At 42.2% G+C, this 144,179-nt stretch overlaps 5 protein-coding genes and 1 pseudogene across 7 annotated transcripts; 4 read left to right on the top strand and 2 right to left on the bottom strand.

Moving 5' to 3' along the window:
- The first annotated feature begins 39,820 nt into the window (after positions 1-39,820).
- On the top strand, positions 39,821-94,353 carry znf385d (zinc finger protein 385D). The gene is made up of 8 exons (XM_071537423.1): positions 39,821-40,001; positions 46,404-46,546; positions 67,390-67,497; positions 77,178-77,346; positions 86,976-87,332; positions 88,718-88,899; positions 91,603-91,704; positions 93,154-94,353. Exons 1-8 carry the CDS (start codon positions 39,980-39,982, stop codon positions 93,400-93,402), a joined length of 1,332 nt encoding a protein of 443 aa, XP_071393524.1. The 5' UTR covers positions 39,821-39,979; the 3' UTR covers positions 93,403-94,353.
- Positions 71,186-71,884, top strand: LOC139659206 (tetraspanin-8 pseudogene; annotated as a pseudogene).
- Positions 94,354-107,034: 12,681 nt separating the features above from the next.
- LOC139659211 (protein phosphatase 2C-like domain-containing protein 1) lies at positions 107,035-109,448 on the top strand. Its single transcript, XM_071537422.1, has 2 exons — positions 107,035-107,565; positions 108,693-109,448. The coding sequence occupies exons 1-2, from the start codon at positions 107,035-107,037 to the stop codon at positions 109,446-109,448; spliced, it is 1,287 nt and encodes a 428-aa protein (XP_071393523.1).
- Positions 109,449-111,355: 1,907 nt separating this feature from the next.
- Positions 111,356-120,676, bottom strand: rab5ab (RAB5A, member RAS oncogene family, b). The gene is made up of 6 exons (XM_071537419.1): positions 120,509-120,676; positions 117,784-118,010; positions 115,908-116,059; positions 114,216-114,338; positions 113,701-113,794; positions 111,356-111,702 (listed from the first exon to the last, which is right to left on the bottom strand). The coding sequence occupies exons 2-6, from the start codon at positions 117,947-117,949 to the stop codon at positions 111,587-111,589; spliced, it is 651 nt and encodes a 216-aa protein (XP_071393520.1). The 5' UTR covers positions 117,950-118,010; positions 120,509-120,676; the 3' UTR covers positions 111,356-111,586.
- A 1,046-nt stretch (positions 120,677-121,722) lies between these two features.
- efhb (EF-hand domain family, member B) lies at positions 121,723-130,256 on the top strand. The gene is made up of 13 exons (XM_071537421.1): positions 121,723-121,791; positions 121,978-122,037; positions 122,183-122,326; positions 122,880-123,057; positions 123,999-124,109; positions 124,591-124,720; positions 125,041-125,124; positions 125,236-125,303; positions 125,681-125,835; positions 126,362-126,569; positions 127,086-127,313; positions 128,545-128,726; positions 130,110-130,256. Exons 1-13 carry the CDS (start codon positions 121,723-121,725, stop codon positions 130,254-130,256), a joined length of 1,764 nt encoding a protein of 587 aa, XP_071393522.1.
- A 5,265-nt stretch (positions 130,257-135,521) lies between these two features.
- On the bottom strand, positions 135,522-140,782 carry LOC139659213 (m-AAA protease-interacting protein 1, mitochondrial). Of its 3 annotated transcripts, none has more exons than XM_071537424.1 (5): positions 140,255-140,782; positions 139,392-139,463; positions 139,126-139,252; positions 138,124-138,268; positions 135,522-136,209 (listed from the first exon to the last, which is right to left on the bottom strand). In XM_071537424.1, exons 1-5 carry the CDS (start codon positions 140,669-140,671, stop codon positions 136,125-136,127), a joined length of 846 nt encoding a protein of 281 aa, XP_071393525.1. In that variant the 5' UTR covers positions 140,672-140,782; the 3' UTR covers positions 135,522-136,124. The 3 variants fall into 3 exon arrangements, with proteins under 3 accessions (XP_071393525.1, XP_071393526.1, XP_071393527.1); XM_071537425.1 differs by having other exon boundaries at positions 140,369-140,782; XM_071537426.1 differs by lacking the exon at positions 138,124-138,268.
- Between the last annotated feature and the right edge of the window lie 3,397 nt (positions 140,783-144,179).

Genomic DNA, 144,179 nt, shown 5'->3' with positions numbered 1-144,179 from the left:
TTTATTTGTAATGCTTTGTAATCCCCGGAGGAAGATAAGTAGTAGAGGCGTTTAGGCGGAGCGCTTTCTGACAGAGCGTGCAGCGCTGAAGAGATGCTGAGATCTTCTGCCCACGCACGATCTAAAGAAACTCTCTCAGACGCAGGACTGACGGCGAACATCCGCCAACACACGAATACACACACACACACACACACACACACACACACAAACATTTAGATACACACAGAAGCACACGTATGATTGCATACTGTACACCCTTGCACATGCACGCAAACACTCACATGCACACATCCATGCTAACACACACATGCATACACATATGCACGTGCACACAACACACACACATACACACACACACACACACACACACACACACACCAACCCGCCCTCCCCAGTGCACATCAGCTTTTTGAGCACTCTTGTCCTTGCTCTTTCTCCCATACAAAATAGTGTGATGGCCTCTCGGTGCAAAACCCTGCATTTTCCGCCATTCAATTTACTGGATTGCGTTTGTTTTGGAGGTATGGCCATTTGAGGAGATAAAGTGGACGATAATGGGCGACAGTGCTCTTCCCCCCCCCCCCCCCCCCCCAGTCCAAATTGCAGTGAAGAGCAAGAGCGGAATTGTAAAACACATTTATCTGCCTCCGACAAGCCCTCGAAGCAGTGAATAATTAATGCCCTCAGCTTTATGTGTCTTGCCGGTCCGTCCTTGGGGCCCGTTGTCTCGGGGCAGCGAGAGTCCAGGTTGTTTATATGGCGGTCCGGTGATGCACACAGCCATACATCAGAAGCTCCACATAGGTGCTGGTCGACCGGACAAGGCGTGCTGCTGCGCTACGAATTTCTAAATACAGGGCGAGACTGACTGCAGGAGCTTTTTTTTTTTTCAATAGCGGAAATAAATAAGCGTAATAAAAGCCGTAGCAGTGATTGTAAGCCATTAACGGTGGTGAAGCGAAGCTGAAAGGAATGTAATGGCTGTGTGTGTATGAAAGAGCAGAAATGACTCACCATATCATCCTGATGATACAGTATGTGTTACTGTAAAGCTAGCTAGAGTACAATGCAAAGCACATTTTCACAGCTAAACCACAGGAAACAACGCTGAATTGAACTGAATGACATTCATTCAAGCTGGCATTTAAGAAAACTATCAGTGCTGTCTTGTGAATGTGTTAAGTTTCATGTGTAATAATCACTTGGATTTGCTCACTGGAGCTGTAATTCAACAGCAGACTCTCTCTCTCTCTCTGGTGACAAAGATACGCTGGATTTGTGGAACTAGTTTAATTCCTTTCAGATCAGCGGTATTACTCAGCACGGATTTGAGGAGTCAAGTGTTGTTGTTGTTTTTTTTTTTTTCCCCCAAGGTCAAGTATGTGGAGAACCAGGAGGAACACAGCCGCACCACGTCTAAGTGTCTCACACAACGCACCAGGCCGAGATAATCCTGCATATGAGGTTACTCTACCCTTTTGCTTCCCATTTATCGCATATTTCTCTCAATACGAAAAAGAGGAATACAATAACCTTAATCCTCTCCACACTCGCCTGCAGCTGCACCTCTCAGTTTCTCTGCTTTCTCCACTTGCCATTTTGATACTTTCAGGAAAAAAAGAAAAAAAAGAAAAAATCTGCGGCATTGATTACCGGGTAAGTACGGATGTAGAGGATTTAAGAGGAATTAAGACAGGCTGTTGCACGCCAGAGATCCCCCCCCCACCCAACACACACACACACACACACTTCCAAATCCTTGGAGAGTTTATTTTGTTTATCCGATGTTCTCAGCTGTGGGGTCAGCTAATCGTCTTCTGACATGGACCTCAATTCATCTGGATCCCACTAAGGGAAACACGGAGGCTTGTATAGAGTTTGTTTGCGTACAGTAAAACGACTGCAGACTTTTTTTTTTTGCTCAAAATTGTCCAGCTGAGATTAGAGGGATAAAAGTGTATCATCTTAACAAGGATTTGAATGGTTTGTACTGTAGAGCTGCTTGTGCTCGGCCTTCTTTCTCCAGCTTGCGAGAATACTGAGAGAATATAGAGAAAATAGAGAAAGAGATCTGAGAAACCTTGTACTTACAATAACATCAGTAGATATCTGTATTAATTAATCCTCATAAGAATAGCAGATGAATGTGTCCTTATAAGAAGATTGGTAGAGATCTGTCTGTGTAGAAGAGTAACTGTAGAGATCCATGCTGTCTGTATAAGAATAACAGTAGAGATCTATGTCAACCTGTACATATAGGATATAGAAGCAATATAGAAGCAGAGGTGTGACCAAGTCAACTTTGCTCGAGTCCCAAGTCAGTCTCAAGTCTTGAGGCTCGAGTCCCAAGTCAAGTCTCAAGTCTAAATGTAGAACAGCAAGTCAAGTCAGAACAAATCAAGAGTCCAGTATCAATTTAATATCTTAAAGAAAACTAAATATCTAGGACTTTTCAATGCAATATGGTTTTAATAGGATAAAAACTTGGTAAGAGCATCATGAGTTTGATTTCTATAATCAGTTTCAACTTCAATAAATTCAATCATTCCATACAAATTAAGAAAAACAGAATTTAAATTCAGTCGTCTGCTGGAACAAATCTCATCACTTTCAATCCGAGTCATTTACACAAACACAAGATCTCAAGTCAAGACTTTAGAAACCTTTTCAAGTCATGAAAGTACAAGTCAAAATCAAGTCCCAAGTCACCAGAACCCAAGTCAAGTCAAGTCTCAAGTCTTCTCTTCATGCATCAAGTCTCAAGCAGTTAAAGTTGTGGCTCGAGTCCAAGTCATGCGACTCGAGTCCCCACCTCTGTAGAGAAGCGATCTAATGTAACTTTACACAGATTTTTACAAGGAAAAAAAATCTGTGTAAATTTCTCTCCTTATATCGAAGTCCTTATCACTTTTTCATTTTATGCAAATCTGTGAACTGCAGACAGGCGATCTATCAAATGCCATCATGGTGAGAGTTCTTTTTTAGCGAGTAGAAACTTTTTTTATTAGCATCACCCAGACTTATAAATATTTATGCGCTCGATTACCTTTTTATTCATATCCTTTAGTGCTTTTTTTTTTCTTTTTTCTTTTTTTAAATGCTGTTCACCAGCCTACACCGCTGTTACCTCGCCGCCGCCATGACCCAGTTTCCCCCTGGGAGTCAATTAAGTTCATCTTATCTCACCTTAAGAATATTAGCAGAGGTCTATGTAAATTTGTCCTTACAAGAATAACATGTGAACCTGTCTTTATTAGAATAATAGCCGAGAGATCTTGTGCTCATAAGACTATCAGCACAGATCTATACAGAATATCAACAGAGAATCCCTGGCAGACGCTCTTTGCCTACTAGCCTCCCTGGAGGATGTGAAGTACGTAATAAGGAGAGTTGTTTGATATGACAGCATAACAAGAAGCGTTTGAACAATCCCAGAAATGACAAAGCATGTTTTTTTTCTTTCTTTCCAGCCCCAGAAGCCTTGAGTTATTCTGGTCCTCTGCCGGCTCCGGAGCCGCCGATCGAGATAGCTCCGGTTGACAGCCGGGAACATTGATTATCGTTCCCAGAAGTCGTCTGTGAAATAATCTGCGCTCGGAGGCTTACTGAAGATAATTGACCCGGACGTGCCCGAGGTTTTTATGCTCCTTTAAAAGCAGGTGGGGAGATAGCGGCGGAGGTGACACAGCGATGCGGGTCTGATCCACAGGTGCTGCCGGAGAACGGGCTCATCTGTCTCCCAATCTGCTCAGATTTGGCTGTTATTATTAAGGCATTAGAGAGGGAAAAGGCTTCAGTGGAAATGTGGAGGAAACATGTTTTATTGTTGATCAAAGTTTTGCGTGTGTGTGTGTGTGTGTGTGTGCAGTACAATGGTCTTTATTTAAAGGAAAAAATCCAACTTGTGACACTAACACTGCTCAATATCATCAATCTGTGATGTTTAATGCATTCCAGCCAGTGGTGGAAGAAGTACTGAGATCTTTTACTTAAGTAAAAGTAGCAATACAACAATGTAAAGATACTCCATTACAAGTAAAAGTCCTGCATTCAAAATCTTACTTAAGTAAAAGTACATAAGTATTGGCAACAAAATGTACTTAGAGTATCAAAGTAAACATACACATTATGCAACTGTCCCCATTTAGAGAGATATATTTTTCATAAATTATTTGAATATTAATACTGATTTATTGACATACATGTACATGTAAGCAGCATTTTAAAGTTGTCAACGTGAAGCTAATCTTAACAATTTAGCTATACTTTTGGGTAGTCTAATCTATAACAATGCTATTTTATAGTTATTTTATAAAGATGATCAAATATTTTAAATATAAAATATTGATCTGAAAAGTAACTAGTAACTATAGCTGTGAAATAAATGTAATGGAGTAAAAAGTACAATATTTCCCTCTAAAATGTAGTGGAGTATAAGTACAAAGTAGTATAAAATGGAAATACTCAAGTAAAGTACGTACAAGTACCTCAAAACTAAGTACATTTACTCAAGTACAGTACTTGAGTAAATGTACTTAGTTACTTTCCACCACTGATTCCAGATGAAGTGCTGTGATTTACTTTTTAGGTGAACCCACTTTCCCTCGACCTGCCTTGTCCGCTTCTACTTCAGTCAGTGATTACCTTCATTTCCCAGAATGCACGTGGAGAGAGAAATAGTGACAGTGATAGCACAGTAAGGGCAAGAGAGCAAGAGAGTTTTCTGGTTGAGAAAAAGTCAGAGCTGCACCCTTTACTCAAAACTCTACAAGTCTTGCAGCTGCATTGCATTCTGGTACTACTGTCAGTGGAGAAATTGGTCTCTCTCACCACCAATAGCCATTTTCTAATACAGTTATTGTGGTTTAGGATGAATTTCCCCTGCTTTCTTTATATACATTTGTGCTACAAAAGCATTGCTACTGCCATGAAAAAAAAGGACATAACAGCATTTTTCAGGTTTTCCTTGCTGAACTGATAGTTTCTGTGTTGTTATGTGTTGAGTGAGCTGCATGACCTTCAAGTCCCTGATACCTGTTAAAAACAAATTCTATAACTTCAAAAAAATATTTGGCTGTCAGTGAGAAAATAAGCATTCCCTGCAGACATTTTGACACTGAATACATGTTCTGTACCTAAAGCCTGTGTCAAACGAGAGCTGGGATGACGCTGTCTCTGCCTGTCAGACGCTTGCTAGCTTCTCCTCCTTATTCCTGAAAAGCCTTTAGCAGATACGGGGCTTCCATCCAGCGTCTGGATTTAGGCCTATTGAACATGATTAAAACGCCTTTCTTAGCCTGACTTTCACCCCCCCACTACAGTCGTTTCCCTTGTTAGTCCACCCTCCGTAGCCGAGTGTTTACTGAGGCAATAGTGTTTAAGTGCTTTACTCAAGGACAGCTGCACTGTCCTCTTGAGGGAAACACATTAATGCAGCAATGATCTTACTGCCAAAACAACCGGCCTCCTCCTCGCTACGTACCTCCGCTAATGCACCGTCTGAAGGCTCCGAAGCCGCAGGGCTCGTGCAGCAAAGTGCTTACTACTGCAGCTGATTAAAAACTTAATGGTGTTTTTGTTATTGGTCCAAACCTGTGTCGGGTTGTGGGACGGACGGAACACACTCCGCTGAGCAGTAGACGGCATGTCATCGTTGTGTCTCTGCTTGAGCTCTCATAAAGCTCAGGATCTTTAGCAATGGGATAGGATTTTTAGCAATGTATAATAGCCCAGCTTTGGAAACAAGCAGTAAACACGTTATTACATATTTAAATAATGCATAAATATGTAAATAAATAAATGATGCTGTAAACATATAAAAACAAAATGCACCACAGAAGTACAAGATGATGCTTCATTTTTGTCATTTACCCCAGAGGACGTCTTTAGTAAGTCTACTAAACTTTCACTTTTATTTTAAACGCCTTATTTTAGCCTAGACGTCTATAACCATTTAGACATCTTTTAAACAGCTAATTAATGTAAAATTGCTTAGTGGTTAAAGTTTGAAGAGTTCATATCGGAAATTATAAATATGACTTATAGAGGGGGTAAAAAAATCAATACCTGAAGTCCATCATTCTAAAACACAGAGGATCGGGGTTATAAATGCTCTAATTTAACAACCAAGGACTTACATTTTCTACTATCTATTAAAAATGACTATAATCTGTTTGGCGGATATCTCAATTGGGAGTTAAACTCTCTGTGCAACTACACAGCAAAATAATCAGTGTCAATTTAACTCAGAGAGTGTGAAAGTCAACACACGGCTGGTGTTTCTGTAAGTCCACATCAGAGTTACTTTAACACTATTAGACGGTTTTGGACAGCCTCCCAAGAGCCAGATCAGACAGAAAACTCTCCAACCAACACTTGCTGTGTATGCATCTACCTGTGAGTGTGTTATTTAACTACATGTCTGCTGTGCTGTATATAGATGACACTACAGATGCAGCTGTAACGAACAGCAGCATCTAAAACTGCTGCCACGTTCTACCAGTAGCTCATGAAATAGATCCAACAAAAAACAAAAGCCTCTGAAATTTGACCTGTAGAAAATACTGTAGATAGAGGAATGAATAGCACACTTTGCTCTAAGGCAGTGGTTTTCAATCCTGGTCTTCAGACCCAGAGCACTGCTGGTGTTTTATCCTACCAGTTAATTACAGTTAATTGCATTCATTTTGCATCCCAGGTGTAAAATAGTCCCTGATTAGATGGCGATAATGAAAACCAGCAGGGCTGTGGGTTGAAACCACTGCTTTAAGGGAACACCATCATGGCTTGGTGGCGATATTGCCAATATAAAGTCTTCCAGTATGAGCTTCATCTTCCTTTTCGCTCAGCCAGACAGCTGGGATAATTAGATATTGATAGAAGGGCAGTAATTAATGATGAGTCTGCCAGCAATATTATCTGCCCCGCAATTTCATCTGGGCGTCCCGCGCTGATTGGGCCGGCGGGTCACGGAGGCAAAGCCCGTCGTTTGTCAAGTTCCCTGACCTGAATCAGGGGTAATGGGACGGAGTCGAACAGGGACAGAAACCAACAAAACTCACTGGCCCTTCCTCGGTCAATAGCTCCAAGATGGCGGCGCGCTCCGGGCTCGCTGGAGGACGGATTATCCTCCAGATCTGCCCGCGTTTGAGGTGAATTCATGCCGTATTTTACGCATTTGCCTGTCTGGTTTTGTTTGTTTTCTGAGGTTTTTGTGGGTGAAAGACAAAAGCATGATAACCCTCTCTATAAAATCTAATAGGGAGTTATAAAGACGTTTGTGTGTGTGTTAAGTCCTCTTGTGCTTTCACAAGTTTTTATGAGCTGTAAAAAGCAACCAAGAGAGGTAATTGATCTACGAAAGTTTTCGCTGGGAACACGAGTAATAATTTTGTCTGCTTTGAATGTGTTGACCTTTTAAACTCTGGAGTGGAGCAAAGAGCCGAACGGTGCTACACACTTATTGAAGGAGTGTAGGTGTGTGTGTGTGTGTGTGTGTGTGTGTGTGTGAGAGAGAGGGACAGAAAAAATAGAGAAAAGAGAAATGGATTTAACTGTATGCATTTGTGTGTGGGGGGGATAGAAGGAAAGAGAGAAAGAGGAATGTGTCATTGTATGCATATGCATTTGTGTGTATGTGTGTGTGAGAGAGATGGAGGGAGAAAGGGAGGGAGGAGAGTCATTGGCAGTGTCTCCTCTCTCCCTGCAGGGACGTGTGTGTGTGTGTGTGTGTGTGTGTGTGTGTTTGAGTGATGGCTGTGTGTCTGAGCCGGGGTTATGTGTGTGCACCGGTGCGTGTAATGAACGCCAGCGTCAGCCCGACTCCCCTCTCCTCTCCCCAATCCCTCAGCCTGCCACACAGCATCCTGTACATGGACACTCCCATCAGCACCCTGCTCCCCCACACACACACACACACACACACACCTCCCACCCCCACCCACGAACACACACACACATGATAGTCACATACTGCTCCTAATCACAAGCCGTTCGGAGGCGATCACATCGAGGCAGATCAGTTCCGGTTTCTCCTCCAACTTCACTGCTCGCTGGGTCTGAACCCACAGGAAGAGCCTGTTCTCATTTGAATAATGGCTGGAGGCTGTTCGCAGAAATGCATAATAATGATAAATTGGATTTTAAGGACCTATCAGACTATCCAAGGACAGTGTACCGTAAAAAAAAAAAAGGGACAGGAACAGATGTGGGAGAGGAGTGGAGGTGTGGAGGTGTGGTGTGCAACTGTGCTACTGAAAGATGGGCAGAAATGTGGGATTTACGTCCGGCTTTGAAACCTGAGATGCTCCCACATACTGAAACTGGTGGTGCGGTGGGTGGGGGGTGAGGTGAGGGGGGCATTACGGGGGGGGGGCGTGAGAGGTGATCAGGCGGACAAAATGCAGATTCGTGCAATGAAGTCAGTGATTGAAATGTAAAAATAAAGTTTGCATGGCTCATCTATTCGTGCTTTTGCGGGGTGAATAAGCGTTGTCCAATCACTGTGAAAACGGGCAGTGAGTCCAGGAATAGATCGACCCGTCCTCACTGCACAGCTAAGCAGACCGGACAGCACAGATGTGTGAATGTGAAGTGGGAAGCGGCCAAATCACCCCAAAAAAAACAAAAAAAAAAAGACGCACGCTATGTTTTCCAGGTGTTAGGCGCACCGGTCGCACAGGAGTTTTGCGTGCAGCCAGCGCACCACGAAACCCGGGCAGACATATCAGACATTCCCTCACCCTAAATGAACCATTTGTTTTTGAAGCATGAGTTTCCCCATAAGGAGGCCCGCTGTATGGGAAGTGGAGGCCCGGGTGTACGCTCTTCTCATTCCTGCCTAGATCATCTGAATAATTGATTGGATACATCTCTGGCTACTGTTGAACTTCTTGGAGAGTTGTGTTGGTTTAATGTCAACACATTTCCACCCAATTAGCCCATTCTGCTGCGCGTGATTTCTTTTGAAGAGTTATTGCCCCGCAAGGATATGGGGCGGAAAGTAAACTGCGTTCTCCATGCCAAACAAACGGTCACAGAGCATCACGGCTTCACTTAAACTTTTAGATTCTATGTATGAGGCTTACTGCACCGTGCATATAATTTATAACCCAACAATAAAACCAGAACTATGCTCTGACACCGGACGTTTAGCAGTCATCAGCGTTCAATCCCTTGTGGATGTGCATGGAGATCCTCTGTCGGAGCCAGGAACACAACATGTGAAGAACACAATGCCTTAAATCACACACCGAGCTTGAGAAACACAGCTTGAAGTCACTCGTTATACTTCAAATGTTCCAGGAAAGAGCGGGCTTGACCAATTCCCGGCGGCTCCCGGCGTTAAAACCAAGAGGTGCTCCATCAAAGCCTCGGTGCCCCCCCCCCTCCCCCCCGCCGCATGACAACCCGGGCCCTGGCTAGCGTTAACCCCTTCAGAAGGGAGGGGAACGCTGACTATGCTTATGGATTCCATATGGGGTCATTCTCTCAGGCCGTAACTAGCTGATGTGATGGAAAGCCCGAATCTGCCGCCCGCTTCCAAGCGCTCTCCCTGACCCGCCTCGCCAAGTCCGGGCCGAAGTCGCGGGCCAAACCGCCGGCACTGCTCTGCGCACGGGTCAGCTCTAATTGTTCAGGTTGAGCAGAATTGGCATGGTATGGTATCGCTTGGAACAACACAAAGAGAAAAGGGTCCAAGATTGATTTTTTTACATCCTCAGGGCAAAAGCCTGGGAAAGTGAGCTGAGAAACTGCAGCTATGTGGATTTTTTTTTTAGTTTTTGATTTGTGTGTTTCATTCCTTTTATTTCAAAGCTCTGACTGCTCAGAAAAGTGAAAAACAGTTGATGATGGTGATGATGATGTTGATGATGATAATGATGATGATGATGATGATGATGGTGGTGATTACTGTCATTATTATGTGTGACAGTGTGTTTTTGTAACAGAGTGCATGGGATGACTGTGGTGAATTGCTGCATGCTAGCTGCAGCCTGCAGCCTGAGTTGACTTCCATGTCCTCCACTTGTTTTGAAACGCTCTCACCAAGGCCAAAGGTCTCTTCCATTCATCAGCCAATGCATGCCATCCAGCAAAGTGCTGCATATGGGGGAAAATGTGCAAGCCGTGCAAATAAAGGGAGGAGGAGGGCGAGATGGCTCCAAACATATGTGATGTATGATCAGTAGTACTGTCAGAAACCTGATGATCAAAACAGATAGGATGCTGACTGGTTTCCAACCGTCAGCCTCGGAAATATTCTTTGGTTGATGGTGAGATGGAATGTGTGTGTGTGTGTGTGTGTGTGTGTGTGGGGGGGGTTCTCGGGGGAGAGCACATCCACCCCGATTAGTTTTATCTCCATCTTCCAAATTTCCTGCTTGCTTTCATGCTGCGTGTTTAGATCTTACATCTGAGAGGTGTTAGAAAACCATGTTGTGTATTTTTCTACGAGCCAAAGAAACATCTTTTTTTGATGTCTAATACTGCTCACAACACACCTCAGGAGTGGAAATATTAAAAGCTCACAATTTTTTTAATTATTTCTAAAATCTATTTCTAAAGGCTTGTGAACTACATTAAAATGGAAGGACTTATGGTTAAATTTAACAATGCTGTTAAAGAAGCGCGAAAATGTATATTTTTCAGATTTTTGAGAATTTGCACAACCCAATAATGTTATTTAATGCTACTTACTTACATGGTAAATACTCCATCAGCTTCTATCATTTATCTTCAACACTCCCCTGAAGAGTGTGTTCTTGCATTTGTCACAGAGAAAATAAAAACCATCTCTGCTCAGGTCACTCAGTATCTTCTTAACTGTGGAGTGCCTCAAGGGTCTATTCTGGGTCCAAGTTCGATCTCTATTCACATGCTCTGACTTGTACGCATAATCTTTCTTGTCATTGTTACGCAGATGAGATCCAACTGAGATTGTCTCACTGATATCAAGTCTTGAATGTTTTAAAACTTTCTACAGCTAAATGAAAACAAATCCTCCAAATGGAACAAATCAGATGAATCAATAAATCGACTGTCTTGCTTGATAAAATAAAAGCCTTTTGCATGCTTGGGGCAATTTTTGATTCTAATTTGCTTCAATCGGTTAAGTAATTTAATAGTGTTTTGCATTCAGACCCAATCACCTTTAGTTTTTAGCCAAAACTTACAATCAGTAGAAATAATAAATAATCAGTAGAGCTTTGTCTGTTGACCTAAAACTGCACTTTTTCTTGAAACATCTGTAATATCATCTGTTGTGAAACTCTGTATTGTTTTGAAAGAGATTGATAAGCCTTTGAAATGAAGCCTGACCAGCACTGGAAGCCGGAGTAAAGAGGCTAAAATTGGAGTGATGCGGTCACTCTGTTTTGTCCTGGTTAAGCCTGGCAGCTGCGTTTCACACTGACAGACAGACAGAGACAGAGAGCTTTTCAAATGTGGCAAGAAAGAAGTGACAACAGTCTATAAGAAATAAATAAATAAAATCATGGCAGACTTTCTCCAGATCACCAAAAGAAAAACATGACTTTATTTTAGAGATATTTCGTCAAACAGTTAAGTTTTAAGTGATTTAACTTGCATTTTATATTTATTAATATACATTTGTATAACATATAGTTGCTGTATTGTACTTGCTTTTACTTTGTATATGATACTTTACTTTGTAATGTTGATTTTTAACTGTCATAGTTTTGTCAAAGTTGCCTTCTTGTCTATAAATCTAATTTGTAAATAAGTTTCAGTATCACTTCTTTTCATTTCACTGTAACTCTGTTTTGAAAAGCACTATTTTTGAGATCTGAATCTACAGATTGAATTTTATGAGATCACATCGCAGTATGTTCACTCTGCCTAAAAATGGCTGTTAGGAGTTTCCTGTGACTGTATTCATTTATATCTGTGTCTGCATCTGTGTGTGCGTCTCTCTCCCCATTCCTTTACACTGCTTGTTGGGGTATTGTGGTTTAGTCCAGACAACGAATAACTCCAATCACAGAGTGAGCCTGAACACTTCAGTATCTGGTTTAGAAGATCAGATAGCAGAGCCAGCCAAAAAATCCAATTTTTGTGCGTCTAGACCTGTCACTTAATGCATCCTGGTGCGACTGGATGATAAAAGTCGCGTTGAGACGACAAGTGTAACTGCAGCGTAAACATTTCTGCTTCATTAGACCGCAAGCACCGGAGAGCGACGGGACAGATGGGGGAGGGGAAAAGGGGTGTGTGGCACGGCCGGGACAGAGGTCATGAGCTGGATTCAAACCCACGATGAGCGCACGCCCCGCTGCGCCTCCGCCCGTCGCGCCACCCAGAGGTCCCGTCATCTTCTGTCTGGAGTGAAAAATGAACAGAACAAGTTGAGGTGCTCTTTTTTTTTTTTTTTTTCTTTTTCGAGGGGGGGAAAGGTGCCACGAACACAGGAAAAACAAAAACATCTGGTCGCTGTGCTACTTTCCACAGCTTTTCCACTTCATCCTTATTGTTGCCATTATTGTCAATTAGTTCAACATATGGCTCATGGAACATGACTAATGATGGCGCGTTATGTAAGCCTTATAAAGAACAGATCGTTGTCAGAGATTAGTCATGTGGTTTGAGATGGGATCACCGGGTCTCTCCCTCTCTCTTTCTCTCTCTCTCTCTGTCTCTCTCTATCTCTCTCTCTCTGTCTCTGGGCACTGCCATTATCAAAGAGCAGAATCAACTGAATCTAATGGATACCAGTTTTAGCTTCTGGGAAACCTTAGAGGGGGGGATTGTTTTCGTTCTCATAAATGCCCCGCTCAAAATGTAATTATTATGCTATGAGTCATGTCACTCTTTTGGGCGGGTTGTTGCCTGATTGCTATCCCTCTTGCACAAGAGAGCGCAGATTTATTTATTATGGCTATAATTTAATTAAAAGTAATTGCGTTTTAATTTTATCTACGGCCTTATCCTTGGGTGTGGGGTTGACTTCGAGTGCGCTCTCCGAAAATATGTTCGCCGACAATGAAAGTTTTGTATGGGATAATGTATTCATTATTGTTCTCAATTGTGTGTGCTCGTGCATTCGTCTCTGCAGTATAATGATTTGTTTATGTGTGTGTCAGCGCTTCCAGAGCACTGACAGCTCGGGAATGTGCTGTCTTTTATGAGGCACAGGCATTGCTCTTTCTTGTCAACATTCTTTCTGAACAGGGCAAAAGGGAGAGCGTGTACTTTCTTGTCTTGTCATATTGAAGAATGGCTCTCGTTTTTCATTTAGTTGATAATGCACCCGCGAAATCTTTATAAATCACCGGGTTTTCACCTTTCAGCGGAGTCAAGTAGGTCTGCTTTATGTGAATCACAGCTCCATCTACCAGTACGTTTACATGCACGCTAATAATTCAAACTTCACCAGATAAAGGCAATACTCTGGCTATTGAAACTATCACGTAAACGCCTTTATCTGATCATCTAAACTGGAGTAAGATCATAATCAGAGTAAGCAAAACCTGGTTTCACAGCTAGATTTTTGTTCAATCTTTTGATTTACTGGAGCACGTAAACACCTTTGTAGGATTTCTATTGTGTTTTTTAAACTGCATGTCAAAGGTCACCAGATGCAGTAAGCTGGATGTTGTATTTACAAAGCGCACAACATGCGATGTGGCTCTTACATTGGTTATAGGCCGATTGTTAACTGAGTCCATGTAAGCTGAGTTATTAGAGAAATCAAGTTACTTCGATTCATGTAAACATAGTAATCGAAATATTGCTTTAAGCTGATTACTCCCAGTCATCAGGGCTTCGGTGTCCATGTAAACACACTCCATGTGTCCAGTTTGTGTTGGATTGCGCTGCGTAAATATTTAACTAAAGGAAGATTCTGGTATTGCTGCCTTGCCATCTCGCCCTGCTAATGTAGCTCATTACATGAAACGACATGTTATCAGCTTCTCATCTTTTTTCTTTCCCCCGAATCACAGCACAGCTCACTTCAAACATCCAGCGACGACGACCGCGGCCTATCGGAATCCTGCCACCTCCCATCGACTCCGCCATTACTCAACCTTCATAGATAAGGATCACCGGTCAGGTTAAGCATAGATAAAGATAGAGAACGACATTATTCAACAGTGTGAATAATTGAAGAGCCTGCAGTCGATTTCCGGAAGAGGAGAGGAAGACAGTGGTGCTGTCTGGGCCTCCGCCCCCCCCCCGACACAGATATCTGTCTCGCTGCAGCGCTCGTGCCGGGCGAAAGAGGACGGGCGCATCGGTGGGGGAGCGTCCATCATCCATGCAGAAAGGACAGAGGAACCTTTAAGTCAGCAGGATCCATTGTTGAATGAAGGTCAGTGGTAAGGGGGAAATGAAATAGGGCGACACAAGGGAGAACGATAATAGCGCATCACGGTGTGAGGTTTCTGATTGGCTGCCGTATGTTTCATTGTGTCCTCTCAACAAGCACTTCCACTTCCACTTTAAAGCTAGGTTACACTGTTCATATCTTACCAGATGAGGCAATGCCATAGTCTGGGCAAATCTTGTGAAATCAGCACAAAGTCTCCAGAGTAAGAGATTACAAGATTACGTTCCTCCATCACAAAAGGATTATGTGACAATAGCATGAACTGGACATGCCATTTTTTCACCTGTTAGTCACATGAAAAGGTTAGGGGTGCATCCCAAGTCTCTTAAATTGCATCCACGTTTCCCTCACTTGCGTCTTTTCCTTGCGTCTTAGTCCCTCCCACCGAGGATGCATGGAGAGACGCAAGGAAACCATGCGAGGAGAGAGGAAACAAGGAAATATGTTTTTAGAGAAATGAGACGTCTTTTCCTCTGAAGCGTCATGTGAAGCGACGTCCGTTTCTGCATGACAAAACGGGTTGTGGATGAAATAAACGTAATTTAGGTTCCCAATGTTCTTTCATTAACATTATATATCAAAAAGCATAAAATAACGGGCATTTACACTCATACTGTTTCTCTGCCATCTCATTCAAATTTGCCAGATGTAGGGGCGGAGAATTGACGTCATGGCGTTCAGCTGAAAGTCTTCCGGGAGGGCTGCTCTCGTGTCTCCTCACTCATAGCTCCTCAGAGATCCCTCCTCGATCCTCGCTCCTCGATCCTTGGAGCAGAAATAAGAGCTTTGGGACGACCTTCAAAATGACGGACCAGAACGACTTCCGGTTCAAGCGAGGATCGAGGAGCGAGGAAATATCAAATAAGAGACTTGGGATGCACCCAAGGTAATCATTAAAGACCCAAATGAAACGGCATCTTTACGTCCTTGTTGTTGATGTTGGGGTGGGACAGAATGGTCGTTCAAAAGTCTAAACCAATGGAATATGAGTCAGGGAGAGAGAGGCAGTTTGATTTGATGGAGGGGAGCGGAGGGGCGGGACTGTTCAAAAATCTGATGGTTTTATTGGTTAGAAATTTATATTTATGCCTACTAGTGCAGCATGAGGTCACCATGAAAGATACTCTGTTTTCCAGTAAGTAAAAGTAATGGGAGTTAATTTCATGGGGACAAAACAATTTGGTTAAAGTTTTTTTTATTCACTCCTCCTTTTTTTGGTGTGTTAGAACAGAGAACTAGAACAACACCTTTACCCAACCCCCCACCCATCCCAAACTCCCAGAAAGAGACAAAAAAAAAAACCCATACACATACAGAAAACTAACACAAAAAGTGAATAAAATGAAATAAAATAGGGAGGGAAGTACCAAAAAAAAGGGATGCTCAGGGTGCTCACTTCAAAGAACGGATGCATTAAGAATCAGTTGGGGTCCAGAGAGGTAAGAGTATTCACATATGAGATGTTTTGTAGAAATTGGCAGTCGAGCCTCTTAAGGAATATTTCACCTTTTCTAGCAACAGAAAGGACATTAAATCATTTAGCCAGGATGTAGTAGAAGGTGGATTTGGGCTTTTTTCACTGTAACAGAATACATCTACGGGCTATAAGTGAGGCAAAGGCAACAACATCAGAATCTTTCTTAGTAAGACTGGCTGGTAGGAGGGGTTCCCCAAAGATGGCTATCAAAGCGCAGGGTTCTAGTGTAATATTGAGGGCTTCGCCTAACATGTTAAAGAAACAGGAGCAGAACTCAGCTAATTTTGGGCTAGAAAAAAACAGAGGTGTAAAGTAACGAAGTACAAGTACTCTCGTTACTGTACTTGAGTAGTTTTTTTGAGGATTTGTACTTTTTACAGTATTTTTATAATGCTATACTTTTACTCTTACTCGAGTAATTTAAATAACAGATATTCTACTTCGCTACTTTTAAATGTACATTCCGTTACTGAGTAAATTCAGATTTTGTTTTGCACACCGCACTATGAAAACAGCACGGTAGCATTGGGACTGCTCGCTAACAGTTCCAGAATCACTTCCGCATTTAGGGCGCAACTGGTGGCTCGTTAGTGCAGTGGCCAATGAAATTAAATTGCGCTCAAGACTGGCCAATTGAATTAGACAGGCGTAGACGATCCACAAAATTGTAATGATCCCCATCGTCACATTAGGTCAGAAATCTCAGTTTCATTTGACACGGCTGATAGCCATAGCAAAATGGATGGATCTGATTCTGATATTGCTGCTGCTAGAAGCTCAGGCTACACCCATCCAGCTAGCTAGCTAGGCTAGATAATTAGCAAGGTGTGTGTTGGAGACTGCCCATTGTTTCCGACGGCCCATTATTCCGAAACCCCAATAGTCAGAAAAATGTCCTGGAGGCCCTGCCTTCTAATGTTTCACACCCTCTTTCCCCCGGTTGATTGGGAGCATCTGTGTATATATATGGCTGTCGGAACTGACGTCCGGTAACTTACCAACTACACCACTCGCTGCTCCAAACATCAGACCATGTGCGTCCATGAAGAAAACGTGAGTAGCTTGTTCTTCTTAGGGAATTAAGCCCTCACTACCATCGTAATATCACTGCTGCATGGAACGCTGCAGAATTCCAACCAGGGAAATAGGATTGTTAGAGTAAATATCCGACCGGGAGGTCCGACAGCCAGCTTCCTCCGTTGCACCCGGGAAGGTCCGATGACGTCATTCTGCATAATAATTAGCCATGTGTTTGAGAAACGATGGAAGATTCAGTGTGAACAAGGTATGAAACATTAGGAGGCAGGGCCGACTGATTGCAGGCCATGAATCTTTCTAACTGCAGGCAGAGTGTGTATTTTCGGAGCAATGGGCGTTTGTTTTCGGGATAATTAAAATATAAAACATTTTTAAAGTAACGCAAATGTACTTTTACTTGAGTACTTTTAAATAGGCTACCTTTTTACTCTTACTTGAGTAATTTCCTGGACTAGTAATTTTACTTGTACTTGAGTTAATTTTCACTGAAGTAACAATACTTGTACTTGAGTAGGATTTGTCAGTACTCTTTCCACCTCTGGAAAAAACACATATGAGTCTGATCTGCCGGTGACGAGCCACATCTATCACAGGTATCACTTGTACCTGGAAACAACCTACTAAGCCTAGTTTTTTGTAAAAGGAACCCTATGCAGGACCTTAAACTGAATTAAACTTAGACGGGCACATGAGGATGTAGAGTTGAGCCTGATTAATGCCTCTTCCCACCATTCGTCTGTCACATCAATTTGCTTAAAGTTGGGTTTTGGTCATGGTTAAATAAGAAAAACTAAAAGCTGAAAATTAAAACTTCACTCACAGTAAAAGACTTTGCATGAACTGGGAATTGAACCCGGGTGGTCAGAGTCGAAACTTAATGTATCCGTCCAGCCCGTCCCATCAGACAGGTGTTCACACTAGGCTCAACGTGGGGTCCGGGGACCACCAGGGGTCCTTGAGGGCATTCCAGGGGGTCCCCGGCAAATTGATGAATTGTTAAACTTTATTATTTTGTCATTTTAGAATGACTATTTTGATCATAGTTTCACTGTTATCTCTACCTACATTAGGATAGTCATGGAATTCTATACAAAATCATATCTGACAATAAAAAATATTCTCAGATTTGGGTCCAAGAGTCAAAATCTCATCAAATGGGGGTCCGTGGCCCTAATGTGGACTGAAGTAGGGGTCCTTGATATGAAAAAGGTTGAGAACCACTGCATCACACACTACCTGATTCTGTGATCCAAAGACATTTTCCCATTCGTCCAAAACAGAACAGCTCACTGTAAATACAGTTGCAAACCAGCTGTTCTATTGTTTCTTGCTTCATGGTCGAGAAGCTACAGTTTACATTTACATTACAAATGTATTTTGAAGTGACGTTATTGTGAGGATAACATGTTTTGTACGGCATTTCTTCGATTAAATTTGTAATTGCACATGATTGTCTTGTCTTGTATCTGTCTTTTTCTGTATTGTAAGCAGCTACAATAAAAAAAAGTAGTTGTACATTTATGTGGTTGATCCAGCCATTTTGTAATTTTATACCGTTTTATATGAGATTTATTCCTCCAAAAAAATTGTATAGCAACTTATAAACAGTGGGGCAAGTGGAGCTGGGAATCTCTACTGATGTAAACTATCTGTTGTTAAAAGCAACTTCTCTTCCAGTTCATTTTCTTTTTCTTCCACCTTGAGTTCAACTCCTATTGGCTGCTGCCAGTGTCACTATCACATTTCAGTCTTGGTGAGTCGTGAACCGCTTCACTTGACACAAGCCCGACCAAATAAACATCTTGTCAGGCTCTGAAGTCGGGCTGAAGTCTTCAGTATTGAACCCGCTCACACTGCTAATCTGTGCCAAGGGTCCAGTCATCTGGTCGGGTTTAGAATCAGTGCAAAAATCGTCTAGTGTGACCTAACCTTCCTTCATCAAATGATAGACTCAAGCAATTGACTCGAGTTTGTACACAGGCCCAAACTTTTCTTTTTTTTTCTCCCTCTTTTTCTCAAATGAATCAAAAGCCGGTAAGAGGTTTGGACACAACTATACACCACATACTGTGCAGAGAACTAAAGTCCTGCTTTACACGCGCTGGCACGCTTCCCAGGCAAAACACAGCAGTTGCAGCTAATGTTTTCTTGCTCCCGGTATTCTCTGAGCTCTATTCCTTTTCCGATTAAACCCTCATTTCTGATTAACAACCAGAAGAGATAAGTGAAAAATAATAGAGAATTTATCCCTGTGGAAAATAATATCCTACTGCATTTTCCACAAACAACTATTTGAACCCAAATAATAATTAGTTTCATATTTTTGGATGAAGAAAATATCAAGGGCCTCCTGTTTTCTATCAAGACCAATTATTTTAATAGGAAATGACATCATTTGAGGTCCAAGGTGGACCAGTAAAGACACAGAACAATCCCACTCTGCCCACTGGCACCAACACATACCGGCCAGTCCATTCCCTCTCTCTCAGAAACTGAAATTAAGTGTATTGCCTTGCTAGGCTGCACCAACAATGGCCCAAAAAACGATTATTCTGAGCCTTGCAGAGACGCAGCTGGATGGTTAGGGGAAAAGAAAAAAAAAACAAAAAAAAACACACTAGAGTAGAAATCCCCAGAAAGAAGCCTGTTCTTAATTACAAAAGGGTGATGGGGATGGCTTGAATCGCCGGAGCTTTGGAAAGCAGAGATTTGCACCGGGATCAAAGGAGAAATGAGGGATGACAAATAACCCGCGGCCTGAGTCTGCTGGAATTCAACTGGTTAGACGATCTGACCCCAGGCAGAGGGAAGGAAGGATAAATAACAGATAGATGGATGGATGCATGCATGGGAGGGAGGGAGAGGGATTTTGGACATATTTGTTTTGATTGTTTGGCCTTGATCCTTGTTTTTTTTGTCATGTATCATTTGCACGCTGAAAATAAGAAACAGCTTTACCTTGCTAAACATGCTCTTTTTATTAAGAGGAATTGCTGCCCAGTTGAGCTGCGCCGGTTTAGCAGCGTTTCTTTTGCAATCGCAGCATACAGTGAAGTAATTGCTCATAAATCTCTCATCCACCCATTTTCCCTCTGAGGAATTTTAATGGCATCACCGACAAAGGACAGCTGGGGCAGCCTATTTTTCAGTCTGTTTGAGTCTGTTATTATGCGCCCGGTTCAATGTGTCAGTAGTGCGCTGTCAATGGAACTGTCACTTAGACAAGCTCGGGGCTTTGGTGAACAGAGCGCTGGTTAGAAACACAGGAAACAGACTCTGCCGTCTCCCCCCCCCCCCTCTTCATTTCTGAACATGTGATCTCCGCTGGTTCTGGGAAGCTTCCCAGCTCCAGACGCAGCGTGAGCCCACACCACCGCTTACACACTTCCTCTATTCAGCACCAAGAACACTTAGTGAGATGTTTTATTATTTGTCTTTGAAGAGTTTTATTCCAAAATAGAAAAAAGGAATATCCTCCCATTATTCAATATCGCTGCTGCAATATAGAGCATCTGTAAAAGAGTCTGTAAAAGTGTTTCATTTTGTTAAAAGACTTACCTCCTCTCCTTTAAAAAGACCTATAATGCTTCATATTGCCTTCCTAAATGATTCTGAAGGGTGGGTCTCACTTTCAAATGTTGGATATCTCATTTTTGGAACAAAAGCTATTCATTTGCAGACTGTTCTTAAACAGAGACAGAGGATCAAGGCTAAATCAAAGAAAACTGCCAGCAATGTGACAAGCGATGGAAATCCTTTGTCGAACATCTGTTTCACTGACTTTTCACAATTTCAAGTAGAAAAATGCGAGATTTAATTCCAGCTTCAGTTTTACCTGCAGTGTGTACGTACTTTGGAGGGCAGCGTAAGATGATTTAATTACCGAGTTGAAACAGTATATTTGTCTTGCTGTGCGGCTCATGTGTCTGACTGGGCTAAGTGGTTGGAATCTCCATTTTGAGAGGAATGCCAAACTGGAATCACGCTGTTTCACGAGGTTGACAGGAAATTGGATTCATCCATCTTTGTTTTCCTTCTCAGATGTCATAAGGTTGCGTAGGGCAGAGAGGTAATTGAAAGCATCTCGGGCTTTGTCAGTATGGCAACACACTGGAAGTAAACAATGAAGTAGAAAAAGTCAAACACACCGCCTCATATAAATTTGCAACATATTCACATTCACATTTTGTGAAATGAGCACAAACCCGGAAACTCAGATTGTGGACACGAAATACGTAAATGTTATGTTCCTCCACCATGAATCGGACACTAAATTTCCTCCTCATGTTACATTGTTAGCCAATGCTTCATTTTAGGCAAGTAAAACAACTTTTGATTGATTGATTGAATTTGTTTGATAATCTTAAAAACAAGTACATGAATAGGATTCAGCCAGAAAATAACTTCACATACAGTTTCCAAAAATCACCAAGGACAACACAATAAAGCTCAACAGGTTATTTCTATTATGGTCCTCAAGAGGATCGGGTTTTTAAAGTCAGCACAAAAACAGAATGGCATCCTGTACAGACTGATAGACTCCATTCTTATATCACATGACAATCATAGAATCCCAGAATACATAATAAATATAATTTAGTGGCCACAATGACACAGAACATCAAAAATACACAACATAGTTTACCAAGGCCAAAACGTAAAAATTGGTTAAGGTTTGATTTAAGATTATAGGGTTTGGTAACTAAAACGATTTAGTTATGATTATGATTAGGTTTTAGTCATGGCTGAATAAGAAACTTCACTCACAGTAGAAAACTTCTTCACAAGAGTTGGGAAATGAATCCGGGTCGTTTGAGTTGAAGGTAAATGTCTGCCACGCCTGACTTACACCCTTACTTTCCACCATGTTAGTTATATGTCAAACTATGTCCTGTTTCTAAAAGTCACATGTGAATACCCACATTTACATATGACTATGTGAAAACTTAATTTCACATGCGAAGAGACAATTGACAGTAAAATTTGTCAGTTTTGCATTGCAAATGGGAATTTTCACATGTTCACATATACAAACATCTGTCCAAAAAGAAGATGTACTTTGAATTCACATGTGAATTTTCACATGTGACTTTTTGTAAGAGTAGTTGAGCCTCCTTCACGTAATACTTTTCATGGTGGGAAAACGCATTTCTCACACTTTTCACACACGGAGCACAGATGCACATTTTAAGACATCGTGCTGATTTCACAAACCTTCAGCAGACCAGGCTCCAAATTTGTGCATACTTGCTGCAGCTTCACATTGTTAGTGTATTTACACTCCATGCCACTGGGGGCGCCAGTGGGAGTAACTGTAAACCTTGGGAAACTGGAACTGGCGGTGACAAAAACTAAGGGAAACAATAACAACAGTTCTGGTGAAACAGTGACAGAGGTGACTGAGGGAATTTGAGGAGTTTTATTGGTCATAACTTCGCTAGCTGCCTGCTCCGCCCGCCTGCCCGGTAACACAAAACTATGATAAACATTGTTTTGCAAAACACGAGGCTCACAGTATAATCATACCGGTGTCAGTATGTTATCTTGAAAAAAAAACAAAAAAAAAAACATTATTTTTGGATTCTTCTGGCTCTCATGGAGCTTACACCGGCTTAAAAGGTAGTGCGTCTTAGAGAAAAAATTGTTCCTATCCAAATTGAGCACAACTATTGACAGAAAGCTTTTTTCAAGATAACATACTGACACCGGTATGATAATACTGCGAGCGTCGTGTTTTGCAAAAACAACTTTTATCATAGTTTTCAAAGACTGTGGCGTATGCCCCTAGGTTTCTATTGCAGTAGAGTAGGAGGGGGCCGCCCGGTGTTACCAGACGGGCGGAGCAGGCAGCTAGCGAAGTTATGGTTTCTACTAATAGGGATCATGACGGAAAACATGTTATTTGGGCCCAGGGTTCAAAATACTGAACTATTCACTTTAATGAATCTATCCTAAGCCGAGCCTCGAAACAATTCATTTTGAAAGAGTTGACCAGCAGATGTTAGCATGGAGACGTAAACAACAGGCAACAGACGATATTTCAGACCAAATGCAGACAGAGAATTCTACTAACATTTTTTCCTCACGTCCAACTAATTATTCCACGTTTTTCCACGTCCTTTTGTCCGTACGAACCTACTGAAATCTGTCTCTGCAGCAAGTATACCTCCACCTTGAGGCCTGTGTTAATTAAATAAAGAAGCATAATAGGATGGATAGAAGAATTCAAGTACAAAGTATACCTGTGGGAATGTCAACTGCATCCGTATAATATAAAAGACTCTGCTACAGGAAAAGAACAAGGAAATAGCATTAAGTTTCATGCTACTGATGTAATATCTCCCTCCTGACCATTGATTTGCAATAGTAGCTTTCTTCCTCAGTGCCATTCTGTTCTTATGGAGAACAAAAATAACCCAATTGGATTATCTTGGCTGCCGAGGCGCGGACTGACAGCCACTGTGAGCGTGTTGCTCTTTGCGGCTGGGTCGCGTCACGGGGTCCAGACCAACCAGACTCGATAGCCAAAATGGCCTTTATCTCGCTGATGTCATCAGAGCGAGACAGCCGCCGTGACGACCCCAATATGCTCTCTCTTTAATGTCATGTAAATGTTCTGTCGTTCCCCCGCAATGCCGAGGAGGACGCACACCTCCAAATCCCACAGATGATAAATTCAAAAAACCCACACGCCCACTCGCCTATGGACAACAAGCTCTGTTCTTCTCTGCCAGCATTTCACAACGCACATTATTGCAGCACTGTCCCTGGGTAATAGTCACTGGGCTACAGTTCAATCAAAACATACCGCATTTAATTCATTTTATTTTAATTTGAATCCCACCCTTCAGCTATTCTCAAGGGGAGCCATCTGTTCCCAAATTCAGACAGTTTTTTGGTTTTTTCCTCCTGCGCCTGGGTTTTCTTTGTGTTACTGAAATGCTGAACAAAAGGTATACAACTCTTTTTTTTTTTTTAATCGCTCAACCCACTGACGCACAAAGTACTGCACTACAGTCAACATCCGAAATCTTGAGGTTAACGCTTACTCATCGGCCGTGTTAGAGGCTACGCGGACAGCTGTTTTAAGTCGTTTCCCCCCCTCCCCGTAATGACGAATGCATCGGGCTTGAATTATGTCCAATGAACTTAAAAGTCTCAAAGTGAAGACCTTTTTATAGCGTTACACCATCATCGCTGTCAGTGAGCACACAGCCTCGGAGAATTAGCCGGCGCGAGCCAAATTGTTTCCATCTCCAGGAACACCGTGTATTGGGTCTCACAGGGCTCCACTGTATCTGAGCAAAATGTAATTCTAGAGGCCTTGTAATGGATTGGGCTGTCTGCTTTTGTATTGTGTTTTCAATATCCACCTCAGCGGGCAATACGACTCGCACACACACCCCGTGCCAACACTGGAGCGAGGCAATGAAACGAGCCTGTTGTTGCCTTCTTTTCCCTCCTTAAAGAAAGAAAGACCCGGGGGCCGAGCCGGACCGCCGTGCTTCAACATGCTGAAGCAGGACAAAGAGAAAAACACTGAAGCCTGCTTTGGTTTAAGCAAAACTTTATTCCCGTATTACCGGCGATGTTAACCAACATTCCCCATAATAGCGAGAATCCTCATTTATAATTAAATCATTATCATCAGATATTAATAATCATGAATTAATGAATCTATTTAATCTTTAATGTTTAATATCCAACCGCAAAGCAAATGTGGGCCGGGCGCTTTTCGGCTCTTTGCCAATTCACTGTAATTTTGAAAGTGTTATTACCCAAAAAAAAAAAAAAAAAAAAAATCTGAATAGGTATATAGCCCCAGGCTGACTTTGCTTTAACTGCACTTGCACCAGGGGAAAGAACACTGGGGAGAGTCATTTTTCACACAAGCACGGTGAGCTAAAAATATTTATGTGAGCCGTTTCATACAAAATAAGTCAAGTTAAGTTCATTTGTTGCTACGGCCCTTCATCACAAAGCAGGTCTCAAAGGGCTTTTCGGAGAATGGGCCTAACTCGATCTAACTAATCAATCACAGAAACAAAATGATGAAATACAGTAAGCAGCAAAAGAAAACAAAAGGAAGCAAAACAAGCACAAGACACGAAATACACACATGTTGGAGAGACATAACAGGCCGATCTAACCTCCCACCAACCTTAGACCCATGCCTTATGTGTGTATGTATGTATGTATGTATGTATGTCTTATGTGCCAACGTGTGAATGTATGTATTTCTATGTCTTGATGTAGGCTATAGATGGATGTCATGTTTTATTATTTTAGTCCTATGCTTCTGTCTGGGATCGTGTGATATGTTGTGTTCTTGATTTGTATTCTCTTGTTGTGTGAGAACCAGCAGCACTGTGAGTTTGAGGCGAATTTCAATAAAGCATATCGTATCATATCGTATTGTACACAAGGAAAAACTCCCCAAAAAAACCTTATTAGGAAAAGGAAAAGAAAGGGAGAAACTTTGGGTGGGCCGAGTCCAAGAGGGATCAATCACCAGGACGGCTGAGCGTGCAAAAGGTCCCGGGACAAAACAGAAAAATGGACAATAACAATGAGATAAGAAACCAGATGAGACAGAGAGAAACATGGTGTATGCTGTATGGTGGTGCAAGTATAGAGAGCCTAAGTCCCGCCCCCTTCCGGTGGACCACCATGGGACCTTATTTCGGAAAAAATATGTACGCTAGTCAACGGCGAGAGACAAATAATTGATGATCCCGTTTGAATTGTGCCATGAATTAGACATATGATGTTTTGTCAATTTAAAAGATAATTTCGCAAGTCAAGAAAGTCGCAGTTTGTTGTAAAACTGTTGAAGTATAAGACTGTGAAAATACGCAATTAGAAAGACTACACACCCAAAAGTGTCATAACTTTCTCTCTCCACAAGCTCCCCAGAGCCGCTGAAGCTCAGTCCCTCTCAGATAGCAGTAGTATTATACACAACCTGGAAGGTAGACGGTAAGAATGGGTTTAAACTGCTTTAGGATAGTTTTAGTACAGTGGGGGCTAACGTTAACGCCATGCCTGTGTGTTTCCTATGTTTCCTTCCATGTTGGTGTCGGTGAGACGAGAGATGTAGTTCACTGAGCCGTTTCACACAAAACTAAATGTTACTTTACTGTTTTACGACAAACTGCCACTTTCTTGACTTGCAAAATTATTTTTTAAATTGACAAAACATCATATGTGTAATTCATGGCACATTTCAAACGGGATCAAACAATTATTTGTCTCTCACCATTGACTACCGTACATATTTTTTCCGAAATAAGGTCCCATGGGGGACAGTGGAAGGGGAGGGGCTTAGGCTCTCTATGGAGGCTACACCTAACTAGGCCTAGAGCTTAGAGAACAGGCTTATGATTGAAAGGTCATCGGTTCAAATCCCTCGACCGGCTGGGAAAATGTGGTTCGGGAAAGCAAATAACACTCTAAACTCCCTCAACAAGCATCGTCAACCTGCCCTTGAGCAAGGCACTTAACACCTCACTGCACTATACACTGTGGTAGTTGTGGGAAGCTCCCGGTGTGAATATGTGGAACGGAGTGAATGCGAATGCTGGAAAAAAGCGCATTGGTGCTCAGTCAACGTTTCCTGGATAAATAAAGGCTCAAAACAAACTCGTCGCCGTCTGAGATTATGTTACACCTATCAGGAAAATATAATACTGCGCCCCTGTTCCCAGAACTGAGCGTGTCTAGAGAGTGGCATTTCACCAAAATCAGTGATAATCTGAAACAGATCAGATCATCTTTTCCTCTCTCTCTCTCTCTCTCTCTTTCTGCTCTCTGCCAATGCCCAACAGCAGTTTGTCAAATCGACCTTTAAAGATACAAAGAATTAAAAATCTGTTGGGAGACTGAAAGTGCAGTTTTACATCTGCTTGCTATGATGTAAAAATAAACCATGCTTGAAACTTGTTGACTGCACCAGCAACTTTTGATTTAGATTATCACAGATGTGCCTTGTGGTGGGTGACTTTCCCATAAGGCTTTGCAATCTGTATGCAAAAGCACATCAAGTCGTGTTTTTTTTTTTTTTTTTTTTTCACTTTCCCTCAGCTGATAAATGAACAACCCTCCCTGTTGTCAGTTCCTATTTGTCAGGTGAGGGGTTACCAGCCCCCATGTGTGTGAAAGTGGGACGCGCTTTTTTTCTTTTTGCCCCTGCATGATTCATGTGTGAGTTCAACTCATCTATCAGATTTCTGATTGCATATTCATCGGCTCGAGCAGAAAAGAATCAACAGCGGTGTTTTAACGCGTTATCTCCTGTTTACGTGATAGCGGCGGATCGAGGCGCAGTCGGGTCTGGAGCCGCTGTCACGTCGCTCTGGTTATATGTCGGGAGATATTGAAGTGGAGCGGCACGCTGCGTGTTACCGTGTTGCTGCAGATAAGGCTTCAAGGAAGTGCTGTGTTCATTACTTTACCGCGGGGTGAAATAAGATGGTGTCTCGCTGTTGCCCTGCTGGCAAGTGCAGATCTCATCAAAGCAAAGGGAGGTCTGGATAAAGTGTCTTTAAGAAACTGCTTGTGCTCTGCTCTCCTCTTTGTTTTCAACCTTGTGAGTCAACCTCACTCGGTCTATCAGTCTTCTTCTCCCGCTTTTCTCCACCTGTTTAATTTCACCTTGGTGATTCCTGCTCTGTATGTTTTTTTTGTTTTTTTTTCCTTCTCTCGTCTATCTCTTTCCGTCTTTGTTCCTTTCCGGTCTTATTCTGCTGATGTGAGAGCATGAAGCAGCAGGGCTTCTCTATTCAGCCGAGCGTTTTTTTGTTCTAATGATATTCCACAGGCTCGGGGCCTCATTGATAAGACAGAGCTCCCCCCAAGGACCAGAGCGCTGCCTCTCCAGGTTTGTATGTATGTTTCTTGCTTTGGCGTCCTTGTTCGCAGGCTGTATAAAGTCTGAGTCGTATCATTTTTTATTTTATTGACCCTTCTCTCCTCACCTCATCTCATGGTGTGTTGTTTCATTGCTCTGCTGGACTCTCACCCACAGCTGCAACCTACTGCGTGCTACGCTGCATGAATTCATAAGATAGATGATAGAATGATAATCACATTCAAGGAAAAACCAACCCTAAAAGACTCTATTGACGATGTGCTTTGCATCTCTGGGTCCACTTTGTTGTTTGGTGGTGTATTTTTCTTATTCCCATAGATAACTGGCCAAGCATAGATGATGTTAAGTCACATCAAGATATTTTTGTTGTCATTTTGGGCCTTTTTTCAGTGATTAAAACATTAGCATTAAATGTCAAGTTTTGGTGTCAGTCCCTCATAATGGAGCGAGGGCTTCTTTCTAGAGCCGCCATTTTGCACCAAGAGACCTTTCAACAATCATACAGGGAGAAATCCATCATAGAAGAGGAGAGAGACCAGTTTCTCCACCAGCAGTAGCCTCAATAGACCAGAATGCAATGCAGCTACAAGACATGCTGCGTTTTGAGTGACATGACTCTCACTTTTCTCACTTAGACTTAAACTCTCGCGCTCTTGCTCTTACTATCACCGTTGCTCTCTCCTTCCTACATGTGTAACCAACAGCTGAATGCAACAAGTTCAGGCCCGTTCTCTGGGGGTTTGTCGAAAGGCAAAACACTTTGTCACAAAATAACTCCTGGAATTGATGATATATCAATGTATCAAAGGGTGGATTTTTCCTGTAATCGGCAAGTAGAATAAATGTTTATGTGAATGTGAGTCTTGGTGGTAATGCTGCAAAGACATATTGACAATTTAGGGAGTTTCACAGTACAACAGTAGATTCTCACTGACTCACATGGTAACCCTTGAATAACTCATACAGCTGCTGCATATCAGAAAAATATTTTGGTTGCTACCGCGAGGGGTTAAAGATCATGACACTGGAATATTTTCCTACTCAGCTTGACATGCAATTTATTTAACTGGTTGTGGCGGCTGGACGGGGTCTAACCACAGGATCAGGGTGTCGGCCCCGTTTCCAAAGGTGATTTAGCATTTCACTCCTCTGGAACGACTTGCTTGAGGAAATTCATTTATTTCTCTTTAAGACTCAACTGAAATTTTTCATGAACTTGCTGCTAACTTGTTTCTGCTCTCATTATGTCGTAGTGCTATTGTTAATTTGTGTGCTGGGAGTCCAATGTGTGTTTGTGAATTGTGCTGAGTTGGCCTTGGCGAGCCCGTGATGTCAATGGAGCCAGCAGCACAAAAACTCCCTTTATTATTAGGCTTGATAGGTTTACACTGTTCCTTTTGTTTAACAGCAATTTGTAACTTTGTTGAGAAAAATGGTACAGAAAGATAGATTCTTCCTCTTATTCTTTTTCCTCTTTATCTTTTTCTTCTTCTTACATTGTATTTGCCTTCTGCCAGCCTTCTTACATTGTATTTGCCTTGTGTATGAAATGTGCTATATAAATAAAGTTTGCCTTGCCTTCTTCCCTCTCCTTAACCTCCCATCATACTGTTCATCATACTATTCACAGCAAGAAACCTCTGGTAAATACACAAGGTCGGTATGTGTCCGCCTAACAAGAGCAAGATGGCACCAGTTCCCGGTAATATCTCATACCTTCAGCCAGCCTGCTGGTGTTTTGTTGCTGGTTTCTGTACCTGACACCATACATGAGCACAAGTAACAAGGCAACAGTAAACATGTCGCTCTCCATAAATGATGCGGTCCACCTCACAGCCAATCAGTAACAAATCTGTCCCCTGGTTTGCCTCTGCCTCTTTGGAAAATGTTATAACACAGTGGTGAGATGCATCATTCCCCCAAGTTTCATCAAAATCTGATCAGCGATGTCTGAGATGCAGATTGGTTACACAGAGCTGCTCTGGAGGCAGAAACGATCTCATTGGTTGAGTTAAACCTCAATGGGCGGAGCCAAAGAACCACAGTTTTTCTGCTTAAGCAACTGAAGACTGAAGCCCGGTGAAAAAGACAAGAGCTGAGAGAGGAGGAGGCTAATATTATGAAGCCTAGCGCTCTGCTACTAAATGAAAAAATGCAACCTACCAAAGTTATCTAGGTTCGCTAGGTACCTTCCAAGTTCGAAGCTAGTTAGCTAGCTGCTGACCTTCCAAGATCAATGCCATGGTCATGAATTAGTGAAAAAAGAAGTCATTGCCATTCACTGCCATTCATTGGCTCCGCCCACTGAGGTTTAACTCAACCAACTAGATTACAGTATTTATGCCTTCAGAGCAGCTCTGCATCCAAGAAACAATTGTGTAAAACTCCAATCTGTGTCTGAGATATCGTGACGAGGGAACGAACAAACAAATGAACGAAAGGAAAAAGACCGATCCATAGTCTTCCCTCCGATTTAATCAGGAGGGACAAAAATACAGAAACTTTTAGCACAGCAAGAAATTAACTAATGGAACGAGCAGGAGATCGAAGGTCCAGGGCAGTGTGGGCACAGTTGGGCACGACTCTGTCACTGATGGATCTGACTGTGAAGCCGGGCGTGAATAACCGTTTCACTGTTTTTTAAAAACCGCCTGCTTTTAACCTCTGACATGTATTAATTAAACTTGAACTTGAACTAACAAATGCCCCGCCAGCTTCTCTCATTCCTCGAGGGGCCGGCTAACCATCGCTCAGCTGTCGCCGGGGCGTCATGTGACGAACACGCTCGGAGACCCCCCCCCCCCCCCACCTCCCTCTCCCTGTTGTTTTTCCATCTTCGTCAGACCAGACACGGGATACCTTCCACTTCAAGTATATGGGACTCAAGACTGTGGAGATGGAAAATAAAGAGCGCCGAATCCCTCACAAAGCGCATCGCTCTGGGTAACCTTGACAGTGGCTGGTGGGGGGTGTGTGGGGGGTGCGGGGGAGGGGTGGAGGTATCCATTTATCTTGTGGTGCAGTGGTGGCGGCGGGATTTATAGGGCTTTGGGTGTCATCCTGTGACAAGGTGCACATTCTCTCCGTGCATTATGGGCCTGGATGATAGCGGCTGGAGGCCCCCGGTAAATAACCTCGAGGTTATGTCTTTTATTGAGTTATACATTGTGTTGAATTTATGATTGAAGCCCTATGGAAAATAATAAAAAAAGAAAGAATGTACAAGTGCAATTCTCAGTGAAGTGTAAACAGAGGTGGAGGCGATACTTCTCGCCTGCGTTGTGGGTGATAATGATGTGAAAAGTTTGATGCCAAGGCACCAACAACAAAAACTATATCTGTGGATGTGAATCGTGCAAAAATGAAGCATAGAATCCACAGACTGTGCTCCAAAATCAATGATTGGTCAGTGATCTATTGATCTGTCAGTTTTATCTATCTTGATTCTGTTGCACTTTAGAACTTTATTTTGAGTGTGAAGCACTTTGTAACTTTGTTTTGAAAAGCGCTGTATAGAGAAAGATTATTATTATTATTTATTTGATGAATTGATCAATGATTTTGGAGCCTAGTGTGCAAGTTCTACGCTTCATTTTCTCTTCAGCCCAGCACCCGGGAAGATGTGCGTAAATTAATTCTATAAATTATACGGACTCACAATGGAGCAGAATAGCTAATGTGGGTTCACACTGGTTGTAAATAAAATATTACGGGGGAATAACACGTTTGATGATGAGACCTGGGGCCATTCAGTGTGACTGCTGATAATGAGAGATGTGCTGAACTCGCCCTTTTGTCAGGATATAAATGACATCATTAACCAGAAGTCTCATTGATACCATCACGTTAGATAAGTATGCCATAATATCCGCCTGGTGCATTAATTTTCTGCCGTTTTCTCTCTCAGGCTTCAAATCCAGTGATGCTGGAAAATACAGCAAACATTTTCTCAAATGGTTTACAAAGACGGCCTTTATCGACCGGCCAAGAAAATTTTGGATCGGACCAAAAATGCATTTTAAGCACTGTAAGTGAATGTATGACATGCTTGTATAGGCAGTGAAACGCTCACTGAGGCCTGCATTCCTGATGTCAGGGAAAATTTTACTTCTTGAAAAACTAATGAAGACAGATTTGATAGGAAAATTGATCTTTCAAAGCCCTGGGGCTGCGATATTTAATATTCTGAGGGGAAAATATCCACTGGGTTTTTTTTCCACAATGAGATGTGCAGCATTTGAAAAGCATGACACTCTGATGAAATGATTGCCAGTGTCACATTTATCAGTTGGTGGACACTACATATTATTGAAGTTATTAGCAATCTGAAGACCTTTGCTTACTTATTAGTAACAGCGTAGAGGATGTAATCATTGTTTCAATAATAATAATAATAAACTATTTATATAGCACTTATCTAAAAACAGAGTTTACAAAGTGCTTTATATAAAGCCAGAAGAAATAGAACAAAAGGAATACAAATAATAACATAAGGGTCCAAAAGAATGAAATAGATGAAAAGAGAATAAAAAAGGGAAAAAGACTAAAAGGCAAATTAAGATGAAACATTTACATAAAAGTCTATAAAAGCGATGATTTTGAGTTCCTCCAGCAGGCCGTGCTGAACCACTTCTTCCAAAAAAATAATGGATAAACAGAGTTTTGGCATGAAGCCTACGCACAATATAAACAACCAGCCAACCAAGCAACCACGCACACAAACAAACAGTTGGATTTTATGATATCTGGCTACGCTTCAGCTCCCAATTTTGATCCGGTGGCAACGCAATCAAACAGTGAGTGAAGTGGAGATAAGTCTCGGTTTGTTTCTGGTTTCTCCTCCTGTAGCCGGTCTACCTTGTCTCCATAATGACCTCCATACACACTCAGCAGCATCTGGAGATTTCAGGGGAAACTTCCAACTCGTTTCAGTGTGACGGCGATGCAAATCAGATCCACATTGACCCGGGCCGTCCCGCAGGCTCGGCCCGGGCCGCGGAGGCTGCAATCGATACCGCCGCACCGGATCGGCTTCAGCGCCACGAGTCGGAGCGCTCTGATTCATTCCCCCCCTACCGAAACGCCCCGTTCCTGGCAGCTTTAATTAAGCTCCGAGAGAGCCAAACACAACAGGGGGGGGAAAGAGTCCCGGCGAGCGATCGGCCGGGATAAAGTGCAAGCGCGTCTTTGAAGTCTCAGTCACCCGGCTGACCCGGCGATGTCACCACGACGACACAGTTTGTCACGAGCGATCGTAAAACCGTCTCCGGGGCGTGCGGCTAATGGCATTCCACCGCTAATACCTCCTCTAGCTTTCAAGATAACAAGAGTCAGATGACTGGCTGCGCAGCCGGCCAATTATATTTCATCATGTGCAGCCGCAGCCGAGGTCGCCTCCAATTCGATTAGTCTTCATGTCTGCGCGCTGTCTTAATTAATGTAACGGTATGCGTCAACGTCCTTGTTTGTCTCCGTTTGTCTCCAATGGTTACGAGCGCGTTTACTCTTTCTGTTCCTCGTAAAAATAGATGTTTAGATAGTCGCCATCCTCAACGCTTGTCCTCTGGCACAGGTTTTCACCCTTCCTGATTTAGATCCTGCGATGGCTTTTAAAAGAGCCTGCGATTGGATTGGATGAGGGAAGAGCATGTCAGGACCACATCAGTATCCAATTAGCCGCTGTTAAAACTGGGAACCTCGCGTGTAGAGTTTGGCCGAGGTAGAAGTTCAACGGTTGGCTTTTTCTTCTCTCTGGTGTCGGCAGCGGAGGGCGGCGGGAGAGAAATCCCCCCGGTGACTCTGAGAGTGACGGCGCTGGCAGCCGAGGCGGAGACGAGCAAAATTCATTTTAGACGCCTGTTTTCCTAGATCACATCACTCCACCGCAGTTCCCGTGTTGATACGTGTGCAATATTGCGGGGCTTTTGTTTTGACGTGCCTTTCCTGACACCGAGCGAGTTCAGAACGAAGGACTTCCACTTGAACTGTTTCTTCATTACAGCTCTGCATGTCCGTAGAGTGGCTGCGCACGTAGGAAAAGGACAACACAATAAAAAGGCCCCAAGGTTAGATAGCAGACCGGAGCCGATCAGACATTTTGATTTCAGCTCAATAAAGACTGAAAGCTGTGTCCTTTTCCAATGGGCCCCCCCACCTTGAAGCCTCTTTATCTATCCACTTTGGCTCATCTCGCCTTTTCCTTCCAGTCAAATCTTCTCGTCAGATCTGTCTGAGGGGCGGTAAACATTTATCTGAGGGAACGACGTGTTTTTTAGTCGAGTGATGAGCTTTTGACACCAATTTGTGTGTGTTAGACTGCAGTGATTCTCCCTCCCCCGGAGATCAATACCTCCCTCGTCTCTCTCTGACTGTTCCTCTTTACAAGCTGTAAAGGCAGATAAAGTGGAAAGAGAGAGAGATTGAAAGGAGAGAGGGAAATAGAGGGAAGGGAATCACAACAGCCACGCTGGAGAGTAAATCTGGAATTGGTTTTACTGCCGGAGCATGACTTCCCTGATGCATTCTGCTTGGCCAACGCGATGGGCTTCACATCAAGGTTACAGGACTTTCTGCACTGTTGTAATCGATGTTTTCAACACGTCTGTCTGTCCACTTTGGGACAATTTGTGTTAATTTTCCATAAAATGTTATTGACACTAGTGGTGGACTGATACAGGTTCCTGAAGGCCAAAGTCTTCCAGTTTCCGTACCAAAACATTACAAGTATTCAGTGTTTCCCTCAGAATTGTATTTTTGGAAAGATGGAAAAGCCTCAGAAACAGTATTTATACCATTGCAGGACACATTGAATCCCAGACTAATGAAATTGGCTGACAGTTAGCAGCTCTTAAAGGCAGGAAAACCCACCACACCTACTCAACGGTTGGGAAAACTCTGGTATAGATTACTGCCTTTAAATCAAGAATTAATTGACAAAACACATAATTGAACAATTAAATGAATAAATAAAATGTGCAAAGAAAATAACAAAATTTCATTGCAGGTTTTACAGAGTGTTTTTATGTAGCTGTGGTCAGGGAGGAACCTCCGTCATATCGGAGGTGGAAAACATGACCGGCTGATATACGATGTCTAATAAAACACCAATATCGGGCCGATATATTGGTCTAACACTAATTAACAACACATATTCGCACAATGAACGATTGTTAGCGACATATGTTGAGTTGACAAATGTGCGTTGTCCCAAAGTAGACTCACGGATGTGCTGAAAATGACTAGCAGAGCAGGGAAGAGATTTCTGCACTCTAAGGGAAACTCCTGCAATTTAGGAAATTTAATTTAAATATCACTGGCAAAATTATTCATCAGTTGACCTATTTTAGATTTCCCCCCTTTTGTATCGCTGCCTGGGTTCTTGTTCGTTTCTTTCTTGTGATGAAAACGGCACATCCTGTTTAAGAGCCCGCAACCTCCCTGCTAACAATCACAGTACCCATCCAGGGTTCAGCAGCCCGACTTCACTGTCTGTTTCCAATTACGTCAATGGGTTAGGGGGGTGAGGGGGGGGGGCAGGAGAACGAGGATGTTGAGGAGGACGCTTTGATCCTCTCTGGGAGGAAAAAGGCAGGATGGGAAATTGATCAACAGCTTGGTGAGCGGTCGGCTGTTGCGGAGCATGCAGCTGCAGTATTTCAGGTTGATTACCTGAAACCCCACTTCCAATCCATTTTCAATCTTACCACACCTGGAAGCGTTAGTGCACCGTTTAAAAACTTTTGTGCATCCTTTTATTTCTGAACTATCTGTCTATAGCTTGGCCCCAAAACTCAAACAGACGAAAAAGGCATATAGCATCAGTCGATATTTCAAGTAGCATTGATTCTATCCTCAGAAACAAAACTATTTTCCACACGAAGGCCTTAAGATGACTCATAACTTAAACTGTAAACCGCAATGCGCTTTACTCGCATGCCAGGATTCATTCTGAAAGAGTGAGTGTCACTTGTTTCAGATGGTAGATATCTTCATTTCGGGAATAAAAAAAAAAAAAAAAAAAACCCTCTTCCATACGCTTTAGTTAGCTAGCTTTTTCCCCTGCAGGTACAAGTGGTGTCTCCCGCCGGTTCACCATGCAGCGAATGATGTAAAACACATGGCGAGGAAATGGTGGGAAACCAGACCGGAGTCCCACAAGGCTTAGTGGGAGGGAGGCAGGCCACAGCGCCGTCCGCACACATGTAGGTGGGTTACACACAAGCCACATTTGACATCGCGCAGTTTTATGTAACATTGCATTTCATAAGCCCTCCGTAACAGTCATCGGTCATCAGCGTAATACTCGGTCTACTTAGAAAAGCTTGCGGTCGAGTCAACATGGGCCAGAGCTTTCTCATCTGGTGTTAAGTTTCCACTTTTGCAGTTCTGACATTTCTCTCCGTGAATGACTCATAATCGCTTCTCAATCCCCAAACAAATAAAAAATGAGCTTCAACTTATTATTTTTTTTTTGTTTTTTTTAGTATTATTTTTATTTCCCGCTATGTTGTGATGATATTTGGGGTTGCGTTGGTCTCGGGAGGCGCGCGGTTAATAGATGTTACAAAGTATTACAACATCTTGCATTACGCCGCCTTGTCAGTATGGACAGCAGACATAAATATTCATGTCTCGCATCTGCTTCATGAGAATATTTTGGCCCCGGCGGAGAAAAACCCGAGCCTGGCCGCAAATACCAAACAGAAGAATTATAACAAATGACAGACGCACGAATTACATGACGGAAGGGCAATCCTCCAGTGGAATTATCCACTTATTGAATTTGGGTGTCACAGTGTGGGCATGTGCTGCTTCCTGTCCATCCACAGCTCCGGTTTACGGGGGGGGGATTTTGGTGAAGGTGACTTGTCCCACGGCGGCGCGCGGACGGGTCGCATTCGGCACCATCACACCCCCCCCCCCTTCAATCCATAGGTTTGTTTGTTTGAGGTCAAGATGCACTGAATCCAATCGAAATGCCTCCTTTGTTTCTCTTTACCCCCCCCCTTCCCTCTTCCTCCTACTGTCTCCTTTCCCTTCCTCTCCTTTCCCTCCTTTCCTATAGGCCCTCTCTCCTCTCTCTCCAGATAGCCAGAAAAAAAGCCTTTGAAAAGTGGAGAGTCTGCCTGTTGATCAGATAGCCCTATAACTAATGAAAAGCGTCATGGAAGTGACAGCAAGATTAATGAAGTATCCCGGGCTGCACTCGCATGCGGCGCAGTGGGGCTTTTCCTGCCGGGCCGCCGCCGCTGCTTAACCGCTATTTATGGTGACAAATAATGCCCCGTTCTGCCACCGACACCTGCGAGTCAAGGTTAAAAAACACATTCGCCACAAACCCGGAGCCCGGTGGAGGACGGCGAGGTGTAAGGGTGGAGGAGGGTAGAGGAGGACAGTGGGGGGGATGAGAAGAAGAAGAGGCAGAGACAGAGGAGGGAGAGCTGCTGTTTCAGATATAGTATTAACTTATTTACTGGAAGAGGGGGATGGGAGGGGGATGGGAGAGGGGGAGGGAGGGGGAGGGGGGGGGGGGGAGTGAGACAGGGAGAGAATGGGGATTTCAGGATTAATTGAAAACATCTGTGCCGTGCAAAATGGCCGCAGCAGAGGAGCCTGAAGGGGATGATAGCAAGAGAGAAATCGCAGTACTTGAGAACATTGATTTTTATTTCTTATTTTTTTTCCCCACTCTCGAGGAGACGGCTGTGATGTCACCGACCGGCTGGCTGCCTGGCTGCCTGGCTGGCTGGATGGCTGGATGGCTATCTCAGTGTCTCGGTGTGTGTGTGTGTGTGTGTGTGTGTGTGTGTGTGTGTGTGTGTGTGTGTGTGCGGGCGCCGACAGACATCGCTCTGATCAGCAGCATCTCATTTGTAGTCGATAGGGGCGGCCGGAGCTCAGCGGCGGTCAATTCTGTCTGACCTTCAGCAGCATTACAGTGGGCCAATCAAGAGGAGTGTGTGTGTGTGTGGGAATACTGACCCATACACACACACACACACACACACACACACACACAGACAAACCTCCCAGGAGACTAGAGTGACCCCACAGGATGATTCACACCTTCCACAACACATTCCACATCAAACGCACATCTGCACAGACACGAGCAGACTTGTCCTGTAAAACTTCAGACAGACAAACACGGATGCGTACAGGTGTGTGTCATACACGCATACCACACACATGTATATCTTTACGCACAAACACACACACACATAAAGACACACACACACACACACACCCAGTCAGTGAGGTTTGGCTGTGGACTGCAGAGCTTTGTGGTTTGCAGCAATCATTCAACACTCTGTGTGGCCCCCGGCTGAGCTGTGTGTGTGTGTGTGTGTGTGTGTGTGTGTGTGTGTGTGTGTGTGTGTTGTTGTGCACATGTGCATGTCTGTTTGTGAGTTTATTTGCGTGTGTGTATGTGTCTGAGTTTCTATGTGTGTGTTTATGTGGCTACACGTGTGTTTCGTGCATCTAAAAGAGTGTATGTGTGCGGTTGTTTACCTATTTCTGTAAGAGTGTATATGTCTGTGTATCTCTGCCTATGTGTGTGTGTGTGTATGTGTGTGTGTGAGGTTGTCTGCATCTGTGGATGTTTGTATCTCTATGTGTGTGTGTGTGTATGTGTACGTGTGTGTTGTGCATCTGTTAGTGTTTAAGAGCGTATGCGTGCGGTTGTTTATCTGTTTCTGTGAGTGTGTGTGTATCTGTTTCTCTGCCTGTGTGTGTGTGTGTGTGTGTGTGTGTGTGTGTGCAAATGAGCTTGTCTGCATGTGTGGATGTGTCTGTAACTGTGTGTGTGAGTGTGTGTGTGTGAGAGAGAGAGAGAGAGAGAGAATGTGTGGACATGCGTGATTCGTGCATCTGTTAGTATTTAAAAGAGTGTATATGTGTGGTTTGTTATCTGTTTCTATAAATGTGTGTGTGTGTGTGTGTGTGTGTGTGTGTGTGTGTGTGTGTGTGTGGACCACAGATAGAGGAGTGGAGCAGTGGAGCAGGTCTCATGGCTGCAGTAGCCGAGCAGCAGAAGCCTGATATCAGCTCCTGTAGAGTCTGATTACAACCAGCCAGGGAGGGAAAAAAAACGAGAGAATGAGCGAAAAAAAAAAAAGAGAGCGAGTGACTAAGTGAAAGAAAAAAAAGAAAGTGAGAGGGAGAGAAGGGAGTGACAGGCAACAAAAAGAAAGAGCAAGCGAGAGAGAGAGAGAGTGTGTGAGGGTTAGAGAGAGGAAAAAGAAAAGAGCGAGTGTCACCGGGAATAGGTAGAAAATGAAAAAGTGTAAGCCGGGGTGAGAGAGAGAGAGAGAGAGAGAGGGAATAAAAAGAGAAAAAAAGACAAAAGCAATGAAAGGGAGAACAGGATAAAGAGGAAAAAAGAGCGAGTGGAGAGAGGCTGCGGGAGGGAGAGAGGAAAAAAACAAAACATTGCAAAGATATTTACAGAGGGAGAAATGGAGAGAGAGAGAGAGAGAGAGAGAGAAAGAGATAAGGAGGAGTAAGAGCCAAGGGAGAGCGGGGGGAACAGTCAGAATAAAGAAAAAAGGGAATGAGCGAGCTGGAGACAGAAGGAGGGAGAGGGGAATAAGATCAAATAAAGGAGAGGCAGCAGGGAAAGCGAGGAGAGAAAGAGCCTTGCTTGACACATAAAACAAAGATGAGACACCTATAGAGAGAGAGAGAGAGAAGGAGAGAGAGAAGAGAGAGAGAGAGAGAGAGCAATGCATTTGTGAAGAAGCTGTTGCTGGAAAATGTAGATAGACACCTCGGAGAGAAAAGGAGCGAGGGGATCCAGTGTGTGGAGGGGCCAGCGCTGCTCACGCAGAGAGGAGGAGGAGGAGGAGGGGAAGAGCTAAAGAGGAGGGGAGGAGGGAGGAGAAGGCAGGACCAGTGCGAAGAGAGAGAGAGAGAGAGAGAGAGAGAGAGGGAGAGGGAGAGGGAGAGGCAGCAGCGACGGAGGTCCACACACACAGCAAGGCGTGCAGAGTGCAGCATGCAGACTGGCTGTTGACGCCGCTCTTGGATTGAACTCCGCGCGCGCTCACACACACACACACACACACACTGACACACACACACACACACTCTGATACACACTGACACACGGCGACACACACATGCACACACACACACACCCCTGAGGAGTGTATGAGACATGCCCAGGCTGCTGTACGCGGACACATGCACACTGGCAGGGCACCAGAGAGGAAATACAGCCGACCCCCGAGCCTGAGGAGCGATGGAGAGCAGCATGTTCTTTGGTGAGTGAGTGTGTGTGTGTGTGTGCATATATACTCTCTCTATATATATATCTATATGTATATGTGTGTGTGTGTGTGTGTGTGTGTGTGCGCAGTGTTTACGTGCATGTACAGGCGCTGGTGTGTGGTCATCATATGCAGATTTCTTTATCTAAATGCGTGCGTAAATGTTTTCTGGATACTGGAGCTGGGTTCCATTTAAGGAAAAGACCGTAAAGTTACGCACTTAAAGAAACCTGATTGTGTGTGTGTGTGTGTGTGTGTGTGTGGCCGCTGCATGTGATTTTTCATGGTCATGTTATGCATACATGTGCAGACTCGCTCCTCCTTAAACGCATAAAATGTGTAAAATGTGTTCCAGTGTGTGATTCCTGTTCTGGATACTAAAAGATGGATATACTAGGTGGAGCTGGTTTCTGTTAAAGCAAAGCAAAGCAAAAAAAGCACAAAAAAAAAAAAAAAAAAAAAAAAAAGCGTGAAGTTACACACTGAGGAAACCTGACATTGTTGAATGAACCCTCTCACCAGACCCCCCCCCCCCCCCCCCCTCCTCTCCTGTTTCTCCTCTCCTCATCCCTTGAAAGAAAAAAAAAAAACATGTTCTGGTTTATTAGACTAAATCCCATGTGGCGGGGTTATTGAGAATCCAAGCTTTGGATTTCATTGTGGCTGTTTTACAGACTATGTCCAACGGCTTTATGGTGCAGGAATTCAAATAAGATCGGAGTTAGCTAGTGGCCTGCCTGGAGAGCCACTTGATATTCCGTGTAGGATATTTAGAGAAATCGAAGGAAAGGCCCCTTCCATTAGTTTTGTGGAGGAGACTAGAGGAGGCTTAGGCAGACTTAATGCGCGAGTGGCTTCTCGTCAAGTGCTCTTCACACGGCTGGCTTACAGTCACATCGCAGGAATAATTACACAGGGATCCGGAGTTCTAAGGGGGGGGTGATTTGTTAAATGAAAGAGTCTTTTTTTTTTTTCATCCCGGGGATTAAAGCGATCTGAAGTTACAGACCGTGGCTTGCGAGAGCGAGAGGGATTTTCCTCTTGTTATGCCGTGCGGCGGGGACTCGGGAAAAGGGAGCCGGGCAGCTTAGAAATGAATAAGCTGTCAGGTGTAAGGAGACGGCTCTTTGAGATCCGCCGCCCGATGTCGGTCAGGTGTGACACTCCTGGAAAGCGGAGGAAAAGAAAAAAAATCAGGTTGGAGCCGTGGGCTGGCTGGATGGGGTCGATAGTTCTGAGATCAGCTCTGTTTAAGGCGGAGAACCTTTGCTAGACGTCGACTCTAAGCATAGTTTAGGTAGAAATCATTGCAGTGTGCGGTGGTGATCACTGGTTGGTCTGTATTTTCTGTCAGGTGCAGCACTGGCTAAAGTGCTGAGAGCCACGCTGTCAGGGAAAAGAACAACTTCTCTCACTGCAGAAGGAGAAAACGAGGGAGGGAAAGGTCACTCTTTGCATTACTTGTCTACAGCATGTGCTTCGTTTTAGCACTGGAATGAATCCTGAGTGCAGAGAAAATGGACGCTATCTTTTAAAAGATTTATAACATTGTTTGTTTACCGGGATACCGCGGCGCTACTATTAAACTGGAATGTGTCAGGTGACATCAGGAGACACGCAGGACTCCTGACTTCTTTGAAATGGGATAAAAAAAAAAAACAACAACCAAACCAGATCAAAAGGAATGTCCCTCCGCATTAAAGCTGTCCTGATGCATCAAAAACACGCAATAAAAGCACCATAACCCAGCAGGGGTAATAGGTCTTAAGTGTTTCGCTACAATCATACAAGCCATTAGTGTTTTTTTTTGAGTCGGAGGCCCGGAGCAAGTCTGTGTGGTGCGCCTGGCCGTGCGGTCGCAGTTTAACAGCACGTAAACGTCTTTTTGGTTAACCTCAGATTACAGAGCGCATGGGAAGTGATTGTTGGATCAAATTCAGAGACAGCTGTGTTTATTAGTGCGCCACAGTCATGACAACAGCAAGAGCTACGCTACTCTGGAGTGGGGGGGGGGTGTGTGTGTGTGTGGAGGGGGGGCAGTGGTGGTGGTGGTGGTGGTGGCCCAGAGCCAAATGCAAAAGCTGTATGTCATGCAAGTTATGAGATTTGTGGAATTTCACACACACACAAAAAAAAAACGTAACCTTCTAAAGAGCTTTTCCTGAAAAAGGTTAATTGGAAAATCTGTAAATGTGTGGCTTTCATAAAAAAAAAAAAATGTTTTAAATCTAGCCTTTGTACACACTTTGTTCGTTTTTAATTGGGGTGAAATGATTTTATCCTCTCCGGTTGAAGGGGATAACCGATCCCGGCGCGTACTAAGGGTCGCGGAATACAATCAGCAAACTCCTCGAAAAAAAAAAAAACACAAAAGGTCGTTAAGCACATCTGAAACGTCATCGGCATGCGGAATGACTTTCAGCTGAACTCACATTTATCTAATAATTGGATTTGTATTTGCGGAGGGGAGATGGAAGGCCGGGCCTGAGCGAGCCAGCGAGCCACAGCGATCCCCCTCGTCTCGTTTCGTGGCCGCGGCGAGGAATCTCAGCCTCTTCGGACAGATCTTTATCGGAGGAGCGGCCCAGGATCAGGAGGCTGAGAGCGGCGGAAGGTGGAGGAGAGCAGCAGAGGATGATTAATTATTAATGCCAGGCGGCGTCCTCCAGACATCATTTTTACTCTCTCTCTCTCTCTCTCTCTCTCTCTCTCTCTCTCGACACTCTGCCGCAGGAGTAAAAACGCTTGAGCCCAGATAAGTGAATCTTTCAGGAAGGGCGATGTGGAGGACAGTCAGGGTGAAGCAGGCGGTGTGGGACGGGACAGCTCCATCAGCGTGCGTTTCACACTGTAACACTGTGTGTGTGTGTGTGTGTGTTGGATCATTAGACACATGCTGACGGAGAATGGATAAACAAAAGGCCAGTAGCTGAAAACTTTCGTCAGTTCTGGTGTTTCCACGGATGTTTCAGAGGAAATGGTCTTCAGAAACGGCCGGATGTCATTCTCACTTGTCACACTAACATTTGATTTTGAATTTGCCATTTTTTTTGGTGCCCCTTTTCATATCACATAATGGCAACCTCAAAGATACAATCAATACTTCATTTGGACATCTAAATTTGGGTCACATTTGTTCTTAAAGAGGTTGAGTTGTAGATGGGAAATACGCTTTTGGGAACCTTATTCGTAACTCAAGTCTGTTTCACTGCAGAGTTTACAAACTTTATAAATATAAACATTTTATAACCTCAAAATACTCAGGTTTAGCCGTCACATACTGTCAGCGCTTAGTATCAAAAGCCCAAACAATAAATTTACAATGAAATGTCTTCAATCAGATAGATCACAATGTAAACAAAGCCAGTGTTTAGAGGGAGGGAGACAGCGGTTCAACAGGGGGCGCCACACTGATATAACTGGGCCTTTAAATCCGATGATCTTTATTATTCTATTCGATTGATTTGACTTGATTTGATTAACTTATGCGCAAAGGATAACAAACGTCGATGAAGTCATGAGAATTTATTCCTAGAAAGTCCAAAAAAAAAAAGAATCTTAGACCAGGCTGAACTCACACACACCCTCTAACCTTTCCCTCACACTCTTGTTTTTCCGCTTTACGGTTTGATGCTGTCCGTCTCAGGCCGATCAGACAGGAGTCTAGCAGCCGTTTTAACGGCAGCGACCCGGTAACCTTCCAGCGCGGAGCGAGCGGGGGGGGGGGGGCGACTCTCCTTCAAGCCCGATGCAGAATAGGAATAGACAACGGTGCCAGCTGGAGAGTCTCAGCCCACCTGGAGCAAAAAAAACGGAGCCAGAGTCAAAATTTAGCAGCAGCGGATAGAAGTCAAATATTAACATTTTTCAGCCTAACTCAAGTCAAATATTGACACTTCTCACAAAGTGATAATTATGGATGCCATCTGTGCTTTCTGCTAGATTATTTCGCATTTTCTGCCTCGCTGCTGCTCTCATCTTATAAAAGCCAGTGTGAAAGTGGCTGTGCAGCTCAGAGGTCGGGGGGGGGGGCGAAGGGCGAAGGTTAGCTGCCACGGGCTCATTTTCCGAAACCCCGCCTCTTTCTTTCTTCCCTTTCACACTGTAGCCGCTTTATGACGGATGATCAGGCCGAGCAGAGTTGAAACACAAACCCTGGGAGGCGACGCTGCTGCAGGCTGGAATGTGCCCTTGTGTTTGGACACGAAGGGTGGATCGCTATTGTTACATTCCCTTTAAAAACAGAGGGGGGGGGGGGGGGGTAAAAAAAAAAGAAAATAAATTCGACTTTTTCTTTACACTCTAAACGATGTGAGGTTAAAGAGGCCGGCCCCCGGTAAAGCCGCTCGTGTCGGAGCAGCAAAGTGAAACAGAAGATTTGCCTGTGATGGCGGTGGAACTAATCGACTCTGTGTGAGGTTGCAGAGCAGAAAAACTCACAGACTTCAGTTATCGTGACATCTCGCATTTCACCTCCTATCAATCACCGAAAAGAACAAGTCCAAAACGCTCAAACACTTGTTTTTTTTCTTCTTCTTCTTCTTCTTCTTTCACCGAACAAATTGACATTTCAAAAAAATACATCTCCCTGCATCTGTTCGTCACTCTTCGCCTCGCTGTAGACTAATCCCTCATATCAGCCCCAGTGTTTTTAGGACAGGCTGAGTTTTTTTTTTTTTTTTTTTTTTTTAACGGTACGCAGCGTAGGGCTGGATGGTGGATTTGGCTCGGCCCGGGACGGGGCGCGCGCTTACGGCCTGACGTCAGGCGGGCATGTCGGGAGACGGCGCGGTGGGACGATGCCTGGAGAAGGACATGCTTTGTTAAAGGGGAACTGGGACGTGCCTCCACATGAGAGACGGCATGTGCTCTTTTTCCAACAGATGGCAGCGCTCCGGCGACTGGAGGGAGAAGACAGAAGACAGAGTGAGAGAGAGAGAGAGAGAGGGAGAGAGAGAGAGAGAGAGAGAGAGAGGGGTGGGGGGGGGGGGGGGGGGTTAGTCTGTGGCTTTTCCCTCTTCTCGTTTTTCAGGACTTTCTTTGCTTTTTATTTACCCTTTACCAGCGCCTCGGGACCGAAACGTGGCAAACCTTGTTTTTATTTGTCTCAAGCCGGTGGTTTGATATGGTATCTGCCAGTGCTTTAGAGTCATGCTGGCCCGGAGTTCGACTGTTGTTAAATGTGCGGCGATAAAAAAAATCATCCCTCTGGTTCTCATTACGGCTTTGCGAAATGGCTTCTTTAATTCCTAATGTTTTGGAAGGCTGGGACGGTTTTCTCTGCCTTTTTTTTTTTTTTTTTTGATCCCGCCGTGTTGAAATCAGCCCTGTGCTGTTTCCAATTCGTGGTTTATAAAGCGCTTTGCTGGCGTGGCTTACTCACATGACAATAAAAGTGAAGTATTTACTTTTGTTTTTCCTAGAGGTTTGTGGCCCAGGCCCCTCTTGCCATTGAATCATCTTATAAGCCAGACTGTGCCTGCTGCAGTCATTTCACAACGGCTGTTCGGAGGGACGACTTCAGCGGGAGAACAGTTGTTTGGGAGAGATAAACAAACATAAAAATGAGCATTAAACAGCGGTCATTCTTATCAGAGATCTGCTATTGTCAGTGCACAATTTTGATTCTTGTTCTGATTGCAAGAAGAGATCGAATTCAGGGAGTCCACGAACGTCCATCTAACGAGTTAAGTGCTAAAGCAAGAGCAAGAAAGCTGATATTTTCATGATGCTTTTTGACATTTCACAAAGCTGGAGACCAACGTCATTAATGCTGGCGTTCATTGAAATCAGTTATCGCTTTATTCTCCATATAATAAAAGTAATGGAGGGGAATGTGGAAATTGCCCAGGCGGCCTTGGTGGCATCAGAGAGAAATCGACAACGTACGCTGAGTGCATACTGACACATGATACAAAGCAACGGGACCTCACACACAGTGCAAAGAGACAGATACACGAGAGGGTTCTCAACATGGGGTCCGGGGGCACCCGGGGTTCTTGAGAGGGTTCCAGGGGGGTCCCCAGCAAATTGATGAATTGTTAAACCATTGATTTGTTTACAAAAAGTTAACACAATTAGAAAATGCAGAAGAATGACTGTTTTGATCATAGTTTCTCTGTTATCTCTCTAATTACAATACAGATAGTCATGATATTCTGGACAAAATCATATCTGACAATAAATATATTCTCAGATTTGGGTTCGAGAGACAAAATCTCATCAAATGGGGATCTGTGGCCCTAATGTGGACTAAATTAGAGTCCTTGGTATGAAAAAGGTTGGGGTAGACTATCACTCTGAACGTTCATTTGCATGTAAACTGGAGGCCATTGGCACCAGCTACTGTCCCTGTTGCTGTCTGTCGTCCAACATGTTGCCTCTTCCCCCCCGCAGGTAACACATGTCAGAATGGCCTCATGCCGACCCTGGTGCGCCCCACCCTGCCTGCTGTCCAGCCCTCGCTGGGCATGAAGCAGTTCCTCCCCTTTCCCCTGGATACAGCCTCGGCGGTCAGCCTCTTCCCAGGATTCAGTGCGGTGAGTCGAGTCACGTGACGCGGGTCAGCAGCTCGGGTCGCTGGTTTTTCAGATGTTGTTTTGACCCTGGCTGAGGTCACGCTGGATGGTTCCTGCTCTGGTTTGACTGTGAGAGCTGAGTGAGTGTGTTGAGAATTTTTATGTTTTGCTGGAATTTCATAAAGAGGATGATTTAAGAGTTAATTTCTAAGATGCTGTTGCCTGAAGATCATCATTCTACATCTCTATAATATCTTCTTTCTTGATGTGAAGGATGTAACAAAGTAAAAATACTTCATTACTGTACTTAAGTAAGACTTTCAAGTATCTGTACTTTACTCAAGTTTTTCTTTCACTGAAGACTTTTTACTTTTACTCTCTACATTTCAAAAGAAAAATCTGTACTTTCTACTCACTACATTTTCAAAACAGACTTGTTACTTTTGGGAAATCATCAACTGGTTTTCTAAGAAAAGTGTATTTTTAGCATCAGACGGCTTCCATCCCGGAAACAGCTGATCAAGAGCCAAATGTGATTGGCTGCTTGTTCAGCAAAGTGACACCAAAAATTAAGGAAAGGGACAGAGAGAGAGAAGCAACATGAAGAAGAGAGAAGCAACAAGAGAGAGAATTAACGTTTGTGAATTCAGCTGCTAGGGTTCAGGTTCGTGATTTGAGCTGCAGACTCTTTCTCATCTGGGATTCAGAGGAACGCTCAACAGAAAACCAGTTTAGAACATTAGAAATGATTTTTACTTTTATACTTTAAGTAAATTTAAGTCTATGTACTTTAATACTTTGACATGAGTAAAGGATTTGAAATGATACTTCAACTTCTACCAGAGTATATTTTTAAATGAGTATTTGCACTTTTACTTGAGTAGGGAATTTGTGTACTTCTGCCACCTCTGATTGCTTCAACCAAAGGGCTTAAAGCTACAATATGCAGTTTTTAGCTTTGAGGCAGTGAAGTGTATTGCTGGTCGTGTCCTCCTCCCCCTCAGTTAGTCAGGTTCCCGCCCCAACACTTCTGTCTGATGAACTCTGGGATTATCTAACACTGCTAGCCTGCTACGTACACAACATAGCAAACTAGCTAGCGGTCCTACCTGTCCAGCAGTATATAAGTCAGCTCTGCGTTTCTTCTCAGCCCCTTTGTCTCCTTCAGATAGCGTCAAAGTCTGTAGACTCCTGTTTCCTGGAGACATTCCTGTGTTCCCAAGGTCCTATGTTCCCAGAGTCCTATGTTCCCCAGATTTATATGGCACATGATGGGAACATGACAAAGGGTCCTATGTTCCCAGGGTCCTACATTCCCCAGTTCTACATATGTGCTCTCCCAGGGTCCTATGTTCCCAAAGTCCTGTGTTACCACGGTCCTATGTTCCCCAGCTCTATATAGCACATAATGGGAACCTGAAGAAGATGTTCCCCAGCTCTGTATTCGCTTAATATGATTAGTTAGGTATAGGGTTAGGGTTTAGGGTTAGGTTAGGGTTAAGGATTAGGGTTAAACATAGGACCCTAGGAACGTAGGACCCTGGGAGAGCACATATGTAGAACTGGGGAACATAGGACCCTGGGAACACAGATACGCTCCCCACTGTCTTCACTTACAAGGATTTTATTTCACAAGACACAACGTTTCGGTCAAGTGACAAAGTTCTCAAGTCACAACGTTTCGGTTAGCATCACTTGACCGAAATGTAGTGTCTTGAAATAAAATCCTTGAAGTGTGAAGTGAAGACACAGTGTGCGGGAGTCTACAGATTTTGACTTTATCCTTCTCCTCCTTCGATGCACCTGGCACATACACACGGTTGTGCAAAGATGATCTTTTTTTAGAAAATCTCCTTCAGATAGTGCCAGCGTGGGAAAAACAATGCCGATGTCTTTGATGGCTCTGTCTTGTCTGCCGCACCTTTAGTTTCGCTGTGCTTTCTTCTCTTACTGCTTTCCGCCATTGTTGTTGTTGTTGTTGCTGTGACCTGCTCTGTGAGCCGCTAGCCTCACCTTGATAGCCACAACCAGCTCTCCACTGGCCACGCCCACAGCAAACCGAATTCATGCTTAAATGTCCTGAACATCATTGAAAAGCCAATTGCGGATTTAAGCATGAAGACAGAGGGACACAGCTAGACACAGACTGATATGGTGTAATATAGCCTATTTATTTATTGTTATTTTAAAAAAAGTGGCATATCACAGCTTCAAGTTACCTACTAAACTGAAAGAAGTACCATCTTTTTTTTTGTAGTTTCGAATCATTCCGTCAGCGTACCTTTTTTCTTCAAATGGGGGTGTCTCAATTCATAGCAAAACTCTTTAATTGGACATTTCTACAATATCAATAACTGATGTAAACAAGAGTGTGTGACTGCGGCATATGGCCACACAGACCTTATTGAATTTGCGACCGGTGAGGCGCTTCGTCTTAAATGGAGCGCAGAGTACTCACCCGACGTGCACTTACCGGGAATCATCTGGTGCGCCGGTATGGATCTATTGATTTTCTTTTTGAAAGTAGAAAGTAATTATGAGGAAATATGTGGTCTCGGACGGTTCGAATCAGCGAGGTCATAACAAAAAATACGATGACTCCTGCAAAAAAATAAATAAAATAAAGAATCTGTCAGATAAAAGTCTAAAGGCCTCTCGGCCGCTGCTTTTGAATTACGGGGGATAGCTCAATTTAAAATCCGCTGGAAACCGACGTTGAAATATGGAACACAGCTGGATGAGAGCGAGAAAAACACACACAGGCGCACGCACACACACACACACACACACACACACACACACACAGAGGAAAAGAATGGGGACATTGCGGAACAAGGCCCAGATAACCCATGGGAAGACAGATTGTTTCGGCAACGATTTTCATGAGAAAGTTCAGGCAAGTTGCATCTCTTTTCCTCACCCCTCTAATCTGTATTTAACAGACTTTTCCACAGATAATGAGTAATGCACTGGGAAGCCTCCAAATGGTAGAAACCTGATACTAGATTAACACAAAAAAGTAATCACCCCTCGCTCTGTCTCTCACACACACACATATAAACACACACCGTTCTTGCTCTTTCAACCCGCCAGTCTCTCTCTGTCTGTCACGTTCCTCTCTCCTCCTGCTCATTCTCCCAAACTTTTTTTCCCTCTGAGCTCGTGCTTTTCCTAATCACCGGCAGAATGTAGCGCAATTGTAAAAAGCAAGAGTTGGTACCAGCAGCGCTATAATAAAAGAGTTTATACACAAGTTACTGTTCATACATTCTGCTGCGCTGCCTACACTTGCCCTTTTGCGGTGCTTTCTACACCGGTGTAAGTCTGGTTTCGGGGGCGTAACAAAGGGCTGAGGCCCGCTCCCCAGCATGTGGGCTGGATCGGGTTTCTTTAGGTGTCACGCTGAAGCTGTCAGCAGTGGGAGGCTTGCTCGGTGTGAAAAGAGGTTTTTTTAGAAAATCCTATGAATGTTATCGCTTCAATCAAGTAGTTTATTAGACGCCGCGGATAATGATCGTGCATAGATTGTTATTTTGAAAAGAAAATGAGAAACAAAACGGCTGTGAGGATTCAATGCAGCAGATTTGGTGATTTACAGATTGGAGCGAAGCTAGTTTCCATCTGCAATCGCAATGAAGGAATACAGCTCTATCTACTAAGATGAGGTCAGATTTACTTATGCGCCTCCGGGGCACAATAAACATTTATGCTCTTATTCACAAAATACCAAATGATCCTATAGATGATGATGGCAATTTTTCCATTAATCTGCTGCAGCAGTAAAGACGCATTTTATCCTGGCAAGATACACATTATTAAATGTGTTTTCATATTTGCTACAAAAGAAAAAAGAAAAAAAAAACTGGAGTCGTGTGCATGGCCACACCTGCATGAAATAGCAATGATAGCAAAGTCTCTTGTCAAGGCTTTTGCGCAATCTTGTTGAGTGACAGACACAATCAGGAAGTCCGTAGCCGGAGGGGAAGGGAGGTTTGTCATCCCACTGCACGCTCTGTTTTTTCTTCTTCTGGGGCGCCTTAATGCATGGAAAACAAAAATGTGGCTTCAAGTCATGAAATAGACTCCATACATGTAGGTACATGTGCACAGGGGGTGCTGGGGGTGGAGGAGGGACTTTCAGGGGGCCCGGGCCGGGTGGGGCCCGAGCTGCTGCTGTGCTAAGGTACGAAGTTAGATATCGGAGTCGGGTCACTTCAGGTCAGGGGGCCTAAAATTCCTAGCAGCACCCCTGAATGTGTTGTAGATCTATCTATGAGACAGTCAGATGGAATTAGTTGAAATGTATCTGTTGTATCTGTTGCAAGAGGAATGTTTGGCTTTGTCTGTCTGTCTAAACAGCCCTCAGTTGTTTTTGTGTTAACCAGGAAGAGATTCAAAGTTTAGCTTGATTCACTACCATTGGTGCCGGTCCACGTGTCCTGGAAGATGTTCAATGACAAATGGGAGAAATTCTGGTCAAATATTATCTGTGTTTATTGAGCTTAAAGGCAGGCTATATAAAGAATGACATCATCAAGGCATGTAGGCCTAGATTTATAATATTTTTTACTGAAAAGTAGGCTACTTTTGCTTATACATTATATTCCAAATAAAATAAGTCCCGTCAATAGACTCACGTGCATAACGCTATCGCTCTCAAACACACACACAACGTTACCATGCAAAATAGAAAAATAGGATCATCTACTATGAAAATGTGCACTTTACTTCGTTCCTGACATGTATTTTGTTGCCAGATAGCCATATGCTTTCACCATTACGCAATGCCAAATGCCAAAAACTACATGTCCCTCTCACCATTACGCAATGCCAAATGCCAAAAACTACGTGTCCCTCTCACCATTACGCAATGCCAAATGCGCAACGTGCATGTCCCGTTAACCATCATCACACATTGCCAATTGCTAAATACGCAACCGACAACCAAGAAAAACAGCACAGTAAATATGTAAAAAGCACAGCCCAGCAAAAAGTCATGAAAATAAACTGAAAGGGCATCTTACCTTCACCCGACACACACACACACACATTGCCCTTGATTGGTTACTATATTACGCTACATCCAAAACAATTTAGTAAATCCTCCCCAGTTGTGTCTCGTGTCACTTAAATCAACTCACGTAATATTTATTATTACTTTACTGAAAGAGACTTAAAGCTACTCAAAGCTACTCGTCGGGAGATAGACTGGGAGTAGAACTCAACCTGTTGCTGTAACTCAGTCTCAGCACAATGTTCCAATAATTATGCGTAGAGGGAATTATTTTCACCGGACATTATGACCGGAGAGATTTAAATATGTCGGACTTCAACAGATTTTACCGGTAAAAAAACGGTAATTACCGGATAACGGAAACCCTGTTCACTACGGGGCCAGAATTAGGAAGGAGGGGAGTGAGAGGAACGATGAACGATGTGTCACTTTCCAATGCATCATATAGTCGCTGTCGGGAGAAAACCTTGTATCTCCAAAATGCTTTTCAGAAACGAAGAAAAACATCCTTGTTTTTAGCTTGAGGACAATGCATCTTTGAGGTCATCCTATGGACTTTGAAAGGGTTTTATGAGCTCAAAGAATATTATCAACCCATAGAGGAGCATGTACTAATCCTTCAGTTCAAGTGAAAACATGAAAATCAAAATTGGACAAGGTTTTCACGCGACAATGTTAATTAAAACAGATGTTGTGTCAGAATGTGTCGCTACTGACCTTCTGTGAAATGCAACAGAAATATCTGCCATCCCAAAGTAGACACATGGATGTGTTGAAAATGGCACATTGTTATTTAAGATTGAAGAGGCCAATCCGCAGAAACAGAAACAGAAAGTGGGGCTGTGGAGAACTTTGGGATAGCTCCACAACTTTCAATTGAATCAATCGCAGAGGAGTTATTGAAATTGCCACCTTGAAAGAAATGGAGCCAACCAGAAAAGAAAAGGTAGGGAAAAAAAGAAGAGTGAGAGCTCAACAGGAACAGGTGAGCTTTGAAGTGTAATGAAAGAGAAAAGCGAAAGGGGGAAGAAGTCGTTTTTGGTTTTAATGGAGGGATGGAGGAGAGAGAGTGGGGGGGGGGGGGGGGGGGGGGTAGGTGTCTTTCTTTGGCCCTGAAAATACCATCTATCTTGCCCGGAGCTCACATTTGTCTTGGAGAAACAATACAAACTCCATTTCCCCCTGCAGAGTAATCAGGAATGTGAGTTATCGATTGTGTGCGCCGATCTGCACGCTGGAAAATTGCTTTGTAGTTTTGCACCAGGAGTGACACACGGGCCTCAGTCTGCATTCTCTCAAGCATCACAGTCCATTCCAGTGTGTACCCTCCCTCCACCCCTGCTAAGTCAATGTTTGCATCAATACCCGTAATGGAAATGTTCTTTTTTTTCCCGAAAGCACGTAACACAATATTGCTTTATCTGTTTTGTTTTTTTGTTTTTTTTTCTGTTTTGTCCCTTTTTTTTTGGGTTCCCCCCCCCCACCCCTCTCTCTCTTTCTTTCAAAACGATAAATGATAGCTTAAACATACTGCGTGTCACGATAAAATAAAAGAACAAAGGGGTGAGTCAGGGCTGTTTTTTTGCGGAGTCTCATTTGATTTACACGAGTCCCATAAACATCTAATGGATTCTATAAATTGTATTCCCGGAGGGCGAAGCGAAGCGAGAGAGAGAGAGAGAGAGAGAGAGAGAGAGAGGGCCCACTAACGGCGGAGAGTGATCAAAGCCAGAGAGAGAGAGAGAGAGGGAGAGAGAGAGAGAAAAGGAGTGGGACCACCGAAGAGTGCCAGCAGCCTTCCAGCGAGTCACACCTGGTGGAGTGGAGCGGAGTGCATATCTGTCTAATGCAGCGGTCCTTATCGTTTAGCTCGCGCTCTGGGGCTTTTTAACCCCTGAACTTAGCCGTAGCTTTATGTTGGCTGAGCTCGTCCCGATGTGTTCTCCCACGATAATATTTCACTCTCGCTGGATAGCTGCCAGCAGGCCGCTCTCTCTCTGTCTCTCTCTGTCTCTCTCTCTCTCTCTCTCTGGTGGAATGCAGAGATAATAGTGGGGAGCTCAAGACGATTTTTTATGGGGGTTGCTTACTGCCAGCTTCCCAGGCGCCTGTTTGAGTGACCTATTGGTACGCTGCAGCCGGGCAAAACGACTCGCAAAAGTCTGCGTGTGCCTGTGCGTTTAAATACGGTGAAATGTCCACAAAAAAAAAAAAAAACGCTGTGATAATTGAAGCACATGTGCCTTTTCACTTGGCGGATAGCGATGTATTTATATATATATCTGTTTCCACCTGTGTTTTAGATGCCACTGCGCACGCGGCACACGTCACATGTGAGAGTGTAAGGGAGAAGCGAAAGACAGGAACAATCTGTTTTTCCTTATTTAATTGTGTTACCATGTGCTTAGGGTTTTGTGGGGGGATAAAAATATGTCAGCTTTAACTGTCCATCTGGCCATCTCAAAGAGGGAATACCGCTCAGCAGATGAGAACACAAATTTTGAGTTTTAGTTCATTGGTTTCTGGGTTTGGGAGGGAGTTGGTCATGTCTGCAGATATTGATTGGGCTTTTGTAGACCATAATAAAAGCAGATTGGAGTTTTAGTTTTCACAAGCGGTTCTTGGAGGCAAAGCTGCTCTGGAGACAGAAATAATATTGGTTGAGTCAAGGAACTAGTTTTTTGGAGTGTGAGTTCGCTAACTGGAAAACTTGAATGGCAAAGAAGGAATACAACTAAAGAAATATAAGCAGTGACTTATTTTGTTCATTCATTCGTGACTGGTATTCATTATCTTGGAAGGTCAGCTAGTTACAGAGCGCTAGGCTTCATAATATTAGCTTCCTCCTCTCTTACCTCTTGTCTTTTTCACTGGGCTTCAGTCTAATGTTACTTCGGCAGAACAACTAGGGTTTCATAGCTCCACCCACTGTGGTTTAACTCGGTCAATGATATTATTTCTGCCTCCAGAGAAGCTCTGCCTCAACAAATTGTTTGTATAACTGAAACTCTCAATCTCCGCAGTGCAAACATGTGGAAAGCGGTAAATAGAGAGTGCCGTCTCCCTTTAAGACTTTCAGCTGGCTCCTGAGTTTCTCCTAGCTGGACATGCTCTGTTTCTGACAGCCCAGCTAGAGGCAGCCATCCATTCCCCCGGTATATTTCTTCCGATGTGTGTGCGTGCATGAAGGCCGGGCCTGCGCTGTGCCATGTTTCACCGCTAAAGCACAACCAGCTGGAGTGCGAGTGCTAGCAGTTCGCACCTGCAACACCATTGTTCCTGTAATGAAAAGCACACCGGTCCCCGGGGGAGAATTTAGCGGTGTCTTTTTGCACGGAGACAAGGTTGACCCGGGGATTTACGAGAGCGACAGACTCCCAGGACTAAATCATCGTTTAGATGAGCTAGCCCGGGGCTCGCACTGCGCCGCGTGCCGATGGTGCGAGGGCTTGAGACACACCCTGCGCCGAACCCTCTCATTCCCTCCGTCTGCACCGATACTTCCCCTCTGCGGAGCTTGTAAAGGTTTATGATATGTATTTTTCTCATGAGCTGTGTTTAACTTTTCTTCCACGTGAGATTATAAATGTGTCCCCCCCCCCCCCCCCCCCCCGTGTGCAGCAGAGAGCTCAAACAAAAACCCCCGGGGTCGACCGTAAATCATTCATGCTGCGAAACTCCCAAAAGGGGTGTGGTGGCGACTGTAAAGTTACAGAAAATGGCTTGTGACCAGAAAGTCGCTGGTTTGAATTCCAAGCTCTGGCTGGGGAAATCTGGGTGGGGAAAGTGAACGAGTAACTCTCTCTAACTGCCATTGTAGTGCAGGTTGAGGAAGGTATGTAACCCCAAATGAAGCTTCCCAATGTACCCAAATCCTCAGTGTTCAACAGGACTTTTACTGTACTTAGTAGTTCATATTATGTGTAAATATGTATTACAGTATGAATATGAAGTAGGACACAGCTGAAAAAGAGCATGCTTGCTCAGCAAACCTTCCCTGCTTTTATAAGTAAAGGTAAAAAAAAAATCAGTGAATGCAGGATTAGTAACTTCAGTCGCTGCAGGGCCTGAGAGGGAAGTTGCAGGGAACACAGCGCAATGCGTTGTTAAGATCCAATGTTTGCAGGTGGCTCATGCATTTTTCTATTTTTCTATCTGAGGGCATTGATTTTGGGAATCCAATAGATGGTCATGCTCCTCGGGCTCCTCTCCCATTACCACAGTATCAGCCTTGTTTGATATTCATGGAGGAATATTATGAGAAGATAAATCGTTTAATCTTAGTTTGTATTGAACCCTGTCACGAGAGAGACACTCCCCTCTGTCCTGTGGGTGTTACCGGAGTGGTTTGATAGAATGATGGATTAGAAAATGCGCTGTGAGGGAATTTAGCGAAAACACGATCGAACACCATCCGCTCGAGCTTCACCGCACCGATGGACGGCGATTTATATGCAAAAACACTTTCAATGTACTGACATTGCACTATTCCAAGTCTTCTTATGGAATACCATGTTGCAAAGTGCTGCAGATGGATCCACTTGAATGCTAGCCAAATACATTCATGCTTTCTGCATATGTACTTTATCAAATACAAAATATTCTATATCCATGACATCTATATTTTATATCCACATAAAAAAAGGTCTTGGTGGGGAAAGGTCTTCTAAGGTAGCCACAGATACATCAAACTGTTATGGACATAAAATATAAACAGATTGGAAGTACCTGGAATGCAAAAAGTGAAAGTTTATTAAAGTTGAATCACTATTACTATCACTATACTGAATCACTATATATATCAATGAGCGATATATGAAAATGTCATGTCATATTACTTTAAATAGCCTGTGCAGTAACATTAGACCCAATATCAGCGCCATAAGAGCTGACATTTGCACACAGTCGGAGCATCAGGGCGACTGCAGAGCGGAGTGCCTTGCTCCGAGGCTATGGGCGGGCCTGCATGGTGCAGAGGGGGGACGGGGGGACAGGGATGGGGGGGGGGTTACGGCGTTACACTTTGGACATTTTTATCTTTCGTCTCAGCGGGGCCGGGGACAGAGTGTGAGGCTGCCGCGTGCCTCGAGGGAGCGCGCAGACAGAGACCTCTCCCAGTTCAATATTTCATTCTGATGGGGCCCGGTGCTGTGAGAGGGGTCAGCGGTGAAGAGCGATGGGAAAATACTGAGGGAACATTCATACCTGGGGAAAAAGTACTGTCTGCAAAGAGAGAGAGAGGGAGGAAGGGTGAGGGTTAGACAGAGGAGGAAAGATGGTAACAACCAAAAAAAAGAGACAGGGAAAGAGATAATGTAATCAAAAGAAAGAGAGACTGAAAGGAAGGATGCAAAGAGAGCAGAGGGAAGAAGGGTGTGCTGAGAAGGATGAGGGTAAGAGAGAGAAGGAAAGATGGTAAAAAAAAAAAACAGAGAAAGAGAAAAAGAGAATGTAATCAAAAAAAGAAGAAGAAAGAAAGTACTGTCTGGAAGAAGGATGCAACGAGAAGGAGAGGGAGAAAGGGTGAGGTTTAGAGCTTTAGAAAGAGGAGGAAAGATGGTGACTACAAAAATAGAGAAAGAGAGAATGTAATCAAAAGAAAGAGAGAGAGAGAGAAAGAAATAATGTACGGTCTGGAAGAAGGATGTAAAGAGGAGGAGAGGGAGAAAAGGTGAGAGTTAGAGAGAGGATGGTAACAACCAAAAAAAACAAAACAATAGGAAGAGAATGAGAGAATGTAATCAAAAGAAAGAGAGACAGAAAGAAATAAAGGATGCAAAGAGAGCAGAGAGAGGAAGGGTGTGCGGAGAAGGGTGAGGGTTAGAGAGAGGAGGAAAGACGGTAGCAACCGGAAAAAAAAACGAAGACAGAAAAAAAAAGAAGGAGAAGGAAAAAGAGGAAGACAGAATGTAATCATAAGACAGAAATAATGTACTGTCTGGAAGAGGGATGCAAAGAGAAGGAGAGGCAGAAAGGGTGAGGTTTAGAGGTTTAGAGAGAGGAGGAAAGATGGTAACAACCAAAAAAACAGGAAGAGAAGGAGAGAATGTAATCACAAGAAAGAGAGAGAAAGAAATAAAGTCTGCAAGAGGAATGCAAAGAGAGGCAGAGGGAGAAAGGTGAGAGTATAGGGAGAGGAGGAAAGATGGTAGCAACAAAAAAAAACAGAGACAGAGAAAGAGGAAGAGAGAATGTAATCAAAAGAAAGGAAGACAGAAATAATGTACTGTCTGGAAGAGGGATGCAAAGGGAAGGAGAGGGAGAAAGGGTGAGGGTTAGAGGTTTAGAGGGAGGAGGAAAGATGGTAACAACCAAAAGAAAACAGGAAGAGAACGGGAGAATGTAATCAAAAGAAAGAGAGACAGAAAGAAATAAAGGATGCAAAGAGAGCAGAGGGAGAAAGGGTGTGCGGAGAAGGGTGAGGGTTAGAGAGAGAAGGAAAGATGGTAGCAACTGGAAAAAAAAAACAGAGGAAGAGAACGAGAGACTGTAATCAAAAGAAAGAAAGACAGAAATAATGTACCGTCTGGAAGAAAGATGCAAAGAGAAGGAGAGGCAGAAAGGGTGAGGTTTCAAGGTTTAGAGAGAGGAGGAAAGATGGTAACAACCAAAAAAAACAGAGGAAGAGAGAATGTAATCACAAGATAGAGAGAGAAAGAAATAAAGTCTGCAAGAGGAATGCAAAGAGAGGCAGAGGGAGAAAGGGTGAGGTTTAGAGGGTTAGAGAGAGGATGGTAACAACCAAAAAAAACTGAAGAAGAGAACGAGAGAATGTAATCAAAAGAAAGAGAGACAGGAAGAAATAAAGGATGCAAAGAGAGCAGAGGGAGGAAGGGTGTGCGGAGAAGGGCGAGGGTAAGAGAGAGGAACCAAAAAAAAAAAAACAGAAAGAGGAAGCGAGAATGTAATCAAAAGAAAGAAAGAAAGACAGAAATAATGTACTGTCTGGAAGAGGGATGCAAAGGGAAGGAGAGGGAGAAAGAAAGGGTGAGGGTTAGAGGTTTAGAGAGTGGATGGTAACAACCAAAAAAAAAAAAAATAGAAGAAGAGAACGAGAGAACGTAATCAAAAGAAAGAAAGACAGAAATAAATAAAGTGTGAAAGAGGGATGCAAAGAGAGAGCAGAGGGAGAAAGGGTGAGGCTTCGGAGGGAGGAGGAAAAAGATGTTCTCAGAGAAATAAAGACAGAAAGAGAGGCAGAGAGACTGAAAGCAAAGAGACAGAGTGCAATGCTCGGCCTTGCTCACACTTACAATAAACCGCATTCAGTGGCCCAGATAGCACTTTGCATCCATTTGGACCGTACAGCGCCCCTCTCTTTTCATTTCCCAATCTCTTCCCCTCTGCCTTCACGCTATGTTTTATGTCAAATGCCCGTCACTAAATACACGGCGTGATGGTAAACGTGGAAGCAACAAAGCAGCATCAAGCCAATTTGAAAGGTTTATTTTACTTTATGAATGACGAGAGGAGCACTGCAGAAATCCTTCATCTGCTCTGTTTTGTTTGGTGTGCTGGATATCGTTAACAAATTGGACGGAGGGGCTAAACAGAGCCGCTGCCTCTTTGTATAATAATAATAATAAAAGCGAGATATGCTTTGGCTAGTCTGGTTTGACTGTAACGTACAAGAGATCTCCCTTCAATCTGACATGCCTCCACCCTAAGGAAAGGAGATAAACAAGCACAATCATTGAGTGGAAACAGACTTTTCCAAAAAGGGCTTCGAGAGGGAGGCTTCAAGTTTGAGGAGGATCAAATAGATCTTTAGTAACTGAGTTAAGACCATTAGAATATGAAATGGGCTGAAGACTCAATGGAGATTTTATGAATTTCATTCAAAGCACAGCCAATGTGAATTTTCCTATTCAGCGAAGCGCTCAACAATGAAATCTCTCCCCCTCTCTCTCTGTCTCTCTCTCGCCTTCCTCTCTCCCTCCTTATCTTTCTGTCTCTCTCTCTTTTTCCCCTCCTGTGTGTGTCTGTCAGAGTCATTATACCCATTATACTGCACATAATTGCACATTTTAGAATATATTTTCCAAATAAATACAGCGTCAAGTATTCGGTACGACTGCAAATATTACACCCCGGCGTTAACGCATAACACTGGACTTTTATTTATGAAATGCCACAGCTGGGCTGAGCGTCATTTTCTCTCCCTGACAAATGCAGTGGCTTCATATTTTCAGCGTTCACTCCCTCCCCCCCCCTCCCCCCCCACCCTCCACTCAACTTCCTCCCTTGTAATAAGGACGTGCATTTTTTTTTTATGAACACCTGGAAGCCTGTTGTCTCTCATTATAAGCCAATGAAACCCCCCCCCCCCCCCCCCCCCCCGGGATTTGACTTGCTAATTTCTGAAAAAAGTGTCTCTCCCGTGTGGTAACAATCTACGGCGGCGACGGCGGCTGATGATAACTAACTGACTGGGTCAGGCGGCGGAGGTAATTGGGAGACACATAGGGGGGAGGATTACATTTGACAGGTCATTCATCCCACTTTAGTTAATAGTGAGCGAGGCTGGCGGCCGTGAAGGAAGTATTCAGACCTCACCGCTGCAGCCCGCCATTGACCAGTCATTTTCCCTATATATATATGTGGATAAATAGATAGATATGGATGTATATATAATGTTTAATACAGTCTCACCATTGCAGCCTAGATTCCTCAGTACCTAAGGAGCGAGCGATGAGGACGCCCGATATAAACACCACACGCCTCTGAGTCATGCATCATATTTCAAATGCACTGTAGCCTTCATATTGTATATAATACATTATGTAGCAGCCTGTTGGACAGGTATGTATTACACAGTGGCTGGACACACTGTGTTATATTATCAACACCGTTCAGGATGGGATAAGGTGCACTTTCAGCCTCAAAAACCTCACCAGCCGTTGCCGTGAAGAAACTGCAGTTGATTTTCTATCTTATTTTAAATCTCTCAAAGTATCAGTTATACTACAGTATCTTTCTGCTGTGATAATAACTACTGAGGTATTCATATTATTAATGTATGTCTTTGAGGTCCTGTTGTGTCAGTGTGCAGCTATATCAGTTGAATGTCTCTATTTTTAATGGGATTTTTAATGGGAATGGGATTTAAAGATCCCATGAAGTGGCATGGAAAGCGTGATTTGCTTCCGTGTTTTGCTGTATTTCCGAACACAGCAGCAGGAGGGGCTTATTTGAATATTAAGGAGATATATGGAGGAAGTGGGCGGGTCAGATCAGACATGGACAGCAGACAGTCTGCGCTCGGTTGTGGAAGAATATTCTCCGTCTGGGAGAAGAGTTTTAGGTGAAGCAGCAGCCAAAAACACTCCTTCGTCCATGCTGCAGCTGAACTGAGCTGCATGCTTGAAAAAAAAATGGCTTGGGTCGGGGCGAATAATTCCAACAGTTATCAAAATTTAATTGGGTGAAATATTTGTATACGCCCCCGAATGCAGGATGAGTCATCAACAGAAATGTGCTGTTTACCGGATAGAGACGGTCTGTTAATTCTGATATAACAGAAATCAACATTGTAGAAATCAACATTTTCAGTCATTTTTTTGGTCTGTATTGGTGAATACACTATATACACTAAGTCCAGCAACAACAGCAAAAAGATTTTTTTTTAAAAAGTAATTTTTCATTCATTCATTAGCAGCCTCTATTGTTGACCAACAGCATTGATAGCACTTTTCTCCTCCTACACAAGTCTTTGGGACAACCTCCCTAACCCCTCCTGTCCCGTTGAGGTATGGCGGCAGATACCCAACAGGAACAGCCAGTGAAGAGAAATACTGAAATACTGCAATAATAATACTGCTCTGTCATTTGGTTTTTGGTTTTGTTTTTTTTATAGCCTTCATAGCTGAAATGTCTTGTGACACCGGTTGCTCACTCATAATACGTCACTGAGCAGATGAAAATATAATGTGCAACAGGATTTGTTCCAAAAAAATAAAGCGAGTTTTGAAAGGCAGCAATCTCAGCACCTGGCCAAGTAATCATTGAGTCACTGGTATTAGCTTGTCAACCCCCTGCAGGTATAATATGGTCATTTTGTAGAGCGGGGCAGTAAAAATCTGACTTATTGCTCCTTTGCAATGATTCTAATTCTGACTCAAAAACATGTGCCGACCGCTGAGATAAACCCAAATGTCACATGACTGATTATTTGACGCGTTGTCACTTATTCTAAAGCCATCTTGTTTGTTTGACACTGACTCTTTTTGTCTCACACGGGCTCACATCACATACGGTTGGCATATGAAGCCTAGTACAACCAAAATAGATAGCGCTCGACGTGTTTTTGTCCCTTTATCAGTCCTCCGCTGTAAAAGTCAGCCGGGCTCGGCCGCCATCTCGGCTCATCACTGTCTCGTCCTGTCACATTATCCGCCAGCGCCGAGTGGGAAGCATCGGTGGCCGCCGCCGCGCTGAACTTTGAGACGGACAGGCCTTCTGTAGGCTGTCAGATAGTATCCGGCAAATGGCCTGGTTATTCTCCCCCGCTGTCGACACCGCCGCCGCCCCCCTGACAGAAACACATCAGGACGAATCAAAGGCAGACAGACGAATGAAAGGAGGCACCCACAGGCAGAAAGCAGGGTGAAAAAAAAAATTGGTCTTAAATTTTTCCTATACTTTTACTTTATCTTACTGTATTTTTTCCAAAAAAATAAAATAAGATCAAATAAACTTGATTCATGTAGCATAAGCAGCTTTTACAAAATGCTTCACATGAAGGAATAAAAACAGGAATTGTAAATATAAAAGAAGGAGATACAATCGGAAACACAATCGGATAAAAAAACATAAATACGTGAAGTGAAATGAGATAAAAGATGTTTGTCTCTCTGTCTGTGACTCTCTGTCTTCATGCCTAAATCCTCCTGTTGGCCTGAAATTGATGTTCGGGACGTTTTGGGGCGTACAAGACTCGTTCAAAGACACACAGGTGAACATTACTTTATTTCTCTATCGCAGACCGCCTGCGTTCTCGGAGTCTACCTCTTCACCGCCTGTGGCGGCTTCACGGATGCCGGTTACCTCCGCCTCAGGCTAGATGCCGTTTCAAGGCAGACAGCTCATCAAGATGAGAGACAAGTGATGGAGCGGGAGCTTGACCAACTGAGGAAAAGCTGTATATTGTAGCTTTAAGAAGGGATTTCTTACTATAAAATGAGGAAAACTCTGTCTGTCTGTCTGTCTGTCTGCATCGATTTTGCTCCTCAATGGGTTGGCCAATCAATCTGAAACTGCACATGGGCATTGAGCATTGGCATAGGCAGGGACTGACAAAGCAGATTTTCCCATTTTCCCAAATTTATGCTGTTTATGCGCATTTTTGGCAAGTCTGCACGGAGTTGTGGCGCGTGCATCCCCGGGTATGGACTAGTAAAAGATGAAACTGATTTAGTTAACCTGAGGCAGCAGTTATCAAACTTTCTGACTTGTGACTCCATAAACCGAAGCGATGTATACGCTGCATGGTGGTGAGAAAGTTCAACCAAAGAATGATTTTGCCTTCATTTGATTATCAGAGGAGGCCTACAGGCTGAAAACTGTTCAGTATTTCTCAAGACAAAAAGGAAAAATTCTGAAATCTGAATCTGAAAAATTACACATGATAATAAATTTGTATAGAAGGAATGTTTTTTTTCCTATCTCATCTCGTGACCCCCTGGGTGGTCCTGACCCCCAGTTTGAGAACCACTGGCCTAAGGAAGTGTGTGTATACCACTGCAGGCTTGAAAATGTACATGTGTGATGTGATTTGGCGTGTGTGGGTGCGTGTGTGTGATGTGATTTGGCATGTGTAAGTGCATATGTGTGTGTCTGTGTGTGTCGGGGGTGGGCTATGTGTGTGTGTGGCTGTGTGTTGCTCAGGCAACATCTCAGCCCCCAGCAGGCGTGGTCGGTGTGGAGTGTGTGGCGCGGTGGGTGGCTGATGGGAGCAGCGCTCAGGGAGTAACGCGTCCCTGGCACCGCAGCTGCACACCAGGCCCAAACACATCATGTTTCAGCGCTGGGAGGGAGTGAAATGGTACATGACAGGGGGATTTCTTATAAAGATGCACGGAAAGATGCTCGGGAGGTGGTGGAATTACCCGACTGAATTGTGGGTAATTTAGAGATTCTGCCAATAATCACAGTGGAATAAATTCAGACGGAGCATTTTCAATCCCTTTTTCATACCTTTTTATCCATTGATAAATGATATTTCCCCCAAAAAATAGTAAATTCTCCCCTGATCGTTTTGCTGGGTTATGTCATTTCAGCCTCATCACTACATATTACATTCATTTCACTGTCTCCGGCATCTGTGCCGGACTCCGGCATCTGTGCCGGAGTTGGGGTGAAATAACATGTTTCTAGCCCAGTGCGTGTTTCTAGTAAGAGGTCATCCTTTCTGCCGCGGCCCAGATGTTTTTAACTGGCGTTGGCTCTCCGGCGCTCAGGCCCTGGTTTCCCAGCAGGCTGCAGTGTGTCTGGTTCTCCGCTGTAGTGTTTCCCCTGCCAGGGAGCCGCGCCAACTCCATGTGTCATCCTCCTCTCTCTCCCCAAAAACTTGGGTGAGATTTATAATGGAAGACTGTTGCGTAACATTTTCTTTTTCTCCCAATTCAGCAACAAAGTACAGCAGGGCAAAGGCAGAGAGTCCCCCGGCTCAGGTAGCTGATGCCGAGGCTTCGGTGGTTTTCAGGGTGAAGGTTGTATCTTTCTGCCAGGCTGCACATTTCAGTGTTCATCACCAAATGCGTTTCAGCCTGAGAAGTGGCCATTACCGGGTTCTAGCTTTCTGACATTGCCTACGCATTTAGAGGAATGTGTTTCATAACGCCATCCTCGTGCATAACAATCAATACAACAAAAGAAGTGGTGTAGGTGCAGGCAAACCAAATTACAGGAGGGTTGATGCTGGGGTTAGACCGATATATTGAGCCGATATTGGCCTTCTATTAACCTTCTGACATCAGCCGGTCAGTCGTCCAAATCCGTTATGATGGAGGTTCCTCCCTGACCACAGCTACATTACAAGTTTTCCTTTTTTTCTTTGCACATTTTAATCATTTAATTTTTCGGTACTTTTTTCTGTGAATTTATTCTTCAGTTAAAGTTAGTGATGTATCCCAGAGTTTCCTCTACCACTGAATAAATGAGGTGGGTCGCTCTGCCTTAAAGAGCTGCTAACCCTAACAAAATTTCATTAGTCTGGGTTAAATGCTGTTTCAGAGAGAGTAAAATACACAAGGGAAACACTGAATCCTAATTATTTGGCATGAAAATGGCCAAATCTAAAGATATTATGGTATACGATATTGGCTATCGTTTGCTTAAGTCCAAAAATATCAGTATCAGTCTTCAAAAAGGGATACAGGAAAGTTTTTCATGTTCTCAAAACCACCCAAACAAATTGAAGATTTGTTGTTCTGAGATTAAATTGGTAATGTTTATATACACTCAAGGCAAGCAAACTCTTTAAGAATTCAGAATTCAGCATTTCAACTTTATATAGCAATGTAAATTCAAGCTCTCTTTTGTCCTATGTGCAAATGTACTTTTGTGGACTTTAAAATTCAGGCAGCTCAGTAACCATGTGGCTGTACAATCTGTCCTGATATTGTCAGTTTGTGAGTTTGGGTCACACCTAAAAAACACATCTCCCAGCAGACAGGCACCTTGTCTGGGGTTAAACATATTCTGTGTCTAGACACACTGTCTACACATTTCCTAAAAATAAATAACTCCAATTTTTTTTTTTTAGATCAGAGGTCTGCCAGGAAGCAAGAAGTGCTTGATTTGGTGTTTCACTGGACTAAATCTGCTGCTGTGCTGAAACACCACGCCATTCCTCAAAACCTTTTATGTCGAGTGTCTCAGTGGATCATGAAAATGTCTCAAAACTCTCACCAAGGAGTATTTTGTGATCCTGTGTATTGTCTGTAAACATGAGCAATGGGAGTGATTCATGCAAGACTCCCTTCCTTTGGTGTCAGCTCTACTGCCGCCATTTGTTTTGCTGTATAAGAACATTTTATTGTCACGAGGGTTTCATTCCTAATCCCAGTATATTCATTTTGGCAGAAATCACTGCCTGGATCCAGTCGATGAAAACCATATTGTGAACAAAGGACTTAAAGTGGTAATCCTCGAGAGTCTTGTCTGTTTTTATTTTGCCTCCATCTTCATCTTCATGTTCATTGCTGTGTTGTTTCTGCACTTCCCAAAATGTCACGGGTTATTACTTTAAGATAGCTACCCACTACTGAAAAAGTACCACAGTTTTAATGTGCTGCTATTAATCATTTTGTAAGAGAAGATATCACTTCTTTTCCAAAGGTGGATATTAGGGCTGGGCGATATGGACCAACAATACACAATATATATCTCGGTATTTTCTACGAAGTGGGCTAAATGTTCAGTTGTAAGTCAAAGCCACATGTGAGATGTCACAAGCACTTTTATTAAAACAAGACTGTGATCAAAATAAATTGCAAAGACAGGGTTTCCTTCCCTGTTTTAAAATATACAGCTGCATGCACAATATATCAACATGTAAATGAAAAATTATATAAATAGCCTATATCAAATAAAAAGTGCTGGAAAGACAATTTCATGTTCCTTCCACCATTTGAGAGGATCTGTATCACTCTCTACACTAACTGACTGTAAGTAGCTTGAAATAGGGCTGGGCGATATGGACAAAATCAAATATCACAATATTTTTGACCAAATACCTCGATATCGATATTGCGACAATATTGTAGGGATGACTATTGGTGCTTTCACAAAATATTTACACAATGCGATTTTTGATAAATAATCATCAGTAATGTGGATATAATGACTAAGTGGGTAAAGGCAAATAATAGAACAGCTAGAACAGTCTGGTAAATTCAGATAATCACTTTACTATAATGCAACCTTTAAAACCAGGAAAAGGCAACACTTATGCCATATCACGATATTACGATATCCAAAATCTAAGACGATATCTAGTCTCATATCACGATATCGATATAATATCGATATATTGCCCAGCCCTAGTGGATATAACAGTTTAGAATGAAACTCTTCCTATCTATCTCTGCAGTGACGGTATGATTTACAATTCCACTCACTCAACTGTATCTAAAACCGGAAAAATAATGAAAATGGTTTCAGTCCAACTAAACAACATCCAGAAGAAAAGTGAGCGCAGCGCCTCTGAAACTCTGGGATTAAACCGCCCACACAATGCCTGCACCTTTCCACCTTTACCAGCCAAGTGCTGCCTATTGAGTCTCTTTCTCCGCGAGGCAGATGTGTTTGTTCATTCCCAAAAGCTTTGTCACCAAACAGATGGGGGTACATACCAAACAGGCCAGCAGTGAAACAACCAGCTCCATCACAGTCTTAAAGAAGAAAATGTATATCCTCACCGAGTGCGTCGTAGAGGGCTTTTTATTTACACTCTTATGTTTTTGGGTGAATCATCTCCGGCTGGAATTAAGTGGGCACTCTGAGGGATTTTGATTACAGCCATTGCAGTAAAAGCCTTCAATTTGAAGGCCAGCGGTACATCCCTCGAGTGCGGAAACAAGGAGCTAATTCCCCATACGTCTGCGTTAGTGTCGGAGCCAGAAAGTACCTGTTGTGGCTGAAGATAGATGCCCGGCTTCCTAGAAAGCTCTGGGCAAAGTGTCCTCTCTTTACAGCACAGTGAGGGATGGAGGAGCGAGGCTGATTTACAGGTCGGCTTTAGCGCTGTGTCTTAATTAGCCTGTACCACCTCCCTCCACACATCACCCTCATACCCTCTCTCTCTCTCTCTCTCTCTCTCTCTCTCTCTCTCTCCCCTCTCCCCCAGATGGACCCGGTGCAGAAAGCTGTTCTCCATCACACGCTCGGACTCCCACCCTCCGCCAAGAGGAAGCACGTCTCCTGCAGCGTCTGCCAGCTGAGGTTCAACTCACAGGTGAGCAAGTTTCTTTTGAAGAGGAGCGAAAGTTGGAAAGGCAACCCCCCCCCCCCCCCCCCATAGATACACATGGAAGAGGTGGAGCTGAGCAGAAAGTAAACAGGAAAAAAACCCTCACTACCTCCCTGCAGACTCTCAGATTCACACATATTAGATAGAGATTGTTGGTGCACCAAATTTAAACATCTATTTTGTATTTTGGTTAAACTGCTGCGGTGTGAGCCATGTTGACTTTTACATATTTGCCTTTCTCTGCTGTCAATCTGTTATTTGGAGGAATAAACTTCATATAAAATGGTGTAAAATACATATGAAATTACAAATTAAGTGAGAGAAGTCTCATACAAAGTTCATCATCAATATTTTTCTTGTAATAATGACACTTCAATATACATTTGTAATATAAATTCTGCACCATGGAGCAGGAAATGGCAGAAGAACTGGCGCCAGGATGAAGTGACTGAGGGGGCAGTTAAAAATGGCGATGGGGCAAATCTTTTTATATAGTAAAACAGTAGGTTATCATCCTGCTATGCCTATTTCTGCATTTTTTTCATCCTGCGGGTGGCAGTATAGTTGCGTTTTGACTAGATACGAACAATTCCCTACCTTACCTTTTCCATGTGTTTGTGCGTCATGGCCATAATATGAAATAGGAATTTGGGGCAGATTGCCAGGTCACCACCTAAAATTGGTCTGGTGGTAGGTTTAATGAAATTCATTGATTTAAACATGCAATAGCCTCTAAATAACAACAACACAAGAAAGACTACTGTTTCAAAATCAAATAATAATTTTATGAACGATTAGATGACTGCTAAAATCAACAAAATAATAGCCAACAGCGTCATGTAAAAAAGTAAAAAAAAAAAAGATGATCAGATCGTTTTTGTCTGTATTTCTGCTCATGCCATGCAGCGCTCTCAGGAGCTGCATGGCATATAGGGTACATAAAATTTAAACTGGGGGGGTGGCGCCGGGCCCGTCTGGATGATTGGGAAAATGTTTTTGAATGACAAATTAGAAGTGTGTGATCCTTCGTCTTCATCTTTGCCCGGTTGCGTGGTGTGAAAAGATTCTCAGCGGGTCGTTTAGTGTGAACGACCCTCGTCTGGCAAGATTTGAACAGTCTTTCAGTCTGACCTAGACTTTAGATTAGAGTTTGATTAGATCAGATGAAACTTGAATGATGCCGGTGGGGAAACTGGGTTGTTGGAAGCAAAACATAATAAGATACAGCAAAGAAAACATATGATTGGATATAATAGAGCAAACGAGGGGTATTTAACATAACCAAACTAACAATTACAACAGTAGAATATATCAGTATAGTAAAAATATATGGATGAAAACAAGGAATAACACAGTACAACAGATTGAGACAAAGAAAAATGAATGAAAAGTTTGGAAAAACACAATATGAAAATTTATGGATAGACATTATAGTATTTTTCTCAATGAGGACGGGCAGTCAAGTAATTTTATTTAATTCTACTGAGTCACAGGAGGATTCGACTCAGAAGACACACAGTAGATATACTGTATGCATCCAGTCTGGGTTTTGGGTCGAGTGTGACTCAGCAAAAAGTTGATAAAAATGCACAGTGTTGGCTGTTGTTTTGCTACTACTGCAGCAAAAACACACAAAGGTTTTGAGCTTTGTCAGACGGATCAAGAATCCCGACAAAGATCCTCGCTGGATCAAAATGTCTGTGAGGTTTTTTTTGTCACAATAAACAGTGGAAATGCAGCCATTAGTGTGTGGGGTTTTATCAACTTTACAGGATCGGACAATAGGCCGGCACAAATACATGTGGTTCCCGAGGAAAGGGTCTTATCCATTACATCACTTCCTGTCCGTCTTATACAAGATATCCAGTGGTACAAGAAATTGTGCCTCGGTAGTTACCTTTCTGCACCCTGCTGTGGTCGCACAGATGTCTGGTCTAGGCTGTTCTGGACACAATGGCTTTATTTACAAAGTGAAAAACAGCTTTTCATGTCAGTTGGACACAAATCAATGGCCTCTCAGTAGAAACCCATTCAAATGGGAATGAGTTGCCATTTGCTTTACAGTGGAGAGTGATTGTTGACTCTTTGACTCAAGTGGTGGCGGGTGTTTTGATTTGTTGAACAGTGAGAAGTCTACAGTCTGAAACCACATTGTGTAAAAGCCTCTTCTTGACAAAAGATATTGGTATTCAGGGTATGTGCTTGTGTACTATTCTTTACATTCATCCTAATCAAGGCCTATGACACTTTGATTATGGTAGGACTGCTGTCTTTTTCTCTGTGATCACTGCAATATGCGTAATGCCTGCAAAATAGATTATAGAAAATAGGTTGTATTAAATGTGATACACAGTCTTGGTTGTGTAAACTACAAGGCATTACTGCATTCATTACCTCATGCGTCCTACAATATATTCTAATGAAATGCACTGCATTAAAACTAGGTTTCTAAATGTAACTGATGGGCTACCAGATGGGTTTCGATTCCCCCGTATCTAATTTCCATACTATTTTGAAAGTAATCAAAAAAAATACAATTACTGCTATTGCTGGATATTGTTAAATCAATAGCATTACTAAATGGCAATGTCATAGCTATTTCATTAAGGAAGTAATCAATCCATTTCTAACACTGAATGTGTCAGTGATTACTCAAAATGAGGTTATTATGTCTTCCGCGTTGAAGACTATCTCGGGATATTCATTGTCCGTCAGCCATTAATTTTAACTCTCCATTAGAGAGATAGAGCCTCTGTTTACCTGTCAATCAACTCTCAGCACCGTGTAGAGATGGGGAGGTCTAAAATGCCCTCGGGGTGTTTTTTTTTTTTCATCCAAGCCACAGAAATAGCTGAAGTGTGTCTTCATTTGCACGAGTGACAGCTTATCATAATGTCAGACTGGCAATGCAGAGTCCAAATGACTGAGGGAGGAGGCAGAGCAGGAGGCAGGAAGGGCCTGGTGTGTTCTGCTCAATACTGATCCATCCTGCTCTGTGGCAGAAAACAGAGGCTCCGTTTGGAAACCAGTTGATGAGCTCAAAAAGAGAAGAGCCTCTTTGTTTTAAAAGGTTTTGAGATGTTTCTGCTTTACTAGATTGTATGCACATGAGTCACATTCATGAGTCAGGTTCATGAACTAGATTCAAGCCTATAACATGTTGAGTCTACTCTAATAAGGGGACAAGCTTTATGACTTTTACGTTTACATTTGGTGCATTTAGGGGCCCTCTCTTTATCTTTTCACTTGTGTTTTTGCAACCCTCTAATTTGCTTATTTACTTTCCAGGCTGGTCATTTCTAGGAACTACATTAAATACATTTTCCACTTCCCGTTCTTTTTTCCCTCCATGCCATTTCTATTTGGTGAGAATCGTTGCGTTGCACGGCTGTTAGTTGCAGTTGGTTGTTTTGTCCACCTAGAACTAGAACTCCCCCCCAGGTCAGTATTCATTGTGCTCTGGTTTCAACAAAGAATGTAGCCCCTCTCCCATTGCAAAGGTGTGAACACACCCCTGAAAACACTTGAAAGTGGGTCAGCAACTTTGATTGGTAACCAGCAAATGAAAGGCATCAAGTGTTCCCTCCCACTCCGACCACTCCGTCTTAAAATATTTAAGTGCTAGCACCCAGCGGCACAAAGACATTCTCCTTGTCTCCAGTCTGGAAGGATGATGGCGGTCAACAAGGTGATCAAATACCTGCTTTTTATCTTCAACCTTTGGTTCTTCATAGGTGGAGCCATTATTCTTGGTTTTTCTGTACACATCAGGAGCAACAAAGCAGATTATCAGATCACTGATGAACTTCTCCCTGCCGTAAACCTCTTGGTTTTTATTGGTGCCGTCACTCTGGTTGTTGGCTTCCTGGGTTGTTTTGGAGCGTTCCGAGAGAGCCGCTGCCTGCTGGTCCTGTTCTTCCTGGGCCTGTTCGGCATGTTCCTCGTGCTGCTGGCGGTGGGAGCTTTGGGAGTCATAGCAAGAACTGAAGCTGCCCAGGCGTTGGTGAAGGTAAATATGCAGGCGCTGCTTCCACTGAGTGAGCAACCCAAGGAAATCCAGGAGTCGTTTCAAGAGGTGGAAAGGACCGGGAAGTGCTGCGGGTTTTTCAACGGACACGTGGACTGGGGCAACAACTCGACGGTGGTGCCCAACTCCTGTAACTGCACCGACACGTCCAGCAACTGCACGCTTCTGGACGGACGCAAAGTATACACCACGCCGTGTGTAACCCATGTTATGACGTGGATGGACAGAGTGTCGGACACGCTCATGGGGATTGCGTTTGCCTTTGCCATCTTGATGATTCTGGGCATGGTTTTCTCCATGGTCCTGATTTGTCAGATTAGAAAACGTAAGGACAGCGTCATTTAAAATGTTCCTCACCAGATCTCAGGCACAAAGGAATTGGCTGGACAATAGTGCTGAAGGAGAATTCACAATAACAGACTTGATCACACCTATTTTGAAACAACAGCAGTTTTCTCATTTTTACGATGTTCCTTTCTATATTACATGTTTTTGAGAATGAAATGCTGTCTTTTTTATTCTTCTTAAAGTGTGTATGTTTATTAAACACACACTGGCTATGATAACTTCTGTCTTCATGATCAATTATTCAGCAATGCAATAGCAAACGTGCTGAACAAAAAGGAAGCAAAATTGTCAGAATCGGTTAGAATCCAGTGTTTCTACATTACATCAAACATTTATTCTTAGACTAGCAAATCACTATTTCATACTTAAACATTTACTCAGTGCTGAACCGACCTCAGCAGCAACGGTCTATCTGTTTATGCAAGAATTACATTTGATGTAAATTATAGGGGGAAAACGGCATAAACATACATGATAAAAGCGTCTGCATTTGGCTGCAGGGGGTGTGCCTGAAGAAAATATTCATGAAAAAAATGTATTTCCGCTGTGGTTCTCTATTGAAACAGACAATAGTCAGATCATGTGTGTGAATCACAAAGAGGAAGAAGCTGCATAACATTCCCTCCCATGATACCTGATCCTGATCCTTCCTTCCTCCTCAGACACCGAGACTCCCACTCCCATTCAGTGTTATGGGTCAAAACAAGGACCAGTATAGTTTCTTTGTTGTCGCTGGGGTCTACACTTACACCCATAACATTGTGAGTGTGTGGCTGGGTGGGTTTGTGCATGTATGTGTGTGTGTGTGTGTGTCTGCACCAGTGTTGTGGTAAATAAAAAGGAAGGTAGACGCCTAACCTCTGGTCAGTAATCACTATAAGGCAAACAACCACCAAAAATCAATAATACTTCCAGCCATGCATTATTGTTTTTTTCCCCCCTTAAAAACCCTATCCTTATATAACTTAAATCAGTTTTATACCACTTGCTACATAATGCATTCTGTGAAACTAGGTCATAAAGATTTATGTCAGGCTAAAAATGGTGGGTAAACTCTGTTCTACAAATAAAAAGTGGGCAAACTATTCTAAGAACAAAACAGTGGGTAAAGTATTCTACAAATATAAAGGTGGTTAGACTGAGTTTAGGTGGATTTACCCTCCGTTACATCCATTGTGTGCAAATATATGCATGTTGTTGGCCTAATTTCCTGATGATATAAATGCATGTTTTATATCTTTACATGTACAGCATTATATATACATGTGAATTCAGTAACAAAAACTAGAGTTTGATCTTTGAATTAACAGCTTTAAGGCCAGTAAAACTTCCTCCTTGTCAAGCTGTTAGTCAGCTCTGAACAGTCCTGCCCAGCAGAAATGGTCTGTTTGTTTATGGAAGGAATTGGTCACAGCCTCATTTAAATCACATTGAGTAAACTGAGTAGGAGGCCAAAACGGCATGTTTTTATACTGTAACACCCACTCTCCCCACACACACACACACACACACACACACACGCTCACACGCCCCCCACCCTCGCCCCGATACCTAAACATTCTCCTCCTACAACCTCTTAGTGCTTCAACTCAAAACAATGACCATTCCCACGTGGTAATTAAATGTTCATGCATGGGATTTTTCAGTTGTTTCCCCAGTATTCCAAGGTTTCTGGACACACAGATTTCATTCATTTCAATTGCCTATTTCCCGTTTTTCTGTCTTTTTTCCCCTCTTCTCTTCTCCTGTTTTGTTGTGTTGTCCTGATCACCTCCCTGGATGACTGCAGTGATTTAAAGCACACTGATTTTCCCTACAACATACAGTTAAAATAGTTTTATTGGTAGGTCTGTGTTGGTCAATTGAACTTATTCCCACGGCCATTTTGAACTTCTGTTACATTCGGGGTAGGAAATAAAATAGCTTTAATTCAACACAAAAAGTGAGGATTTCAGATAGACAAACAATGATCGAATTAGCTTCCAATCTCAGAAACAAGAGTGCTTGAATTTAACAGGGAGGTTAGTTAGCTTACTAGCTAGCTACTTGCTAGCTACCTAGGCTAGATTCAACATGAATCTCATGAAAAGTCATGAAATGAGCACAAACTCTAAAATGTAGATTGACGTGCTGTGGACACGAATTATGTGAAAATTACGTTCTTCCACCACAAACTGCATTCTGTGACAATAGACCTTTTTCACAAACATGGCTGCCGTACTTCCGCAGGGTACGGCTCAGTTCTCACATTGCCAGCAATGTGAAAAAGCCAACTTTATGTCACCCATAACTCTGTCTGTGATCACTTATTTTGTGTTTCAACTTAATGTATAACACAATACAGGTGTCGTCACTGACATACCTTTCTGTTTCTGTTGTCAGATGACTGCACCACTATAAAAAAAAGTTATTTGATCAAGGCTCACAAAATGCTAACAGTACAGATATTAGCGTTAGCCTTGGTTAGCCAGTTAGCATTTTGTGACCCTCCATCACAGTTACTTGTGCAGAACAGAAACAGAAAGACATGTCAGTGACAACACCTGTATTGTGTTATACATTATGTTAAAACACAAAATCAGTGATCACGGACAGAGTTATGGGCGACATAAAGTAGATTTTTTAACATTGCTGAGAACCGAGCTATAACCTGCGGAAGTTCGGCAGCCATGAAAAAGGTCTGTAACACAAATTGGACAAAGCATTTTCAGCTGAAGGTAAAGTCTAGGCAACTAAAACAACTTGGTTAAGGTTAGGGAAAGGCTTTGGTCAGGGCTAGGTTTAGGTTTAGGGTTAGGTATAGGGTTTAGGGTTCGGGTTAGGGTTAAACTTTAGCTAAAAATTAAAATTTCACTCACGGTATAAATTTCCTTTGTACTAGATGGGAAACGCATCGACCACCCCGACCACAACACCCTTACTTTCCACTGTGCTACCTCATTGTGAGACTACTTCCTGTTTATAGTCGTGCCTCCCTCACTTAGCCGCTTCGTGCTGGGAACACAGAATTTCAACACTTCCACACGTAATTTGGTGTTAACAAGATGTGTTCATTTCATGTATTTGTGTGAGATCAGGTTGGCTAGATTACAGTAGCTAGCAGTAGTGGGCCGAGTACAGTATATTACCTTTAATGTGACTTATATTCCTCTGGATATAGGTTTCTACTACATTTTTCTGTGAAATGATAAATGTTTGTCCAATTTATGACATTTGTATGATGTGCATTACAACAGCTGCTGTGGGCTACTTCATCTACTATATATAGGGTCTACCACCCCAAGTGTGACATATGTTTAAAATGGTTGCCATGGGAAAAAGGTCCATTATAAACACTTCAACATATCCAAGTCTTAGTAAAATGGTGTATATCTACTATATGCTCTTTTTGGTGAAGTTTATGCATAATCTACATTTTTAAACTCTGGGTAGAGTAGTAAAAACAATTAGGCAACACATTTGTATTTAATGTAATGGCAGGAATATTTAATAGAGGCACAATTAACATTTTAGGCATTTAGCTGATGCTCTCATCCAGACTGATTTACAGTGCCAGAAGGAGGTTGTCGTGCTCAAGGACATATGATGGACACATTGGGATTTAAATTGTGACCTTTCAGTTACAGGACAGCCTCTAACCATTAGACCAACCGTGCGACTCTGGTTTGTTTGAGGTTTGTTTGATGTCTTTTTCCCCTCACAGAGCATCTGGAAAACAAATGATTTCTCTCCTAGCTTTAATCATGCATGTGTCAGACTTGGAGTTCAGGCAATTCTTCCACATCATTGCTCTAATGAAAGATGAATTATGGTCTTAGTTGCGTTAAACACCCATCCATATCACCTGTGACTCATGACAAAAACATAGTTAATGGCTCTGGTACCTGGAAAGCGATACACAGGTCAAAATGAATAGTTGCATACCAGAACAAGATATCCACTATTGACGCCTACTCTAAAAACGAATGCTGGAATGAAGGTATCATTATGGAAACACATTTACAGTATTTCACCTATTTCACCACCTTTGCTTATGAAATGTTAGAGCTACTGAATGATTTTCAGGTAACTTTTTTTCTTTTTTATGTAAACAAATCCCTTCAAATATACTTGTCTCATTTCATTAACTTGTTACACACACACACACACACACACACACTACATGGCTTCTGGTACACCTTTTCAATTTGTTAACAAATTACCCGGTGTTCACAATCAATATTGTGAATATATTGGAAATATCTAAGTGATGTACACTCTACACAATATGCTATGACAGTTAGAATATGAGATTGTGAGCTCATTTTCTTACAGTCACAACAATCTGTCCAGCGCTGATGCAGTGGACACTTTGATTTTCTCACAAGGAAAAAAAAAAAAAAGTTAATAGGAACAATGCTTTACTTAATAATGTGGAGAATACTAACTAGAATGGTCTCTTTGTCCCAGTGGTCTTTAGTGAATCCCCCGCTACGGCTCGTAAATACAGATGCTTACTTATGTCTTATGGGGATGTGTGGTTGGTAACACTTATTTATTCCAAGAGGCAATTGCATTCCTCCTGATACCTTCCTCCCTGCCACAGGCAAAGTGTGCGAGGAAGTGTGTGTGCGGCGGTAAACAAGGACAAGTCAAAGTCTTTGCATGTGTCCCAGTTCTGTGTGCCCGCATGAATCTGTTGTGAAGGTGAATCGTGGTGCCGCTACGTGTTCGGACTTTCAAAACCCACACGCCCCATAAATTAAACATCACAGGTCACAGATATTCCAATCACAGGGATCCGGATATTATTTTTTAATAATGGGAAAAGAAATGATTGACATGAAGATTTCTTTGTTGTTTTTTCATGGACATTGGTTTGATATCTATAAGGGTCTGCATGGCCTTAGAACAATAAGAGTTCATTTCCAAAATGCTGCTGAATACATACATATCTTTACATATCTTTTTGAAAAGAAAAAGAAAAAACAACAGTGCCTAGTTATTCACGATATATATCTACAATATAGAGGATCCAGTCTGTGAAACTGCTGTACCAACTATGGACTTATGTTACATAGCTTCCCTTGAAAAGTACTATAATCTGTTTTAATTCTGTGTTATTAATGATTCATTTTTTTTCAACTTGGAGGTACTGAAACAAGGCCTATCAGCTGTCTACTGCTAATTATGTTTAGTCTGTTTCATTTACTCTGACATGTCTTCCTCTAGTTTTCATTTTCAGTTCTGGCCCCGAGTTCAGCTGGTTTTCCCCGCTTTAAATTGAGCCTGTTATTTGTCCTCCTCACAGAGCCAGGCCTTGGCCCACTATAAGGGGACCAAACATGCCAAGAAGCTAAAAGCCCTGGACGCTCCCAAAAGTAAGCTCAAAGGCTCAGTGGTCACCAAGGAAACCGCCAACCAGGAGATCGCCAAGGGCATCAACACTTCGCAGGTCCCCAACGGCACCGACAGGAAAGGTGGGTCTTCTTTACTGCCTGTTGTAAACTCCCAAACACACAATCTTTGTTGTTGTTATTGTCTCTGTATACCTGTTGTCCTTTGCTGAGAGTGAATGCTGAATATATTAGATTCCACAAATCATCTAGCTCCAGTTTTAGATTTGCTCCGTTGCACGATTTGGTTCAGAAGTTGGAAGGACTCAAAGTTGTTGATGACATCCTTGGGTTATTTGGAGTCCCACAATGGGTCGTTGACATATGAGTGCTCACATAATGAATTTTAACTTTGCGTCTACCTATTATGCCATGTTTAATTAAATTTTTGCCCATGTGCATTGCTGTATGCTGTTTGTGTTTGTGTATATTCATGACGATGCGGCCAGGTGTCTGCTGAAATCTGGTGATATTGGCCAGGTGTCTTTTTAAAAAGGATTCTCAGCGGGACTACTTCTTAAAAAAAAATACCGTTGATTAAAAAGTAAATAAAACTAACTTCAACTTTCAGCGGCAGACGAGAACCAGGCGCGGATTATCTTCATCGATTCATCTACCCTGTTTCACATCACATCGGTTCTGTGGAGGATAACCGCTTTGGCAATTCAAACCGCTGCTGAGAAGCCTTCCTCCTCCCTGTCTCCTCCAGTAAAATATACTTTAAGCTGCCTATTATTATGTCATGAAATTGGCCCAATGAAAGTCTTTCCCTTTTACTGTAAGAATAGAAGTTTTTAAAGGAATTGGAAACATATTGAGCCGTCGCCCTCTGGGATTAATTTCTACCTCTACCCATGTACTCTTCCAACGTTCCACAAGTATTTAAATTAGGAGCACATTTCTAGAGCGCATACCATGACCTATTTTTTCAGTGCTCACTGCTGGATACAGTACCTATTCACACTTACTAAAAGACTGCTTGAGGTGTAAACACTACATACACAGCGCAGCCGACTTGTTTATGTCAATTACCTGAGAGGTTACATGCAAGGAATTTGAATGTCAGCTTTTGGGGTTACATATTTTAATAAGGTTAAAAATGTTTTTAATCTAGCAGGTACAACATGAGGGAAAAAAATCAAAATCACATTACATGAGCAGTCATGAGATAGCTATGTGATGAATGAACAGATGAAAGAGGAACCTCTAATTTCATATATTTCACCTCACAGTGGTCATATGCTGGTTTGCACCTAAACTTCCTTTTAGTAGAGCCATGGTTAGTTACTTGACATTTACCTAAAGATGGCAGACATAACATTTGCACCCATAGTGGAGGTCAGCTCTCTGGCAAGCTGAATGCATTTCTAAACATAGAACTATTTAAAAGAATTAAATAGACATTGTTAATTTTTGTGCTATTTTTGGCTGATTGTTAGCTAATGTAGCTAACCACCACTGTCTTGTAAACACATCTACATTACACACTAGCTATAATATCTAGTAGAAGCTAGTGCTTGGCTAGGTGTTGCATGTTAACATTGACATCTGTTGCTTTGCTAAATTAGCTTGCTGGCTAGCTAACAAAGCTAAAAACCAACTTAACCAAGCTGAGTCATCTCAAGCTAGAACCCATAATGCTTTGCAGTAGAGACATCAACCAGCAGGGGCAGTTTCCTATGCCACAACAACCTAAATTTGGAAAAAAAATCTACCATATCTGACTATTCACATTTACATCCTGAATGGATCTACATCCACACCTCATCAATCTTACAGGTATCTAGCTCTTTTTTTCTTGCCTGGGTTCTAGGCTATATATTTAGCCATTATTTGTGAACAGCCAATTCACCACTTGACCTCCATGATGGAGACACCTGAGGTTGCTAGGAGATTTTGCAAAGTGTATAAATATAGGCTATGATATAACTGTCCGTTGTGCTTTTTCAGGTGAGCACCTTTGTATAAAGCTAGGATGTTAGAGGAAATAGCGGTGTGTAAGAACAGGTTTGGGGTTTTCAAAAGGGCGCCTGGTATCGCAGAGGCTTAATTGAGTTAGTCTTATGAAAACTAGAAGGCCAAACAGTAAGGGCCCAATTCAGATCTTGGCCACCGCCCTTAGATCCTACCTACACTTAGATCTGCACTACCTTGACACTGAACATACACTTAGGCCTAAGAAATATTACACAAGGGTTGAAAAAAAAAAAAAAACAGACCTCAGAGACCTTAAACAACAAACCATCAAACACAATATCGCCAAACAGACAAATGGCTATTAATCATTTCACTGTTCTTAAAAAAAACACCAGCAACATTTCCACACCATCTCGCTATCGTGTCTACAGTACGTGGGGGCGGCGGTTTGTCACAAGTGGCACTGGGTAATGAATATTAATGTGCTCAGATGTCAGAAGAATTAATTGGCGAGGCGGGTAAATGCTGCATTATCTGCAAGGCTGAAGTATTTGACGGTATATCAGTGGCGGAGAACTCCCTCTAATGAAAAGCGGAGGTCAGGGAAGAGTAATGGCTGTACACAGAGTAGGTAGAAACAACAGGGAGGCGGACCTCTGTTTGCTTTTGCAGAGTGGGCTCTCAATGGCTTTGTTTTGCTCTAAAACTACTGCTTACTTTATTCCAAAGCACAATATATTCATGTTGGGAAAAAACATAACGTAATTGCTCATTCTTTTTCAGAATTCCACCTGATTGCTTCATCTAATATACAGCTGTTTTGTAATGAAAGGTCTACGGTTAGCTAATTACTTCATTAATAATCCATAGTGAGTATTACTGTCATTTTAGTTAGTGTGGGTGCCACATTTTCCATATGGTGGATTTTTAGGGTTATGTTTGGTTTATTATTTGAAGAAAAAAACACTGTAAAAAAAAAAAAGAGAGATGGAAGCAAATACAAACTGTTGAAGTGAGACGAGGAAACCTAAACGGGCTTTTGAAACCATCTTACCCCACTTAATGGAAGAAATCCATTGTGGAATGAAACTCCTCAGTCAGATTTCATGAGTCCATCTGCTCAGAGCGGGGAGGAAGACGAGGGGAATGTTTGTGTTGATGCGTAGCCATACGAAGAATGCAAGAATGCAGAGACTCGGAGTGATGAGTGTATCTTCGAAAGTGTGTAATCGCATGGCGGATTACACTATAAAATGCACCGAGCATTTGCGTTCTTCTCTTTATTTGTGAACTTGTGTGTGTGTGTGTGTGTGTGTCCTGAGATGGACAGCTGGCCACAGCAAGATAGTATAGATTAGCCCGATGACTCAGCGACCGCCTGTCAAAGCTTGTGTGTGTGTGTGTGTGCGTGTGTGTGTCCTTACACCAGTGCCAGAGAGACAGAGAGATAGAGTAGGGGGAGACAGAGAGAGGGAAAGAGAAAGAGAGAGGGAGAGAGAGAGATGCCCACAGCACAGCCCGCCATCTCTCAGTTCCAGTCCAGTGCCTGAGGAAATGTACCCTGATATTAGCTATTAAAGAGCAGATTGTCAGGGGAGCCATGCCAGCACTGACAGCAGCTGCACAATGGAGCGGGCTGCAGGGAGGCAGGAGGCTAGCTCCGGCTTGTTCAGCCATCACCGGCACCACAGTCTCCCTCCTCAGGTCTCCCTCACCGGGCCGACACCCTAACTACCCCCCCCCACTCCCCTCCCCTACCCAAAAAACTGCTTTTGTGCCTCAGTCCCGTATGCGCTGGGTTGGAAAAATCCCTTACAGACGGACATCAGAGGCAGCAACAAACCTGATGAGTCGGTGATTAGATTGGCTCCCATACCTGCGCCGAGCTGCAAATGTCCTCATTTGTGGGGATTTGGGACGGGGATGAGAGGCAGCAGAAACTCTCCAACAGAAATTAGGTTTGGATCATTTGCTTTCGGGTGAAATTGGAAAGAGATAAATCAGCGTCGATTCAGATCCACGACTCCTGCTGCTGTAAAATATCTGAGATAATTTAGCGTTTTTTTTTTTTTCCTCAGACGGAAAAAAGATAATTGTAACCGTCGATGCGCACTTATTTGTGAATGCTAATTTTTCACCTTATCAATCTTTTGTTCATTGAATATTCAAATGTGACTCTGTTCGTTGACCTTTTCTCTTTCACTCACTCTCACTTCTGACATTGGGGGGTGAAAAATGGAATTTGTCAGAACTCAAGAGCCTTGAGGGATTTCTGTCCTTTAAGTTGTGACGGCGTATAATAGAGCCCAATCATTTTAATTAAAGAGCTTAATCCAGCATCATTGAGAAAGGTAATCAGATCTCCGGGGAGCCTTGTGATTGCCTGAAAGCCTAAGTAGAGTGGAAGGATTTCGCGAGCGAGCGCGGCGCTTCTGCTCTATCGCCAAGGCGAATCTCCGGGGAGAGTCGGGGGGGAGCAGGCGGCAGACAAAACGGAGGGGAAGAAAAGGGGACGGTCACCTGTCTGAGAGGGTCGCGGCTACCTGTCCCGCTCCGCCGCGCTCTGATTCTCTCGCTCTTTTGTTTTGCGGTCGCCACTCCCAACCCTCTCACTTTCTCCCTCTCCCCCCCCCCCTCCCTTCCCCTCTTTGTAATTGTGTCCCGTTCTCGCTTTACTCTCTTTTGACTTTATCTCCTCTATTTCCTCTCACCTTCTCAGGTCCCTTGCCTCCCTCCCTCCCTCCCTCCCTCCCTCCTCCTACCTCCCTCTCTCTCTCTTTCCCTTTATTTCACAGACGTTTTTGTTTTCCCTGAACGTTCATTTACCCTTCCCTGCCCACTCTCGCTTTCATTTAACTTATCCCTTCCCCCCCCCCCCGAGTTCTATCTCCCTCTATCTTCCAATCTGTCCTCTTTTATTTTCTTCTTTCGTTACCTTTGCTCTCTTTTCCTCTCTCTCCCTTCTCTTCCCTTTACTTCCTCCCTCAATCTCTCTCTCTCTCTCTCTCTCTCTCTCTCTCTCCCCTTCCCACAATGCTGTCGTCCCCCACTCACCCACACCAACTTTAGATTGATCACAGTCATTACCTCCATTAATGAGAGGGGATTGAGTTCTTAACTGGGCCTCGCAGAGCCAGTTAGGTCACAGTGACTGGGGATATGGATTACTGGAGGCTTCCCAGAGTGGAGGGCGTCCTAGGCCAGCCAAAGTACACTTTAATCACCTGCCCTTCCAACAGCAAATGGCTCTTTAATGGCATCATGGTAGATGGGTGCACCGCGACGCAAGGGCAAATACATGCATGGCTTAACATGGGATGGCCTCGCCAGCCAGACCTTGGAATGAGCAGCTACATAAAACCTTTCTACTTCTCCCTCAGCTCTTATTCATTTACCTCACACTTCGTTATCGCACAGGATTATTCCAGGAAGACAGGAGTATTTGTTATTGTCAGAGGACTGCGGCTCTGAGTCCTGCTCTCCTTGCTATCACCTTCTTGTATTATAGGTGATTAAGGGATTTGAAGTAATGACCCGCAACGTTTTCCGATAAATTAATGTCAATTTTGCTATAATGATTCACCCTTTACCCAGTTCAGGAAAGCTTTCCCATTTGCTGATCTAAACACCGGGTGTCTGGTCTGACGTTCCCAGCAGTGGCAACAGCGGTTTATTTGGAATAAATAGAAGAAGAACTGGGTAGTTAGCATGAGCAGCGATAGCCACCATGGCTGAACAGATAAAGAAAAGAGCGCCACCTACAGAAACTCAAACTTCATCAGGAGAAAATCCAAAGAAGAAGACGTCACAGTACTGGACAAACTGTTTGATTGACAGGTGATCTCTAGTTTAGTTTAGTTTAGTTGCGTTTCGTTTATTGTCCTTCTTGGAGGAAAATCTTCTCCACTGCCAGTACAGACATCACCGGCATAACACATAATGTACGCAACAGTAACATGAGGAACAGTAACATAATACAGCAGAGGAACACAGACATCACACCGCCAAAACATACAAGTTGTAGCCGACAGAGAGAGAGAGAGAGAGAGAGAGAGAGAGAGTTGGAGGTGGGGACTGACATGTCTTAAAAAGTCCATGGGTTCAGAGCGAGTTTGTTTGACACAGTTATTGCAGCGGCTACAAAGCAGAAACACCACAGCAGTGAGCGCGTAGCACCAAAATAAAACTCAGAAACAAGAATTAGCACTTTAAGATTATTCTGCAGTTGCACTCGTTGTAAGTCGCTCTAAGTGAGAGCATCAGCTGAACGCCTTACATGCAAACGCAGCTAAACGACGACTTACACAGCCTTGTTCACACACAGTCAGCTAGGAAAGGAACAAATAAATGTACTTGGCTGACAGAAAGCTCACAGACTCACATGTGCACACACACACACACACACACACACACACGCCGAAACCCCTTCTCGCACTTTTCTGGGAACACGCTCGGTCTGGGTGGCTTTGCCGTTGAAAAGCTGCCCAGAGAAACAGGTGTGATGACAGCCTTTGGTCTGCGGTGAGCAGGTTGTGATCGAGCGAGCGAACCGCTGTGATCGCGGGTTGTTTTGATGCCTGGCACACCGGAGCGGGCCGGGAGTAGGTGGCCGTTAATTGCGGGGAGCGAAGAGGTCGCCGCCGCTCCGCTCTTGGCATAAACATTATTCATCAGAAGTGACAAGGTCGGCCGCATCATAAATAGTTCACCGATTAATTATTTGTTCTTGTGGTAATGGTAGGACATGGCGATATTAAGTCACACGGGATTAATGATGGCTGTTGTTATAACGAAGCTGCGAGGTTGGATAATACCAGATGATGTTTGTCTTTGTTGTATATTTTCCACTATGAAGAAAATTCAACTCGCACACTCTTCTCTTTTTCCATAATTACAATTCACAGTTAAATGCAGTAATGCAACATTCTCTCAAATTATAATGTAGACAGAAATCATTACTACTGTATATTTGTTATCTGTAATCAGCAATATAATCAATAACATATGCATTAACTCCAGTACCACCCACATAATCAGTGATATATTCTTATTACTTGTTACTTTGCGTCAAAAGTCTATGGCCTATAAAGTAAAACATACATTTCATTCCAGTTTTGATACAGGAATCTGAATAGTGTTATAATCATCACCAGTTAATCATTAGCCATTTTTACAAGCAGTGTAAAATTATATTTGCTTCTACTATCTCACAATCAAACTGCCTTTTCTGAGAGTTTCTGAGAAGTCAATATCTATTCATTTTTTGTAATCAGATTACTGTGATCCCGCTAGGTGTAATTGTGACAATGTTCACAGTGTAATGGGTGGGAAGGACACTGCAGATTTGCCTTAGTTTATTCTGCACCCCCCATAAATTAAACAGATCATAAATTATGTGCCACTATTTTGAAGTCACTGTTCCCCTTTTTCAGTTTTGGGTCCACAGTCTTTAGATAAACGCTCTAATAAATCTAATAGTCCGATAATACATCAGTCTCTGCAGCGTCTACTGAAGCACACAGATATATAGGTAGTGGTGAACGAGGCCCGCCCTGCTGGCCACAGTAATCAATAGGCGGCCTCCCAGTCATGTGACAGACGGACTCTGGCAAGGGCGGACTGTACCGCCGTAACTGAGATTATAAATAGCCGGCGGCAGTGGCGGCCAAACAAACCCAACCTTAAAAATGACAGATCGAATGAGGAGAGGAGCATCACTGCCGCTGAATGTAGTTTCATTTAGTCCAGCATAGATCTAGAGAGTCTATAACTTCACTCGTTCGAGAAATCCATGCCTAATTTACATGTTGTGCACCCAAATAAAACAGCAACATCAATTTTGAATATCCACAACTCAGGAGATAAGGGAATTACTCCCTAACCCTGCAAGAAATAATGCATTGCTTGTCTTTTATGCTATGATTTTGTCACACATTTAAGCACAACTTCTATTACTATTAAAGTTTTAAGTCATCTAAAGGCCTTTGCGTGCAAAACAGTTATGTTTTTGAGTCATCTATGTTTTGGAAGTGTCACTGAGGAATTTCAGGTAACAACATTATTCCAAAATGGATATACAGCATAGTGCTTTAGGAACAAACCCCTTCATATGTTCACTTCACTACATTTCAATGCAAATATCCTTGCTTTTCATCAACTACATTCACCTACCACCTACTGCTGCTAGTTACTTTGAAGAAACAGATTTGCATTCGAAAAATGCGATACCTTTCATGAAAGTGCTGCAAATTTCATAGTTGGAGCCAGTCAGCTGTGAGAGCATAAACACAACACAAACCCATTTCATGTAACAATCAAAGGTTAATGGATTGAACACTTCTAAGCATTCAAATAAAAATAAAAAACCCTCTCTTATGTGATGCGTACATTTGCATTTTACATTTTAAGCATTTAGCTGACACTCATGCAGAAGGTGAGTGCAACAATAGAATGTGCTTCAATTTCTGGATCGCCATTATTGCAAGCGATCACGTAACCATACATAATGATAAGTACTTTCATACCTTTTCTTGAGTAGAATACTAAATGGAGAGCTTTCACTTTTACCTGAATCCTATTCCATCAGGGTATTTCTACTTTTTCTTAAGTACAGGATGGGTTTTCCTTTGTAACTTTTGCATTTTTGCACTGGGCTGTTTTAAAATGATCTTTTTTGGGGGCGGTTATATGTGTTTTACGTGTTATTTTAGGGATTCTGCTGCGTATATGTTTTCTATGTGTTCAGCTACATCTACAGTGTTTGTTCCATGTTGTTTTTACCTTTGTGTTTATTGCATAACCAACTGCCCTTTGGGACAATAAAGATATTGAATTTGTACTTCTTCTATCTCTGGTCATAACAGAACCAAACCTCCTGACCTTTCTCTTGCCAGAGGTTGAACATATTGTTGGGCCGTTGATAGATGTGCACCCAGTGTAACTTCTATCAGTTTCACAGTGCCAAACCCTGACATCTCCTCTGGGATAAATAAGACCCATACATAATGGCTCACAAAAATAGCATGACATAATTCACTATTGATTTGCTCTCTTCGCTGGCCGATCTTCATTTTCGTGACACTGGAGTATGGAGAACTCAGAGACATTGGCATCGATCAGGTGGTGCCGCCAAGGCAAAATTTCATTTTCGTAAAAGTGGGAGCAGTCCACTGTATTCCATACAAAGATGTGTGGTTGTTCCAAGGGTCAAATATATTGATCCACGGCTGTCTCTACTCCCAAAATATCAGAATGTTATTTTAAGCACAGTGGCTGTTTTTGTAATGTGTTAATTTGACCTCACAGTTAGTTACTGACAACAGATATAATAATAATAATTTTGTTGTATTGCAGAGTCTGTCTATCTTGATAACATATGCTGGTAGATTGCGTTTATGTTTTGCAGACATAATTCCCATACATCATGTGGCATATAATCAATTAACTAAGCTTCAGAAGAACTCATCTAGTGAGCTTAGAATAGTTTGTTCATCCATAAGAAACTCCTTAATCACTGTTTTTACATTTGGAAAGACATGTACGCTGTTTATTGCCTATTTTGTTCTCATTCTTGAATAGGATTTGATTTGCTCTGGTCTCGGTCTTGATTTGGTCTTGATTTGGTCTTTGAATTGACTTGAATTCGACTAAGGCGGTCTTGACTGCAGGTCTAATAAACAGAAACATCCTCATCCACATGTAAAGGCCTGTTGATAGAGCAACATCACATGAATAATGCATTTCTGCCCAAAACGATGGATTCTAATTCCAAATGCATAATCTGTTTCCCTGTGCAGATGGCGTCCCTGGCGCATCCCCCCTCCCGCTCTCGCCTGTGCTTAGACTGGCACCACCGCTGGCATCCTTGGCGTCCCCTCCGACGCCGGCGCTGGCCCCCCTGGCATCACCGCTGGCCCCGAGCGCCACGCCGGCCCCGGCCCCGGCCCCGGCCCCGGAGACCACCTCGGCTGTCGGAGGGGAGGATGGGGCGTCCAAGCTCAGCTCGCCCTCAGAACCGGACGCGGAGCCCGAGGCCGAACCCGAAGCGGAGACGGACGCGGAAACGGAGGAAGAGAAAGCTCGACGTCTGCTGTACTGCTCGCTCTGCAAAGTGGCTGTCAACTCGGCGTCGCAGCTGGAGGCTCACAACAGCGGTGAGAGACATGCACCGACATTTCCGCTGTGTCCCTTGTGGTTGTGAAGCCCGGGCGCTGACCCTTTAATGAGCTTTTGCAAGGGGAGCAGAGATTTTTGTGCAGAAGAGACTGCAGATATAAATGAGGTTGTAAGCTGCTGAGTTCCTGCACATTTTTGCTTATCAAATTCCATGAATTTTCCATGACTATTCCATTGAATATAGTACAATTTCCACGACCAATATTTCCCAGCATCATTTGCCAAATGTTTTTGCTGTTGACTTAAATGCTTTTTGTACAGAAGACTAAAGGGACTGCTGATGTAAAAGAGGTTGTTACCTGCTATGTAACAACCTCTGCCTATCAAATTCCATGAATTTACCATCATTTTTCCATCACTATTCCATGGCATATAGGACAAGTTCCCTGTTGTCAGCATCAGTGTTGAAGTGTGTTTTTGTTGAGTTAATTGTGCAAGGTTAAGGTTAGATCTATGATTTGTAAGTGGTTTCCATAGGAACCCTGTATCCAGCTTTGATCAGATTTTGTGAAACATCCTTGTGTTCCAGAATGAAGATTGCATACCAGATCGTTATGTCAAACAAACCTCTAATGCTGCTTTCACACACCAAATGTGGGAATATTAGGATATACTGAGCCGGGTCGAGACCCACTGCAAAAAATCTCCATTTTAACAAGTCATTTAGTCTATTATTGAGGCCTAAAATCGTAATTTTCTTAAAATAAGTGCAAAAATCTGCCTGTGGGGTTAGATAATTTCACTTGTTTCCAATGCAAATTAACTTGTTTCAAGAATTTTGTAGAGTCAAGGGTAATTTTCTTGATAGTAGAGCAGTGATCTGCCTATTTCTGACTTGTTTCAAGATACTGACACTCATTTATAGAAAATTCCTGAAACAAGTGAAACCCTAACCCTCACTTGCAGAATTGTTTACTTCTTTTAAGAAAAAATAAGATCTGAAGGCTGAATATGTACTAAATGACCTGATAAGATTAACTTTTCTTTCAGAGCACATAGAAGGCAATTCACACTCAGTCTCATACACAGGAATGTCCTATGGCTGTCACCTTATAACGGCATTAAAAGCAGACATGTTTACAGTCAGTGTTCAACATTCAGACGACACGACACTTACAGACACGGAGCAACTCGGGTCAAGTACTAAACTTAAACACAAAGTGAAGCAGAGTTTGACGCGGCTCTTTGATCAGGATCGTTTTACGGGTCGATTTACCCAAGTCGTCCCTTTCACACTGAAAGGGTCGACTTGACAAGAAAGGGGTAACAGTTATACATCGCATACCACTGATCTCACCTTACCTTCAGGGTCTAGAGGTTAAAGTTCATGTACTGACCTTACTGTCTCCTGCTCTAACTTCAGGTACAAAGCACAAGACGATGCTGGAGGCCCGGAGCGGCGTGGGCTCCATCAAGTCCTTCCCCCGGCCGGGAGTCAAGAGCAAACTGGCCCCGCCCTCCAAAGCGGCGACGGGCCTGCAGAACAAAACGTTTCACTGTGAGACGTGTGATGTGCATGTCAACTCAGAGACTCAGCTAAAACAGGTGAGAGAGATAAAGAGAAAGGGAGAGAAAGAGAAAGATAGATAGACTCTGAAACACACACACTGATAAACTGAGGAAAAGGGATTTCATGTAAAAAAAAAAAACTGACGTTTCCTCTTGATCTTGACTTGAAACTGAAATTTAAAAATGTATGAGAGACAGATAAGAGAGCGAAAGATAGAGACAAGAACAAACAGACTGGAGTGGCTTATTATCATATACTCAGCAATGTGATTCCTATTAATAACAATGAATGTAATCTGGGATTTATTGGATTTTATTGATTTGCAGAGGAGGTTTATTGTTGCAATATGAATACCATAGTTTTTAGGTTTGGTGCCAGGAGCAGAGAATTTGTTTTTGATAAATTTTACCCGGAAACCAAATACCTCTTAGGCCTCTGGCTCTGACGTTATATTCTATTCCAATTAAATCTCTGCCCGTAATACAGGATATTGGCTGAAATCTCCTATATAAACCTCTGGATATGTATTTTGGCTGCAGTGTTGGGATCCTCCATAAATCCCTTTTTCTTGTAGTTGCTGATCTTTCTCTCACGGGAGAATTTCAACTACAATACTTTAAAATGAGTTGGTTTTGTCTGAGCTAACCTTGAGATTTCTCACAGAAAATAGACAGGCTTTGTATAAATGTTTCATGCAGAGACTTTTAGAGAGTACTTTTGAACAGCTATGATTCTCTGTGAAAAGAACCCACTATGACAAATTTGAGCTGCGGCTGGAGTCAACCCTGAAACCATAGGAAGTGTGTTATCGTTAAATACACTGCAACGACTCTTGAAAGTTCAGCTCAAAGCCAGAAATCTGCGTTTCCTCGTCAGCGTGTTCCCACTCTGATTTCTTTGATTCTTGGCTTAAGGATATACATTAGTTTCTGAATATGCCACTCAAAGACTCTTATATTTAACCTGTAATCGGTTTATAGATACTGAATATCAGTGATGTGACCTCGGGTCCAGGGGCCGAGCTTGGCTTTCATGCATATGGGTGAAAGCTATACTTGATCTCCATCTACTCATGTTATAAGTCTAAAACATGGTCCAAAACATAATAACTAGCCTAACCATAGCCTAAATAACCATAATCAGTATACTGAAATTACAGTTAAAATTTACTGTTATTATGCTGCAGAAAATCCAATCTAATTCCCAGTGAGCTGTCAAAAGAACATCATGAGTGTTTAGCTGAAATTTGATGTATTTATAGAACAGTTGGCTTTAAATAATGCAAGTGCCTTAATATCACAGCAACATCACAATTTCTGTCATATTGCACCAACATTATAAATTAATTTTTCTAGATTTCATCTTTGCTAATTTGTCAGTGACTGTGTTGATAAAGGTTATAAGACTGAATAAGCAACGGAAAATAGTTGATGATTTTTCATAATATGCTAATTTACCTTGTGAGTAATTTCTAACAATATTACTACATTCCAAGGGATTGTCTACATTGTTGGCCATGGGTGCCAGGCACCCACAGCACCCATTCAAATTCAGTTTATGCTGGGTTCGCTGGGTGTTTCTAATCTTTCAACACCAGAAACCCTCGACCAGGCGACCCAGCTGGGGTTAGTCGGTCCCCAGCTTGTGTCCAAATAGTTGTCAATTGTGCATGTGCAATCAAACATATGAACATGACATATTTAATATATGAACATAACGTGTCATTTGGTGAATGCATTCCGCAAAGGGCCACACAGTACTGTAAATGCATACATTTTCACCATGGGTGGCTCCAGAGGGAATTAAACCTTTAAAGCCACAACATGCAAGTTTTCGCCTTGAGACAATAAGTGTATTGTGAGTCCCACCCTAATCTGTCTCAGTTGGTCAAGTTCCCGCCCCAACACTTTTTTTTTTAGTTTAGTTTATTTATTTGACAATTCACTTTAAAAGGACAATCCCATGGTTGCAACACCAATGTACATGCACAATTAAAAGAACATCAAGGATAACACAAAAAAGTCACAGGACTTATTTCCATTGTGGTCCTTGTTGTAGTTAAATGTTGTGGAGGTGTGTGCGTGTGGGTACGTGCGCATATAAAAGCACAAAAAACATCAATATACAGAAAATATTCACATTGGGCATTAACAGGCATTGTTCAGACAACAGACTAAAGAACACACTTCCTATTATACTCAAACTGGTCCATTAAATGAGCTACATACAACCCTGCCTACACAACTGTCTTTACAGGGGTACGTTATCTAAAAGCCAGTGTTTCAGTTTTGCCTTAAACGTGACTGGGTTTGTAGTCTGTTTAATGCTATTAGGAACCTTATTCCAATCCTGGGCACCCGAGTATCTGAATGAACTTTTACCCATCTGGCTACTGATCCTTACCAGTGTCAGATTTGTTACACTAGACCTGGTGTTGTGCCTGTGAGCCTCTCTGACCTGCGGGAACTCGTCTCGATAAGCCGACTGCCTTGAAATGGCATCCAGCCGCCCCTCACTGAAACGGGGGATTTAAGCAAGAACACAGACAAACGCAGATAATAATGTATAATTTAGCATAATTATTTATTCATTGTTACCGTAATGTGAAAAAGTTGCATATTTGCAGCTTTAACTGCATGCTCAACCCGTTGACCTATACAGGAACAGCAATAAACGAGTGAAACCTCTCTACCTCGTCTGAAAGCTTTGTTTTGACCGTTTGATCTTCTCCTTCTCAGCACATCAGCAGCCGGCGTCATAAAGACAGAGCAGCAGGTAAACCAGCCAAACCCAAATACAGTCCCTACAGCAAACCGCAGAAAGGCCAGACCAAGACACCGGTGAGTCACTCCCCCGCCTCAGTCAGTTCATCATGTAAATATCACAAAGGCCACAGTGACTCAGTTTTAATCACATTTTTAGGAGATAGACGTATCAACTCATTTAGTGAAGACAGTGTTTACTGTTTGATGTCTAAAACTGTGTTCATTGTTATTCTCCTATTCCAGCCACTTCATGTTGCCACAGTTTGCAGGTCAAATAAAAAGTGTAGGTCTGGGAATACGCACCGTTCTCTCTTTCTCTCTTTGCATGGGAGAGAACGTTAAGAGAAAGCTGCATGATGAAATGTGGCAGCTTAATGTTTCTTCGCTTATCAGCAAAAATACATTTTTCTGAAAGCTTAGGGTTAGCTATTCTTTGATTCAATCCACCACTAAATGTCAACTTTTATAACTGGTTCACCTGTTAACCTGTTTTTACTGAGATGCTGGTAGAAAGCGGTGCGATTCAGTTTTAAAACTTGATGTTTTATTGACAAAAAACGGCATGAATCAGGGCCAGTCTGAGCCAGCATGCTAAAGGTGGAATGCAGACCTGAGTCAATTTACAAATCATTTTACGTGTTTGTTTTAACCTACTTGGAGTACCGGAGGGGTGGGGTCTACTGCATCAGGACAAGTCAAACCACAGAAATGAGACGTATACGGAATTAAATTTCATTTTCCTGAGATTTAAACCTTCTGGTACTCATCTTATGCTGCAAACCCCAGCCACCTTGCACTCCAGGCAGGTTAAAACAAACGCTAAAGGAATTATATCCAAACGCAATATGACAGTCAAGTCTGGTAGAATGCATGGAGGAGCCATGTGGATCCAATGTGGGAAAGATAAAGGAGAGCCCCGACTTTTTCCATCCCAGCTCTCATAAAACGGCATTCATCACACCCACTGTTTGCCGAGACGAAGCACAGGGGTTAACAGTATGGGGGAAATGACTTTTTCTGAAACCCATCATTGACTGAGTTAACGGAGAGGAGCTTCTTTGATGAGCGGAGAGTAAAGAATGCTTCCCATAGGGTTACGATGCCTGAGTCAGTGATTGATAACCCATGACAACGGCTGCCATCCCGGTGCTGTGAGACCGTAACTTTTCCATTACTGATACAGAAGATTAAGTCAGATAACTTGGGCGACCTTTTTAGCCTATTAGTCTGTTTGGTGTCGGGGGGGGGCTGTTCTTTTCTGTTTGTTTGTCTCTCTATCCGGCTGTCTCTCATATCTTTCTTTCTTTCTTTCTTTCTTTCTTTCTTTCTTTCTTTCTTTCTTTTCTTTCTTTCTTTCTTTCTTTCTGTCTCACTCTCTCTGTAAACGCAACATAATTCTACACTACAAAGCATTTTTTTTTTTATCCAATTTAAGTCAAAAATGTTCCACCAGACCGGGGGCTTTATCGATGTCCTTTGATAGAAACTGTATTGATTGTTATGTTCTCTCTCTCTCTCTGCCAGGTAAAGTTGGCCCTGGGTAAGGAGCGGGTCCAGCCTCTGACGGCCCAGATCCTACCGGCTCACCTGGCGGCGGTGGCAGCGGCCGCGGCGGCCATGAGCAACGCTTTCCCCCTGCGCACCACCCACGCCACCACCCACGCCCCGACCCCCGCCCTCTTCCAGACTCAGGCGCTCCCCGCCGCACTGCTGCGCCCGGCCCCCGGCCCCGTCAGGACCTCCCACCCACAAGTCCTATTTGCCCCCTATTGACCCGTCTGATCCGGGGCAGTGTGGGCCTCCCCGTCGAGGACCGAACCCCGTGCGTACTTCGATCCGGACCAGACCAAGGAGTCCCGTCAGAGTCTGTACTCCTTCTATGCACCCGGGATACAGAACAAGCAAACCGCTACCAATCCTCACCTCTCCTCATGTGGATTACCCTGGTGTTGGACCGCCGTTTTCAAGCTAAACCGGGAGCGCAGTCCAGCGTTCGGCGCACTCTCACGATGGATTTATTTCTCTGACGTTTATCCCACTGAAAATCTGGGCTATGCATTTATAGCCGACTCGCTTTCTGTGCCATTCCCTAGCCCGCGGCTCGCACCCGGACCCCGGACCTGGACCTATATTGTACCGCAATAATGTATAAGACTAACCCGTGAACTATGCAGTGTCATTAATATGTGATGCAAGGCACAGTTTGAGCTATAAATATGGTAGGGATATGCTATTTGTAAAGATACAGTGTGGCACTAAGATCATTGCTTTAGTGGAGGTTACCATCACTCATAGTTTAAAAGGCTGTTACTGATTAAAAAAGAGTGAGAAAGGCCCTCCTCCTTTCCTGTATGCACTTTAAGCCCCTCCTCAGTTGATGTCTACATTAGATGGCTAGACTGTGTTAGATGGTTAGAGTACGTGTCGTATTATCTCTTGCATAATGGGTGTTTGTGTGTTTGTATTCGTCCTTGCATAACTGTATGCGTGTGCGAGCGTGTGTGTGTCCATTGTGTGTGCCCTTCTGCATGTGTGTGTGTGTGTGTTTGTCCACGTGTGTGTGTGTGCGTGTGTGTGTGAGTGAGTGTGAGCTTGCCATCCACCATAAGCCATCCTAGTTGATATCCAGCACACATTTTCACTGACCATGTCTTGGGCCAGAGGGACCACAAAGGCTTGTGTATATTACCTGTCAGTGTGTAAAAGGTGAACAATTTCAAATAAAAAGAGTCCTACTTTGTTAATATGGGTGGTTCTGTATAGCTCACTGGGTCCTAACACTGCCGAGGTTAGGGGTTTGATTCCCACCCACGCTAAAAACACATGTGCACTCCTGGTACTGAAGGATGCTTTGGATAATAGCGTCCACTAAATGGCATATGTTATGTTACATTAATAAAGGGACATACACATGGCAGCCAAATGCCAGCCTATACATTAACTTTTTGGACAACAGACACACCGATGCACACACACACACACACACCATAAATACATCCATGTCTGACATCTTAAAGCGCAGATGGCTTTCTTCCATTCAGGAAATAACATCACTGACAGGAGCAGGTCTCAGCGCCTTAACTTTGACATTTTGGAGAAACCCCAATTCACCACAACACCATAACTCATGAGGTATATATTAAACTCAGTTGTTCAGTCTGTGAACTTTTCCATGAACCCATAAGCCTACTCATCTGTCCATAGGTTTGTAGCATATCTACTGCCCCCCCTCCCCAAAAAAAAAAAAGTCCCTGACGCATGAAAGTTGGCTGTCCAGCCGGAGGAGGGAGCTTATTTCCAGCGAAGCGCCTGCTCCCCGCTCCAAAACCAATACAGCAGGCAGGCTGAAGAGCAGGATCTCTGGCCACCATCTCGCCTCCATTTACTCTCCCTGGAACGCTGATCACAAACATCTGTAAGTGGGATGCGGAGCCTCCCTATCTGCCGTTCAGCAGGGCTATCAGCAGAAAAACACCGCCTGACTCCATTCCCGTCAGCGGGGAAAACACTCTGAACAGCTGGATGTCCAACCAAGCGAGCGCTGGAATCTAGATTGTGCTTGGAGCATCAGGGCTGGTTAAGGGGAGGTAAAGGCGGGGGGAGGGGTCCCAGCTATTGGCCAGTTGATGACTAGCATTGACCAAAGAGCTGAAATCAAGCGAACCTTAGCTGGAATGATAATAGCTGTGATGCAGGTATAGACCATTTTCACAAACATGGCTGTCGTATTCCGCAGGGTATTGATCGGTTCTCTTTGCCATGTGCAATGTTAAGAAGCCAGCTTTCTGTCTCCTCCGACTCGGTCTGTGATCACTTACTTTGTGTTTCAGCAGAAACAGAAAGATATGTCAACGGCAACACCTGTATTGTGTTATAAGCTATACTGAAACACAAAATAAGTGAAAATGGTCTCTTAAAGTCTAACGGTACCCCCAGTTTTAGTCCTTCTCCGCCTACTGCCTCTAGTTTGAAAATAAATCTGATTACGCAGAGTCGAACTAATGTAAGACACTACGAAACGGCCCGTGATGTGACATATCTACTTTTCATTTTTAACCCAGAAAAAGAGAATTGTCGATTTAGTGTCTAAAACATCTGCAGTTCAGCATACTGTATGCACTTGTATGTGGAGGTAATGCCGGGTATTATTGTCTTCTATCTCAAACAACACGATTTTACATTTTATTCTTCAGAGCCACTTACAGAGTGCAACAGAAGAATATGTTTGAATTCATACGTCACCAACATTACAAGCAGCCAGTTCTAAGGAGGTCAAGGATCAGAGCCAACAGTGTCCAGAGAACAGAAGTAACAAAATATTCCCGTGACCCTCGAATTATTATGATCAAATTTGTTAATTCCCATAAGTTCTGTAATGAAATAAGGAGCAGAAATGGTACAAATCGCCAGCGATTCTCCACTATTGGCTCGGTGACGACTAGCATTGACTTTTGAGATTTCCACTTCTTGAAAAAAAATGTAACTCCCACTCTGACAAAGTTATTTATGAGCTAAAAGTAAAACTCCTGACTATTACTTAAGTTATAAGCCCTTTACTTTCAAACAGTGACATTTTAGAGGATGTAGACATCTGTTTTTTAAATACTGGGCAACAGGTAACAATTTTTTTATTCTCTATGGGATACACAACTTTTCCAAATTAAACCCTTCAGTACAAACTGACTGACCCGTAGCTGAATTACTGTTGTACCTGTCAGTTAATAGCAGTGCCCTAAAAAAAACATAATCTATTAAATGTTAGAAGATGTGATGTTATTCAAATCAACTAATGAAACATTTCAGCTGCACTTGCTTCATATTCATGATAGGAAGAAAGCTTTGTTAAGGTGTTTCACCTCCATGTGGCATTTACGTCTGCATCCCTCCTTTCATTTTAATATAAACACAGTGATAAAAAAAAAAAGAAAGATTCATGTGCAGGTCAGCAGAGGGACCACATTCCTCTGTCAGGTTCATTTTGTTTAAACAACGGCTGCTTTTCCGTCATTGTAACTGGAGCGAAGTTCATTGCTTTTCATTAGTTATATTGAGTTGTTTTTCCCCTCTCTGTCTTACAGCCGATAGAAGAAGAAAATGCCTAAAGGCGACTGCACACAGGCAGGATGTTGTAACAGATACTGAACATGAACTGCACCGAGAAAAACCCTTGGGACCGTGGGCAGGGAAGGGCAGATCCAGGCAGCTCGGTCCATGTAAGAGCTTTGATTCTACATTATGATAAACGCCTCAATTAACATTCCAGTCCATTAAGGCTCTGACAGTTTTACCTCATCCGGACGTCCACAGTTTACAATAAGCCTCCCTCCCGGGCGCTGGTCTGTCTGAAGCATGGTCCCGCCTGTGGGTTTGACAGCACACCTGCATTTAATGCACCCCGGGTTTAGTGTCCTGTATGTTTTAGCAGAGTGCTTTTAGGCTTTTAGTTAGGAAAGATAAGATTTGACTGGAGAGCAGTTTTGTGCTGAGAGGTTTTGCTCAGCAGTCGTTCTCAAAACAACTTTGCAATTTGTTCAAGTGACTTACTGAACCAGCCAGAGGCCCAAAATAGGTTTAGAGCACTTAAGTTGAGGATTGATTTCAAAGTCACTCAAATGTGCACGTGCTCACACACTCACCAATCCACCCAACCACACACACATACATACACACACACACACTTGAATCATTTATTAATGGATACATCAGTGTAAGAACAAAAACAAGAAGTACAAGTTCTGTGCAATCCCATGGCAGATTTGTGGTGAAGACTTAATTAAAGCCATCATACTGTACACAGGTTTTATTAGTTGACATTTTGTCTGAATTCAGCAAAAGTAATCCTCATGTTAGGTGAATATAAATAAGTAAGATAATGTCATAAGCGTGGGCATAAGTGCATTGCTCTGTGACTCGCTTTCAATGTAAATTTTGAGGTTCGGGCATCTTGAGACAAACTCTGGAGCAGCAGGGCTGGTTGATAGAGATGATGTTATCTTTTTTTTTTTTTTTTTTGTTATTTTCATTTTTCAATAATGAAAAAAGTAGTAATAAAACATTTTCCCTCCAGAATGAAGGGTACTTTCCTGTTAATTCTGACATAAATAATCAATTTTCCTGGAAGGGAGGACGCTCAGTTCATGATTCATCATGAGAGCCAAATTTCGCAAACTTGACATGAGTGCAGAACTTTCCTCCATGTTTGTTTGAGTTCAGTGATTTCTGTCAGAGCGAGTGCGCTGGTATTTTGCTCTGGAGATTGTGTTGAGGATGACACTATGCTAAAACAATGGAGCAAGATGAGTCAGGCTGCTAGTTAGTTTTAGCAAATGAAGCATTAGCAAACACAGCTTGTAGCATATTAACACTGCAACAACAATGTGATTTGTTATAAACTGCCAGTGTATACAATATGTTGTCTTGTTAAAGAAATTATATATATATATATATATATATATCACCATGCATCATTGTATTGGACACGATGGCTGTCAGTTGGGTTTGGCAAGGTTCATTCAACACATCTTAGCCTGAGTCCAAATCTGATCTTGTAGTTTTTATCATTAGAATGAAGAGTAAAGATCAAGCAAAAATCACCAGAAATGTATTTGAAAGTCGTTCACACCAGCACACCAGTTCAGGGATTTGTTGACCTACATCTAATAATCTATCATGTTAACCAAATAATACTAAATTGTCAGTCATCAACAGTGTTGGGCAAGTTACTTGGAAAATGTAATCAATTACTCTTTACTTTATTGCTCCTTTACAGGAGCAGTTATTAGTTACATTACTCATTACATTACTTTCCTTTACAGAATTATATAAGAATGTCTTCCTGTTATGTGAAGTTATCTAAATCGATTTACATATGATAACGAAAAGAGGATTATGGAATTATGGTTGTGTGAAAAAATTCAGCTAAGATGTGAAGATTTGTTGTTAAATTTTCACAATAACACAACTTTAACCTCCTTTTACTAAACTAGACACTCAATAAAGAACAGACATGATTTGCAGAAAATGAATTTTACCACACCGTGATGAAGTTTGATGGCGCCCAGGTAGTGAAGTGTCTCACTGTCAGCTTCAGGCTTGAGTTTGGCTCTTGAAAACCGCGGCGTTGTGGTAAAAACAGGGGTACATGAACAGTAAGGCTGCAATTTGAAAGATTTCAAGGACTTGCCTGACAGCTACGTTATCACATCGCTCATGAATATAGACAGCATTGCCTTCTCCAGTCACTGTGGCTCACAATAACAGCTGACAAAATCTAGCTATTTACAACTCTTCATCTCTCTTTGATCGTCATGTTGTTTAAAGCCCCCTAACTATAAGCCTGTGAACATGGCCAAGACTGCAAAATATGAGCATGAACAAGCCAACACCTACACTGAAAAAATGTCTTAACAAGTCAGTTAGTCTCATATTCAGTCTTCAAATCGTATTTTTTGTAATACAAGAGAAAAATAATGCGAACAGGGTGAGATAACTCCACTTGTTTCCAATGCAGTTTCACTTGTTTCAGGAATTTTCTAGAAACGAGTGTCAGTATCTTGAAACAATTCAGAATAAGTCAGATCACTACTATCAAGAAAATGACACTTGACTCTTCAAGTTGGATTTGCATTAGAAACAAGTGAAATTATCTAACCCCACTGGCAGATTTCTTCACTTGTTTCAAGAAAATTACGATTTTAGGACTCAATAATAGACTAAATGACTTGTTAAGATGGAGATTTTTTGCAGTGTACAGCCAAGGTGCGTTATTTTTTTTTTCAATGAGAAACTGGTATCTTTACAGCATTGTTGGAAATGCTTCCCCTGGGTTGGAATCAAACGCACACCAAACTAGAAGGGTAGACTAGAAGGTCAAGGTTCGTGCTATTATTGCTTGTTTGTGAGTCGGATCCGGATCCGCTCCAAAATTTAAAGGAATAGTCCACCCAAAAATGAAAATTCTGTCATCATCTCCTCCCCCTCATGCCAGTTGAAACACAGGTGAAGTTTGTCCATATAACACACAGGGAGGCTGCCAGCACAACTCCATAGCGGCCTTCTCCAAAACAACTGAAGTCAGTGGGGACCAGTTCTTCAGAGTTCCAAAAAGACCTACAGTATATTTACACCATCATTTAGTGCAAATCTTAACTACAGCTGATTGATTTGCGACAAATAATGGTGTATAGGTCTTTCTATTCACAGTGTGATTGTTTGGCTGTTTTTGTTTTGGAGCTCTAAAGAACAGGTCCCCATTGACTTCAGTTGTTTTGGAGAAGGCTGCTACCAAGTTGTGCTGGCAACCTCCCTGTGTGTTATATGGACTAAAAAATTTCACCTGTGTTTCATTTGGCATGAGGGTGAGTAGATGATGACAGAATTTTCATTTTTGGGTGAACTATTCCTTTAATGGGTTCTTCCTTGGCCCATGCTACACCCTTCCACGAAGTTTCATGAAAATCGGGCCAGTAGTTTTTCCGTAATCCTGCTAACAGACAAACAAACAGACAAACAAAAAAACGGCACTGAAAACATTACCTCCTTGGCGGAGGTAATTACAATTAAATTATAATACAGACCGTCCTGAGCTCTTCTTGAGTGCGTGCAAACACACACACACAAAAAAAAAACATACTGGGCCAATGAGACACTGTCCTTATGGTCATCAGTGCCTTGATCCCCCCAAGTTGAAATGGTTTAACTTTGATGTCTCCCTTTATGACGGGATGAAACAAAGAGAAGTGAGAGCCGGCGAGCTTTGAAGTGTCTCTGTGCAGCTGAGGCGGACAGAAAACACCGAGCGCTGTAAACCTCTTTTCCAAAACAACACCTGCGAGCAGAGCGTCGTCGTCTCTGAACCACGGACCAGCTGGGAAAATCTGCTGGCCGCTCTGGGGAAGTGAATGAGAAACGTCCTCTCAGCAACTACTGTTACTGTTATAATGCCCTTGAGCAAGGCACTTAACACCCGGCCGCTCCAGTGGAAGCGCTTACTGGCTCAGCAGTCGTAGTCTGTGTGGTTTTGCGAGGGTGAAGGAGGGATGAACTGCAGGAATGAGAAGCAGGGCGGTGCTGACAAACAGACTGCATGCTCTGTCAGCTCTAATGACTAATGCTACATCAGAGCCGAGTGTTGGAAATCCCCAGCTGGAAGGTCGTAATTATTACAACCTCTGTACAGTCCAGTGGTCCAGCTGGGAAAGTCAAGGGAGAAAATACTGTTCCCATGGCAACAGCTAATGCCATGTCAGTGATATTTGAAAAGTTTAGTTAGCTGGTTAGCAGAGAATGTTTGCAAGTCTATGTGAAACTCAAATTTATGTGTTTAGTGGTGATAAGATGTCCAACTCAAGTAGAAGTGTTGTCACTTTGATGGTATTTTATTCAAGTAGAAGTAGAAGTAGCGGTGTAAAAATCTACTTAAGTAAAATTAAAATGTAGCTAATTTAAAATGTCCTCAGATTAAAAGTTACTGAGTTACTTTTAGAGAAAAGAGAACGTTGTTAGCTGCTACTTTTCCATGTGATTCTAAAAGGACGAGAGGACAGAGTTCAAACTAGATTCTTTTAATTGGAAAAATTAGAAACTACAAAATAAAGTGCACAAACAAACTAAAGCCAGGTTTCTCTTCTCTTCTCTGCTGACTTCTTTGTTCACTGCAAGAGTCTACAGAATCTGTTTCTGTAATGGATGTGATTTAAAATGTAATGAAGTACAACACTGAAGTAAAAATGTACTTATAAGTAAAAGTAAAATGACTGACTTTAAAAATACTCAAGTACAAGTACACAAAACAGCTACTCCATTACAGTAACATGAGTAAATGTAGTTATTTCCAACCTTGTGTTTAACTATTTACCACACGTTATGATAGATTTAAGGTCATGCAATGCTGAAAATCTATAAAACAATAGAAAACTCTGGGTTGAGAAAGTTTCTTAGTTGGAATCCGGACTCGTTTCACTGCATTTTTCCTCGTGGAAAGTCAGAATATCTGACTTTCCAACATCTCTGAACTGCAGCGTGAAAGAAAGTTAAAAATTTGAATATAATAATATAATAACAAATTCAGCTGCTTTTATCACCTGAGCGCTTAACAAGTCCAACTACTAGGTGGGTGGCATAAACCGCAGCACTTTGAAGAGTACAATGTATTTGGCAGCCGATATCAAAGTGATGCCATTCAGCGCGGAGTCACTAAGCCGTTCTGTCCAGCAGGCACCTTTTTGTCACTCAGCAGAGGTAAACAGATGCCTGTGGGGCTGAAACGCCGGTCGTGACTGCTGCTGTTGCTATGTGAATACTTAAAAACGGAAGTTGAAGTGCTGCATATTTTTTTTTTTTTTTTGCTGAAAAAACTGCTCCTGAAAAAACTGCTCCTAGTGCTGCTGGGAAAACACAGCAGCTGAAGAGTGTGATTCACATTAGACACAAGACCTAATACTTTACCAGTGGTGGAAGAAGTACTGAGATCTTTTACTTAAGTAAAAGTAGCAATACAGCAATGTAAAGATACTCCATTACAAGTAAAAGTCCTGCATTCAAAATCTTACTTAAGTAAAAGTACATAAGTATTGGCAGCAAAATGTACTTAGAGTATCAAAGTAAACGTACTCATTATGCAAACTGTCCCCATTTAGAGAGTTATATTTTTCATAAATGATTGGAATATTAATACTGATTTATTGACATACATGTACATGTAAGCAGCATTTTAAAGTTGTCAACGTGAAGCTAATCTTAACAATTTAGCTATTGGGTAGTCTAATCTATAACAATGCTATTTTATAGTTATTTTATAAAGATGATCAAATGTTTTAAATATAAAATATTGATCTGAAAAGTAACTAGTAACTATAGCTGTGAAATAAATGTAATGGAGTAAAAAGTACAATATTGTATAAGTACAAAGTAGCATAAAATGGAAATACTCAAGTAAAGTACAAGTACCTCAAAATTGTACTTAAGTACAGTACTTGAGTAAATGTACTTAGTTACTTTCCACCACTGTACTTTACTCAGACTTGACTTTTATTCTGCTGTTTGACCATCAGTTTCACAAGCTCTCCATCCAAATTATATTATTTGCACTTGTAATGACATTTTTAAATTGTTGTTTACATTCCATAGAAAGATTTGTGTCATGCTTTGTTGTCATTCAACTTTTATTCATTACATATCGTCCCATCCCTAAGTTAGACTATGTTAAAAGTAACATATAAACCACTGCATTAATGATTAACAGTGAAATATTATCACTTCTCTCCACATACTGTACAGCTGCAGAGGTTGTTGGGTGACCCCTCATTAGCATGCATTGCCGACCGACCTAACCTCAACGTAATCTCCTTCGCCCGTATGACGGCCGCATCAATTATTGAGCCATTAATTATTGGCTCAAACAGATGTCACTCAAGTGAGACGGACACTTTGACCCTGATGAATAACCCAGAGCTATAAACACACGGAGAGAGCGTGTGTGTGTGACCGTCCGTCCGTCCGTCCGGCCCTGAGCACTCGTGTGTGAACACATCTGAATGGAGCTATAAATTACAAGGACAGGGAACCAGTAAAAAGAAATGGTTCCATGCCAGCGCTCGGCCCATATATCAGCCTGTGTGACGGTGTAAATGCTTACCCTGCTCCATTTCACCTCAAGGAACCAAATAAGCGTTCCAGTAGAACACATTAATGCATTTAATTTAGGCCATATGGGGGGAAGTATCTGGGAGGCAGCTGGATGTGCTGGAGGAGGAAAAGATCCACTGGTGCTATGCAAGGTGGCGGAGGCTGGGAGATCACAATCTGTTAATATAACCTTCCCCGAGCCCCGCGCTGGGGAAAAATGACCAGCTTAGCAGGTGATTTTATCTCGTGCTCAGGCTTATTGAGCTTATTTCAAGAGTCCACTAGTTCAGTTGGTGGAGCATGGCACTGAAGCTCTCAGGGTGAGGGGTTTGACTCCCTCCAGGGCCACCGACTCTAAAAATATATCAAAGTGCTTTGGATGAAGGTGTCTGTTAAATGTGTTATGTGCCATGTGTTATGCAGTGTTATTTTGAGTGAAGTGGTAGATAATTGTGATGATTTCAGGAAATTTCTCCTAATGTAGCTTGCTTCAAGGATCATTTACTAATTTCATGATTGTTTCTTGAAACAAGTGATATTGTTGTGGAACAAGTGGAATTCCTGAAGAGCAGCAAGTAATCATTTCACTTAAAATAAGATAGATAAGTCTGTAAACAATACACAGGATTCAGCTGATAAGGATTTTTGAAGGCTGATACCGACAGTTCAGTATCAGTTTTGGACAGAAACTGCTAATAGCTGATATTTTGAGTGATGTGCAATATCTTTAACCATTTTCATTCCAGAGGGAAAAGCCTCTACCAATACCAATGCCAATACTGCGCCTATTATGTGGAATCAATAAATGTTACATTAGAATTAATTCAAGTTAGATCATTCAAATTTCCCATAGCCAACCAGTGCAGTATTGGCAAATACTGTATATCCATAAATATTCATATCCATCATATCAGAGATGGATGACACTGATTGGTCGATATCTGATTAAGCCAATATCGGCCCGATACATCAGCAAACCATTATCTTGGTCTAACCCTAATCTATACAGCACATACATAGGCTAGATCCACTTCCATCCAATTACACAGTGATGAACCACAGCAGCTTGTGTGCGAAGACGTTTGGGTTCGTCACTCTGGAAACCGTTTAGTCTTCCTCTCATTAAGCCTGCAGGCGGTACGTGGACGAAATCCCACACAGCCCGTAGCTCAGGAGTTAAAGTTTGCAGAGCCCCCCCGGTCATCACCGGAACGCCGCACCACCCATAACACCACGAGGAACATAACAGTAATATATTCAGGCGCCAGAGTTATCATCGTAATGAGACTGTCACCGTGGCGACGTCCCAGGGTTACGGATGACAGCCAGGACAGGTGACGCACGCCGCCGGGTATGGAGATCACAGCGGGCAACAGCCGTGACTTTCAGGAGGTCTAACCTTGTGTTTCGCTCTGACATATCAAAAGCACACAGGCAAACGGAGGCAAGCGGCACTTTGATGTCACCTGTCTGATGATATCGCTGTTAATTGTCAGGAAAAGGTGCCATTCCTCTGTTGTCTACCTTAAAGAAATAATCTGCAACCGAAGTGTCTGTTGTGCTGCTCTCTATCAGTGATTGATATAACACAATAGTGATTCAACCTATATCCAGTTCATGAAAGCTTTTACTTTTGCTGCTCTCCGGTGTCTGCTAGGTACAGAAAATCCAAGCTCCGCCCACACTGTTTGATTGACAGGTGATCTCTGGGAAGTGCAGTGCAGAAACACCACAGCAAGGAGCGCTTAGCAACAAAGATGTCGCCATGATAAAAAACAAACAAACAATAAAAAAAAACAAAGGAACGCATGGATTACCACTTTAAATTACCAGCCATGTAAAGATGGCAGCCTGCTGGTTTGATGTTATTTCTACTGTTCCAAGAGATGAGTGAAAAAAAAATCATTGACATTAATGGAGAAAGATGATACACACTCAAAAAAACATTGTTCAGACTTTCTTATTTCCAGATCTTTCTAGTTCTATTTTATTAACGCATTCCTGATGTCTCTTTTATCAGAGCAGACACAGACACTTTGGCACTCTGTGCGGGCTGAGGTTCAAAGCATCCCAATGTCAAAATGCTCTTCTCAGTTTGAAAAGTTTGATATTGGGGGTATTAGTAAATTCAGTCTGTGAAAATTGTAAGCAAGAATATTACAAGGGGTGTATTGAAGTGAAAAATGTATAATTCACCTGTAGATAATTAATAGCTATTGTTTTTTGGGGCCATTTTTCCCAAATAGACCTTTTTTTTCAGAGATGAGTTTCAGAGTGAAGATGTTTTGGGCTTCTGACGTGACTGTTTCCTGAAAGCTGCTACAGTGTGCTGCTGCCCCCTGGTGGCGAACAGAGTGATATGCGGTTAAAACTACTGAAGCCAAGGAATCCCTATAAAGATTTTCAAAAACCCCAGTGACAAACTGTGAAACATGTTGAGTGTTACTGCAACTGTGCAACTGAAATGACTGACTGAATAAGTTATTTTGAGATATAAAACATCTGCTCCGTCAAATTTGAAAAATGTAAGGCCTAAATGGGGAAGACCACTGAATTTATTAATCTATATCACTATATTATATATATATAATCCATTGTTTCAACTGGAACATAAACATTCTTTTCTGCATTCCTGAAAATTCCTGTTTTTGCAGACAGTTTTTATCTGACAACACGCTATTCCTCTAATATTCCTCTAATATTTGTGAACATGAACAACTGTGTCACACCCACTGAGCCAATACTAGAGTCTGTGATGTCAACAGGATGTGTAAACCGGAGCTTCTCCATTGACAATGAATAGGATACTAAGTGTGTGGACATCCAGAATGTTTATCCGAGCTTAATTTTAGCAGTGATAATCTTAATTGTGAACGTGTAAAAGTGACTAAACTGTAAAATATTGGTCTGTCTTCAGAAAATCCCTCTTGGTGCTCTATTCTGAATTTCCATATGAACGGTTAAATTCCAAAATGCTACATAACCACTTTAGAAAAAAATATTACCTGATGTTCAATGTTCGGCATCACATATTTCAAATAGCCTAGTTGAAATCTCATTTTAGAACGAATATTTTCTAACTCCTCTCAACTCATTTCTGGATATGTGGGGCAGTAGTGGATACTTACTAATACATACTGAACAGTTGCAGGGCAAAAAAAACTAATTAAACCCCTACTGAATGTCAGCGGCGTTCCCCTTTAACACGTCAAAACCTCACCTCAGTGCAGTTTTCACAGCTTATATATCGAAACTTTAATATGCCTTGTTCACAGGCTCATGTCCAAAATGTCAAAAATCTTATAAAACGTATTTTTCCCTTCACACTCCTTTTGGCGGGCAGACACAACCTGCAGACAACCTTTTACAGACACAAGCTGCACAGTTCAAAAAGTGATTTTGTTGCCAGGGAAACCGTGTTCCATGTTTCTATGGAAAGGTCAGTAAACAGTCTGAAGTACTTTGATAACTTCAGGCAGGCAGAAATGGACCCGTGCTACAATTATTTGCTTTATATCTACAATTATGGAGTGGTGCAGAGTCTGAGAAGAAAATAATCCATCCGCTACTCAGTTTGAGCGTTCAACTAGCGAAGAGGTTCTTACAAGATGTCATATTTGCGCTTGCTCTGTCATGTTATCTTCCAGTATTTCAAATCTCTATGGGCCTCCTGAGGTGAGCCTGTTATTCTCAACACTATACCCTTGATGAGAAGAACATCCTCGTCAACAGTTACTGCACAATCCCGGAGAGAGGTGAGAGGCGCTTCAACCTTGTCACATGGCAGAATACAACATCAGCACCTACAAGAGTAGAAACACGCTGATCCACGCTTTGGCAATTTGTGAACTGAAGAACTCCAAATGGAAAAAAGACATGGAGGATGTAACTGTCTTCATCGATGGGTATGGAGGCAAAGAGGGGGCGAGCTTCTTCGGGGTCTTCGACGGGTTCCACGGGCGAAGCTCGGCCTTGATAGCATCGAGGGAACTGCCAGTCTTGGTTCTTGAGCAGCTCTCCAAACAGGATCCTTCGTTCTCCTTGGAGAAAACCCAAGGAGACCTTCTGACCCGCTTTGAGGGACTCTTTCATAGGGAGAGCATGGACGCAAATACTAATACTTCAGAACTGCAACAGGATGATTCAGCCCAAGTGGGACAGGCCTTTAGCGCTGCCTTCCATAGGATGGACCGCATTCTCGCCCTGGGGAGGAATGAAACGTCAAGAGTCCGTTGGAGCGGCTGCACAGCGCTGCTCTGCCTGATTGACGATGGGGAGGATCAGGGAGTGGCATCTCCGAGTGGAGTGATTGTAATTGCTAACTGTGGTTGGTATTCATTTGTGTTTGATATTTAATCTCAGGGTCGTGAATCAGCTTTGTGGGCAAAGTAGACGGGTAACTCTTGCAGCAACATGCAACAAAGTGAGTCACAGGGTCCAAATATTTGAATGTTTTCTGGCAACATTATGCTCCAATGTGCCAAGGCAACATCCGATTCCACTTGCCCAAAAAAGTTGCTCTATGCATAGAGCCTTAGAACCACTGCCTTAATGCAGTGGTTCTCAACCTGGATCCTCCCCCAAGGGGCACAAGATGATTTATGTAACGTAAAAAAATATCTTTCATACACATTTATCTGTAATCTTTGTGATAGATGTCCTTTTTGTTATCTGCACTGAATATCTGCAACCTCTAGACTTCTTCCAATAGTATAATAGCCTGAAAAGTTAAAATAGAAGTCATCATTTGGTGTCAAAGTGCTTCTTCCTGCATGTTTACACTTGCAATAGGAGGTCTTAAAGGTCCCATATTGTCCAACACTGTTTTTTCCTCGCCCTTCCATATATAAGCATTTTGTTATTGTATCCAATATTAATCCAATAGTTTTGCCATAGTTTCCTTATTTAAAAATCGTGATTCTACAAACAGTTTTGATTTGGAGCCCTTAGTGACATGATCACTCAGGGCCAAAAATCTGTATTTGACCGCCCCAACCCTAACCCTAACTCTAACTGCTCCCACTCACCGAGGCCAAAAGCCGAACCCTCCGATGAGTCGGCCAATCAGAGCAGTGGTTCTTTAGCATAAAATCAACGGCCACAGAAAACAGCCGGTTCTTTACAAATGGAGACACTGAGAGGCTGGAGCACACAATAAAAGCTGCATAGAGGTGTTTGGGTTTTTTTGCAATACACTTCACAAACATGTGAACTGTGTTAAATTGCTGAAAAAAAACAGGTAAAATATGGGATCTTTAATTAGGCACCACTTCATTTTAGGAGGGCCACAACTCAAAAGGTTGAGAACCACTTAGTGTAGTGCTTGCCACTTGAAATCAGTTGTATGTTCTATAAAGCTTTTTCATAATGCAATGAGCTCTAATCAAACATCTAAACTTCACCTGACAGGTAACATACACGCTGTCCTCTGCACACAGGAGAGCGCCTCCCGCCTGACCAAAGACCACAGCACATCAAACTTTAAGGAACGTAAGCGCATTATCCAAAATGGAGGCTCCATCAGCCTGAACAGACGGCGCGGTCTGGTAGAGGGGATCACCGAGGCCACCAGAGGTCTGGGTCACTTTGGAGACCATAAACTTAAGCAGTCAGTGATCCCTGCTCCTTATACCCTTTCTCTGCCTTATGATCCCTCTTTCCAACTACTGGTTCTTGCCTCCAGTGGCGTCTGGGAAGTGCTGGATGAAAGAGAGGTTAAAGAGATTGCAAACACTGCCATAGACCGGACCAAGAGGTCATTTATGCTCGGAGATTTGAGACTCGGCCAAACCTGCGCTCAAGCTAGTCCAGAGTTCAGAGGGGACTCGTCTAATGTTGACTCTCAGGATGTGAGCGTGAAGGATCAGGGCGGTAAACAGCTGAGTGTCGAGACGCTAGGAGAGGAGGAAGAGTGTGGGAATATACGGGGAACACGGGAGCAGGAACTGACGACGGCGCTAAAGCAAGAAAGTGGAGTTAATGTGGAGGAAAATTTGGCTCCAACTCAAGGAAATCCCCCTTTGGACTATGAGCACCTTGCAGCTGAGATCTGCAGGGAGATTGTGGATGCAGCGGTCGCTTCAGAGTCAAAGGAAAACATCTCAGTCTTGGTCATTCTGCTCAAGGGTTTGGAGGACATCAGTGACGACGCTGTCCAGAAACCCCAACAAATTACATGTAATATAAACATGTAATTCAATTTAAACAAAAGTGGAAACCCATTTGTCATGTTATTTCAACATTCTGCCTCGCTTTATCGCTTTCACATGTGAGGCCAATGACATTCAGATCAAAAAGGCATACAAGAGACCTAATTTATTGGATTTATTAACTTGTATCCAGACACTCAAAACTGATCAGCCCATCACTAGTAATGCTGTTTTACATCATTAAAATTCATTGAGCTGTAAGAGAGACTGCCAGTTAGGTTAATTATGCTACCTGCTTATAGCTGTAGGTTAGCAAGTCCAATACAGTCCATCATAAAAAATTGAAGGGCAGTCATTAATTAAAACATGATCAACACTGTGCAATGCAATAAAAGTTCCTTTCAAACATGAATGGACCATCTTTGAGAAAAGTAACAAGACACCATGGAAGGATTTTGTTAATAACACTACATTTACCTAAAAAGACCACCACTGATTAACATTTGACCAGTTTGTGACAAGGTCTAGAATGAAAATAAAAAATAAAAAATAAAAGCAGACCTATATTGAACTGTACAATTGTTCGGAATCTCTAGATAATTTCCTGGTGAGCTTATGCTCTGCAAGCTGTACTAGAAGAGGAAGAAGACAACATTGCAACATTGCACCCTATAACAACATTAGAGTATATTTTCCACAGACTTGTGACAATGGGTAATAGTCAAATTTTCTGTTGGTGTGCCGTCTGAACTCTACTCTAAAACAAATCCCCTTCGATTCAGACCACCGAATTTGATGCAGGTTGACTGCTGACCTGGACAGTAACAGAGTGGATTAACAAAGACAAGGGATATAACATAGGACTATTCATATGCTCAAGTCTCTGCAAGACAATTCACAAAGCAGGATGTTGTATGTTCAACAGTGTCCAAGTTTCCTGTCGTTTTTTTTTTTCTTTTGAAGCCACATCATTAATCAATTCATCATCCGGTTTAACAGCGTTGCAATTTACCACGGGACGTCTGCGAGGCACAAGCCGCTGACAGCCTTGATTATGCAGTCAGGAAAACAGTCGAAAATGTTAAAATCCTGCCGAACCGGCCTCTTGCTGGCCCGAGGGGATAATGGCGCTTGATGTTCCTGCCAAACTGCTCTGCGGATGAACAGGCTTCCCGCACATTTTCCGTTTCAAAACTCCATGTTTTCCAGACCTTGATTTCTTCACTGAAATTTGAAGATTTTGACTGTTGTTCAATATGATGTATGCCAATAGTGGCTGGGCAGCGTGACGAGGCCGTATCACTCTATAGCTTAATATTCTTTTTTTCACAACATTTTTTAAAATCTTTTTTTAAATGACAGTGGCTGCCCATGGGTAATCAGGCGTGTATTGAGACTGAGCAGGTTTTTTTCCATACTTTGACAGACTTTTTGTGTATTTTCCAAACTTTTCACGAACTGGAAAGTACCAAATTCATTTTCCATACTTTTCCAGACCCGAGTAGGAACCTTGGATGAAGATGTCCTCTTGTGTAACAGATGAAACGAGGGAGGAATTCTTGGTTTGCACGGCAGTCCTTGCCTGGCACTGTGTCAATACTTCAACGCCTTAACAACAAACAGTCAGAGCCGCCAGGCAAGTCATGATGGGAACAATTTGGTTTCTTTTGATTGTGAGCAAAACTCAACCGCACACAAAGCGTATTAGAGGCAACATCATTCACATCCAGTCAACCCTGTGAACTGACAAGTGAGGCTAGACCTTCTCATCAGCAAATCGCTCTTGGAATTCACACACACACAACAAACTCAATCACACATTCACCGGCTTCTTGCTCGCTCATCTCTCTCAGGGGTTAGTCTTCCAACTGAATAAAAGATAAAAATGTGTGTTTTTAGGCCTTGTAGTGATACATGCATCCATTATACTGATATACACTTTTTTTTTTAAAAACAAAAGTAAAAAAAAAAAAAGAAAAAAAAAAGAACATCAACGAAAAAGTATTAGAAATGCAGCTATACAGAGTCTTTAGCTATTCCAGGGGAGTGAGGTTGAAGGGCAGGTCTGACGTCGGGAAGCCGAGGAGCCCCGTGTCCAGATGTTATTCAGCTGGCAGGGGGGAGGGGGGAGAGGGGAGGGTGTGTGTGTGTGTGTGGGGGGGGTCAGAGCAGGAAGAGCCGGGTTAGTTACTGCAGCAGGGGCGGCTGGTGGGCTGGGCCGTCTCCGTCAGGTCCACTCCCCTGTTTCGACCGCTGCTGGCTCCGGCAGCTTGAGGCTCGTTCTTGGGTAGCTTCTTTGCTGCAAGGCAACGGTGACAAAAATCAGTGACAACATCGGCAAGAATTATCAGATACATCGAATCACAAGACTCTACCTGTGACATGTTAAGATGCCACCCGACTGATTTTAAAAGTGCTGTGTGTAGCATTTGTTGGGCTTTTTGCCTTTACTGTAGATTGATAGATAGACAAAAGATTGAGAGAGAGAGAGAGAGGGATGACATGCGACAAAGGTCATAGGTCGGATTCAAACCCAGGACGTCGCGTTTACATGGTATGTCCCTTAAGTGCATTTTGTAGTCAAACGTAACATAAACATAATGTTAAGAACACTGCAGTGATTACATTTAAGCTTTTGTGGTGGCAGTGTTTTAAAAAAAAATTGTATTGCACCAAAACAAAAACATAGAAGAAGAGAGGAACGGGAAGCAGATGTGAGGACGATCACCGGTAAAAACAAACATGGGATGTGTTGGAGCAGTTGAAGCTTGAAGAGTTGGATGCCGTCACGATCGCCCCTATGATCAACCAATCAGAGGGCGCGACTTCGAATACACAACATCTACACAGAGACACTTTTCAACCCCAAATATGCGTCAAAAAGCGTCAGTTTACATGCAGAGACACTATTTTCATTCATTTCATTTTAACATTAAAAAAAACATTTTGAGACATCAGTATAATTACCGTAAACAAATGCTAAGAAATTGCTAAGAAGACTGGCAGCCTCTACAGGCCCCTGCACTGCATTTTACATTGTGTGCCAACAGGCCGGATTTGGAGGGAAATCTGCTGGATTGCTTTATGGCACAAACCATGAAGAAGGCGCCGTTCTTCCAGCACAAACAGATCTAAAGTTTTCTCACAATCGCAGATGGTGCAAGGAGTGGAAAGCAGATGGAAAAAATTAATTCCAACATGTTTATCCTCTTCATCCAAGCGTGCAGGGAGCGATGCCAGTGAGGGGGAGAGAGGAAGAGTAGCAACATCCTCTCTGTGTGACTGGAAGTTTATGGGTAATGTGCCCTAAATTTGGAGAAACACTAGCACTAACAATACCACTGATGAGACAGAGAGGCTACCGCTCGTCTCCACCATGGGATCAATAGTTTACGGCACTTACATCAAGGTATCACAGTTAATTTGACTGTGATATATTGATATTTAAAAATGAGAGGCAGGGACTCGAGTCACATGAATTGGACTCAAGTCACAATTTTAATTGCTTGAGACTTGACTTGATGCATGAAGAGAATACTTCAGGCTTGACTTGGGTTCTGGTGACTTGGGACTTGACTTTGACTTGTACTTTGATGACTTGAAAAGGTTTCTAAAGTCTTGACAGAAGATCTTGTGTTTGTGTAAATTAAGTGTTATGTGTTAATTATGTGTAAAGACGCTCCTACCAAGTTTTTATTCTATTAAAATTATATTGCATTGAAAATTGAAAAAGCCAATATATTTAGTTTTCTTTAAGATATTAAATTGACACTGGACTCTTGATTTGTTCTGATGTGACTTGGTGTTCTAAATTTAGACTTGAGTCTTGACATTAAGGACATGGACTTGACTTGAGACTTGTGCCTCAAGACTTGAAACTGACGTGGGACTCGAGCAAAGTTGACGTTGTCACAACTCAAAGACTCTCTAAAAATACTACACGCAGCACCTTTATCTTGTATTTATCCAGGTTAAGTTTTGCTGAGCAAGCAGACTCTTTTCCAGCACCGCCCTGCTTCACACTCAAACAGTTGCACATATTGACACCTGAAAGCTGCGCAGCACAACCAGTCTTTTACTGTTGCTCAGGGGCAATTCCAACACTCGCTGTTGTAGAGTGGAGAGCATAACTCATTTGCTTTTCTACCCAGATTTTCCTCAGCCGGTCTAGAGATTAGAACCAGGAATCTTCTAGTCAAAAGGCTGCATCACCAACATTGTCAGGATCATACGTTTCATAACGTTTCACAACGTTACACATTTCAAACATCTATCTCAATGCAGCAGAGACACTTACCGATAGCCATGAAAATCTCATTCACGTTCAAAGATGTCTTTGCTGATGTTTCCATGAAAAGCAAGCTGTTATCATCTGCGTATGATTGTGCATCCTATGAAAGTGAAACAAACATCATGAAATCAATCATTGAAATGAACTAAAAGTACCTGACATTTGGCACTGAGGAAGAAGAGGTGTGGAGGAAGAGAAGCATTTGTCACATAGGTTTCATTATGTTTGTACTAACAATTTTTAATTTCAGATATCCAGATGCAAACATAAGTTATATTTAATAAGCACAGTTCAGCATTTACATTTTAGGCTTTATTTCAATGTCTGTGATCCATTTCCCAGATGTCCAGAAAAATGTAAAGTGAAGTCAACATATTGAATAAGTAATAATCAGGGATGTGAATTTTTAGTTTGATTTTTCAAACTCTAATTCATTTCTAATGAGAGATGAAGGCTTTCTTGCTTTTTGCCGTTGTGATCACATCCTCCAAATCATTAGTAAGCATTAAAAGGACACAAACCTGAAAATCCAATGCTCTCTTGTTTGCCAGATCGGCCTTGTTCCCAGCCAGCGCTATTACAATATTTGGACTGGCTTGTCTCTGAAGCTCCTTAACCCAGTTCTTCGCTCGTACAAATGACTCCTGGCAAACAGAAAAGGGAGGGGGAAGAAGTGACTCAGTTGGTCAAATAACAATAAGACCCATGCGGTGGAACGATGAGGACAACGGGACCATCCCATAATGTCTGGATAGATTTTGACTAGGATATAGTCTCATCAAAAGATGACTTTGATGTAATATGACAATCAAATGCAATTTTCCTGAGATAAAAGCCACATTAGTTAAGGGAAGCGAGCGTATGTTATATCGCCATGCAATAGTTATGCAGTTCATCAAAGATAAAACGTAAAAAAAACAAAACAATGTGGGCTACATCTTCTTTGTACTCTGAGGAATCAGGGTTCCCTTTTTTCTTCATGACTTTGTCTTAAATTAATAAGACACACCCATTACATGATTTTACAATGATTTTCTTAGAAGCAGCTAGTTGAGTAGAAGAAGCAGAATCCACTTTGCACTGTTCTGTGCTTTGCTCTAGTTAGAAAAGAGCTGAGAGTTAGCTCGCCTGAAGCATATTCATGAGCCAATATATCCCCCTGCTAATAATCCTAAAAACTAGGCCTCCATCCATCAAGGAGTTATGTAAAACATAGTATACAGGAAATTGCAGGAAATTAAGAAATTCTACATGGATATGCTAAAGAGTCACCAGGAATTGTCTAAATATGGTCAAACTACTTGCTGCATGTATATTTTCTCGTTTTGAGGAAACCAAAGTTTTACGATGTTATCTAGTTCAGGTGGAGTAACAGCACTGTGAACAAATTTGTTTTATAGCTAATGTTGGAATATGTACAATTTGCTTTCAGATTATACTATTCACACGTCTGGTATATATGCCTTCTGTGACTGGAGAGAGAGACTGGAGTGCTTATTTTTAAGACTATTAGCTGGGGAAGATGTTCACTTCACTTCAGCTGTGTTCACACAGCTGCTGTTGGGTTTCTGTTAGCTATATGGTAAACACAGCAAAGCAGAGGAACGGTTGAAGGTGGATCCTGCCACTTCTGTTGATCTAACCATTTTGGAAAAAAAGGCATGTAGGTTTAAAGTTTTAGCATGTAATTTCTAAAAAATTCCAACATTCTGAGAGAAAGAAAAAAGGACAGATGCAATATATATCGAGTATATCTCCATACTGGATTCAAGTGCCTGATACCTAATGAAAGCAACAAATTTGACCAACAAAAAGTCTATTGCCAGTTGGAGTGTAAATATAGCTGGGGATATATTTTCCAGCTGTTCTAAAAGTATACTTTTATCCAGCACCTGGCCTGAAACAGGTTGGACATGCACACTTCTAGTCTTCAACAAAGAAAAAGGGGGCATTTTTTTTCCTTTAACACCCAAGAAGTGCACCAAAACACAATTTGAACTGGCACAATCAATGCCAGTTTGTTTGATTGAGACAAAGCTCGGGTCTACAAACTCAATTTCTGATGGCTTTGTGACTGAGGAGTGTTCATAGCTGATAGTGATGTTGACACATTGCATTTTGTCCATCTGCTCATCCTTGACAAGAACATTGTTCCAGCAAAAGCACCACTGGTAAGCGTGGACAGACAAGACAAAAACTGGCTCCTGACTCACCTCGTTTGTGATATCGTAGACCACAATGGCCGCCTGGGCGCCTCTGTAGTACATGGGTGCCAGACTGTGGTAGCGCTCCTGACCAGCTGTGTCCCAGATCTCAAACTTGACTGTCGTGTCATCCAAACATACTGTCTGAGTCAGGAAGGCAGCTGCAGGGGGACAAAGTGGCGAAACAAATGACAAATGAGCCTTGAAAACTTCTGTGGCACACCAAATGTGTGGCTGTAAATGTAATCATTTGAGACTAAGGCTGGAGGCACACTAGAGGATTATCGGACCGATTCGTTCCAAAGTTTCACATCCCGACCATGGGGCCTCGATCATATCAAACATGTTTGATATTTAAGACCTGACTTCTAGGCCGGTCCTGAAGTGTGTGGGGATCATAGATTCATTCTAAGAGTGGAGACTGCCAATAGCCAATGAGAGCCCAGAACATTTTTTCTGATAAAGCCAGCTCTCAAAAAAGTGACCAGACCACATTGGCATTGGTATCAGGAGTCAGCAGGATAATCTCAGATAGATCTTTAAGTGTATCACCGCATTTACACCTGGCATTAAAATGCGTCTTGAGTGATCAGATAGCAATCACACTGTACTTATCCACATAAAAATCCAGGTGTAAATACACCCAAGATGCATTGGGGGGTGGGTTAAAATCCGATTCCTTAACCAACCTCGAGAGGTGGTTTGAGACGCATTGTGGCTGCAAGTTGGCCAAGTGTAAATGGAAATGTTACTCCAAGCCACATGCATAATTGCTATACTCCTCCCAAAATGTAATGTCACTAACCAGAAAGAGAAATAGCACACAGTTTTGTTTTACTGAGGAAGCAAACACCGTCAGGCTACAGGCGAAAACCTGCACCATTTGTTTGATATGGATGAGACTCACAGCTGGAGTACAAATGAAATCAAATGTTTACCGTCATCGTGGATGGAATTTGCATATTGTGGGGGAAAGCGCAATCGGATTTCTATGTGGCTGCCAAAGACGCATTTTGATAACAAATGTAAATGTAATGTGGATAAATCACATCTGGATAAAATCTGGATGGAAGTCACATGAAATGCCAGGTGTAAATGGGGTATATGATACCTCGAGCTTGCTTAATGATCTAATGTGAGCATCTATACATGACTGAGAGACAAAAAATCTGTGAGATCCGTATTGTGTGTGATGCAATACGTTTCCAAAGTTGGTTAGGATTTTCAAAGTCTTCTAGTGTGTCCCTGGCTTAAGGCGACTTTGGAAAGAGCAGTCTAATGATAGGACATGAAGCAAATGAGGAAAATTTAATTTAATACTGGGAGTTCCAGTGTGCATTTATAGAAACAATAAGTGATGGGTTTAACATTATGTAAGCTGCCGGGCATTCCAGGAACTAGGAGGAAGATGCCAGAGAATTCACCCCATTAGTCCTGCAGTTCTGTTCCTGTCATACAACTTCACACTGACAACTCTCTATCTTCAGTTGTAAGCTGAAAACTTATCTCTTCAAAAAAATACTTCATTTCCCCCTCTACCCCTTGAATTACATCCCCCTCTACTATATCTTCCACCTCCACACATGCTTTCTACCCAATTCCTCAGCTCTTGGTAACATTTATAGCACTTCTACACCACACATGATCATTGTAGGGTCACAGGAACATTTTATTATATCTACTGTCTGGGAACTATGGCTCTGACCATTCCACTTGTTACTATTGTTTGCTTGCAGCCTAATAATGATGATCTCTGAATTTAACGCTTATTCCATTGTTACAATAATTGCAAGTCTCTCTGGATAAGATCATCAATCCTTATATACAATTTCACAGGCTTTTTCACAGAAGAGAAACCACAAATTGTGCTTTTGAAGCTCCATACCTCCGATTGTGCTCTCTTGGAATTCGTGAAACTGTCCCTTGACGAAGCGAAGTACAAGACTCGACTTCCCCACGGCCGACTCCCCTAAGAGCACTAGTTTGAACTGGCAGATCTTGTTGCCTGCGTTCGGCCCATTGGGTCGTGTTGCTCCACCTCTACTTGCCATGTCACACTGTCCGGTCTCTTCCTCTGGAAGCTGGCGTACCGTGCGAAGTTGTGCTTAATATCTGAACAGAAGAGATAAAGGGAAGCACAGTGTCACTACCAGATCAAAAAAATGTAAATGAGTCAGTGATGAAAGAGGATTCAAAAATAGGGGGAAAAATAAATTCAGTAAAAAATGCAATTTACAGGTCTGTCTACAGTTATGTGCATATTTTGACATTTTATTATCTACAAATGCCATTAATTTTAGTAAATAATGATTTCACCTATCAAAATGTCATTTAAGGATAAGGATAGATGAGGAATTATTTATATCATCTTATTAGTTACTTTCGTCAGCATACAATAGTTTGTACATTCTTAGCTAATGAATTAATGTAAGATAAACTTTATTGTCCCTGCAGGGAAATTAGTCTTGGAAATCATGGCAGTAGCACAGAAGACATAAAAACAGTACAAGAAAAAAAATGATTTCAACAACTATATACTGATGTGAATAAATATGCACAGGGCTCTGACAGAAGACAGGTGAAAAAGGAGGTGCATGACAGACAACTTCTGCTAACTGACTTGTTAAAGCCATTACAAACTGAAAGGTTGGTTCCAGGTTTGCAGCTCATTTATGGCACACAGTGCCAGGTATGTAAACCCCCAGGCGAAGGCTATATAGAAATTTTCCAGGAGTATCCTTCAACAAGATTCAAATCAACACATAAAAGTTTTCAATGTAGCAAAGCTGGAGAATCATGTGGTTATTATAACCTGTAACTAAAATGTGTGTACTTGTTACTCAGGACTGTTTCTAGTCTAATCTAGTCAAGAATAAATCATATGCTCTTCTTTATACCGTTTTCTGCCAAACACGGGACCTGTGCTCATTAAAACCTATTACTTCTCTTGTCATGTAGGGACCCAGGAAGACTGCATACTTTCAAAAACCATGGTCTAAAATGTTCAGTCGTGTGTGAGAGACAAAGAATATGTGCTGAGATTTCAGCATTTTAATGTTAATTGGGAGAATTGTTCAGGAATCAAAATGAACAGCATTTCCATAGTTTCTGTAACATTTATTTTAAACCATGAATTTATATAGCCTACATGTTGAAGTGAAAGGACAGTTAAGCAGCCCAAACATGGAGGCCAAAATGTCACAGATGATACAGTAGCCAGGATGGGAAATTAACTTCAGCCCGCTAAGTACGAGTTAACCAGCCACTTTCACTACATTACCAGCCAGATTGTTTTTTTATACAAACAAATCTCCAAACAATGGTTGGTCATTTGCCATAGTGGCTGACTGAGTAGACAAGCTTAACAGGTACAGCCAAAACATACCAGCGTTTGGCAGGTGGCTAAAGTCAATTTTCCACCAGTAACAGTAACCAAACATTTTGGCAACCACTGGCATACAGTGTTTGTAAAACTGCTGCCAAAGACTGCCTATGTTTGTCACCAGTACCAATTTAACTGCAAGTTCTAGAAATAAAAAGAATGGAAGCAGGACGTCTATTTTCAGTTCATACTACAGTGCTGTTGGGATCGATGCAAAGTTATTTTGTACCATAAACTGAACAGACAGTGTGTTAAAGCATTAGCAGGTAGAAATAAGAAAGTTGACCAGTGGTTTGTCACCACCTATGTTCATGTGAAAACTTGTTACAACAAACCTGTGGCAACTTTGCCAGCGGCTAAAACTTATACGAGGCAGACTGTTACAAAGGGGATTAGTGTGACACGGATCTAGGCATATTTGAGAATAATGTGTCAAGGTGACGTTACAGATTGCTTTCTGTTCAACGCGGGTCTGTAGACTAATCACAAAGTAACAACCATTAACCAGATAACGACAGATTAACTCCCTCTAGTTATTTCTCAATCGCACCAACTAGGTAAACAGAGTAGCAGTCCAAATATAATTACTGTCAACTTGGTCGAAATCGTGTTACGACATAGTTAACCACAAATAACCTGTTATGTTGTTGTTGACTGCTCATATTAGCAAGCTAACGATAGCTAACATTAGTAAGGTGACTAGCTAGCCAACAAGTAGGAAACGACTAACCTAAACCAGTCTCTGCCTGTCATCAAGCATAAGTTAACCTATCGAGTCTTAGTCGAAGTGTCTGAAACATTTTACAAACCCAGCTTATATACTTCAGAGCTGCGATTTAGCTATCGTTTGAGTAAACCAGAGATGATGCAGGTTTGGGTGTGTACAGCTAATGTCAGCTAGCTAACGTTAGCTGCATAATTTAGTGAGCTGTCTTAAAAAAGCTAGGTATGGGCCATATGGGGTCCGAAATGTTTACTACATTATAACTAACTTGTTAACCATCTAAACAAAACGACTGCTCCGGATTCACCAGGCGTATAACGTTGCAATGCTAGCTAGCTTGGCCCTACCAGTGTTGGCTAACTAACGTTAGCTAGCCAGCTCATAGTGGGGTTGACAAAAACGAGATTCGGCCTGGCTAACACTAAGCTAACGTTATTTAGCTGCCCGCATCGGGAGGAGCCCTCCGGATAGCCATTTGCTAGCTAGCTAATACGAGCTACTCACCTATCCAAAAGAGGAAGCGAGTAAACGTGAACGATGTCCCAGTAAAATGTTTGTGGCACTTCACTGTCTGTTCACAGTGTGACGAGTATCTAGCTAGCCGAGCTTAGTTTTCATCAAGCTTTGCGATGTCCCTCTCCCACTTCTTTCAACTTCCCTTTTTGCATTGTACGGAGGATGATGACAGATCGTATGACTGGAATTGACAAGTTCGTACGTATTGGTGCGAATGGACCAATCACATGTTGGGATTTATCCCCAATTAATGTGCCTCTCATAAACTTTCAAGGTCTACACTCATAATAATAGACAAGTGTATTATTTCGAAAGAACTATAAAACAGAAAATAAACCCTATCGTACATTTTAGAATGATAATAGCCAGAAACTACAATAGGTAAGAATATACCACAGAAAATCCTCCTATAATACCACAGGAGATACAAAATGATAATAAGATAAGATCACTATTTCGACACATACTCACACACACCATAAATCCCTCTAGGAATATTATATGAATATTATAGTGATACCATAGGAGATAAAAAAAAAATATATATATACCAGAAAATACAATATAATTACCATAATCTAACTTCACTATTATTCCACAGACACTGTAAATCCGTCTAGGAATATTATAATGTTAGTGATACCATTAGGAGTTAAAAACAACAACAACAACAACAACAACAACAACAAACAAACAAAACCTGTAATCATATTGAGTTTACAGTTAACACACCCACCATAAATCCCTATAGGAATGTTATAGGATTAGGAATATTATAAAGTTACCGTAGGAGGTTAAAAAACAAGTACTATACTATAAAGTACAATATAAGGTCACTATAAACTCACGATTGAAATAAGGAATATGCTGGACTATGAGGAATATGCCTACTAACAATACAAATGTTACAGTCATTGTTATTATTATAATTACATGAAAGGTAAGGAAATTACTTTAGACCAATATTTTAATACCTTAAAAAAGAAGAAGAAAAGAAATAAAAACTGACAAGTGAGAAGTCAGGAACTTCTGTTGCTAGGCAACTAGACATAAACATGTAACGTTACAGCTCAACGTTAGACTTTCCAGCGTCTAACTAACCAAAGAAACTTTGTAGTCAGTTACCAAATGCAGGTAAAGAAGACTAAAGCCAATGAAAAGTTAGCTTGTTTGACTCTGTTATTATCAGATGTTCGTTCAAGATGACTTTGACATACGGAAATACAACATACACTTGGAAATACACGGATAGATTTCCGAACATACCAAGGGTAAGAATAACACTAACGTTAGCAGCTAGCTTACACCTGCTATTAACGCTAACGTAAGTTAGTCTTTCATCCAAACGCTTAAATAAGTTTTAAAATTATTTAATTATTTATTTAAACTTTTACATGTAAATACACTTTCTTGTTGGTGAAAATTTATTTGTGTTACATGTATTCTCATTCCACCAGGCCGGGAAACTGATACCTGTAGGAGACAGAGCTAAGACCTGCTTACAAGAGATCCCCAGGGCAAGTGCATCTTGTGTGTGTGTGTGTGTGTGTGTGTGTGTTGGATCTTCATCTGTGGGGAGTGCAACTGAAAGTGTGTTTCAATGAACAACATTGCAGGTGCATAATTCCCTGTCTCTGATATATTCAAATTTTCACCTTCCAGCCCCCCACCCCACTGGTGGTTAGGAAGTTTCTGAACGACACTCGGCCAGAGCCAGGAGCCATTAGAGTGCTACGAGGGAAGGCAAATGATCCGGATATTGCCAGTACCTTAGTTCATGGCATCAGCACCAAATCTTCCCTCTCTGTGAGTATGAAACTACACTTCTTCTGGGTTAAATGGACATTATGATGTCTTGCTGAGATTTCCTGCTTTCAAAACTCACTTTTTGGGCCTATTATGTTTTGGAATGAAAACTCCCTTTTCATTTGCATTTTAAGACACTCCCAATTTCCTTCCCCACCTACAGTACTTCCATTTTCAGCTGCTCTAATTAGCTAGTTTACTGATCTATTGTGAAAATGTGACTTTATTGTTTGTGTCAATTACAGGTCATTGTAACTCAAGGGGGGACGGGGGTTGGGTGGGGTGTGTGTGTGTGTGTGTGTGTGTGTGTGTGTGTGTGTGTGGGGGGGGTTACCACAGTACCTGCTAATACCTTAACACACTGTCTGTTTAGTTTATGGTACAAGCTAACTTTGCATCAATCTCCACAGCACAAACTGCCTCCAATCTTTTTGTCCCACAATTTTTCACCAAAAAGTCAGTGTATTCCTTTAAGTTTACGCATACACCACTCGGATGCCGCTTCACCCAGAATGTAGATGTAATTTCTGTATTTGTTACGTGACTCCATTAGGGCGGCAGCTTGATAAATCCTCTACGAAAGACCTCGTACCAGCAGAAGGTGCATCAGCTCAGCGAGGCAGTGTACGCCTCCAGTCAAAAAGCCCCGCTGGGCCGGTCACATGATCAGAGTGTTGGACTCCCCACCTGGTACAATGACAAAACCACATTTGGTGTGAAATCAGTTAGAAGTAAGTATGGCACGAAAGAAAGTCACGCTAGCAATGAACATGGCCTGATAGGACTTGGAAATACATGAGAGAAAAACTTGCTATTGAGTTCTGAAACCCAAAGTCTGTAAAGTGAATATGTGAAGAGTTCATTTTACAAACCCCACTGCATGTCCACTCCTATCCAAAAAATGTTCACTAAGCACTTATGTTACCTACAATCCCTCAAAAAGGGCCATATTTTTTAATTGTTATCAATTATGTAGTAGGAGTAGGTACGGAAGAGAATTAGGGCCACACGTGAAAAATGTATTTGAGTTCTGAGTTTAAAGTCAGAATTCTGAGAATAAAATCAGAATTCTGAGATTAATAAACTCAGCAGTTCTGAGTTTAATAAACTCAGAATTCTGACTTTATTCTCAGAATTCTGACTTAATCTCAGAATTCTGACTTTAATCTCAGAATTTGACTTTATTCTCAGAATTCTGACTTAATCTCAGAATTCTGACTTTATTCACAGAATTCTGACTGTATTCTCAGAATTCTGACTTAATCTCAGAATTCTGACTTTATTCACAGAATTCTGACTTTATTCTCAGAAAATTCTGACTTAATCTCAGAATTCTGACTTTATTCACAGAATTCTGACTGTATTCTCAGAATTCTGACTTAATCTCAGAATTCTGACTTTATTCACAGAATTCTGACTTTAATCTCAGAATTTGACTTTATTCTCAGAATTATGACTTTATTCTCAGAATTATGACTTTAATCTCAGAATTATGACTTTATTCTCAGAATTATGACTTTATTCTCAGAATTATGACTTTAAACTCAGAACTCAAATAAATTTTTCACATTTGGCCCTAATCCTCTTCCATAAATATGAGCCACTTCAGTTCAAATGATCTTATTTTCATCTTATTTTTGAACTGAACTCCTCATGTGTTCCTTGTATCCAGGCTCAGATGTACGTGGGATTATCAGGCCTCCTAAAACAGCAGAGGAGGTGGAGAGGGAGGCTCAGGAAGGACACCAGGCTTATATTCTCAGCCACAATTCATATTTTGTTGGTAAGAGGGGTGAACATTTATTCTGTCCTGCACTGGGATCATCTGAGGTTAGGTTTATTTGTGTGTGTACGGATGGAAATATACACTTCTAAGAAAGGCTAGGGAAAAACCCCACCAAGATCACTGAGGTGCCCCTGACCACATGTAGTAAAAATGACTCAAAAAGAAAGTACAGCCACACACTCATGTTCCAGACACCGTATAGCTTCACAGTATCATTTCAACTTTTCAAAACCACAGTGATAATCACTCTTACTCTGTACTGGATTTGTGAGTGTGTGGCTGTACAAATCATTTATACTGAACGCCTACTGTATGCTAGAAGTACTCACAGCTGATGTGCATAATTTTACATTTTATGTCTTTTTTGAACATTTATTTGAGTTGATTTACGTATTTATCTATTTGATTAACTTTGTTGAATATTTTTAAATGTCACCTGTTCCCTTCTCCACAATCACATCGCTCTGCTGTACTCCAGGCGAGCGAATTGATAGGAAGTACAACTGGAGTCACTGTGGTAAAGACAGCAGGTTTGGGATCTCCACTCCTCATTTAAACGATGGCAGCAATGTTGCCAGATCTCTCCGGTGGCTGGGCGACACGCAGACGTAAGTGGAAAAACACTTTGGTCACTTAAATTTAAATAAAGTGGGGTCAAACTTAAGTATTTGAAGAGTTAATTTCCAAAATATTATGTATCCATTTTCTTAAACAAATAAATAAATGAATAATAATAATAATTACCTAAAGTTCATTATCCAATATCTTTAAAATAAAGAGGTTCTAGTGTCATTTTGTCAACCAAGGATGTCGGTTACCAACTATCCTTTAAGAAATACAATTTGTTCATTTGTCATTTTTTTTCAAATAGGGGATATCTCATTTTAGAATTAAATTCCTCACTTGTATTAATATTATTTCACCGTAGGGGTTACAATGCAAAGATTGTTCGTAAGAGATGTAATAACTTCAGGGAAAAGACACAGATACAAGTTGGCGAAGTGAACAACCCGTAAGTTGGCTCAAACAATGTCAGACTTTTCTATGTACTTTGACTACTCTTACATATATTTTACTAACTCACACTTTATTTAATATTCTCATTAAACTCTCATCTTTTCAGGATAGCAAACACCTTGAATGTTCCCCTGGATCACAGCTTTGGACTTGTCTTGCCACCAGATGAATTTGGTATAGCTACATAAAACAGACTCTCTTTCCTAGGCTACATATTTGAAGGGATAGTTCTGTATTTTGAACCCTGGGCCCAAATAAAATGTTTTCCGTCATGATCCCTATTAGTAGAAACCATAACTTCGCTAGGTTTCTATTGCAGTAGAGTGGGAGGCTGCAGGACACCGGATGGGCGGAGCAGGCGGCTAGCTAAGTTATGGCTTCTACTAATAGGGATCATGACAGAAAACATGTTATTTGGGCCCAGGGTTCAAAATACTGAACTGTCCCTTTAAGTAGGTGTCAGTACATATGGTGTGGACTGAAAAAATACACTCACTATGGAGCTTTATTGTTCAAGCCAGCAAACAACGTGTTGCCTTCTTCCTCCACAGGCGCTGGAGACTTGATCCACTCGGCTGAGCCGGGGCAGTACCAGAGAGGCCGGGACCGACAGCGCAGCCTGGTCAGCGCAGTGCGACATCACCTCAAGAAGGTCAACTTTCACAACTTCCCCTCCCTGCTGCAGGCGTTCAGGCATTACGACAAGGTACGGCAGGGCGTCATTTTAACACCTCGGTGCTGACCTTTACCTTTAACTTTTACATTTCAAGTAACCGTGGTAAGATACCAGACCAGACCAGACCAGCACAGTCCAGTGTAGCTTGGTTCAGCGATTTGGAAAGTGTAATTCTTATCAAATTCAGTGTAACATGATTACACACATATACACAAACAAACACTGAATGACGTAATTCGTTTTTTTTATATTGCCTAATAAAAGTAGTTAGGGTACTGCACTAGGATGCTGATAAGTGAGTTAATGATATCAGGTTTATAGGGTTTGAGATAATGCTAGTGATGTGGCCCTGCTGTTGAATTTAAACTTAGGTGAGTCATAAAGTAATTACAGTACTACAACTCTACTATCCCAGTATCACACTTGTAAAAAAGTAATTATAGAGATCTTTAATGAACAGAAGGTGCTACCACTAACAGATTGTGCCAGAATTCATGGTTGGAGGAGAGAGCATGCATGACTGTGTGTGTGTGTGTCTGTATATGTCATTCAATAGAAAGGCAAGGGTGTGATTGACAGAGAGGACCTGCTGGAGGTGTGCCAGCAGTTTGATCTGGACCTGAGCGGGCCGGTCCTCGACGACCTGATGGACTACTGTGACACGGACAAGGACGGCCTCATCAACTTCCTGGAGTTTGCGAACTTCCTCAACTGGAAGGACAAGATGCCCATCAACACCGTGGAGCAACGCATCATAACGAATGGTCAGTTTGAGTAGATTCTTTATTTATTTTATTTACAGCACCTCACTTAACTGATCAAAGGTTTTGGTGAGCAGGCATGCTCTTTTTCAAGACCGCTCTGCATCACATTCACATGGTTCTACATTACTTATTGATTTCCCCTGTTCAGATTTTCACAGTTGATTGGGGGATTCGAACTGCCAACATACAGGTCACAAGCCCAGTTATCTAACCATCCCCACTGTACAAGTAATCACTGCTAAATCTGACATGCCTTTTTTAGGGAATAATTGTTATTGTTTAAATGAAGGAACCTTTTCTAAGCTTCATTAGTTATTCTATTGGTTTCTACAAAATCTTAGCAGACCATTTTCTGAATGACTTTAGTTAGAAAAAACCTGAAAAGATCAATCTCATTTAGAAGGCACCATTACATTGAACACTTGTATGACATGACAGTTAAAGCTCCTCAGTTACAGGATGAGATTCTCTCAGCTTGTTGCCATCAACATTTTCCATTCCCATTGTCTGCTGCAGAGCGCAGGACGAGCACAGCCCCGGCCGAGATGCAGAGGAAGCCCTCGTCAGGTTCAGTCGAGCCTCCGGACTCGGAGGCCCTGGTTAAGCCTGAGGACCTGGAGCCTGTAGAGGCAGGCAGCTCGCTGAAGACCCTCAGGACCCTGAGGCGACCCAGGACCGTTCCAGACCACTTCACCACCTCCTCCTCTCTCATCCGGGCCATCGTTGGTGGTCCATCTACAACAAGTAAGCCGGAGAGAGAGCTTTGTATAGCCGCTTTGTCATCGCATGGTACCGGCTCAACTCAACTCGACTCTACTCGCCTTTTTTGGTTTTCCATTGGGCAAGTACCAGGTACCAGGTACCATATTACCTGGTACCTGGTACTTTTTTTGGTAGCACCTCCGTCCAGGCGAGCTGAGGCGACACCAAAAGGTGACGTGAAAACACTGCAGACTACTGATTGGTCAGAGAGAATCATCATGAGCCAGTACCATGCGGTGGAAAAACAGCTTATGTGTGTGTGCACCATCGAAAAAATAATAGGCAAAGTGACTGTGGTGTCACCCGTTGACTTTCTACTGGCCTGTTTGAATTAGAGTAAAAGGCTGGAACAGTTGAAGACAGGGTGAAGCCACAAAGGACATGTATGGTAATAATTGTGAAGAACAGCAGTATGCAGACACGGACCGTTACATGCACTTTAATTCACACAAACATCTTTGATGACTTTATTTCTACATAGAAGATGCTCATTGGTCTCATTGTCTTATATTGAGGTGGGTGGAATTTTATGTTGCCAGTAGATGGCAATAGATGGACCAGCTCTCCCAGGAGTCCCACACACACACACACACACACACACACACACACACACTTCCACTACACTGTTGTTATGTTTTTGTCCCTGGGTGTTGCTGTCGCTGCCTGTTTTGTTTTGTTTTGTTCTGTTCTCTGTTCTATTTATGTGCTCTATCTATTATGTGCTATATTTATGAATATTACTACTTAAACCTCTTGGCTTGCTTTCTGCATTGATTTCAATGTCTGTGAAATGTTTTGTGACACTATTATGTAAAATGCAATTGAAATAAATTTTATTTGAATTGCATGAATGCCTATGGATGTGTGAAACTGTTGACAAACCTATAATTTTGGACAGGAAAATTCAGGTGTAGATTTAGAGAGCTAAGAGAGAACAAACTGATGATGCCGTAAACTGAAACACACTTAATTGTTGTAGCCTGTTGTACTAGCCTGTTGTGTAGCCTGTAACCTTAGCACTTCATGCATCAAATTTTTGCAAATGTTTTGCACCACAACCGTGTTTATGGACATCATCCTTGTTTATGACAGTGTGCAGTGTTCCTTTTCATCTTTTGATTTATAGATTTCATAAGCGTAGATCCCACTGAGACACATTTCACTTAATTTCCGACAACAAACCTTACTCAACATCTGATCTCTCTCTCCACAGACTGGCGGACCTATGGGATCCCCACAGTGCGCACCGACCTGCCGGCTCCACGGGTCAAGCGAATCAGTGACACTAATAACTACAGTGACACAGCCACGGCAGCAGGCCTGCTGTATCCCGCAGCTCACTCCCTCTGGGGCGCTCACGAGGAACACTTCTTCTGCCCCCGCACCAGGGACGAGGTACGCAATCAGGGGTATAGTGCACCCACATGTTATTGAGGTGGCACAGATTTACACAAACATGTCCATAATAACAGATCAGAAAGAAAACACTGATATTAACATAGTTACTACCAGCTTGTTTATACTTTCATTTTCAAACTTCTTGTTCTTCTATATAGACAGAACTAAAATCACGAGAGAGGGGAAATTGTGAACTATGATCTATTAACACAAAAATCATCATGACTAAATATTACCAATGAAAAGCAAAGAAAACAAACAGTTTATGGGGAAAAGAGATCTAAGACATTCCTAAATAGGTTAAACAGAGCTTATTTTATTTGGCTGCTCATTATGAAAAGTTAAAAACTGTGCCAAACATGATTTAATTTTTCATAATGAATACCTAAATAGAATAAAGGCTTTTTTATCTTGTTTTGGAGAGCCTTGGACCTTTTCTTCCTCATGACTAGAAAACACATTTTTCCACTGAGCATAAACCTACTATCTCTAACATCAGAAGGTAAGAAGCTTTCCGGCTGTTTTCAAAACCGCCTGTTTATATCTGAGAGATGCTAGATATCAAACAGCTGAGTGGGCACGCGCCCCCTCAGTGTGAATGGGCATGACGCTAGTGTATGCAATACATTCACAGCAGGATGCTTCAGAAAGAGCCTGATACAGTAGATAGTCTCTCCTCTGGTGCACTCCTGTTTTGCGCTGTATGACAAATTCAAAAGACTTGCTGAAATGCAAAAAATGCTTTAAACCTGAAGACTGCTCTGACAATTCAACATATACCATAGAACCTATTTTTAGAAATAATGTAGATTGCCTGTCACCACATACAGAGTCGTAGTTTGTTAAAATGGACTTGCTCTGCAGAATCGATGCTCCATTCTCTCCTGATCCTTCTCTGTCTGTTCTCTGTTTCTCTCTCTCTCTTTATGTTTTTTTATCTGATGTGTTGTTTACCTATATATCATTCGCCTCTGCAGGGTTTAATAATGAAGGTGAATTAAGTTCAGTTTTATTTTTGAGCCTTTATTTATCCAGGGAAAGGTGACTGAGCGCGCTTGCTCTTTTCCAGCACCGCTCTGCTTCACATTCATTGGGTTCCACACATTCACACTGGGAGCCGCCATTACAACCTGTCGGTCACTGAGCTGCTCCACTGGTGCAGTTTGGGGGTTCAGTGCCTTTTTAAAGGGCACGTCGACAGTAGCTATTGAAGGAGGGGCGAGTGTTACTCATTCACTTTTTCCCACCCTTACTTTACCAGCTGGTGCAGGGATTTGAACCAGCGACCTTCCAGTCACACTTCAGTTTTAATATAACATAACATGACCAGTTTTAGTCAGAGATTTTCACGCCTCTCGCTTCCTGCCGTTCCCTCCGCAGATTGCAGAGATCTTCAGCAACGTGGGTGTGAATATTTCCGAGGAGACGTTTGAGGCGGCGTGGAGGCTGGCGTCCCTGAGGCATCCCGCTGGGGAGGTGTGTGTGGAGGTTTTCCGTAACGTACTCAAGGAAATAAAAGCAATGTAATGCGCAAAGGTGTTTTTACCTACACAGTGTTTCTTCATCAAAAATCAACATTTCAAGCAAAACTAAACCTTGTGTCTCTGAAATGTCAACTTTTCAAGAACTAAGAAAAACAGCCTTGTTTTTAACTCAATGACAATGCATTTTTGACTTTATCCAGTGGGTTTCATAAGCCCAAGAGGCTGGAGAATTTTCTCAATCCGTAGAGGAGCATGTAATCCTTCAGTTGAGGTAAAAACATGAAAATCACTGAAATTGGAGTTGTGAGTTTTTCACACAGCGATATGCAAATTAGTGTTTAATATATGAAAACAACACTTTTTATAGGGACATAAAACATTGGAATCAACTACTATTCTCCATAACCACAGTGTTGAGGAAAGAGAGTTTTATAAAGCAACAAAAAAGGCATTTCCAATGCAAATCACAATAGAAGGTCAGTTTGCGGTACTCATCCTCTTATTTAGTTGTTTCCTCTTTTTGTTTGGTGTTGAGTTCATTTTTTTGCATTTTGGTTGTCTTTGTTAGGGGAATACCTGGCTTGACCTGGAGTAATGTAACACTTTCCATTTGTGATTGTACTGTTTTTTTATGTGAACATCAGGAATAATAGCTGTCAACTCGGTATCAGCTATTGGGGATCTGAATAAAGTTAAATTCAGTATTTATCATGACAACATTCAGCATTCAATTTGAGCTTTGTATTTTTGGAAGTGATGTATCTTCTTTTATGGATATATGAGAGCTGCCAAGCAACAGTCTGTTAATGTTAATTGATTTGTTTGGACTTAACAATAACAATAACAATAATTGCCAGGGGAGTGTGTTTTAGCTGGTAGGTGACAAAACTAAATATTGAGCGCTACGTCCTCATTTGTCATTTGTGCTTTCACAGTCTCTGATTAGTTTTCCATATTAACTTTAGAACTCTATTAATACTAAGCTAAATGGATCAGGTACCGGTTGATAACTATATGTGTATTACATACAAAATGAGAGTATAGAAGACACACTAAATATGCTATTGTTTTCTACATTTGAGTTTAACTTCTATTTTATATTGTTATTTTATATAAGCATATCATGACAATGTTGTATCTGTCCAGTACAAGTGATGGACAAGTCCAGTATAATGGAAAAACTGACAAGATTATGTGGATTTAACCGAATCCATGAACAGACATGTGAATGGCAACACTTCATAGAAACTCCACCGAAGTTATCTTCAATTCTAGCATTTTTGTTTAATGGCCAACATCAGGCTAACACGTTTGGGCATATAACCCCTCATCAGAACGTCGTCTTGTCCTATTTTTTGGATTAAGTTTTTTGGAGTGCCGCCATATGATTTTCATGGATCCGCTGGAAGCCAGTTTGCAGTTTTTTGGCAGAGCACCCAACCAGAAGAAGGTTATGCGAGGAGACACACCTGCTACACATTTTTCAATACATGGATTTATTTCTTGGTGATCATCAAGTTTCTGGCATGTGTTGACACACTGGAGAACAGATGAGCTGCTCCTTCAAGCCATATCTCCAACATTTGGAGCAACAAACAACCCTCAGCATCTTCTGGAAGAAACGCCTGATGGGCCCTTCTCGCCTTTAGCAACAACCTCTGAAACTGACAAAAATAAACCAACCAAACGTACTTCAGGTCAAAACCACCAAGAACCCTTTAGACATGTGACCAACCTGGCTGCACGTCTGTGGCTTTTTTTGTAGTCATTTTTTGTAGTCAAGCATTGGTCGTGGGTTGCGTGGGTTGCAGTTAGGGATGCAGCACAGAAAACTCTGACAGCATCAGTTAACAGAGGAGGAGGAAGCAACTAAAAGCTTGATCAGAGGTATTGTTACCACTTGACTCAAGCACTAGTACACCACTCTGATCACCATGCCAGTAGTCATGGAGGAAGATCCAGTCAGAATGAAGTGTCTTTGGTAATATCCAGCTCCAGGCTAATGTCTATGAACTCACCAAGGTTTGCGTCCGAGGAAGAAGAACTCACGTTGTTGTGCAAAGCAGCATCTATGTATATTCTACAGCCATAATTCAGCCTCTATGAACACTATGATGCATTTTGGGGCTGCAGTACATGAGTCCAGTCGCAGTCTCAGATCTTGACATTTTGGACTTGTCTTGGTCTGTCTGGTGTCTATTTTGAATCGGACTTGTCTTCGTCTTGACCATTGTTGAACGTTGACTTGAATTTACTGAGAAACAGAATATAAACAGATCAGACAGTATTTAAAGCTATTAAATACATATTTAAGTGATACCTGCACATACAGCATGTAGAGACAAACAGGTCAGCAGACTAAAAAGAAAAGTTGTTTTTACCTACATCGTGCTTGTTCATGACAATATTTCAATTAAAATGGAACAATTAGTGCCTCGTGTAGAAAAAGCTCTTTTATCATGTCAACATTCAGTATTATATTTGAGGTTTCTTTTCTTGGAAGTGACATATCTTTTATTGGTACGCCCAAGCTGCTGTGAAACAGTGTTAAATCTTCAACTGATTGCTTTGGACTTAACAATAACTGCTTGTGTGACTGTTTCTATGCTGGTGAGACATTTAACTAAATATCCAGCACGATGTTTTCTATACATTATCATTTGAAATCATTTGTTGTGTCATAGCATTTGATTTAATTTCCACACATATTTACTTTGTAATTCTATTACAGTTTTTCTCAGTCGCTTTGGTACATTTCTCGAATCATCCTTAACATTTGCAAAACAGTAAGTGCATTTCCTGAAACAATTCGTACAAACAGCACCACACAATGGATTACCTGCAAAAGCCCGTAACTTGCTCAAAATCCTTAGTTTATCTCTCAAAAGTAAATATTTATGTCAATGAACATGTCAGTGCCATCAGAATGACAAGTCCTTGTGTCATTGTTTACAAACAAGATAGTCAAAATGCTTAGCCATGTTGTCAATATAACAGTGTACTCTGTAAGTATTTTCTGATGTAAACTATGGGTAAGGTTTTGATGACAATGATTGAAAATGCACAAGGCTGCACTTTTTCTGTATGGCATATATCAATTTCAACAGTACAAAGTTACACATTACTGTATGTGGGAGATTGATTGCAAGAGATTGGACGGGATTCACATTTACGCTTGTACTGTTTGTACTGTAATTTGTTGACAGACCATGTCATTGCGATACAGAAAAGAAAAAGACAAGACTGTTTTACAGCACTACCTCTTCCTCTGTTTTGCCTCCCTACCCTTCCACCACGCAGCCTTACTCCTCTTCTTCTTCCCGGCTGTTGACCCTGTTCATTTCCTTGTTGTTCTTCCATTGTCAGACATTGTAACACTGTGTTGTGCTCTGTCTATATATGGTTGCCAGTTGAAGGTTCATGAGATGCACCTCTGAGCTATTTTAGAGAACTGGTTGATCATTGGTTGATCTAATGCTTCACACATTCCCCTTCATTAGTGAAAGTCAAGATTCACCTGAGAGCAATTCATCAATTCAGGACACATTTACAAAAAAAGTCTAATAGAAATGTATAGAACGACAGATTATGACAACTGGTTCAACCATTTTGCATGTAATGACTTATGCAATGAACTAATGTCTAGATGTTTTAGGGGGTAATACTATTCAACAGAGAACCAGTATAATACATTTTGATCAACATGACATAAGCAATTGATAATGTAGGAAACAGCAGACAATTCTACATAATCATTTGCATGAATGTGCCAAAGCATTTGCAATTTGTTCTAAAGAATGAGAAATTGCTTTTATGATGTGATGTGACTAGATGATGTGGAGGTTGAACAAGTAGTTTTGAGAATTTCAATTCTGATCTGAGAAATGTACCAAAGCGACTGAGAAAAACTGTAATGAACCTTAATATGCAAGTCTGACGGAGCTAGCACAATACATTTATGGCTTCTTGGAGCCCAGACACATGCAGAGATACATATACACAGGAAGGCATGCAGACACACACACACACACACACACACACACACACACACACGCAGAGTTAAGAGTAATTGTTTAAAATCTGTTTCGCTAACCAGATTAATGAAACAGGTTGGCACATAGCCTTTACTGATCCACATGTCAGAACATTACAAAACAGTAAAATAACTACTAATAAAACCATTAGCTTTTTGTACATTCACCACTTGTTTTGTTTGTTTTCTGTTAATTTCCATTAAACTGAATGACGCACAGGCGTGATAAATTGTTTAATGTGCTCTCACCATATCCATGAGCATATTGACATGTGCTAAGCTAACCGCACTCATATAATCTCATTATGACTCTCCGAGATGCTCCACTGGAACCAAAAACCCCCCACGCAAACTTCCACAGACCGCCTATTACTATGCAAGAAAATTAGAATAATCCCTTAGCATATTTCATTATGCATGAATTAGCGGTCGCTAATGACAGAATTCTCTCTTTTTGTCAGATATGTTGTCAACATTAATAATGTTGCAGCGAGCTTTAACAGAATGGGATGACACGCAGCATTCACTAGCCTGTCAGTCGTGATGTTTTTGACAAGTGACACGTTTCTGGCAATTACAGTGGGCTTGAACACGGGATGCGTTTGAGTTACTTGATCGGGTGGGGAATTTTCTGGTACAATTTGTCACTCTTGCTCGCAGCACTGCTACACAACTACTTTGATTTGGCTAAAGACTTGCACAAAGTACTTGCTCCGACAGTCAACTGCGTAGCCGACAACCATATAGAACATACGCCCCCTCCTGCTTGCTATGGAAAATGGATTATCTTATTGCGTGCTGCTTGATATCACAAGTACCAGAACACTGATATTTGGCCTACTAAGCACAAGTTGAGAAAATAACTGAAATATGAGGACTTCACCTTTAATGCTGATGTAGAGTCAGCCTGTTGTTGTTGAGGTCAGAAACTACTGGGTGAGATGTTGTGGACTAGGTGTAAATTTGCTATTGTGTGTCTTGTGCTTTGTTCTCCTTCCTTGTGTTTGTCTTACATCATTCTGTTCTATGAATTGATTGTTGATCAGTTAGATCTAGTTGGGCTCTTTCTCTGTAAAGTCCTATGAGACAGGCTTGTGATAAAGGGCTATAGAAATAAATGAACTTGAACTTGTGTAAAGGCCGAAGTGTAGGTGCCATGTAAGGATAGCATACTGTTTGGGTGGTATCAGTATTGAGAGTGGGTGTGAACGGGGATAAGGGGGGGATCATGTGTATTGGTAAATGAAAGGGACATGGGTACAGTTTGGTGTCACGATTGGGTAATTTATTCATACAAGATAATTCTTTGACAGACTCAGCAAGACATATAGGCACTACTTCACTCTAAGAAGATGCTTTAAAAGTCTTCCTCCACTGACCTCGTCGCCCTATTCATGTAGCTAAGCTAAAAGCAGTTAAAGTGGTGCATCTCCACCAATCACAGTCTCAGTCAAAATGGGGTTCTGGTGTTCAGCAGGTGAATCGGAGCAGGGAGGCACAGCTGTCTTTCTCAGCTGACAGGTAGCAGTTGTTTTTCGTGCGCTGCCTTGTAAACCAACGACTTGCCAGCGAGGCTTGCTTCCAATCTTTCCAAATTGTGAGTGAAGTCACTGGAGGGAGGGAGGGGGGGGCTTTAAAGGCATCTGAGAGTCTGGGGACCTGAGGTTGACTGTACAGCAGGAGTGTGGGTTCATTTATACAAACAAGGTTCTGAGGTGTTGAGGTGTCTGCACTGTTCAAGTGCTTTGGCTCCGGGTCGCATTTCATATCATCCAAATGGACACTTCCCGTCTGAGTTGAATGTTGTCTTTCACAGATAAATACACAGTTCAGTCTATGATTGGTCTGTCGCTGTATCCTGATGAGTGACGTCACGATTCACTCAGCCAGTTTCCAGTGCCAGTGCCAAACGTTGGTGACCGTCCAATCAGGCGGCGCGCCCCTCGTCAGCTCCCGGTGGAATCTGGGAAAAGGAGACAGAAAGAGCCCAACATATATAACAGGACCTAGGGTAGTTCATGCACTTTTATTAATATGAATGTCTCTCTCAGAGCTCGAAACAAGAGAGGCAACTAATCTAAATCATGCACACCCTGCCTCTCCTCTATTGGTAATACAGGGAAGACTTTGTTTTTGCATTCACACTGAGGCTACTGCTATTAGGTTTTAACCAGGAAATTTGGTTTTACTCTCATTTTTAAGTCTCATCCCCAGGAAATCATCCCTGGTTTTGTCACATTTGCTTTTATACATCTTTGCCAGTTGATTGTCTGAACTAACAGATTTCAAAGTCAGACAAACACTCCCATTTCTGCTTATAGGACACAGTAACAAAGCTGCACTAATACACACAATATTCTCAGGGAAAGGAATATCATGTGAATACTGCATTTTTGCAGCATTCACCTTTGATGAAAAAACATAACTGTTTTATGAAAATATTATTTGTCATGGCAGGTATTTCCCCATGCCATGTTTTTAAGCGTCACAGCTCTATGTTGAGAATCAAAAACAGAGTGAGAGTCTGAAGAAGCCTTGTGACTACTAAAGACATGCTTTTAGAGTAGCACCCTTTAATTCCTTTGCAAAGTAAAAGCGTTTACAAAAAACTGACATAAAAGGTGGATCAGCGAACCTAGACATTTCAGTCAAAGTTTTGCTTCTCTGCTCACCTTGAAAATAATGAGGTGAGGATTCTGAAAACGGCTTCCTTATCCTGCCAAACTGTGTGCTTGCTAGAGCAGGGATAACATTTGAAGTGTAATAGGCTTTCTGAGGGGGGAGTCTAAGACCTGAAACAATAGGAAAGAGAATCTGGCTAACTAGATAGGTGGGTATTAGGTAGAATAGCCACACCGTGTGGTCCAACTCCTAACCGGATTACTGATTGGAAACGGAAAGAGGCTTTTACTATTCCATGGATCGGAAGTGCAATTATTTCCTCTCTCTGTCTCGGTAGCAAAGCATGTCAGCGGCTCTGCCCGTGCCAAAAGTCAAAGAGGAGATTGTTTCTGTATGAAGAGCCAATCCAGAACCGCTGAAAGTCCAACAGCTGAAGTATTACAGTAACAGAAATCCACACGGTCAGAACTGGATTCTTTACTTTTTGACACACAGTCAAGTACTTGCTACTTCACAGCTTTTTTTTTTATAATGTTTGGAATTTGTGCCATTACGCCTCACTATTACCTTACAGAAATAATGATCAGTATGGTCATTCTCTCCTGCTCTTCTTTTTATTTTCTTCACTTTTATTTACTTTTATTACCATCAACACCTCTATTGATAATTCTCTTATTTTGAGGTGCATTAGTGGCAGTCCCCTAGTGGAATAAATATATCATCATTCAACATTTTCCCTAGCCAGGCATCAAATGTTACATGAACCCCCCCCATCCCACCCACACATGACACTCTGGTACATCTTGCCAAAATTATCCTTTTAAGTCATAAACAAGTTATATACCATAACTTCTGCACGGATTTGAAAATCATTAAACTTGCCACCATTAGTTTTTGCAGAGCTGTGGCTCTCACCCACCCTTCAAAAGAGATGCCATGTGTTGGAAGGCCTGCAGGTAATTTCGAGCCTTTGCTAACATATAATTAAATTTCTGACTAAATATTTGAATCTCTTAATTGCGATTCCACATAGTGTACATGGAGCAAATAAAATAAACAGATTTTGGCACATAGAACATCTTAGCAAATTAATGATCAACAATTAGCTTTCAGCTCAAAGAGAGCCGGCACGCGTTGCATGGAATTGATTGCATGGATCGTAATTAGGAGAGATTTGATGGTAATCCATACATGTGGATGAATGGCATGTTTGTGATGTAGATGGACGTCAAGCTGAGCGAGGTGCAGTTCTTACTCATAGACAGCAGTCACTATTTTCTTCTGTGGGCCGCCGTCTTCACTGGAGGCGACTTTGAAGATTTTTGTGCCCTCTGGGTCGTCGGGACCTTCCAGTGTTGACAGGAGCCAAAACCTCATGACGACGAAGCAGAACTTCCTGCCTGGAGGGAGCAGATGGCAGCCAGAGACCAGCAACAGCTCAGTTAGCAGTCAGTAACAGAGCTTTCTGACCGTTATTTATCCAGGGGAGGCTTGCAGGCACTTGTGCTGTTTTTCAGAAACATCCTTCTTAACATTAATACCGTTACACACACATTCAGATGTGGGAGCCGCCCATTACACCTACAGTCTCCTACTGCTGGACACTGGAGCAGCTCCACTGGAGCAGCTGGGGTTTAAGTGCCTTGCACCTTGGCAGTAGATACTGAAGAAATGCAGAGTGTTTCTAAGCCTGTGATCAGATAGGAGGCTTTTTTCTCCTGCTCAGTTGCAAAACGCAGCTGTGCGTGTCACTAGTAACAGCGAGCAAGAGGCCAAAGGGAGCAAGGAGCGTTACATCACTCTTGTTGCTGTGCAACACAAAGTTTGCTTGCAAACGATAGCGATTAGTGTTAGCTAGGTAACCTGAAGTAACAAAACATTGTTGAAAAGCCCCAAAGCGCACCACATCCAAAACAAGATCTGCACAGTTTGGTGGAGATGTGCTCCTGCCACAACCAAACCTTTGAAAATAACTGAAAAAAAGGCACAGGTGCGTTCAAGAAAGCGTCCTTTGTGATCACAGCCTCATTAACTTTCCCACACAAATTCTCTCAGCTAGTCCAGGGATTTCATATAAAGTGAAACAATACCATAAAACCCAGTCTGGCAAATATCTATAACAAATACAATACCATAAATACAAATACAATTCAGATACTTCAAACTGTAAGCCACTGCACTGTGCATGCACTTGTGAATGCCTTCAAGAACATACTTTTATCCATGTAGACTAATAAACTGATAGCACAAGGCTCACCATATTGGTCAAAGACCACAGACACGTCCTCAGGCAGCAGAAACACAATATCATCCACTGAGGTGGCGAGCTGCTGCCTCTGAACATCAGACAGAGACTTGCACTTCTTCTGAACGTAATTTACCATCTGCAACGACAACAGAGAAGATCAGAGAGGAGAGTATCAACAGGGGTAAGTCATTTTGTCATTTGAATACATTCCTCTATTGCATCTGTATGTATGTGTGTGTGTGTGTGTGTGTGTGTGTGTGTGTGTGATCAGGTACCTCATTTGACACTATCCCCCTTAGCTCCCCGAATCTGCCACTGGACATCATGTTGGAGATGTGGACCAAGGCCTGGGAAGACAGGAAGGACAAGGTGACTTTTATCGACCTGTACCGTACTGACTGAAGCCAGTGCTACAAGTCATGTCCCTGTTTCTATGAACACAGAGTGTCCACAGGTCCTGGTGGCTCAGTCGGTTCATACCATGTAGCTGTGACGTCCCGGGTTAGACTCTGGCCTGGGGCCTTTGTTGCATGTCACCCCCCTCTCTTCCCTGTCTCTCTAAACTTTGATCTATCTCATAAAGGAAAAAATACCAAAACATAATGTAATAAAAAATGTCTTAGTGTCTTTAATTGAGACATCTAAAGTCAAGGCCTTAAAGCCCTTTGAATTTTTTTTTTTTACATTTTGATCTAAAAACAGTTAAATATAACTACTACTATAAAAAATACTTTGTGAGATTTGTTAAAAATGTTGGGGGTATTTCAGTATCATCTTTTAAATAACTTCTTAAGACACACTTCAGACATGCTTTGAAGTATTTGTTTTCTCTTTTGCCCTCTTTTCATCTTGAATTTATTTACTCTTCTTTTCATATATTTCCCCTTGCTTTCTCTTTATGTTTGCCTCCTCGTGATCTGTTTTATACTATCCTTGTGTTTATATCTAGGCCTAAAGCACTGTGCTTAGATATGAGCTATATAAAGTTTATTGTACTAATTTTATTTTGTCAAGTTTTTGTATAGCCCTTAATAACAGTTAGTCTCAAAGGGCTTCAAAGCATAAATTAAATTATTGTTGTTGTTGTTGTTACTATTTTTTATATATCCTACTCTGTCCACCCCTGTCAGTAGTTTACCTGCTTCACTCCTTGGTCAAACTCCACGGAGGTGATGCCTATCTCAAAGTAAAGCTCTATGAGGTACATCATGACTTTACACCGGATCAATGTGATCGGGTCCGGGATACCGACCACCGATATGCCGGGGTGACCGCCAGAGCTGCCGGGCTCGTCGCCCCGCTCCGTGCTGAACAGTCTGTGTTTCTGACCGGCGAACACGACCCTCCGCCCCCGGAGCCCGCACAGCCCCCGGCCCGGTGCTGCCGGCTCTCCGGTAAAGGGACGTACAGGACACACATGATGCCGAACGGCCCACTGCCGGTGCGCGGCGGGCCGCCTAGAGTCTGGGCTCCTCTTCCCGGGACAGGCCCGGGACGTGCGGGTCGCGAGGCCGCCGAGCTCCCGGCACGCAGCGAGGCTCGTGATCCGCTGCATCACGGAGGACACGGCGCTACAGGCTGCAGGGTGAAGGTCTGCAGAGGGCCCGCGATGCAACAGCCTCCATTGAAGCTTCCTCTAGCAACCTTATGCAACTCACCCCATGCTGTACCCATAATCCTTGTGGTGTACACAGAGGAGTGCTGCCTTCAGGTGCTGTCGGAAATTTCACCTTTACAACTTGAGCGCGCATGAACGACCCAAACCAAGAGGGGGAAGTGGGGATTTTCTGTGGTGGCTGAGTTTCCAGGATGGGGCGTGGAGGCCGTGTCAACAGCTGATGTTAAAGTGCTGTAAGGCATTATGTGCAGCCATTACAGTGTTTGTTGTTATTACAGAGTAAGCCACGACAGAGTGATTTACGACCCCGACACAAAGCAGATTATTACATGGCTACTTACCAAAAACATTAATCATTTGACTCAAAATATTGATTCAATGATTTTATTACAACTTAAAGTAGCTTACAAGCTTTCTCCAAAACAAAGTCCAGCAGGAGGCTAACCAAGGAGTCTGTCATTTTGGCACCAGGTGTCGCTAGTTAATGAGTTATATGATTAAATGTGAAACAGCGCTTTGTTATTCAGACATAACAGACCTCAGGATGAGTTCACTGGCCAATACAGCTTGAGTATTCAACAAAGCCATGTAATAATGTATGTTATTGTTTGGCAGCCTATGTAAATACGTTTCTGTTTTCACTCTGTTTACCTTTTCCCTGTCATGCATCCTTAGGTTTTAATAAATTAATCAAACAATTACATGTCTGTTTTCACCTCTTCATTCTGCGACCGCTTCACAACATAGCTCTGTGACTCTTTATTATTAAATAAAACAGCAGCCCTCAAATAATTACTTTTGTCATGAGAGACAAGTCCTTTTAACGACTTTTAATGTCATAAGTGGAACCTTACGAGCAGCACCTGAAGGCAGCATATGGTCTTTACCGACAGGCTCCAGTAGAGGGAGCTAAATATCCATTTATCTGACTCCTGTCCACTGTACTGTGTCTGTTAGGCCTCCGGTGTGTGTGAGCTTGGTCAGTGTGTGTGTGTGTGTGTAAGAGACTCCACAGCGTTTTAATGACCCAGTCATACAGGTGTGACGCTTTCTGCTGCATCAGCAACAATCTATTTATTGCTTCTGTCTGTTGGCTGGAGTCACCTTTTATAGGGAGCTGTGCACGAGACTGTGGCCTCGTGGATAAAAAGGTGTGTGTGTGTGTGTGTGTGTGTGTGTGTAGGAGTGTGTGTTTGTATTTTACATAGAACATATAAGTTAATGTTACAAAGAGAGTAAAATAGAACCTCAGAAATCCATAAAGTGTGTAGCCTAGCCTACGTGTGTTTTCGTGTCTGTGCGCGTGCCTGTACACACCCGCACGCGCGCGCACACACAGCTCCAGTTGTTCCTACGGGCCAGCAGTTTCTCCCCGGGCTTTGTTTTCTGCGCAGGTGCCCAAAATGATTGTGTGAAAATGTGAAATTTGATCAGCAGACCAAAACATCATTAAGTCCCCGCTGTTCTCGGTGATTACAGGTCAGGAGCATTTCCGCTTCGCTTTGCCTCTGTTTCCGCGCGCGGGGCTCTGATGTGTCGAGCTGGAGGAACAGACACCTGCGCGCGGCCCCGCCCCGCCCCGTAAACTTCTCCAACTAATTTTATTTATCAATAATTAGCACGGCACTTGGTTATTGAAATTGCGCTCAGACACGGAAACCTTTCCGGGATGTATCATAGTAATTATCTGTGTCAGTTGAGAATGCTTTTTACATCTGCGAGTTGAATGGTGCAGAATATTAAAAAACTCTGATTCCACACTGGATGGATTAATTGGTTGTGGATATGAAGCAGCAGCAGCAGCAGCCTGTTGTGATACTGAGCTGAGGAATAACATTTTAGAGAGGACAGGCCCGCTCTGCTGCAGGAATCAATACTTTATCAGGGAAAGAAAGAAAGAAAGAAAAAAGAAAGAAAGAAAATGCATATATGAAAAAGAAAAGAAGATAGACAAAAATAAATTAAGAAAGGAAGGAAGGAAGTAAAGAAGGAAGGAAGGAAGAAGGAAGGAAGGAAGGAAGGAAGGAAGGAAGGAAGGAAGGAAGGAAGGAAGGAAGGAAAACACTTAAAAAAAAAAGCCACATGTGAGTTCAAAGCTCATGTGCTTTTTGGACACATGTTGGTTTTCATAGGTCAACGTGAAATTTCCCATTTCCCATGTGAAAATGGCATTTACACCTGTGAATTGTCTCTTTGCATGGGAAATTAAGTTTTCACATGTGATACAAATATTGTCAGATGTAACGTCAGGTGGAAACCTGAAAAAAATGGAAAAGAAAAACACTTTTCACCTGTCAATTTAAATTTTCACATGTGGAAAAAAATGCGGAAAAATAAATGTTCACATATCAAAAAAAAAAAATTCACATCTGGGTTTTCACATGTGACTTTTTGGTTAGGGAAGAGGCAGACAGAAAGAAAGAAAGAAAGAAAGAAAGAAAGAAAGAAAGAAAGAAAGAAAGAAAGAAAAAGAAAATAAATGAAGATGGGAAGGAAGAGAGACAGAAAGACAGCTATGAACTAACAGAGTTTGGTCCGGTCTGAAGCAGGTTTGTGTCACACAGGCTGATAAAGGAGTTTGAACTGAGAACCAAACAGAAATACTGCAGATATCAAATACCAGCCTGCCTTAAAAAAAAAGAACAACTGAAACCCAGCCTGTTGAAATGAGGCCGTCTCCTCCCAGTGTTCTGCCTATACTCTGTGAAACCTATACTGGAACTGGAACTGCAATCTTACATTGATTAGCTGTTTAAAAGACTTCTAAATGGTTCTAGACATCCAGGCTAAAATGAGGCTATATAAGGTTTAGAAGTGAAAGTTAGTAGATGTCTTCGACTGCGTCTTCTTGGGTAAATGACAAAGATAAAGCATTGTTTTGTACATATGGACTTCTCTGGTGCATATTTTTGATATTATGCATTGTTTAATTCATGCATTTTTTATGTAATAGTGCTGCCTTTATATTTACTGCCTTTAAATCTGGGTGTTGAAATGACATCCAGCTCAGTGGCTTCATCTCTGTTTGGGGTCACAGGGATATATGTTTTAGGGAACTTCTCACCTGTAATGTCAACAATCCAGGATTTGAGGGTTATCCTGCTGCTGCTGCTGCTGCTGCTCACTGTAAATCATCCTGGATTAGAGTGTCAGTTAAATGCCTTAAATGTAAATGTAATTATTTGTCATGGCAGCAGTGTGCAGGCTTCACTGCCGCCTGCTCAGCAGCCGGAGCCTCTGCCACTGTAAGGCAGTGTTGCCCACAGCTGAGCTCCTGCTGCTGTGTCCTGCTGAGCCTGCACACACTGAGGCAGAGGTTACACATGGAGCACAGTCTATTAAGAATTAGTGGGATAACTCCACCAGTAATACACGATAATCAATAATTCCTGATGTTGAAGGGAATAATAGCGTCGAAGAATTTTGCAAAGCAGGAGTTCAGCAG

This window comes from Centroberyx affinis, unplaced genomic scaffold, assembly GCF_046629955.1.
Source record: "Centroberyx affinis isolate AG114_WGS23_722 - 3 ecotype Tasmania unplaced genomic scaffold, CSIRO-AGI_Caff_v1 ptg003043l_1, whole genome shotgun sequence".
Taxonomy (NCBI): domain Eukaryota; kingdom Metazoa; phylum Chordata; class Actinopteri; order Beryciformes; family Berycidae; genus Centroberyx; species Centroberyx affinis.
This window is presented reverse-complemented; position numbering and strand designations above follow the sequence as displayed.

Excerpts from the sequence above, each read along its gene's own strand:
- LOC139659211 (XM_071537422.1), top strand. The coding sequence starts at position 107,035 with ATGGCAGAATACAACATCAGCACCTACAAGAGTAGAAACACGCTGATC. Across the intron at positions 107,566-108,692 it reads CATCTCCGAGTGGAGTGATT|GAGAGCGCCTCCCGCCTGAC; the intron begins GTAATTGCTAAC and ends CTCTGCACACAG.
- rab5ab (XM_071537419.1), bottom strand. The coding sequence starts at position 117,949 with ATGGCAAGTAGAGGTGGAGCAACACGACCCAATGGGCCGAACGCAGGC. Across the intron at positions 114,339-115,907 it reads TCTACGATATCACAAACGAG|GAGTCATTTGTACGAGCGAA; the intron begins GTGAGTCAGGAG and ends TCTGTTTGCCAG. Across the intron at positions 113,795-114,215 it reads AGAGAGCATTGGATTTTCAG|GATGCACAATCATACGCAGA; the intron begins GTTTGTGTCCTT and ends TCACTTTCATAG.
- znf385d (XM_071537423.1), top strand. The coding sequence starts at position 39,980 with ATGGAGAGCAGCATGTTCTTTG. Across the intron at positions 77,347-86,975 it reads CAACGGCACCGACAGGAAAG|ATGGCGTCCCTGGCGCATCC; the intron begins GTGGGTCTTCTT and ends TTCCCTGTGCAG. Across the intron at positions 88,900-91,602 it reads CAGAGACTCAGCTAAAACAG|CACATCAGCAGCCGGCGTCA; the intron begins GTGAGAGAGATA and ends TCTCCTTCTCAG.
- LOC139659213 (XM_071537424.1), bottom strand. The coding sequence starts at position 140,671 with ATGCAGCGGATCACGAGCCTCGCTGCGTGCCGGGAGCTCGGCGGCCTC. Across the intron at positions 139,253-139,391 it reads GGGGGATAGTGTCAAATGAG|ATGGTAAATTACGTTCAGAA; the intron begins GTACCTGATCAC and ends TTGTCGTTGCAG. Across the intron at positions 136,210-138,123 it reads ATAGTGACTGCTGTCTATGA|ATTCCACCGGGAGCTGACGA; the intron begins GTAAGAACTGCA and ends TCCTTTTCCCAG.
- efhb (XM_071537421.1), top strand. The coding sequence starts at position 121,723 with ATGACTTTGACATACGGAAATACAACATACACTTGGAAATACACGGAT. Across the intron at positions 121,792-121,977 it reads GATTTCCGAACATACCAAGG|GCCGGGAAACTGATACCTGT; the intron begins GTAAGAATAACA and ends TCATTCCACCAG. Across the intron at positions 125,304-125,680 it reads CTTGCCACCAGATGAATTTG|GCGCTGGAGACTTGATCCAC; the intron begins GTATAGCTACAT and ends CTTCCTCCACAG.